The sequence below is a fragment of the Dermochelys coriacea genome, chromosome 7 (genome assembly GCF_009764565.3).
Source record: "Dermochelys coriacea isolate rDerCor1 chromosome 7, rDerCor1.pri.v4, whole genome shotgun sequence".
Lineage (NCBI taxonomy): Eukaryota > Metazoa > Chordata > Testudines > Dermochelyidae > Dermochelys > Dermochelys coriacea.
Window position 1 is genome coordinate 21,524,158 of NC_050074.1, and position 144,179 is coordinate 21,668,336.

At 45.3% G+C, this 144,179-nt stretch overlaps 3 protein-coding genes across 3 annotated transcripts in view; all 3 read right to left on the reverse strand.

Annotated features, from left to right (window-relative positions):
* Nucleotides 1-10,971: 10,971 nt before the first annotated feature.
* On the reverse strand, nucleotides 10,972-83,853 carry CHST13 (carbohydrate sulfotransferase 13). Its single transcript, XM_038410671.2, has 3 exons — nucleotides 83,592-83,853; nucleotides 22,604-22,686; nucleotides 10,972-13,072 (listed from the first exon to the last, which is right to left on the reverse strand). The coding sequence occupies exons 1-3, from the start codon at nucleotides 83,683-83,685 to the stop codon at nucleotides 12,227-12,229; spliced, it is 1,023 nt and encodes a 340-aa protein (XP_038266599.1). The 5' UTR covers nucleotides 83,686-83,853; the 3' UTR covers nucleotides 10,972-12,226.
* Nucleotides 83,854-92,633: 8,780 nt separating this feature from the next.
* LOC119858432 (40S ribosomal protein S18-like) lies at nucleotides 92,634-93,151 on the reverse strand. The gene has a single exon (XM_038409007.2). The coding sequence runs from the start codon at nucleotides 92,919-92,921 to the stop codon at nucleotides 92,673-92,675; it is 249 nt and encodes an 82-aa protein (XP_038264935.2). The 5' UTR covers nucleotides 92,922-93,151; the 3' UTR covers nucleotides 92,634-92,672.
* Nucleotides 93,152-136,683: 43,532 nt separating this feature from the next.
* LOC122461178 overlaps nucleotides 136,684-144,179 on the reverse strand; it is a 12,404-nt gene continuing 4,908 nt past the window's right edge. The window contains exons 4-10 of the mRNA XM_043519689.1: nucleotides 143,902-143,976; nucleotides 143,044-143,175; nucleotides 141,992-142,141; nucleotides 139,015-139,181; nucleotides 138,220-138,281; nucleotides 137,380-137,472; nucleotides 136,684-136,745 (exon numbers count right to left, since the gene is read on the reverse strand). Of these exons, the coding sequence (XP_043375624.1) occupies nucleotides 138,275-138,281; nucleotides 139,015-139,181; nucleotides 141,992-142,141; nucleotides 143,044-143,175; nucleotides 143,902-143,976 (531 nt within the window). The 3' untranslated portion in view covers nucleotides 136,684-136,745; nucleotides 137,380-137,472; nucleotides 138,220-138,274. The remainder of the gene's footprint in view (nucleotides 136,746-137,379; nucleotides 137,473-138,219; nucleotides 138,282-139,014; nucleotides 139,182-141,991; nucleotides 142,142-143,043; nucleotides 143,176-143,901; nucleotides 143,977-144,179) is intronic.

Below are 144,179 nucleotides of genomic sequence, written 5' to 3' on the forward strand. Positions count from 1 at the left end.
AGGGGCACTGAGCGGTGGATATTTTTTTTCTGGGGCCTCCCAGTTGGCCAGGGCCCCATTGGCCCAGGGGCTAATCCGCTACTGCCAACAGCGCAGGGTGCGGCTGGTTGGTCTGTGGGCGACATCGGCGGGAATCCCAGACTCAGTAACGTGGAATCCTGCTCTCCCCAGCACGAGGAACCCGGGCAGGCACAGCGGGCTGCTGCTGCAGAAGGGACATGGGGGAAGCTCCTGCTGTGCAGAGCTGGGGGGATGGGGTGTCCCCCTCTTCCTGCTTCCAGCTTGGTTTGTCTGAACTTAGAGACAGCATGTCAGCACCCCCAACACACACACTCCCCCCGCACGCACTGTAGGGGGGTGGGGGGGTTAAGTGAGAGAGACAGTGTGCACTGGTGGGGAAGCGTGGGTGGGTGAGGGGGTGTATGCGAGACACACACACACACCAGCACACATTCTCTCTCTCTCACATACACACTGTCCCAGTTCACACACTCTCTCTTCCTCCCCCACCCCTTCAGTTGAAAGGCAGGTGGCAGTCTAGTAGGCTGTCCATGGAATGAGGGGATTGAAAAACCTGCATCCTCCGACATTGTACCTGCCCCATAAGGCACCGCAACCCCTTCCTGAAGCACCCGGCGGCCAGTTGCCCGGTGGGATAGCTACCCACAGCGTACTGCTCTCTCTGTGAATGCACAAGCTGCTAGTGTGGATGCACTCTGCTGACACAAGGAGCGTAGTGTGGACATGCAGCAGCGGTTTAATTAAAACAGCTGCTATATGTCAGTGTAACACCGACAGATCCCAGTTGTTGGCAGGCAGGCGTGAATGTGGGACCTCTGGAGCTAAATGCATGAGCCTCGAATCGGTGCCACTAGAGGGGAACAGAACACCACACCAAGGAGGGTGTGGGTTACATCAGCATACCTTTAGTCAACAAAACTCTACAGTGTAGCCAAGACCACAACCAGCCAGGGTAGCCCAAGGGCAAAGAGAAGCAAGGCAGCTTTATGGCTTCCTCCCTCCAGCCTGCTGCCACCACAAAACCTGCTCCAGGGTAAGTGAAAGTGCGTGCGAGAGAGAAAACACCAGCCAGCCACCTGTCCCTTCACAGCCAGGGAGCAGAAAGAGAGCGGAAAAAGGAGATACACAGAGTCCCTGTAATAGGCATAGAAGTAAGGTGAACGTATTTCCCAAAGTAAAAAATGGGACATTGTGTAGGGCTGGCCTGAACCGTCTGGCATCACCACATAGCCGAACCCCATGGCGCCCGGAGCTATGGCTGGGGCTGACTGCCCAACATCTCGCCCCCCTCCAACTCTGGGGACACACCCCACTTTTTGGAAAAGTGTACATTTGTTCCTTTTGCTCTTGATCAGTTGGCAAAAGCAGTATGTGACAAAAACCGAGTTTTGCCAAAAGAAGACAGGACATCCGAGATAGGGCTTAAAAAGGGGACTGTCCTGGCCAAAACGGGATGTATGGACACCCTATGTAGGAGGCAATGGGCAACACACACAGCCCTTGCAGAGAATTGGATAATCTGATATCGAGTGAGGAGGGGGGGTTAACTGAGGCCACACAGAACCTGGTGGACAGAGGAATGGGGGATGGGGTACACAAACACCTTGAATGGGGGTGGGATCAGGGAAATGTGAGACCTGGGATGTAGGGGAGAGACCACCAGGCAACACACAGAATCTCTGGCATGAGAAAGGGCATTAGGAGGGGTTGCTGGGAGTCCCTGAAATAAGAGGGTGAGGGGAGGGTAGCACACAGGCGGGGTTGGGGGAAATAAAGGGCTGCAAGGAGTCACAGGTGTGCGCAATGAGTGCAGAGTCTAGCAGTAATCAAGTATGCACCCCTCTAGCATTATCTACAGTTTAGAGGTGGGGCAAGAGGCCCAGAGCAGTTAACGCTCAAGCTCCCACAAGTTACAGGCAGAATAGATCACAGGAGCGTCTGTTGCTCTGCCATCTAACCCACGCTACCACTTCCACTTCATCCATCGCAGAACAAAACACCATAGACTTGATTCTGCCCTGGGAATTACATCATTGAAGTCAATGCAGTTACAGCAGCATGAAGCCACTGTGAGAGGGGACTCCCCTTCCCCCCCCCCCCACGATTTCATGTTCAGGTGGCCCGAGCTGCCTGGTGAGCTAGCACCTTGCCCCATTTAGCCTTATTTACTGAAAGCATCTGGTTTAGAGGACTTAAAGCCAGAACTCAAAGGGCTTTAGGTGCCTAATCCACAGGGAGTTAGGCACCTGCATCCTATTGCAGATCTGAAACTTCAGTGGAGTTACTCCTGCTTTACCCCCACGTAAGAGAGCAGAAGTTGCCCCTTTCGCTTGGTAAGATCCCCTTCTTGTTCCATTATGCCTTCACTGTTGAGGAACAAAAGGACTGGGACTGCAGGAACAGCCTCACTCGTGGCCAGCTGAGGAGCATCACCACTGCAACTAGAACTTGCTTTCAGCAGAGGCAGCGATGACTTTGGCCTCCTACCAGAAGAGGGAATGGGGTTGGTGCAGGGGGAGAGGGGGAGCAGTATTCCCCAGCATATATTGCCCCAGTAACCTCACCAGCGGCGGTCATAGCATAAGCCAGTGTTTTTCCAGAAGCAATGCCTTGTTAGAAATGCAGCATTCTCCCAGGGTGCAGGAGCCAACAGGTAAACACAAGCAAATCTGGGGGGCGGGGGGATGAAAAAACCTTCATGACTAACACTGCCTCCAAAGACATGCTTGACAACACAGCTGTATTTTTCCCCTTCACAGGAAGCCTGTTTATTCCTCCAGCTGGTTAAACAAGGCAATCAGTGTCACCCAAGAAGCGCTGAAAGGAAACCTTGGCATCACTGAATCTCAGTTTTGTTTCACTGGCAGAAGAACCTTCATGTTATTAAATAAGCTGCTGGGCGGGAGTGGGGCGGGGGGGGTGTTTAATATCAGGCAGTACAGGAAATATGGTTTATGGTCTGAAGAATGAAGAGCACAGTGTAGTTGGGACTGCTTCGAGAAAGGCTCCATCTTTCCCTTCGCCACTTTGATGCCAGAAAAGCAGAGCATTAAAGCCAACAGTTGGATGCCCCCTCTTTTTTTAGTTTATTATACAGTCATTTGCATTTTTATGAATTTGTATTGCAATTGCACCAAGAGATCCCAAATAGGATACGGCCCGGGTGTGTCAGGTGTTGTATAAACACGCAGGAAGGCCTGGCCCCTGCCTTAACGTGTTTACTGGAAGCTTTTCCTCTGTAGATCTGAAAGCATTTTTGAGAAGCAGGAGTAAGTACCCGCACACCCATTTTACAGTTGGAGCCACTGAAGTGCTGAAGGAGAAAGACCAAAGTGGCCCTAATTTTTTAGATACCCAACCGCAACTGCTCAGCAGTGTCAGGCAGCCACAATGCCAACTGACATCACTGGATTGTGTGGCTGCGCCGCAGCACTGAAAAATTAGGCCCTAGGCATTTAAGGTTCGGCATCAAAAAAACCAGAGGGTACTGCAGCCAATATGGGCCTAAGTGAGTTGGAGAGTCACACAGCAAAGCAGTGGCCTAAACCCCAAGTTTCTCATATTGCTCAGTGTAAACTTGTCAAGGTTGTGAGGCCTGAGAGTTGATCTTTTGCTCCTCCTTTCGCATGTGTACAGCACCTTTCATACAGGAATCTCAAGCCACTTTGGTAAAGATCATGACACACACCCCCCGCCCTACTTTACAGATCACAACACAGAGCTTCTGAGGCACCCTTATCACTAGGCCACACTACCTCTGTCTTGTTTAAGGATTTGCTACTGTTGAGGGAACTGAGCATTCCCCAGAGCTTGCCCTCTGCCATTTCAACACCTCGACTCAAGAGCTGTGTCTCTCTCAATGCCTGATGAGTAACTCACAGGTGGAAACATCTTACAATCAATGGAAAGGATTCAATTTTTAAATAAGTACCATCTGAGGGTTTGTGACTGAATGCGCCCCTGTATTCACAGCCTACACAGTATTGTAATAATCTTTGTACAAAATCAAAAACTAAGAACTCACTGGTCAATGATATCATGGTGAAATAGATGTAGCAACATGATCTGTAAAGTTACAAATTCCCCCAATATGATGGTGGTAGCACGTTCAACCCACATACCCCTGCTTAGGCAGGAGTAGTTTAGCAGGTCTATCTTAAACAAAGGCATGTGTGTTTAATGCCAGTTTATGTATAAGTAGTAAACAGGGTCCTTGAGACAGCAAATCTGCATTTCAGCATACACAGGGGAAAAGAGCACAGGGGTGCCTGTACCCCCACCCCATGTTGCCTTCTTTGAATAAATTTTGCTTTCAGGGGTAAGTGTCAGACTAATCCACTTCAAAGGGGGATTGGACTAAAAAGTGAGGGGCAAAAACACACCAGTCTCTCTCTTGTGTGCATGTGTCCTCTCAGATGACAGAGGAACCAGCCCTTTGGCCTTCTGGGGCAGATCCTGACTTGAGAATTCAGGCAGGCTGTTGCTAGGAACGTGGAAGGATTTTTACCTTGAACCCAAGTCTAATTTGTAAAGTTTTCGTTGCTAGAAAGTGTTTTGTCTTTATTTTTCCTTGTAACCATGTCTGACTTTGCCTTATTCTTCTATTCACTTAAGTTTAGTTAAGTACACAGAGATTTTATTTTATTTTTTAATCAAAACTAATTCACTGGTTAAAAGGAATTTTTTGGTAACTCCAATTTAAGGAACGAACTGTTGTGTATTGACCCCTTGCAGGGGCAACAGCCCTGTACTATCTGAACTGTCTAGGAGAGGGAAAATATAAGACTGGGAGTGCGTTATGGTCACCCTGAAAGTAGTAACAAGGCTACAAGAAGCCAGGGTGTGGCTGGTGTGTTGCTGACAGGAAGCTGGGGTTAGGGCTGTGGCTATACACAGACACTCGGGGTGTGACCTCCATGCTGTTTATGAAGTGCCCAGGTTGCGAGCTATAACAGCAAAGCATTGTGGGACACCCCAGGTTTCAGGGAAGGTGGGGGTGCAACCCTTCACTAGTCTGCATTGCACCCCAGAATGTGATGGGGTGCTGTTTTTTACAGCAGGATTTGCACGTTCATTCCTCACATACAGCTGAGCTGACCTGGATTTTCCATTCATTTCTATTCTCCGACAGTGACTAACCCAGAGTTAGCTTTCCAGGGTTTGAAGTGATTTTCCTTCCCGCATACAGCCAAGGTAAGGCGCACTCTGCTAAGCTGATCGTACGGTACTGCTGGTGTCACTCAGCCAAAACCGAGGGTTCATACAGAATCTGCCTTCATGACACATGGATTTGCCGTTCATTAGGGGTGAGGTCAAGCCACAGTCCAGATCCAAACTCTACCAAAGTTCCGGCTGTGATCTCAGCCTAGATCATGCCAAAAGTACAGTGCATTCCCCCTTCATCTAGGCACAAATCCCTTTACTCCAATGGGACAGGATTTGGCCCTCCAAATGCAAGGCTAGTTACTTACGGTGGTAGGGGGGTACTTTGTCACCCATCAGTGCAGATGGGGCCATTAAAGGAAATTTAGGAGCCAACTTCACTTTATTTAAATAGCTGCTAGTGCTCAGCTTGCTGCTTTCACCCTTTGGGAAAGAGGCTGGGGCAAAAGTTTGTTTCTCAAGCAGAAGCAGAACAGAACAAATGACCCATCCAGAACAAATGAATAAGAGAGAGCCATGCCCTGCAAGAGAGAGAATTAAAGTGGAGCAAAAATATAAAAATCTCTCTCCTCACACCACACCGTGGAAAATGGCGAGTCCCAAATCAAAGGTTCAGCCCGTGGTGTGGTCCATGCAGCCAAAAGCCATAGGCAGTGAACAGAAGAACTGGATCAATGGATGACCAATGTGTAGCTCTCTTGTGCCTACCAGTCTGGGCACCTGCCATCATATTCAAGCGGAGCATTCCATTGAAAAAAGTGTGACTGATTTCTAAAGAATTCGGTAGGCCCTCTGTGAGGGAGATGGGAACAGAGGCACAGAGAAATGACACAACTTGCCCAAAATCACACAGAAAAGCTGTGTCAAATCAGGGAATTAAACGCAAGTCTCCGGAGTCCCAGGATAATCCTTGGGCTTTACACGCAGAGTTCTACCTGTTTAACTAAAAGTGTGAATTTAAATTGATTTAGCTAAACCAGCACAAAAGTCTGAGTGGATGCTCTTGGTTTACTTCAAATGGGAACAGGCTTAAATTAAACGGAAATAATCTGCTCTTAAAGCACAACAGGAGTGTCCACACAGGGGTTTGCACCAGTGCGACTGTGTATGGGTAGACAAGGTCACAATTCCCATACTACACACTGGCCTTTCAGCAGGGTGAGATTATCACAGCAGCTACTTCTGCTCTTTCCAGTAATTAGATCCAGTTTTGAAGTTTCCCAGGGGAGCGGGAAAGGGGCAGAGGAGAGGGAAGCTATCTGAAATCTTTGGTTTTATGTTGAACTGAATTGATTACAGTTCCATGTCAAGCGCCCTCTGGAGAGCACTGCGTTCTACAGCGGAGTAAGGGGATGAACGACTGGCCATTTGGTGGCAGTTTACTGATTAGTGCAGTGAGAAAGGGGGCAGATTATATCCTTTTATGCAATGCACTGCACTCTAACTGACAAAGATTGAAACCACATGAAGTGCCTTGGACTCCTCGGCCCAAGGGAATGATAAATGTTTCGCTGCAGCTGCTCTGAAGTAGGGGGCTTTGCGGGGCAGGGGAGAGCAGAGAGAGAGAGAGAGAATGAATTAATGCAATTCCAATTAATGCACCAATCAGGTCAGGAGAAATAGAATTCTATCATACATGGTGACAAGACAGCCACACAGAAAAGTGACTGTGTAAAAATGACCCCAATTAGCTCCAAAGATCGATTTTTTGTTGCATCTTCAAGTCACATCTACAGAGCTTTCCGCAAAGACAGATTTTCCTCCTGCTAGCTAGGGGAGAAGCAGCTGGATGCTATACTGCTACATTCCTCAACAAACTCATCAGCCAAAACCTTTGCTTCTCTAGGATTCATAAATGCATTTGCACCATGCATGTGAGAAAGTGGAGTACCATGATGTTCCTGGCAAACGTGGATCTCCTCAGAAGAGTAGGTCAGAAGAAAGAAACTAAGGAGTAGAAAACTGGGCCTTTGTGCCTATTGCAGAGGATTTGGAATGAAGAGACCTGAGTCTATTCGTGGCTCTGTCACTGATTTGCTGGGTGATTTTGGGCTCCTTCTCAGCTTCCCACCTGCAGAATGGGAATGATACATGTCAGTCTTGCAGGAACTTAAGTTATGAAGTTTAATTCATGCCTGCAAAGCACATGCAGGTCCCTGGCTGGATGCTGCTAGAGAAGAGTGAGGCTCAGATACCATGGTGACAGAATCTAAATAAAAATGAAGGTAGATAATTAGTATACGGCATCCCAGCTCACCCGATGCATAAGCTTTGAAGGTGCTGATGCTGTTGGATCTGAATTGAAAATCTGCAGTATACCAGGGCGATTGACCATCACTGCCTGGAGAGCAGAGTCTGGCCGTGGTCAGAATTAAGGAGAACGGGGCTCACTCAAGAAAAGCCAGCCAGGTGCACCAGGAGTCTCCCAATGCATGCCCGGTCAGCCACCCTGCCTAGAAGGAAGGGTAGGAACTTGTCTCTTCCCATCTCAGCTCAGCTGTGTTCCTCGACCTCTCCTTGTCCTCCTGCATCTTCTCTTCTGCGGCCAGCAAACTTTCCTCAAAGTTTGGCACAAGGCACCATGCTTGGCAATGAGAGCCCCTGGAAACAGTGCTTCTGCTCTGGGTCCCAATATGCTTCTCTGGCCTGACCTCCCTTCAGCCTCATCCTTACCAGACTAGCTCCTCTCTGCATACAAAGAATCGGTGCCTCCATATATAGTCAGAAGCAGGTTTGCTATAGGTAAATCACTTTGCTATGATAGGGCTCTAGCATCTGTTCTGTTTGGATGCATTCACATGCAGGCTACTAACTTCCCTGATTCAGAATCATTTGGAGAGCCCAGAACCACTGACTTCCCCAGAACCTGTTGTTATCTCCATGTTCTCTATAGAGCTGGTCATCACCCCATGTTTCTGATTCACTCTCTGGGTTTTTGTGGGCATGTCATCCATCAACAGCCACCATCTCAGTCATGTTCCCGAGAGAAGGCAAAGTTTTGAGTCGCATAAAGTCTTCTATGCAATCTGAATTCCCCCAGAAAATGTCTTAAGCCATGAGAGAAGGGGCTTAGAGCTGCTAGGAAGATGGAGGAGGGGGGATACGGCTCAATTTTTAAATACCACTCACAAATCATGGGACATAGTGCCCAGAATCCCATAGGAAATTAAAAGGATTGCAATTTTCCTCGCTGGCCTCATGGTGTCTCCATAACTCCATTTGGATTGAACAGACACAAATTGGCTTTCCAACACTTACCTCTGACAGCAGGGACATGAGAAGGGGCAGACACCTTGTAGCTGTGGTAGGAGAAGGCACAAGGATGGAAATATGTAACTTACTGTCCCTCTTTACCACTCAGCATGATACCAGTGTGTTGTCTCCTCTTGATGGAATGGACAGTCCTCACTGTTCTCTTTTGATACCAAGCTTGGACTCATGGGCCCTTGGTCATGGGCTGAATTTGCTGGTTTAGCTTGGCAAATGCAAAGCATTTATAGTACATGGAACGCTCCAACCCAGTCAGAACTCACTTATCTTTGCAATAAAAAGAGGCCATTTTCCATGAGGGTATATAGATTTCACTTCACATCAACGGGAATGCTAAAGGCATTATTTTGTCAAGAATTCAACAGCAACGTAATGCAGAATGATTGGTAGAAAAAACCCAATGAGGGTGATATTTTCAAAAGCACCTAGGTTATCTAGAAGCAAAAGTCCCATTGACTTCTAATGGACAGTTCAACATTGTATAGAAGGGTTATAAACTTCCTCCTTCCATTGTCCCCTTCCTGAAGGGACTATGTCTATGAGTGGTAGGGTACTGCTGTCTGTCGGGCCCATTTGGGCCTGGAATCTTGGCTAAGTAATGGCATTCAGGGGTCCAGTTTTGCTGATATGGATATCTGTCTGCCAGATATTCACTCTCAATAGTGAAGGTCCTAACCTGGCTCACTGGCACAGCCATCAACAGTAGCCAGAAAAGGAAAGACCAGACGGACAACACCGTAGTGGGGTCTCTTGTCCTGCTAAGAGCAGGGGTTGGAGTGGGCTAGTACCAGCCACCATGTTTCTGGACACTTCCCTGGTTTCTGTAAAAGTTAAGCTTTCATTAAAAAAATAAAAATAAACCATCCCATCCACCACATTTCTAGATCTTATGGGTAAAAAAACAAAGCAAACAAACAAATGGCAAATTGTCGTGGTGAGTCTGAAGAAGCAACAGCTTTAAGAGGTTTGTGGATTGCTCCACTCAGCGCAATGGGGTGCTAAATCTGAAACCTACCACAGACAACCACTGTTGTAAATGTCGTCACTGTGAACTACGGCCCAGGTTTGAAAAGGTATTCTAAGCATTGCTGTGTTCAGCATTGCAACACCAAACTGATTTAGGAGCCTAAATCTTATTTTCAAGTTATTTAGGCACTTGTAGGTCTAAATCTCATCGACTATCAATGGAACTTAGACTCCTAACAGCCTAAATAACTTCTGAAAATGAGATTTAAGCTCACAAATCACTTTGGCATTGCAACCCTGAGCACAGCAATGCCTAAAACACCTTTACAAGCTGGTCCTAGGTCACTATTGATCATTTTAGAAGAAATGGCCACCTACTCTGGTGATGTGGGGGGAGGTTGGAGTTGCGCAAAGTGTTCAAGTCATGTGTCAGCCTTTTGGTGCCCTAAATCTGACCCATGACTACAATCCATTATCAAAAACATGACAATGTATCACAGAAATGTGAGCAAGGCAGGTTTTCAACAGGCATGGGCAAAAGATGGCCAGGTAATGTAAGATCAATAAGCACCAAAACCTTCATGCAAAAATTCAATCCAAACCTCTGAGAAGTTCAAAATTCATTGGTCACATTCTGTAATATTTGTATACGTTTCTGTGCTTCTGGATTTCAGGTAGATAGAGAAGTGCCAAAATAGCCTAAGAAAGGCCATTTTCATGAGCTCTCAGATCCAGTATGGCAGAGCAGTTCCGATACTCCAGATCATCATCTGAACTTTTCCAGTGCTCATCCAAACTCAACTACCAAACTTGATGAGATTTTCCCCGAGTTGGATTTCACTTTGGCCTTCCAGAGTGTGATAACCAAGGACGGAACTTCCACATTTTAGGAGCAGTTCAGAAGCAGAGGGCAAAAGAGGTTAAGAAATAAGCTGAAAAATACTCATTGAAAACATTTGTTTTACAAAGACTAAGTCTGAGCACAATGGAGTTTTATAAAAACCTTGCCACTGTATTGCACTAAGTCAAGTATTCACAACAGAATCAGCAGACACACTGTACAGTAATTCTACTATCAGCATGTTTACTTACAGAGGAGATGCTCTATATGCAGAGCCAAAGCTGAATTTAACAGAGTAAAGACTGAAGTGCTGTTTTGTCTAAGCAAATCCATCTATCTGGATTGGTTGGATATTAAAATCCTAGGATTTCTTATTTCTTCTTCAAGTAATGAATTGTTCAAAGCCAGCCAACAACCTTCCACTAGGCGTCTATGTCTATGTTTTGTTTTCACACACACAAACACAGACTCACTCTCTCTCTCGCTCACTCTTCCCCCGACCCTTTCTGGAAATCTGCATCATCTTTTCATAAAAAAGGAGTACTTGTGGCACCTTAGAGACTAACAAATTTATTAGAGCATAAGCTTTCGTGAGCTACAGCATCCGATGAAGCTTATGCTCTAATAAATTTGTTAGTCTCTAAGGTGCCACAAGTACTCCTTTTCTTTTTGCAAATACAGACTAACATGGCTGCTACTCTGAAACCTATCTTTTCATAAGTATCTCCCATTTCTATAGTGCAGTCCCTCCCAAAGTGCTTTACAAACAAACTGATACACAATCTACGCCTGGAAATTGTTTGGTCCAACAGTGAAATGCGGCCATCTCTGGAGTGAGAAGCAGCAGCTGTTTAACAGCATACAGCTACACCATATGGCAGGAGGTGAAAAAGAATATTTGGTAGGCCACATTTAAGCAGCCAAACTGGAATTTGGCTAGGATATAAGGAAATAATACTATTGAACATTTATATTATGGTAGTCCTTAGAGGGCAACCAGATTGTATAGCACCTAACACAATGGGACCCCAAACGGATGGAAAATAAAACAGTCCCTGCCCCAAAGAGCAGTTGACACCTACTCTTACACATAAGGGTCATGGGGTCTTTAATTACCATATTTGGTCAGGACATGCACACACACACACACACACACACACACACACACAATATCTAGGCCAAATCTTCTGCTGGTGTCAATCAGTGCAGTTTCACTGAAAGCAATGCAGCTTCATCAATTTACAATTATGAATCTGTCCTTCTCTTTCTATATGTACATAAAACAAAGTATTTAAAATTCCAACTGAGCGTGAGGGAGAAGCAATAAAAACAGGCTTTGCCACAGAGAAATACTAGATCAAAAAAGACAACATTGATGGCTCACATTCCCCCTTCCTCAATCAATGGGAAAGGAAGCGGCTTAGGAGAAGGGAGAAGAACAAAGAATACAATGCACATTAAATTATTGCTTTTCTCATCATCCTATGCAAAATTCTGACAGACCTCCTCCCCATGCCCATCAAAGGTTGAGATCCCTCTTGTGACCAGGCTGCACACAACTCAGTTAATGGGACATGCTGTGAAGGGAGCCTACCCTGGTAAGCAGCCTTCCCAAGATTCAGATCCGCAGTGAATTCTCTTAGCATCTAAAGGAAACACAAAAGTTGAATGTTTAAACAATAGCAGCCTGCTTCTGTGAACAATCGACCACAGGCACTGGAACGGGCTAAGGGTACTTCGGCCCAAGCATTCCGCATGCTAATCAACAAGGCAGCGTCTTGCGCATGGCCAGTCCCAATGAGGGCGTCGGCATGCGATGCACGTGCTTGAACGGGAATGGAGAGGCAGAGGGGAAAGGAATTAACTAAACAGCGAGCATGTGGGGGGGAAGGCGGGAGGTGTCTTGAGTAGCCAAGAATAAGTGAGTGAGGTCCCCAGTTCTCTAGGGCCCCCCTACCACTACCCTCATCGGAGGCGCAGGTATGACGGGATGGAGTAGTTGAAAAGCAAGTAATCCATTTTGTAAACATTAAAGAGTCTCCTTTGGTAGAAGGGGCTGATGTCCTCAAAGAACTGGGCTGTCATGTCATCTGTGGTCCTGGTGGTCTTGGAGGAAGAGGGGAACTTGACACTGGCATCGGCCCCTACCAGCTGCAGGACGTAGTTGGCGTCCTCGGCCAGTGTCTCGTACTTGCCCACCACATCATAGTGAATGATGCAGGGGTGGCAGAGCGAGTGCACCCGCTCCCAGTGCTCGTTGAAGGGCTCCTCAACTTGTGTGCGCGGGTCCAGCAGGTAGTAGACAAACTCCTGGAAGCGCACATCATCGCCACGCTCCAGGGCCTCGTTGCTGGGCTCCTTCCGGTGCCGACGGATGATCTTGGTGCCGTAGCGCTTGTGAAAGGCAGTATTGTAGCGGCGGGTGAACTTGTTGCGGTAGGCCGAGACCAAGCGCTCGAAGGGTTCCCGCACAAAGATGAACTTGAGGTAGTTGCGCAGGCGATGGTTGATCTCGGGAGTGCTGTACTCGGAGAGGGTGCGCAGGTTGGAGGAGACATGGGCCTCATTGGCTGGGATTTCCAGAGGGTCCCTGTACTTGCCCTGTCCAGTCAGAACCATCATGACTCGCTTCCAGTTGGTGCAGGCCACCTTGGGCACATAGCAGTAGAGCAGCCCATGCACGTCATCCACCACCAGGTGGCGAAGATCATCGGGTGTCAGGAGGCGCCGCTTGCGGGTGTAGCGACTGCAAACTCTGCTCAGCAGGTCCCGCCTCTGCTGGTGAGTGGCCTGCAGTGATGACTGCTCGAACTGGGGAGAGACAAGAGGGAAATCGTCATTGCCCAACTGAACTTAAAATGGAGTTGGGCTCCAGCCAGACGCGCTGAGTTCAGACATGGGAATCAGGGCATGAAGTCCATGTTCCCGCTCTGCTGTGGTGTAACACGCTTTCCCTTCCCCAGCACAGGGCTCTGCTTGTAGGCTGAGGAGTTCACCTATGTGGACTTTTTGCCTTAGCTCTGAGCTTTGATTGCTGTGAGGCACTTGACACTTAGATCCAATGGGGAAAAAGAAGGAGAGTGGAAGCAAATACAGAGAGAGAGAGAGAGAGCACGTGCTTGTGAAAAATGGAGCAGAGAGAGAAATTCGACTTTAAAAATTGCTATAATCCATACACACAGAGTATAGATTGGCCACTTGTGCTAGCACAGATTAAGGGGTCAGGAGGGAGGTTCGTAAAACAAGGAATTGGCTTCCCTTTGGCTAGGGAAAAATTAAATTGAACTGAGTTACCCATAGAGGAAAAACCATGAATGTAGAGGGGGAGCTTTCAAAGGCCCAAGGGGCAGCCTGGTAGACGTCCATTGAAAGTCAAAGGGAATTGGGCACACAACCCTCACTCGCGTCCTTGGAAATCTCTCCTTGAAAAGTGGGGGCAGGGGAGTTTTCAACCAGAAAGCTACAATCCCTTCCACCAGCCTTGCTTAGGAGCCTGCCTGTGCAGCCTCTGTGGGATGGGGTCTGGGGATATTCTCAGGGCTGGGGGCAGGCTGGGTGAAGGTGAATCTCCAACACATAGCTCAGCTCCCATGTTAGGGGCAGTTTTGGCAGCTGGGACACGAGTCAGATTCAAGTGCACATTTTTGGAGAGGTGTGGGGAGCCGCAGGGAACTGGGAGGGAGAATGAGCTGTTTCCAAGTCCCATGCTTTCTGGATGGCACAGTCAGGAGCCCTGCATCACCCAGCTTTGTCAGTACTGCCTGCTCCTTAGGCTGGAGCCTGTAGGGTCAGAACATCCTTGGGTTTCGTGGGAGGGACAATTATGGCTCTGGGAGCGGAAGAACGTTCAGTCTCTAGCACCCCCTTGGGGCTGGCTGCCGGGATTGAACGTGCACGCCTTGCAGGGACGATGGACTGCTTGGGCTGTGGCTGGAAGGGAGCAAGACCTGCAGAGCGGCACATACTGACCACTCTGAGGCCTGCCCTGTGCCTAATGCAGGAAGCGAACAGGGGACCTTTGGCACTTGCCCTGCAGAGGAGGTAGGCAAAGGAACAGCTCCCTTTGAGGGCCTCCTGCAGTGCAGGGGGGAGTGAAGAAACCCCATACAGAGATGGGAAGGCAGGAGGGGAATGAGAGGCTGTCCTTGCACAGCCAGACAGCATCACCCTTGCTGCTAAAGCCATCTGCTGGGCTGCCTGCTGAGCAGCCCCTCAGAGCTTGGATTGGCAACACCCGCAGCTCCCCCAGACTGGGGGGGGGGGCCTAGACCTGCCTTGGCCTCAGTTCTCCCCCTCACATTATTCTCCTGGGGTCAGCAGATGAGGAAAGCAGATGCCCCCAAGTTGTCTCAACGCCGCGCCGCGCCACTCCCCCCGCCTTTCTATGAGGCCAGCTCAGCATCTGTAACTGGAGTGGTCCCACCGGCCGCAGGACATGATTGTGATCACACCTGTCTTGAGATGCTTCCAGCAATCCAAACACCTTCCCGCATTCCCCCCACTTCGCATCCCTTTCTACCTGAGCTGTCTGCAAAGCCAAGGCTTGGCAGAGGTCAGCACGTGGCCCCAGGCTGGGCTGTGCAGGGCAAGTTCATTAACCGGAGACTCAGATTCCTATTTAGGGCCTTCCCTCACCATGGCACAAAGCCTAGGGACGTCTCTTTTCCGGCGCCACATCCCCCAACACAGCCCCGCTCTGCAGTGGGATGAGGGCAGAAGGCTCGGGTTTCAGCCCAGGAGCACTTCATTTACATTTTCTTTCTCATCCCTCAAGCCTCCTCTCCCACCAGTTCTACTGCTTTGCTAAAAGCCAAGCGGAGATGTCTCTGGACCGAAACCCCAGCTACAGACCCCCCAAAAACTTTGAGTAAGATCAGCTCCAACTTCACGCCAGCCTCTAGCTCTGTAAACCCTAGAGCTGGGGAGGTTTGGATCTCTGAGCTCTGTAGCAGGGGCTCCCCTCTCACGGCAATGTCTTAAAACCACTAGAACATGCGATTTCAAAGGAAAGCTACTGGCAGAAGGCTAGATCCCCTCCCTCTCCTGACCACCCGCTCCCATCAATGCTGGCAGAAAGGGAGAAGACAACTGCTGTGGCTTCTCCATACCACTCAGGACTAGCCCTATAAGGGAAACTGCCAGGCTGGCCCCAGAGTGTTACCAACTCACAGACTATGATAACAGTTAAGTAACTACCACTCCCACTGCTAAAAGAAAAGAAATCTGCTTTTGTGCAGCTGTCGCTTTACCATGATGATGGCTTCCATGTTGCAAGCTGAGGGAGTCTTCCACTTCAGACTCTGCTCCTCCAGACAGGCACCCCACTATCCAGGGGACTAGCTGCTCGCTGTCCTATTTCTGTAGCCTGGGATTCACTTTGTTTCCCTTCACACCCCTCTGTTCCTATACCTTTCACCACCCAAACCACAGAGGGATGGATCTTCCACAGGACTGGGAACAACCCCCATGGCTTGGCATTTGAATTGGCCTCCCTCTGAGCATCCCCTACCGTTTAAACTGCTCAGTCTTGTCTACAAGGCCCTACAGAGCTCCTTGCTGGCCTACTTCTCTGACCTGATTGCTTATCGCGCCATCTGCCTCCCCTCCTCCTCCTCACTAATAATGCCTCAGAGACGTGTCTGTTAGTTCTTTTCTCCCACAATCATCTCCTGCCCCTTTCTCCATGCCACCCCCATGCAAGGAACACCCTTCCTATTCCTGCTCTCCAAGCCACCTCAGGGGTCGACCTGCACAGGTGTGACAGTGCTCTGGCAAACTGCTCCTTTTCTTCTGCGGGTGCCCCATGGGGAAATCAGGGGATGCTGCAGGCCAGGACTGAGGTGCAGCAGAGCCAGATGGGGACCCTGGACTACAATAACAGGAGCACCTGGAAGTCAGGCTTGAGGTGCTTCTGCTAAAATGGGGGGGGGACCCCTGGACTGGACTAGGAGAGTGCTGTATTTCAGGATGGAAGTGCATTGGCAGAATTGTGCAGGAAAAGCTTGCACAATGACCCTCCCATTTGATAAACATGCCCCGTATTCTTTCTGGGTCTCCAGGTATTTCCCCCAATATTTGTGGACCTTAGAAACTCAAGAAGAATAATAATAAAAAAGGTTGCCTTAAAATCATTCCATCCCTGTAATCAGATTCTGGCTGGATGCTCCTTCAGTAGCCAGCAAGACTGGGATCATTATCCTGTCAGCCCAGCTCACCACCCATGGAGAGAGTTCCCGCCTCATGAGGTAAGGTGCAGCCAGACCTTTGCATTCCTCACATTCTTGCTCCTGAAGCTTCCTGACAGCTGTCCGCCATTGTTACATCACCCCCTCTCCCCCAGGAGCCCATTTGCTTATCCCAGGCTGCCTGCATGGACCCCCAGCCAGCCTGCCAGTCCCTGTAAGGCTCACTTCAAGATCCTTCTTAGCTTGGGCAGGCAAAGCTGTGGGTGCTTTGCTAGCTGGAAGCTTTCTAAACACAACACTTAGGACCCTGGGACCCAATACAAGCCTTCCATCCCATTGACACTTTGCATTCAGGCTCCTACATTGAAACCCATAGATTCATCGCTAGAAGTTGCACTATGCAGGAGGAAGCTTTTACTGGGAAGAGCTCACCACCAATGCAGGTCCATAATCTTTGTAGATGTTTATGTGGGTACCATTTAGGCAACTGAAACCACATTAACATCCCTGTTCAAAACCGTAGTCAGCAGGACCCATACTAATTGTAAATTGAAGCAGGACTGAAATAAAGTATCCTTTGTCTGCTATTCACTCATTTTTTTTCTCCCAGCAGGGAAATAATGGGCTAGATCCTGAGCGGGTATAAACTGTCATAGCTCCACTGACTCCTGTGACAATTTACACCAACTGAGGTTCTGCCCCACTGTACTCGGCTGGCTACTTGGAAGTCACGACATTAGCATCTTGTTCGTGGTGTTATAGATATGACCGAAGAGGCATTTTCATTCTTAGCCCTGGATTTCAGATACTGTAACTTCCTGAAAACAGGTTTCAGAGTAGCAGCCGTGTTAGTCTGTATTTGCAAAAAGAAAAGGAGTACTTGTGGCACCTTAGAGACTAACAAATTTATTAGAGCATAAGCTTTCGTGAGCTACAGCTCACTTCATCGGATGCATTTGGTGGAAAAAACAGAGGAGAGATTTATATACACACACACAGAGAACATGAAACAATGGGTTTATCATACACACTGTAAGGAGAGTGATCACTTAAGATAAGCCATCACCAACAGCAGGGGGGGAAGGAGGAAAACCTTTCATGGTGACAAGCAGGTAGGCTAATTCCAGCAGTTAACAAGAATATCAGAGGAACAGTGGGGGGTGGGGTGGGAGGGAGAAATACCATGGGGAAATAGTTTTACTTTGTGTAATGACTCATCCATTCCCAGTCTCTATTCAAGCCTAAGTTAATTGTATCCAGTTTGCAAATTAATTCCAATTCAGCAGTCTCTCGTTGGAGTCTGTTTTTGAAGCTTTTTTGTTGAAGTATAGCCACTCTTAGGTCTGTGATCGAGTGACCAGAGAGATTGAAGTGTTCTCCAACTGGTTTTTGAATGTTATAATTCTTGACGTCTGATTTGTGTCCATTCATTCTTTTACGTAGAGACTGTCCAGTTTGGCCAATGTACATGGCAGAGGGGCATTGCTGGCACATGATGGCATATATCACATTGGTAGATGCGCAGGTGAATGAGCCTCTGATAGTGTGGCTGATGTGATTAGGCCCTATGATGGTATCCCCTGAATAGATATGTGGACAGAGTTGGCAACGGGCTTTGTTGCAAGGATAGGTTCCTGGGTTAGTGGTTCTGTTGTGTGGTGTGTGGTTGCTGGTGAGTATTTGCTTCAGATTGGGGGGCTGTCTGTAAGCAAGGACTGGTCTGTCTCCCAAGATCTGAGAGAGCGATGGCTCGTCCTTCAGGATAGGTTGTAGATCCTTGATGATGCGTTGGAGGGGTTTTAGTTGGGGGCTGAAGGTGATGGCTAGTGGCGTTCTGTTGTTTTCTTTGTTGGGCCTGTCCTGTAGTAGGTGACTTCTGGGTACTCTTCTGACTCTGTCAATCTGTTTCTTCACTTCAGCAGGGGTCCCACCCCACCCCCCACTGTTCCTCTGATATTCTTGTTAACTGCTGGAATTAGCCTACCTGCTTGTCACCATGAAAGGTTTTCCTCCTTCCCCCCCTGCTGCTGGTGATGGCTTATCTTAAGTGATCACTCTCCTTACAGTTTTCAGAGTAGCAGCCGTGTTAGTCTGTATTCTCAAAAAGAAAAGGAGTACTTGTGGCACCTTAGAGACTAACAAATTTATTAGAGCATAAGCTTTCGTGAGCTACAGCTCACTTCATCGGATGCATCGGATGCATCGGATGCATCTCCTTACAGTGTGTATGATAAACCCATTGTTTCATGTTCTCTGTGTGTGTGTATATAAATCTCTCCTCTGTTTTTTCCACCAAATGCATCCGATGAAGTGAGCTGTAGCTCACGAAAGCTTATGCTCTAATAAATTTGTTAGTCTCTAAGGTGCCACAAGTACTCCTTTTCTTTTTCCTGAAAACAATTACCCTCTGGTTTGAAATTTCTCTTGTGTGGTCTCAGCTCAGAGTTTGTTGTTGTTTTTTTTTTTTTTGTTTTTTTTGAATCTGTAGCCATTTCTGTGCGGGAAAACAGTACAGAGCATCTCATACTATAAGACAGTTAGTCAAGTGCTTTTTCTGTACTTGCTCAAAACCATGTGGGATGGAGGGATGGCTAAAAGTATGCATGCCCAGCACCAAAGAAATGCAGCTGCATTTCACCAGTTACCCAATGGAGTAAGTGCCCACCTTGTATTTATCTCAGTGCAAAACGGCTCCCTTCATTTCCTTCTTTTTAAAAGCCAAGGACATTAAATATCAGATTTTTAAAACCCCAACTACATTCCTGGAGCAGTAGGTCTGAGGCTTTGAATGCACTAGAGCCAAGACATTCCACATTTACCATTTCCCCAGAGCAAATGTAATGCAGCCACATGAAGGCATAAAAGCTATTACATGGGTATAAGAGGGATGCATTACAGTTGCCATGGACTGCCTTTCCTGGAGTTGTGTCCATGTTCATTCTCAACAATAATGCTGCACAATGTGGTTGTGGGGGGTGAACTTGATTTCAGCGGGATGAGTTTTAGGCTGCCCCACACACACCTGAGAGATCAACATGGTGAGGATGATAGGATAAGTGAGGAAGAACAGACAGTTCTTTCTAGATCTCTGATGCCTCCAGGCCCCTGGTCCCTCCATGGCTGCTAGCAGTTTGTCAACCACGTGACAGCGTATAACCTGTAGAGTCTGGAACTCTGGCCTGGAGCAGGGGCTGATACCCAGGATATCCTGAGTGGCACCACTGCCTCATTACGATGCATTTATGGGATATTTGGGAGTTGGTGAGGTGAGCTGGTGTCATGCCATCACAACCCAGTGCCCTGGTGATGCAGAGTCACAGACCCAGTTGGGGGCTTGTTGGCTAGGTAGTTGGCAAACCAGGACTCTCCTAGAGAACAGGGGGGCTGAGTGGAGACCCCAGGAGAGGATTGTGTCAATTTCCCCTGAATGTCATGTCATTGCCCCTCTCTGAGGCTCAGAATGCTCTGCCTGGGCATTATGGGGAGGAAGGTCAATGGAAAAACACCACAGCGAGCAGCAGATCCCCGCTCAGCAGTGCTGATGCAGAAGTTGGTCTCTCAGTTTCTGGGTCAGCTGTAGCTAACAGCATAGATTCATAGATTCATAGATACTAAGGTCAGAAGGGACCACTCTGATCATCTAGTCTGACCTCCTGCACAGCGCAGGCCACAGAATGTCACCCACCACTCCTATGAAAAACCTCACCCATGTCTGAGCTATTGAAGTCCTCAAATCATGGTTCAAAACTTCAAGGAGCAGAGAAGCCTCCCTCCAGTCAACCATGCCCCATGCTACAGCGGAAGGCGAAAAGCATCTCCACTGACTCCCGCGTGACACCCCCAAAAGTCAATGGATGGGTAGCTATGTCAGGCTCTGGAGAGAACTGTGGCCAGCCCTCCTCATTTGTCGAAAAGTTCAGGGAACCTTTGAGGGTATGGTAGATCCCACAGGATTCCCCCCCAAGGCCTTCCCTCAGCCTCCTCATCAAAACACTGTCCCTCTTTGCTCTGTGCTGCTGCTCCTGTCCCATGAGGGGATTACTGTCCCCTCATTCTCAATCCTTTTGCCTGGATTGCTAACAAAAGATGAAAACACCTCAAAGCACGCAAGCCCCTGACAGTGACAATGGAGCGCCCAAGCCAGGGGAGAGTGGAGAAGCCTGTCCCTCCCTCCCCTGCTACCTTGGGCCACTGGGATTCTGTGCTGGCTACAAGAGCCAGGCCTGCATGTGTCCTCTCCCTCCCCTTGCCGGCAGCCAGGAAACCTGGGCTGTGCAGTGAAAGGACCGAGCTCCGTTCATTCTCCCACTCTGCGAACCATCTGTAAAGTCAACAGTGCTCAGACAGGAACCCAAAAGGGGAGGCATGAGCTGAATGCTGAGCTGGTCTCTGGCAGCGGCTGCTCCTGATGTGCTTGCCAGCCACTCAGAAGGCTGGCAGCCCAGAGCCCATGTCCAAGAGGGCAAGAAGCAGGCCTAGAACTCTGGGTCGGACAGTGCAGCTTAACCATCCCTTGGCGAGGAAGAGGTTGACAGTGGCCCTGTGTTTTCTGGGATCGTCGGGGAGATGGGTCCCGTCAAGGTTTCAGAAATGGCAGTTGGTGTCCGCACATCTTCCGTCAGGATACATGGGTCTGGCCTTCCAGCCACACGCTTAAAGGCAACAGCACATGGCCTGCTTTCCAGTGAGATGCTGGCCAGGTGGGGGCTTCCTTTAAGAAGGCTCTGATTGTAACAGTCATAGTGTTAAGCAAGTCAAGGCTGTTATCCTGCATTTATTTTGCCTGTTCTAGCTTGTGAAGATCTCAAAGCACTTTACAAGGGTGAAAGAATTCAGGGCTGGAGCACGCACAGGGAAAAAATGGTGGGTGCTAGGCACCCACCAGCAGCCCCCCATCAGCTCCCCCTGCCCCCAAGCAGCTCCCATCCACTGGCGGGCCATGCGGAGCAGCACCTCCCCATCCCTCCCGCTCCTCCCGCCTGCTGTGATCAGCTGTTTCATGGTGTTCAGGAGGCTCGGGGAGGGGGGCAGGAGCGAGGACACGGCGTGCTCGGGGGAGGGCTGGAACTGGGCAGGAAGAGGCGGGGTGGGGTTGGGGCCTGGGGCAGAGCCGGAGGTCGAGCACCCCCCGGCACTTTGGAAAGTTGGTGCCTGAGAGGTGTAGTATACTTGATCATCTTATCTAGTGTCTTGCTGGGACTAGGGCTTGGGTGGAGATGAGATGGCTACAACACAATCCAAAGATGACTGTGATTTACTAAGGGCGTGTCTACATGTACAGCGCTGCAGCTGCACCACTGCAGCACATCTGGTGAAGATGCCCTATGCCAACAGGAGAGGGATCTCCCACGAGCGGCAGAAGCTACGTCGGTAGGAGAACATAGAGCTATCCACACCGGCGCTTATGTCGGTGTAACTTATGTCACTCAGGGGGATGGTTTATTCACACCCCTGAGGGATATAAATTCTGCTGACATAAGCTGTAGTGTAGACATAGACAGACTGTAGACTCTTCGAGGCAGGGACAATCTTTCTGTTCGATCTGTACAGCACCTAGCCCAATGGTGCCCTGTTCAGTTATTTTGGAAAACATGGCAGAGGTGATCTCAAGATGGTCAGGGACACAACCCCATACTTGGTGTGTCCAACTGCCAGAAGTTGGACTGGACAACTGGGGATGGATCACTCAAAATGGCCCTGTCCTGTTTATTCCCTCTGATGCACCTGGCACTGCACACGGTCAGAGATGGGATACTGGGCTAGATGGACCCTTGGTCTGACCCAGCATGGCCATTCATGTGTTCAGCTGGGGAAGATTTTACCCATCTTTTGTGCTGTAGAATTTGCTTTGAAATCCTCAGAGCACCATTGTTGGATCCTCAATTACTGTACCCCAGACTGGCTGTGCCAGGCCAAAGTAGCAGCAGGGGTCTGGAGTACTTTTTATAACTGATAATTATCTAGAAGATTGTGACCTTTTTCAGACACTGCCCTTGACACCTCAAGGTCAGGTTGTTACTGCAAAGCAGCCTGTGTGTGGCTGCAATTTAAGAACACACTAAATGTCATTAAACAACAGGTCAATTCCCACCAAAGCCCCACAGATTCCCCACCCCCACCTTTCAGATCCTTCATTTTCCTCTTCAAGTTCACCCACCTGGTCACTGTCGTAAAGTACCTGGAGTGGACTTCGGCCTGACTTCCCGTGCCAGCTGGTCCCCAGAATCCTATCCTCTGCAGCTGGAGAGAGAGAGGGGTGGGGGAGAAGAAAGCAGAACATTTTACTTCCCTCGCTACTGCCTCTCGGGTACAGATGCTATGATGGAGAGCAAAGCGCTTCCAGGAAGTGTGTCTGGGTTAAATATGGGTTGGTGTCACCTTCGATTTAAGTCCATTCAGATTCTTACACTGGACGAGCAACTTGTCCCCTTCCACCACTTGCCAAGCTGTCTGACTCTGGGTGTGACACTTTGCAAAAGGTGATCACCTCTGGGTTACGATTTACTGGATTCAAGTCCCACATCACATACTCAAAGGTGTCAAAATGCTTCTTGATGCTGCCCACATGTGGGATTGCTAAAGGCAGATCCAGGTCTATATATGGCCCTATACACCACATGAAAGTTCTGGAGCCAGCTGATGATTAAATACATTATACATTTATAAAATAATATTTTCTCTGTAGCCTTCCAGAAATGCTCCTTGCATATCCAGGATTGCAAATATCTATGCAACTATCCCTAGGACATTGCAAAATAATGGCTCATCCAGGAGTGCACAAAAATATTAACAAAGGGTATCCAGAAAGCTCAGCTACAGTAATGGGAGAGAAAAGCTCAGGCATGCTTTTGGGAAGACTTCATCGCTAAAGATACGCAAGGAGCATTTCTGGAAGGCTACAGAGAAAATATTATTTTATAACATTATACATGACATCATAAAAGTCCTGGGGTGTCTTGGAAAAGTGTGCTGATCATCCCATTGTACTAGACATCTTGCAGGCATTCATAAAATTCAGACACTTGTGTGATTTTTAAATTGTTGGTGTCCCATATAACACATAGGGAAACTGAGGAAATAGGTGCTCAGGATTTATGAAAATCAAGCCACAAGTGACATGCCCACAGTGAGAGAGTACGGAATAGACCTAGAAGTCTGAGTTCAAACTCACTGCCTTATAAACATGAAAATCTCTCCCACACACATACACCCTGCTGTTTATCTGAGATTTAAAAGAGCCTGGTCAGGTTAAAAGTGTATTTGTAATACAAAGTTCCTTATCCCTGTTCTTTGCAACATCTGAATTACTGAAAGTTTTCAGAACTAAAATTCTCAATTTTACTTTTCATGACTAATGCTGTGTTGTGGTTTTTTGTATGTTTTTATTTTCTGTATTTCACTAAATTTGGACTGTAAGCCTACTCAGTTTCATTTTATTTTGTTTCTTCTAGTCAGTTTCATTTTCTGGCTCTCTATATTAGCAAAGTGTTGCAATGTTTGAACTGCAAACACTTAAAAAATCATAAAATCATAAAATATCAGGGCTGGAAGGGACCTCAGGAGATCATCTAGTCCAACCCCCTGCTCAAAGCAGGACAAATCCCCAATTTTTGCCACACATCCCTAAATGGCCCCCTCAAGGATTGAAATCACAACTGTGGGTTTAGCAGGCCAATGTTCAAACCACTAAGCTACTTCATGGGTCATGTTTAAAATCAAAGAAAATACTATTTACATGGAATACAAGAAAATGCATACATCTTCAGAATATTTCTGCCAACAAACAAAACCTAAGTTTCGGTTACAAACATTTCATGCATGTCCTTTTAAAATAATAAACCACAAGTAAAAAGCAATTGCATTTCACAGCTTCACTTGCAACTGCCGAGTAACTTGACCCACGTGGACATGAAAATACCACTGCCTGCAGGGCTGCATCAATGAGGGAATTACTCAACAGGACTAACAGACAGCAATCCCAACCGTTTTATCTGACAAAAGGGTGTAACAGCATTTGTGCTAGGCAGTGATAACGGGACAGACTAAGGCAGTGGTTCTCAAAACTTTTTCACTGGTGACCCCTTTCACACAGCAAGCCTCTGAGTGCGACCCCCCCTCCCATAAATTACAAACTTTTTTTTAATATTTAAATTATAAATGCTGGATGTGCCGCGGGATTTGGGGCAGAGGCTGACAGCTCGCGACTCCCCATGTAATAAGCTCGTGATCCCCTGAGTCCTGACCCCCAGTATGAGAACCCATGGACTTAGATATACATTTCCAGGCTCAGGTCACTTGCTAATTAATAGGGAAGTTGTCAAGATACTTAACCATTATAAATCTGTTTTAAGTCTTACTCGCTGTTTTAAAAAAATTGTTCTAGTGTTTGAAACTAAAGAGTTTCAGTTTTTATTTCTCTCTATACTACATAGATACCCTGATTTTGTACTGGAGGGTTGTTTAAACCAGTGTCAGACTCCAGGATAGATTCTACCCATCTGCTGTGTTATTCCAGTTTCCAAGGCAAGTGGAGATACTGAAGAAAAGTTTTCATTCACGAGAATAATGATGTTTCTAGCCCTTAAAGTTGTGAAAAACGTTCCAAATGTGATTTCATGCAGTGCTGTCTGCCTGAGTCTGCTGACAGCCTGAAACAATGGCTATCAAGGAAGAGTGAGATACCTTGTATATGTCAGATTGTGCTGACTCTGAAGCCTAATGGCAACAATTGAAATATGCACATGGTTAACCATTTAAACGGCTGGTCGGTGTAGCAGAAACATCCAGCTCATGCATTTATCCACAGCTGATTGATACAGGGCAGCTATAAGCTACCCTCGTTCAGGCCCTGTCAGTTTAAAAAACTGCCCTGCTGTAAATGGTGACACCCCAGAGCACAGTTCTGTTCCCCATCCCTCATTTGGATTCTAGGATGCCTCACTCCCTGCCTGGGGGACAAAGGTTAAACATGGGGAGGGGGGACAGCTTCCCTTGGGAGTTTACTCTCTGGTCACTAGGGGACATGGTAATTGTTGCTCATCCTCCTCCTCTCTGAACCCTGCTCAGTGCAGTAGGGAGGCAGAGACAGTGCTCAGAGAGAGGGGGAGCAGGATGGAGCTGATCAGGAGCCTGGAGAGAAAGGAGAAAGTCTGTGCGACACAACAACGTCCCTGCTCAGGCCTGGGAAGGAAAGGAAGAAATCAGATCAGGAGAAGGATTGATCTCCTAAACCTCCCCCACTACAAGTCACCCCCACCCCAGGACAGAGGAGGGGAAGAGGGAGAAGAGGCAGGGGATGCCAAAAGGCAGATAAAGAGAGCGAGAGAAGCGGAGAAGGGGAAGGGGGGGGAAGGTAACATATCTGGCTCTGGGTAACCCCTTGTGATGTCAAGAGGAGCTGCTCTGGCTTATGTTGGGACTGAGAGTGGCCTTTAAAAAGTTAGTTACTGCTAGAGATGGATTCAAACCAGAATCTTGATTCCAAATCCCCTCAGTTGTTTTGGTGGGGAGGGAAGATAAATGAGAGGTAACAGTTTAGATTAGAATCCCACCCCTACCCCCCGCAAAAAAAATCCAAAACAGTCAGCGGCCTGTTTTCCAGTTCTAGACAGGACATATGAAAATCTCCCGGGCTCACCTGATGTGATGCGATTTCTGCCTCTTTTGGCCAAAATCTCCCAAGATTTGGATGCCTTTGAATAAATATATCCCAGTGTTGATTCAGCCTGAATCCCAAATAGCCTGATACCAAGTCTTGATGCAAGCCCAGTAAATGGGACTGCTCATGTGAAAACAGGATCGAGCCTGAAAGGACATTACTGGGCACTCTGCTATGCACGGAGTCCTGCACCCGGGCCGGCCCTAGCTTTATGACCTCCCACCACGTAGCTCTTGGTAATACTACTATAAGTTGGCCCTCTCCGTAAGATGAGGATGCCCCGAAAAGTTCAGCAGCCCAGCGCTGCAGGATGCAGGTTATAATTGCTGTAGGGACATCTTAAAATGCAAAGAGAACATGTCTCATGGAGGTTAAAGCATGAAAAGCATTCTGCTAATATTAGGGTTTGAAAACATACCTGTTTTCAGCAAGCTAATTTGGGGTTTAAGACAAGCAACTGGAGTTCTTTTGAAATATAGCATAAAAAAAAAAAGACCACACTTTAAGATCTGAGCACCAGCCACTGCTAAATCCACATACACATAGGAAATGACACTTCCGGAAGCCTTAGATGATCAAGGAGTTACTCAACAGGAGGTAACGGGCAGTGGTGCTAGGTTCCTCCATCCAATGTAACCGTTACCCCGCAAGTGGGTGCAACAACATCTGTGGCGAGGAGAGATGAGGAACAGGCCTGAGGCATGCAGTGCCATACTGCGACACTTGCCCAAGGGGCTAAGAGTCTGCATTGCCAGGCTCAGTCATTTGCAAACGAAAGGCAAATGGTCCTGGTCCTTTTAAAAATCCATTATTTAAAACCTTATTACAAAGAAGAAATAATTTTTAAAAAGTGAAAATCTGAAACTGCAATTTTCCCAATGAGTTTTATTTCCCTGATTTGTTATTGTAGGGTTGCTTATGAGTACTAGGCCACTCACTCTGGCTTGTTGTTAGCTGTGTTACCAACTCTCATGATTTTGTCATGAGCTTCATGATAATTGTTTTCCTTAAAGCCCCAGCTCCTGGAATCAAGTGGATATGTGATGATGTCAGTCTTCATTCTTAAAGAGAAAGTAAGTTTGTAGCTCTCATGACTGTGGAGAAAGCTTCAAAATGTGACCTCAGTGCACCCTAAAGGCTCAAAAAGCTGAAGAACACCAAATCTATTATTTGTACATAACCTCCTGATTTGAAAGCCAATCTCACGATTTTAGTTGAGCCTGACTTGTGATTTTTGAACATTGGAAGTTGGCAATACTGTTATCGGGGTGCCTGCTGATTGTGGGGGATGCACGGTGGTGGCTTGCGAGCACTGGGATGGCCAACACTGCCTTTTATTCAAAATAGCATGGAGGGACTTGCTTTGGAAAATAACATGCTTACAAATAGTCACATTTCTAGCTGCAGGAAATAACTGTACCACCAAAGACTGACTGCTGAGGTTGACCTGGGGCCCAAGAGTACAAAGGGTTCAGTTTAGCTAAGCTGGAGGCAAGGGGGCTTTAGCAGCAGTATAAGGACCCTAGTAAATAGCAGCGGTACAGGGTCCTGCAGGTCATATGAGCCCCCAGAGCCGGCTCCTATCTGCTCACCTGGCAAGAGCCCCTGCCCCCGCAGAGGAGGCACTTTAGAGCAGAGCAGAGCAGAACAGCATATTGCAGGCCAGCCAGAGGGGTGCGTGGGGTGTGGAAGAAGTTGCGGGAAGGGCAGATCTGCCCTCCAGCAATTTGGTGCTCCTGCGGGGCCATTGGAGTGTGAGAGGGGTTGGTTTTAAGTGCTACAGGTAAGTTTGAAGGCAACAGCAGCAAAGCCATTGAAGCAGAGGTGCAATTTAGACCAGGGACTTCCCTATCCTGCACTGTGTGCTGCAATGCCCCCAGAAAGCCCCTGAATAGGGCAGCTGCAAGCTGTCTCCCCTTTGTCCCTGCACCAGAGCAAGATCTGGCCCAGAATACACCCTTTCCATAGATACAGATACCTGCAACAGCCTGGTCAGCTTGGTCACAGGGAACGTCCTGTGTTCACTTAAAAACGGCTGTTGCAATGCTGATGGAGGGGTCTTAGAGCTCTGAGCTGCCAATGGGCAGCAACAAGGTTGCAACATTTCATAGCTCTCAGATGATTTAGTTTTCACAAGCGATTATGCCATCCCTGGACTAGGCCCTTGCCAAACTTTCATGATTGACGTCCGGACCAATTCAGGTTTTACAAGCACACGCACCAGAGGAAGTGTCCTAACCCAGAAAACTTCTGTTTGCTTTACACTAATTCCCTAGAAGAAACATAGATGGACTTCCCAGCTGGGACAATAATGCAGCCAAGTCCCAGCTCGCATCAATGTTTAAAGCAGAGTTTGAAACCCCCGGCGAATGGGGCCGAAGCTCCGACTCAACCGCGAGTGGCTCAGTTAGATCTTACTCGCTGGCCCAGCAGTCGCCAGCAGGACAGGAGCTTTGAATAATATGGCTGCTGAACAATAATGAGGGGGTGCGTTCTCTTGGAGGCAGAGTCAGAGCTGCAAATTCAGAGGCGGGTGGCAACATTTCACAACTCACGCAGTGACAGATGAAGACATGATCAAGGGAACATGGGCGTTGTAGTCGGAAGGAGCCTCGGTGCAGCAACGAGGCAGACCAATAGGTGATGGCAGCAGGCATTGAAACTATACAGAACACTCACTTTACTTGGCAACAGAGGTCACTGACTCTACGTTTACTCTGCCTGGGTTCCACGGTGCATTTGTGTAACAAAGAATCCAGACCTGCAACAACCCCTGCTCCTCTGGCCTTGGGTATGCCGCCCGCATTCCCAACTACAGCTCTGATGAAGCCCCTTGCTCCTGAGCTGCAGCACTCCCCGCTATCCTATTCTTGGAACCAACTCACTCCAACGGCTCTGTTCATGTACTTCAATCCCGCCCTCCAGCCCCCAGTCATTCCGGTCCTGAACTTCCCTACAGGCAGCTCCCCCCACACAAGCCAAAGCAGACAATACCACAGCCTGTGAAGGCAAAGCTCTCAAGTGGCTTCCTATTGAACGCTGGCTAAACTGTGGGGACTGAGCCTTGAACTGGAAACCAGTATAGGGCTGGAGGGGGAAGAAAGTCTCAGGTTTTTATTCCAACCTGTTTCTTCCATTCAGTTTGGGATGAACCATGAATTAGAGGAGGGGGCAGGTGGGGAATTATATTTCTGACCATTTATTGTTACCTTGGCTTCACTTCAAGAGACTGAGTGGAAAAAAAAAGCCCCCACAGTTCTGCTTACAGTGGCTAAGTTCCCAGGCCAGAGGTACCCTTGCTATGTTGGCCTCTGGGCTCTAAGAGGTTGAGGAAGGGGATGAAGCCAACAGGTAATGGAATAGCTGACAGTGGGGGGAAAAAAGAGTAGATTAATGCATCCCTCTCCATTTTGGGATCACAGCTATAAGTACAGCAGATGCTCTATCACGCGGGCCGTTCCAAGATCATAACGTCTTGGCTCCAGTTCTGACTTTACAGTCCGTTAGTGACTTTCCCAGATTCCACATCCAGCCCCCTCCGCACATGGAAATCCCCAAAAGGTTTTGCATAGCCACAGTTGTTTCCATATGCAGGGGTACAGGTTAGCCAGTTAGATCCAGTTCCTATAGGGAAGAAACCCTACACCCCTGCACTTCCCCACCCCATTTCTCAGACAACTAAGAAATCAATGAGGATGAGAGTGACCAGTGAGGATGGGACCAAGCTGCAAAGTTGGGATCCAGTGCCAAACTTTTCTAAGGCGCACGGACAGGAGGGGGCATGTTTGGATTGGCTATAAAGTTGAAAGGCTTATCTTCGCCATAGCCTGGGAAAGGGGGACAGAAGAGAGACAGACAGTGGGTGGGTGTGTGATTGGGGGAGACAGGAAGGAGCAGAGAAAACACTTGTAAAGGAACCAGAGCTAATCGGTACCCACCACATGATCAGAGACTAGAAGGAAACACAGAAGCTCTACTTTTTAGAGCTTTCTGTGCTGCTGTTGCTTTCAATCTTCCCTGTAGAGCTTGAGGAAAAAAAAACAAATAAATCAGACAACCCACATCCAAATTCTACAAATATTCCACCGAACACAGAAGCTATTATCCTGCAGCAGTCTGATAGCAATAATTGTTCTCGGTCTGGGGTTCAGCTGTTTCACTTCACTCTTTTCAAAAGGAGAAGGAAATCAATTTTACAGGGACATTTCTAGGCTTATTAGTCAATAAAGTGGGCAGAAGTATTACAGGATGCTGATATCCCAGGGAATGCTTTGAAAAACAAGGTGTTTAAAAAAAAAGAGGGGGTGCTGCTATCAAATCCTATTTTCTGCACTGCAGAAGACTGCATGAGAGGGAAAGCCTTATTTCAGGCCTCCTGTCTTGATTCTATTCCTCTGCATGCAGAAGAGCCATGGGAGGTTCGTTGCATCAAACATTACAACAAAACAAAACAGAAATTGTGGTACCCAAACTGCAGTGAACTGGTCAGATTCTGCTCTGAGTTACACTGGTATCAATTTGGAGCAACTCTGATTAGCATGTTTATTACGGTAGTGCGTAGAGACCCACCAAGATCAGGGCCCCATTGCACTTGGGATCATGTGAACACAGTAGCAGAGTCTCCCTGCCCCAAAGAGTTTACAATCTCAGCAGATAAGATAAACCTGCCCCACCCCCGTCTAAACACACAAGCAGATAACTTCAGGGGAGTTATTCTGGGTTTACTTCAGTATGACTCAGAGCAGAGGCCAAATGTCTCCTAGAGATTCCCAGGAGACATCTGGAGTCCTTCCATATTGCACTGAAACATCTGATTCTGTACACAGTCTGAGGCAGTGCATAGTGGAGTAACAGACCACTGGTCTGATCCACTATGGCAATCCCTGTTATTCTGTTAACAGGAGAGCATTGTGTGTTTCTTAATAAGGCGAGTCACAGAAAAGGCTGGCCTCTCCAAAGCTACTGAACAGAGCCCGGTATAGCATAAAGCTTTGTTGACATCACTGTGAAATATTCCCAGTGCAAGAATGAGAGGGCCCTTGATTAATTTAAATGACAAGTTTAAAGATGAATCAAGAGGAGAATTTATTTTTGTACCATACAATTAACCTGTGGAACTCACTGGTGCAGAATGTAATGGAGTGCAATAATTCAGTAAGCTAAAAAAAGGATTCAGTATTTATGTGAATAAGAACAGCCTCCACAGTGAGACTAACAAAGGAAAAAGATATTAAGAGGGTTATCAACCTCATGCTTCAGGGCAGAAGCTGATCACTAGCTTGGTCAGGAAGAAATCTTCCACCCCACCCTCCTTGTTGCCCAGTCACATCATGGGAGCTGTACAACATCCTTTTGAAGCAGCAGGGGATTTTTTTTCCTGCTGATCATGCTTGTTGACCTCAGAGGGGGCATTGCATAGGTTTTTAACTATGTATTTTTGCCTCTTCCAGCTCAGAAGTACAGAGGGCTGTCACTACAGAGTGGGCAAACTATTCCAGACACAAAGCATCTGTGGGGCTCCCGATATCACCCTGTAACTAGGTAATGATACCAGACTAGATAGATTATTAAGTAAGTGCCCTGCTTTGGCAATTCGTAGGAAGCAATGAGTGTTTATAAGCAATCAACAGAAGAGTCTCCCTGGATTAATTGCCCATGTCTAAGTGCTCTTCTTACAGTCACAAGTGCCTGCCATTGCAGCCATATTCTATAGGCATTCTGGAATCGCCACATGAATCAGTAACAAGGTTCCATGAGCACAGAGGGAATGCAGCCACTTGCACAGGAAAGAATGAATGTGCAGGAGGGGCTGGGCTGTACACGAAGCAAGACCTGCGGTCTGGGGCCAAGTGGCAGGAATTTAAACAGTAAATGCGATGCTGAAGTGAACACCCGAGCTGGCGATTTAGACAACTGTTCCCCACGCAGGAGCTGGAATCCCCTACTGCTCAGGGCAGGCCAGGTCGCACCCGCAGGGAATACTGGACCACAGTCAAGAGAAGAACATCCGCATCCTCTGTCCAATGTCAACGGGCACATCGCGAGCAGGGAAAAATTGCTCCATGTGTTAATTGAGGGCCTGCAGCCAGGGCGCACTGTTCAGCTGGAAGAGGAGCTAGAAGCTTTCAGTGCTAAAACAAAGGCATGGCAAGCAGCCCTCCAATGGCGCCGTTTCCCCCTGCTCCCAGCATCTGTTTTACAGAGCGAGTCCATGTGCTCCAGGGAAGCGATCCAAGGAGAGGGAAAGAGGTTGATGATTCTCCAGAAACCCAGGCGAAGACCATTGAGCAACAACAGATGACATCATGGCCATCAGCAGCAACAGGCTTTCCCTGCACTGTAGTAACACTGCAGAGACAAGCCAGTACTGGCATCAGGGAGACACATTCTGTGGGTCCATGGGAATCAGAGTAATAATGTCGGCATGGTGAGAATTTGCTAGCTAGTGCTTGGAAGAGGAAGGTCTAGATAAGTATTATCGTAATGAATTGGCTGGTGACCCACTACCCTGTATGGGAGAGAATGAGAACTGCTCATAACTCCCCAGGTACTATCTGTGTCATCAATGAGAACAAGAGCTTAGTACGATTCAGAATAAAGACTGGCCATTTACATGGGTAATGACAACATGCAGTTGTACTAGTGAGGATAAAAACACAAGGGATGTAAATCTTCATGCTTCAAGGCAAGAGCCATTCATTGATGGGGGTTAAGAGGAAACCAATAGGAGGGAGGCACTATTGTCCACCATGGGATTTCTTGCACCTCTCTCTGAAACATTGGGCACTGACCTCTAATAAAGACAGGGCAGTGGGCTAGACAGAGCACTTGCCTGAGGCAGCAAGACCATGTCTAGGTGGTACACAAGTTATGTGTGTACATGGTACCTTCTGTATAACCAGCTGAATTCTTATAGTTGCTTCTATTAATCTGTTGTCTATGGCAAAGTTTGAGTAAAGAATATTGTAACCAGCACTGTCCACATGGGGCCATTCTATTAACTGAAGAACAGGAACAAGACACCTAGCTTTCTGGTGACTGTATCTTCAATGCCCATCCACACAACCTACTGGTCTCCCATCCATCTGCCTTTTCTATAGCATTGTTAATATCTCCGCCAGTCTGACACCCATTTCCTACCCCGTTCTCTTCAGTCTACTGAAGCCCCAGTCTATTTAACAGCATGAAAAGGCCAGGGAATTGACCTACTTCTGCTCGCACGCAACCCAATTTACCTCCCCTTGGCCTGCTACAGCGATTCACTAACCCCTTTGCACTTCTACAGTGCCAGGCCACTGAGGAGAAGGTAGGAAAAGACAGAGGACGGAAAACACAGAAGACTTTTTCCACAGCAAACCCAGGACCAAACCATACCACAAAATAGAGGGCTGTCAGAGTTCTGAAGATGCAGATGATGTTTTTGGAAACATAGACTGGAATCGTACCTATATAAAGCTAGACGTTGGCAGACAAGGATAGTATGCGCTGTGCAGAACCAACACCAGCGGTGATTCAGACCCAGAGTCTGTTTTATCTCAGCAGCCAAGGTTCAGATTAAAGGTTTCAGTTTGGCTCCCAGGGGAGGAGATATGGGCTTGTGGTTAACAGAGGGGAAGTGAGACTCGGAGGCCAGCAAACTGGCCTAGGACCCAGGACATGTGAGTTCTATTCCTGGCTCTGACCCTGGCTTGCTGGATGACCTTGTGACAAGTCGCTTCCCCTCTCTGTGCCCCAGTTTCCCATCTGTAAACTTGCCTCCTTTGAAGGGCGCTTAGCAGCCTACAGGCAAAAAGCACTATATCAGAGCTAGGGGGTATTAATTATTCTTATATACAGGTGTAGGAATCTGGAAAGCTGGGTTCTGTTCCCAGCACTGCCACTGACATGCTGCGCAACTCTGGGCAGGTCACTGAAGACCTGATTCTCAAAGGTGCTGAGTACCCACCATCCCCACAGAACTTGTGGGCCCTCAGCACCTCTGAAAATCAGGACCTTCAATGTCTGTTTGCCTCAGTTTCCCCATTAGTAAAATGGGAATAAACGATATTTACCTCCCATTCAGGGGTGTGCAGACTGGTTAATGTCTGAACAGCGCTAAGTGTTCTGCCACAGGAACCAATGCCTTCAGTGCTTAGAAAACGGGCATATATTCTCTCTCTCTCTCTCTCACACACACACACACACACACAATCTCTAAAGGGTTAGTCCTGGTGGAAGCACTGATCTCCATATTGTTGTCTAATACACACTCACTTTATCCCTCATTTCCTGTTGTGTCTATGCAAGGCCTAAAAGAAAAAGAAATAGCAGCTCTTCCTGGAAGTCAGAAATTATGGTCTTGGGCATTAATTACGGTCTGTGACTCCTGGAGGCAGAGAGTCTGAAAGGTGATTGGGAGGAACTGCTTGTATTGTAGGAAGACACCATTTTTATGGCAAGCCTCAAGTCACCCTTCCTGGGGACAGCTTCTCTCTTTTCTTCCTCAACATTTTGAACAAGATCCAAAAAAGAGACCAAGGAAAAATCACTGAAGAAAAACCACAGCAGGCCAGCCTTCATTCTGGAGACCCTGCATTCCAAAGCACATTTAGGTGTCAAGTAAAATGAATGTACTGCTCTGTGCTTGGCCCTAACATGCATATAAAAGCTACTACCTAGAGTGATCAATGTTGGTCCAAGACTGGAACAGGAGGGGTCTGAAAGTCAGGACTGAGGTGCATCAGCAGAGCTGTGCTGGATAGGAACAGCAATGTGACACAGCTGTTTCCAAAGCAGCCCTCAAATTTTGTGAAATACACAAGAATTCTTAGCACTTTCCATTCACAGATCTCAATGTGCGTTTTCAAGGGGAGCTAGCATTTTCACTTCATTTTTCACACAGGAAACCCGAGGCACAAGGATTAATTGACTTGCCTAAATCACACAGCAAGTCAGTGGCACAACTGGGACTAGAACCTAAATCTCTTGGTCATCGTTGATGGCCATTGGACCACACTGATTAGTTTCTCCAAATTTTGCTACTCCCTCCTCCCTCCCCTAAAATATGAGCAATTTTGGGGGGGGGGGCACGGTTTTGGTGGATAAGTGACTTCCAAATAGAATCCACCCAATTACAAGAATAAAAGCACCATGCACTAAAGCAACTTCCTTGTTAAAGTAACTGCACCAATAAAAACGGAAACATAGAACCCTGTGATCCAATTTAACAAAGGAGAACTGAGACCATATTATTCAAGGGGGGGGGGGAAGAGGGAGAGATCTGCAGCCATTGCTTAGTGATTGTCTCATTTTTGATTCCAAAATCCAAAAGGAATTAAAACTGGAAAAATATTTCTGCACAGCAGAGTGAAAAATCCAGACATTTTGCAGTTTGAGCTCAGTTTTCCTTCTCAGTTTTTGAATGATGGCTGGAGTACCTGTTCCAGCTGATGTCTGGAAGCTGACACGCTGTATGTGGAAAGAGCATGGCAGCAACAGCATTCTCCCAGGGTGATGGTCCATGTATGCATAATGGATATTATATACAGCCATGATCTGCCTAGAGGGGTGGAGCACAGGCACTGGGGTGAGGGTGGGGTGTAATATAAATAGACAAAACAGGTCACCCAGTAAAAACATTACACAGAGCCAGGACTAAAAACTTAAGAAGTCCTGGCCCCAGCTCTGCGCTCTAATCAGTAGGTATAGACAGATATAGAGCTAAAGTCTTTTTGTTTGTTTAAAGAGCCCCAATTTATCTGCTGCTTAAGGGTAAGTGGAAAAGGAGTGGCACTCACTGACGCTCCACCTACAATCCAAGCTCCTCCTCACTCAACGCACCAAAGCGTGACATCAAATCACAGTACATTGTGCTGAGCTTCATAATATAATTGACCCTTTCCTTTCTTGTGTGCTTTGATCAGCAGTGAAAAAGGGTAAGATTTCTGGCATTTAAATGGTCATCATTAGTCTTCAGAGTTTAGGCCTCATTGGGATTAATAAAAGCAGTTCACACGTCTCTCAGAGATATTGTTTCAGGCAGTCTGCAAACTTGAGCACACTTCACTGTACAGATTCACTCTTTGGAAGAGTATCTCCACAACCACAAGAACTAGAGACCTAGGCCCCGATTCTCAGAAGTGCTGAGCACCCTCATTCGCAGCTATAGTCAATGGGAGATGCACTGCTCAGCACCTCAGCTGCATTTTCATTTCTAAATGAAAATTTAGATTTTTGGAACACAAGATAGCCACCTCCTGAAAACTGATGAGCTGGCTCACTTTGACTCCTGCTATTAAACTTCCTGTTGATAATTGAGTGATTCTAAAGAGCCAGGAATATAAAAGGCATTTGCTTATTAAATTAAAATTTTCCATAAATCCACTGTATCATGTGCTTGGGCTGTTAAATTCACACATTTCTTGCAGCTTTGTAAACGCAAACAGTACTCCCCTGGTGCAGGAGACCCAGGAAGTGAAACTGACTGGGTTTCATTGAAGGTTTTCCTGTAACTTAACTTAAGTAATTTAACTGGGACTTGGTCCTGCTTTGAGCAGGGGGTTGGACTAGATGACCTTCTGGGGTCCCTTCCAACCCTGATATTCTATGATTCTATGATTCTATGTAACACTGGGTCCACTGGCTAACAGCCTCCTCCTAGAAAATGCATTTTTTCCCCCACATTAAACTGCAGGATGTCACTGACATGCAAGTGCTCATGGGCAACAGTCTGAAATTAGTGACTCTTCCTTCCTGCACAATCCTGATTTGCATCCTTCCAAACAGGATTCTCTGTTCTACAAGCAAGGGCTTGGGACAAGATACACAGAAGCACCTTACATCGGAGGCTCATCACCCAGATGTCTGAGTGCTGATGAGAGTTTGCAAACTTTGTTTACCTCTGAACCAGAACAGATAAGCCCTTGCTGTCAACATGTTTGGTGTCACTAAGTAGTCTCATGCCCCATTACATCAGATGTACTGAGATAAGAGTCCTACATTGTAGCTGGATTTTATATGTGGAGGGATCATTTTATGGTCAAAAACAGCAACATTTGTACTTGCACATAGAATCACGGACTATCAGGGTTGGAAGGGACCTCAAAAAGAAAAGGAGTACTTGTGGCACCTTAGAGACTTAGGGACCTCAGGAGGTCATCTAGTCCAACCCCTTGCTCAAAGCAGGACCAAGCCCCAATTTTTGCCCCAGATCCCTAAATGGCCTCCTCAGGGATTGAACTCACAGCCCTGGGTTTAGCAGGCCAATGCTCAAATCACTGACCTATCCCTCCCCCCCACATGCTAAGGTAAGAGTAATCAACCCTCAGTCTTCAGGGTATACCCTAACACCCACAGGGAGCCTCCACTGAGAGCACTGCCCAGCTGGCCAGGTGTGTTACTGAAGGTGGACTGTACATTGCTGCAGATGGGATACGCAATGGAACAGTGGTCAAATCTGCTATGGCAATTCTTCTCTATGTACAGATCCTTCTTTACATGGGTGAAGGACCAAAGCATGCCACATCACATTCAACATCGACTGCTTACCTGCTGGTGTATGCCAGCGAGGAGTGAGCCAGAAGAATATGACTATGCCACCCACATGACTCTGAATTGACTTTGTACAGATAAATCCCTGCTCACCAACTGGGGAAAGGACTCAGTGCAATATCAGCCTGATTTTCCTCTCTCTAGAGCTGAGCACAAAGCCTCACGATAAAGCAAAATCCCAGATCCAGACATTCCTCAACACAGGGGAAGCACAGATCTGGACCCAAACTTTCCAGCTGGTCCCCATCTCAATAATGGGCTAAGAGAAAATGCCAGATCCAAAAACCCCCAAACTTTAGGGAAGTTGGGATCAAAGTACAAACTCTGGCTCTGATACATCTCTAATATTGACAGTATATACGTTAGTTAGTTGCTCCAAACTCACATCCTCCGCAGCTATAGCTGGCAGTCCGGAAATGCCAGTGTTTTAACTGCCCTCTTCTCCCAGCATCCCCCCTGTACTGTGTTTTCCTGAACTGTGGCTGGATCTATCTGTCCCAAATGGGATCAGTTCATTGGAGCATGAAAGCCCGGTCACAGAGACTCAAGGCAAGACCCGAGTGTGATGAGCTGTCTGCCCCACACAAAGGCCTGAATAGGTTAAAACAGACTGATTGCACTTGGAGGGGAGCCAAGGACTGGTAAGGCCTCATGGCTGATGAAGCCCAGCTCAGGGAGGAGCTGGGATAGGCTTACAGATAGGAAGTTGGCGGTGGGAGAGGGGTTCAGGGAGGAGCTCTGCACTCACTCCCTAGAGAGGAGGGAGCCGACAAGGTAACAAGGAGAAGTTCTAGGAGGACAGCAAGCCCAGGAATCCTGCCTGGGACCTACAGACTTAAGCAAGAAGCCGAGCGGGGGGGCAGCAGCCCTGGGGAGCGGAGGACACTCCCATGGTAAACGCAAAGGTGGGCCAGACAATAGGGAAGAAAGGTAGGAAAGAGCCCAGGAAACAGCAACAAGGTCGGAGCTTGAGCAGACTGGTTGCTGGGCATACGGTCCCTGAGCTGGAACCTGAAGTGGGGGGGGGGGGGAGATCCCCAGCCAGACACTGGGAAAGTGGCACAGGCTGGGTAGAGGATCAGAAGACTGACTGAGATAGTTTGTCCAATGGGGCTTTGTTACCCCAGAAGTGGAGAAGTATAGTGATCTGGCCAGAGGGCCGAGTCCCAAAGAGGGAGGAACCTGAGTCCACAGAAAGTGAGAGACACCACAGAGTGAGCAAACAAAGGAGGGGAGTCACATCAGTCGAGGGCTAATCCCCAGATGAGCCACAAGGAGCTGCCCCAGTAAACCCTGTGACGCTGAGGATGGGGCCTTTCCCTCCTAACTCAGCTGACATTAGAGAATTTGCATGCTGCAGTATCCTGCCTGGGAGGTGCCTTGGGATGGGATATCATAATGTTCAGCAGCAGGGTACGGTAAACTGCAGAGAGACAGGGATGCAATGCCAGTTTGCTGTGGATACAGGCAGCTCCTCAACAATCAGCATCAGATATTCCATCCACTGACAACCAGGCCAGCAATATATACATTGCTTTTACTTATTCCTTCATTCCGCAGACCATGATCCATTAAAAGGAGGTTGCTCCGCATTTCTGTCCACTGAGGTATATGGAGAAGCCCCAGTTGTTTTCAAAAGGAGACTTTCCCAATGCTCCAAGTCTTGGCTCACAAGCTAGGGGAAGGAGAATAATCCATGACTGGCAATCCTGCCATTTCCTGCAATGAGTGTGAAGGGACAAACCAGAGAGTCATGTGGAACCAAATGCAGCCCTGGTGCAAGCAGATGCATTTCCCATTTACTTTAATGCAAGTACCCACTTACTCCAGGGCACAGTTCGGTTCTACGTTACCAGGCTAACCTGTGCAGAGGTTCCAAAGGAATGAAATATCCCTCCAGCATATTGCACATTATAATAAAGCCAGCCCGACAGAGTAGGATGCCAGAATTGCATTGCTACAGACATGCACCACTGGATAGACTGGGCACAACTGAGGTTATGAAACCCAGAGCCACAGGAAGCACTTCAGGGCTTGGATTTCATCCCAGTCTTGGTTCCCTGAGCCATCTGCATAGAGACAAACCCAGCTAGAGGCATAGACCAGTGCACTCTTAACTGAGGGAAGGGGGAACAAAATGGTTTGGAATCTGAACCCAGATCTGGATCCAAATTCTGCAGCTGGCCTTATCTCTACAATGGACCAGATGTAAATCTCAGTACGCAACTCCTCTCCCCCCACCCCAAAAGCACCCCTCCAAATTCTGGGGCAGGTTACCCTCTCTACTTTGCGGTGCTCTGAGGTCCACTGATAGCTTTGATGCAAATCCAGGTGAAAGCACCTAACTAACTCTCAAATTGAAGCTCACAGTGGGTGGATGTAGACAGTAGGAACTCCTTTCCCCAAAAATAACTAAATGTAATTTTAATGGACCTCTCTGAAGTGACCAGCTGAGTCATGAGTCCCAGGTTTTGGCATGGGACCTAAAACCCTCGGACCTGACCTACATCTTGTTCAGTGTCCTAGGTGCATTAAGTCCACCCCCCTCCCCCATCTCATTCTCTCTCTGCATCAAACTCCTTTCTAACAAACATGGGTTCATGCCACAAAATTCAGAGTGGATTTTAAACACATCCAGAGGCCAGTCAATGCTTGGATATGGGGGGCTGGTTCAGCACGATGGGGAGAAAAAGCCATTTGCAAAATTCAGATTTGCTTTGCAAACACTCCCAAATTCCAACGTGTTTGGGCCATTTGAGGCCAGCAGACCTCAGGTTTCTGCTGCTTAAAGTACCGAAAATCCTAGGGTGACCAGATGTCCCAATTTTTGGGTCTTTTTCTTACATAGGCTCCTATTACCTACCCTCCCCCACTCCCCCGTCCCAATTTTTCACATTTGCTGTCTGGTCACCCTAGGAAATCCAGCAACTCTCCAGCCAGCCAGTCACTGAACTACATCATCCTTGAATAAAATCTTTTTTCTTAATCTCTACTGTTCCCTTCCTCTAGATGTATTTCTCTCCTTCTACCACAAGCTGTTTTCTCTGCTGAGCTAACAAACTAGACGGTCCTGCATGTTTGTGGCCTGACAAAGCATGGAACAGGCGCTCTGTTCTGAGCAGTCTGGAATGGGGGGAATCTGACACATTCACACCCCAGACCTAACACCTAGACTCAGCCATCCACTGGGAGCCTGTCAGCTGGCACGGGCCTGCATCTGGCACAGCCTTCCCAAGGGGCCCTGCCAGCTGCATTGACAAGGGAAAAAACAGTGACACTGCAAGACAGTGCTTTAGTTCTGTGAGCAGGACACAGGCGGTAGGTCTTCCCAGCAGTGGTCAGCTCTGTCTTGAAGGAGTAGGGAATTTATTGGTTTGACTTTGTCAAGTGTTTTCAGGTGAAAAGAACAGGAGCACTTGTGGCACCTTAGAGACTAAAATTTATTTGAGCATAAGCTTTTGTGGGCTACAGCCCACTTCATCGGATGCATAGAATGGAACATATAGTAAGATGATGTAGATGTATAGACACACACACACAGAACATGAAAAGGTGGAAGTAGCCATACCAAACTGTAAGAGGCTAATTAATTAAGATGAGCTATTATCAGCAGGAGAAAAAAAAACTTTTGTAATGATAATCAAGATGGCCCATTTAGACAGTTGACAAGAAGGTGTGAGGATACTTAACATGGGGAAATAGATTCAATATGTGTAATGACCCAGCCACTCCCAATCTCTAGTCAAACTCAAGTTAAATGACAGGTTTCAGAGTAGCAGCCGTGTTAGTCTGTATTCGCAAAAAGAAAAGGAGTACTTGTGGCACCTTAGAGACTAACAAATTTATTAGCTCACGAAAGCTTATTCTCTAATAAATTTGTTAGTCTCTAAGGTGCCACAAGTACTCCTTTTCTTCAAGTTAAATGGTACATACCTAGTTTGCATATTAATTCAAGCTCAGAAGTCTCTCCTTGGAGTCTGTTTTTGAAGCTTTTCTGTTGCAAAATTGCCACCCTTAAATCTTTTACTGAGTGGCTAGAGAGGTTGAAGTGTTCTCCTACCGGTTTTTGAATGTTATGATTCCTGATGTCAGATTTTTTTATTCTTTTGCGTAGACACTGTCCGGTTTGGCCAATGTACATGGCAGAGGGGCATTGCTGGCACATGATGGCATATTACATCAGTAGATGTGCAGGTGAATGAGCCACTGATGGCGTGGCTGATGTGATTAGGTCCTACGATAGTGTCACTTGAATAAAATGTGAGGACAGAGTTGGCATCAGGCTTTGTTGCAGGGATAGGTTCCTGGGTTAGTATTTTTGTTGTGTGGTGTGTGATTGCTGGAGAGTATTTGCTTCAGGTTGGGGGGCTGTCTGTAAGCAAGGATTGGTCTGTCTCCCAAGATACGTGAGAGTGAGGGATCATTTGTCAGGATAGGCTGTAGATCTTTGATGATGCGCTGGAGAGATTTTAGTTGGGGGCTGAAGGTGACAGCTAGTGACATTCTGTTATTTTCTTTGTTGGGCCTGTCCTGCAGTAGGTGACTTCTGGGTACTCTTCTGGCTCTGTCAATCTTATTTTTCACTTCAGCAGGTGGGCATTGTAGTTTTAAGAATGCTTGATAGAGCTCTTGTAGGTGTTTGTTTCTGTCTGAGGGATTGGAGCAAATACGGTTGTATCTTAGAGCTTGGCTGTAGACAATGGATCGTGTGGTGTGTCCTGGATGGAAACTGGAGGCATGTAGGTAAGTATAGCGGTCAGTAAGTTTCTGGTATAGGGTAATGTTTATGCGACTATTGCTATAATAGAATAGAATAAATGGACACAAATCTGACATCAGGAATCATTCAAAAACCGGTAGGAGAACACTTCAACCTCTCTGGTCAATCAGTAACAGACTTAAAGGTGGCAATTTTGCAACAGAAAAGCTTCACAAACAGACTCCAATGAGAAACTGCTGAGCTTGAATTAATATGCAAACTAGTTACCATTAACTTGGGTTTGAATAGAGACTGGGAGTGGCTGGGTCATTACACATATTGAATCTATTTCCCCATGTTAAGTATCCTCACACCATCTTGTCAACTGTCTAAATGGGCCATCTTAATGATCACTACAAAAGTTTTTTTCTCCTGCTGATATTAGCTCATCTTAATTAGCCTCTTACAGTTAGTATGGCTACTTCCACCTTTTCATGTTCTCTGTATGCGTGTGTATGTATATATATCTTCTTACTATATGTTCCATTCTATGCATCCGATGAAGTGGGCTGTAGCCCACAAAAGCTTATGCTCAAATAAATTTGTTAGTCTCTAAGGTGCCACAAGTACTCCTGTTCTTTTTGCGGATACAGACTAACATGGCTGCTACTCTGAAAGCAGTTTTCAGGTGAGTTTGGCTTTTGGATTTCTCTGTGAATAGGAAGTGCAGTGCTGCTGAGTCAGGCATTAGATGAGCAATACCAGTGTAGCTCAATCCTGGCCTAAAGTTCCCCCTTCTCCCCCATCTCCTCACCAGCTCTGCTGATGCACCTCAATTCTGACCTGCAGCAAGCCCTGCTACCCAAGTCTACCTCCTTGAGCCCCAGCTTCTCCACTCATTCCAGTCCTGGAATGCTTGTCCTGTGTAGCAGGAAGGCTAGGGTATGGCAGGAAGGTTAGGGAGACTGAAGGCGGCTCAGGGTTGGGCAGTGCGAAATCAGGATACAGCTTAGAAAGGGAAGTTCATAGAATCATAGAAGATTAGGGTTGGAAGAGACCTCAAGGAGGTCATCTAGTCCAACCCTCTGCTCAAAGCAGGATCAACCCCAACTAAATCATCCAAGCCAGTTTGTCAAACCAGGCCTTAAAAACCTCTAAGGATGGAGATTCCACCACCTCCCTAGATAACCCATTCCAGTGCTTCAACACCCTCCTAGTGAAATGGTGTTTCCTAATAACCAACCTAGACCTGCCCCACTGCAACTTGAGACCATTGCTCCTTGTTCTGTCATCTGCCAACACTGAGAATAGCCTAGCTCCATCCTCTTTGGAACCCCGCTTCAGATAGTTGAAGGCTGCTATTAAATCTCCCCTCACTCTTCTCTTCCGCAGACTCAACAAACACAGGTCCCTCAGCCTCTCCTTGTAAGTCATGTGCCCCAGCTCCCTGATCTTTCTCATTGCCCTCTGCTGGACTCTCCACAATTTGTCCACATCCCTTCTGTAGTGGGGAGCCCAAAACTGGATGCAATACTCCAGATGTGGCCTCACCAGTGCTGAATAGAGGAGAATAATCACTTCCCTCAATCTGTTGGCAATGCTCCTGCTAATGCAGCCCACTATGCCATTAGCTTTCATGGCAACAAGAGCACACTGCTGACTCATATCCAGCTTCTCATCCACTGCAATCCCCAGGTTCTTTTCTGCAGAACTGCTGAAGTTGCCTATGAACGTAGTCATATTCATTGAAGTCCTGCAGGAATCAGAAATTAGAGGATTTTTTTTTAAAGCATCCTCTCAAAAATAATGTAACCTGATCATTTATAGCCTTCCAAAAAGAGGGCACAGTGGGAAAGCCAAGGTGGTAATTTACATTAGCTGATAACAGGCAGTCTTGCAACCAGTATCCAGAGGCACCTCTCTGCACAAAGTATTCACCACCGCATGGAGCAGAAGGAGCCTGGCCATTCACCACTAAAGGCTTTAAGGGCATCCAGACTGCCCAGAGAGGACAGCAGAGTTCTCAGACACAGGACCAGGGACCTCACCAGAGGCAGCAAAAACAGTGCCAAGGAGAATGGAGGGTGCTGAGCAGAGGAGTCCAAGACAAACCAACACACACTTAGGCACTTCAGATGGTGGTGCTGTGGGGGGATACACACACGGGCACTAGACTGAGAAACCCACCAATCCCATTCCCCACTGTAATCCAGATTGGGAGCTGAACCCAGGGCACTGGAGATGAAAGGCCCCACTGCACCTCCCCAGCCCCCCTCTCCTAACTGGCCCTTCTTAGGGTACCAATGAATTAGACACATGCCATTCAAGCCTCCTGCCCTAGATCACACCAGAGGGGGTTCAGCAGCCTGGTCTAATTCTCACCATCTTGCCTCTTCCACAGGAAAATGTGTGCGAGAGTCAAAGTGGCCTTGTCAACCAAACCACTGAGCTCTGCCCTTGATACAGCAGCCTTCTGAGCAGCAGCTTCCAGCAACACTCCAGACGCAGCCCCTGCCAACCCTGGCTAAGGAACAGAGCTGGCACCTACCACTACTGTGGACACAAACATCTTTCTGAAAAAATAAGGAGTCAGCGTCCCCGTCTGACAGCATGTCTTGTCTGAAGACTTCCCCACCCTGTTAATCCATAGGCTGAGCCATTTCCCTTCCTCAGCCTAGCATGAGTCTGGAATGACTCCATGGACTGGGAGCGTAACCATGGAATCAAACTAGTGAGGTCTGAATCCAGCCCCCTCTCGTCACCTTTCTGGGAGATGCCTTTCTCCAAGGCCTGGCAGTCCAGGCTGCTCAGCACCTCAGAAAATCAAGCCATTATTGGGTCCATGGTCCACTGGTTAGAGGAGGAAGGTAGGCATTAGGAAATCCAGGGTTTAGTCCCTGCTCTGCCACTGAGTCCCTGGGAGACCTCAGACAAGTCACATCCCTTCTCTAGGAGCGAGTTTGCTCACTTCTAAAAAACCAGGGATCCTAGTCTTCATCCACTAACCGGAGATTTAAGGATGAAAGCTCTGTATAAATGCAAAGCATTTTCCTTTTTTTAAAAGGAAGCCAATCTGCTTTGAAATGTTTTTGATTAAAACTGAAGTATGCCCTGGGCTTTGGTTATCTGCCATGCACTTCAGTGTACTAAAACCATCTATAGAACTGCAGCCTTCACCCCGGAGTCTAGTCACTAGTAAAGTCTTGTCTGCACACTCAAGGTGTACTGGTTTCATTATACAGGTATAGTTGAAGCAGTACAGCACCCTAACGTGGACACAGTTATACCTGTATAAAGGGAATAAGCTATTCTGGTATGAAGCACTTTTATACCACTATAATGGCATCCACACAAGGAGGTTGTAACTGCTTATACTGGCATAACTTATTCCCCTTTCCAGTACAGCTATGATGTGAAGCAGTGTGATCCTTGACTGACAGAGTTGTGCTTACAAAAGCCCCTAGTGTAAACAATGATACCGGACTGGCTTGTTTCATTGGTGGTGGGTGGCTTTACGAAAGTGGTACAAAGTGCAGCTTTGCAAGTACAGCTGGGTCCGCACTAGTGTAGTACATTTGCCACTATCGAACACTAGTGTTAGTGCACTGGTAAAGTGCTCCTAGCAGAGACATAGCCTAGTATCGCTATTCCCACAGGGAAAGGGGAAGAAGCATGGTACAAGGCACTTCTGTACTGACACTCTGGGTCCACAGTAGGGGTTGTACTGGTATTACTATGTTGGGAAAAGAAAATCATCCCCCATTTGACTTAGTTCTACTCGTACAACCATCTGTGTGTAGACCAGGCCTCAATCTTCACCAAAGGGGAAACGTTGATAATGCTCCAGCCAGAGGCTTACGTATTCCTAGGGTGATCAGATCAGAAGAGTGAAATATTAGGACACATGCGGGCGGGGGGAGCGGAGGCACCCACAGGTGCACAGCCCCGACTGGAGCCATTGGAGAGCGGGGCACACAGCCCTAGCAAGCTGCAAGAGGGGCGTACAGCCCATGCTGCAGCCCGTACCACAAGCCATGGGGCAAGGACTCATGGTTCCAGCTCCAGGCCCCAGTAGAAGCCATGGGGCCAGGGACACAGGGCCCCAGCTAAAGCTGCAGGATCCTGGTTGCAAAGTCAGACCCAGTTGCAGGGCAGGAGAGTGAAGGGTCCCAGTTCTAGCCCTGGCACCAGCCACAGTCACAGAGGGGAGGCCCACAGTCCTGCCTTCAGCCCCAGCTTCAGCCAGACAGCTGAAGCAAACTACATCACAGAGATCTTTGGAATCAGTGAGTGTCATGGCCCCCCGACTAAATTGTAGACTTAGCTGTAATCCATATTTAAACATTCAGGTTTATTTGTACATTAAACAAACAACAGGGGTAAAGGGCAGGGTTTTTAATTCAGTCAATAAATCAACTTCCCAATCTGCATACCTCTCAGACATGGCAGAAGTCTAGTACTTCTTGGATGACTTTGCCATAGTCATGACTTACTTCTGTGCAATCACAAAGCTGTAGAAGTCCTTGCAACTCATCCAAAAATTCATTTTGACAAGAGTTTCATACCGCACCAAGTCTATGCTGCTTTGATTCCAGACATCATGATTGAAAATACATGCTCTATGTATGTATTGCTTACTGGTATACTGAGCATGTATGACACCAGCTTTGTCATTTTCAGGAATTCAGAGCTACCGTCCTTGTTTCTCAGCACTTGAGACCAGAGTTCCCCAACTGAGTATTTTCCAGGCACCAACTTGGACTCGAGTACTGTATCATCAAAGACATCATCAGAGAGCTGATCAAGATCCACTGTTTTCTGTAGGTTTACAGCTGTCATGGCCGCACAAAAATCCTTGTATTCAAATGCCCTATTAACTTTGATGTTCAAGCACTGGGTATTGAACAAATAGCCAGTTGTTGAAAAAAATCAAACCACTTCTCCAAATACAGGATCAAACACATCGTAAAATTTCATGAAGTCTTTCTGGAGACATGCAACAGTGACAGGCAGCATCTCAGATAACGCATTTTCAACTTTGGAGCCAAAGAATGTCATTCTTCTATTGCTGAAGTTTAATTCTCAGAGTATTCATTATGGCATACACTTCACATGCTGTCATACTCTCATTTTCCAAACAGAGCACAGTATCATTGAAAATTTTCAGGACACTCAGGAGGAAAAACAGATGAACCTCAACTTTGCTAGGACCCTCACCTTGTTCACCGTTTTCCATGTCCGAGAACAGCATCCATAGAGATTTTGGGCACTCGTCACTGGCCAGAGAAACAAAGTAGCACTTAGCCTACCACATATTTACAAGCCTGTTTACAGCTGGGAAAAGACTCAACCAGCATGTCAGAACGTGGCACAGTAAAGTGGCATACTCCATATCCACAAAGTCAAATGTATTCTTCAATGCTGCTACTCTCTTCGCAGAGCTGCTGAAATGATCGAACGTTTTAACCACCAGAGTCTCAATGTCAACTTGTAGGGTATTGCTAGCATGTTTCACGGCCTTGTGCACAACATGGGCAGGGCAGTTTGCAGGCGAGATATTTTCATTTTTTTTTTTTAAATTCTGGTACACTGATTGTTGCTTTCCGTCATTCACGTTTGCATTATCAGCACAGTAGGAAGGCACTTTGTTCAGGTCTAGTTTGTGTGTTGCAAGTTTTTCAAGTCATGTGTTGCTTATTGCCTCTGCACTCTCTTCGCTTTGCTCATAGAAGTCTAACAGTTTACCTTGGACCCCGTGGCCAGTATCTCAGCGATAAGGGGAAAGTTTTCACATTGCCCTTGTTAGATGCACCTGTGGCAAGTGAGAAATAGGGACCGTCTGACTTGCTGAGGTCTTTTGAAAATCCTGTTGAGAGCGGTGACAGCACATTTTTGATCAATGCTTCCACTTTAGTCCGGCCACAGCTGATGTGCTTTGCAATCGTTGAATCTGGACACAAGGTAGATGCCAGTTTAAGTTCACAGTCACACAAGCGATAGGAGTGTTGATGGACTACTGTGTGGTAAACTTGAGTTAGCTCAGCAGCGATAACCTTGTTATTGAAGGAATCATTTGGCCTGCTGGAAAAATTTAAAGACAAGGGTATTGCTCTTGCGAGTCTTGGTGTTTTGTTCATGATATTTTGAATCAGCATGATGCTTAACATCGGACTCACTGCCATGGCAAATGCTAAATTCCTTCCTGCGTGCTTTACAAAAGGCTTTTGAATCATACTCGTAGGATTTCCGAATCCAGGTGTAAGTGGTTTCCCATTCTGTCCTGTATCTGCACTGTCTTTTTTGGTTTTTGGGTAGTTGGCTCCTCCCTTGCCGTTACCATTATGGGGTGAGGTTTTCGGCTGAAGATCGTTAGCTAGATAGCTAGCCAGCCACTGAAAAGAAGCACGCAGTCTCTGAGCTTCTTACGTGTTATTATGTGCCCACTGTAGTTTGTCCTAGGGTATGCACTGTGGTTCAGAACTGTAAACTACATATCCCTACTGTAAATCGCGTTACACCTGAAAACAACCTGAAAAACCAAAATTGCCAGTAGATAACAGAGCACAATCGGGTTTAATGGGACATTCCCACCCGGGCTCAATTGATCGGGGTGGGTTTTCCTCTGTTGTCACTGCAGAGTGAGTTTCCCAGACGGCAGAGCTCTCTGGGGGTGCTGCCCCTGCCCCTTAAAATAAATGGGCGACTTCAGTTCACTTTGGATTGGTCGGATTCCATAGCTCATTCGCCAAGAGTGGGTTTGGATCTGGTGCAGCACTAAGCTTAAGAGCTAGCAGGTGACAGCTGAATTGAAGTGTAACTTTTTTTTCCCCAGCCTCAAGGAAAGGGCAGCTCTTTCCAGTAGCGGGTATACAAGGTGCTGTGCCCCTAGACCCCACCAAGCCGGCTGGCTCCTCCCCGCCCTCTCCCCCCTCGGCTTGATGCGCAGGGGCTGGGATGTTCAGTGCAGCGCCCACTCCCATCCCTGCAGCAGCCTGAGCGCACTCCACTGGTATTCCCAGTGCGGGCACACTCCCAGGTGTGTGAGGCGTGAGGCCCTTGGCAGCAACGGGGGGCGAGCACCCAGGATGGGGTGAGGTTCAAATGTGCACAGAGCAGGCAGCCTCCCCCATCCTGGATTTATGAGACTCTGCTGGCGAAAGGCAGCAGTGGCATGAGCCTGGAAGCTTTGGACCCACCAGCAGCCCATGTTTGGGGGAGGGCTGCCCCTCGCCCCCAGCTGCCTCACACAGCCAGTGCCCTGCGGACCCTGCCCCCACATGGACTCTATCCCCTGCTTTACGGGCCCCAGTGACCCCCAGGCAGCCCCACATTTTCACAGGCTCCAGCGGCCCCCTCCCAGGGCTTCTCCCTTCCTGAGTTCCATTCCCCGCTTGCTGGGCCCCCGGGAATCCCCGCCCCCGTTCAGGAGGTCTGTGCTTTTCACACTGTCCCCTCTTGGACCACTGCACCTGATTGCCTCACACACGCATGCCCTGACGCACTGGGGTGGATGGGCAGCGCCGGGAAGGAGCCCCAGCCTGCTCCACTGGCCTCCCAATGACACCAGCCTATGTCCAAGGGAAGAAATAGGTCAGGGAGGAATGAAGCCGAGGGAGAAGGGGCAGGGGAACCCTTCCCTAGCCGCACTCACCGGCCCTGCTGGGAGGTCTCTGGCTCCTAGGGTCAGAGCAGCGGGGGGATCTCCAGACTCTCCATGTGCTGTGTCCACCACAAGCGCGAGCTCTGTGGCTCCCATTGGCTGAGAAAAGCGCCAATGGGAGTTGCTGGAACAGGGCTTGCAGGCAGGAGCAGCATGCAGAGCCCCCTGTCCTCTCGACCCTAAGAGCCAGAGGGACCAGCCGGGAGTGGGGGTCCCTGTGGTGCCTACCTGGGGCGGCTCCCGGGAAGCATCCAGCTGTTCCCTATGGCTCCTAGGGCAGGGTGGGGGGGGGAGGGAGCAGCTCTCTGCATGCTGCCTGCGCCTGCAAGCCCCGCCCCCACAGCTCCCATTGGCCACGACAGAGCACTCAGGGTGGGTGCAGCACACTGAGATCCTCCTCACCGCTTCTGTGCCTAGGAGCCGTAGGCTCCTGCCAGCCGCTTCCCTGGTTGGACCCGCCCCACATAAGTGCCGCCAGCCCGGGACCCCAGGTTACATGTGAACCAGTACACAGAGGGGCTCGCGCCAAAATATCAGGACAAATGGCATCCCGACCAACGTATGGTGGGATGCGGGACAAATAACTTAATATCAGGATGTCTGGTCACCCTACATGTTCCCGATTTAAAGCTGTTCTGTGTGGTTAAAATAAAATAAACCCAGAAATTAAACCAGTGACCTGGACTTGGCAGACTTAGACACAGCCAATAGCACTTGGGTGCTGGAAGGGCTAGATCTCGTACCTTTGCCAAGGCTACATAACCCAGCGCCTTTCCCCAGCCCAGCTGAAAAGGCCAAGCAAAACGACAACCCCCCTTCTCGGCATTTACACACCCTTCAGTTGACAAAAGAGAAATGCAATTTCAGGGAAGCTGCCCACACAAGTGAAGACAAGGCAGCCTGTGTGATCAGACCCAAGCTTGAAGGATAACAGAACGGTGCATAGTGGGGCTTCCACTTGAGTGATCTACCCCAGTAAAGTATACTGCACGTGTGTGAGCTCTGTACTAGACTGTCACAGCACATCTATAATGGGCAGGCTAGCCACAATGATGTAAAACCTCCCAGACACAGACACCAGAGACATTGGTGGTTTTTACCATCTGTTTCCTGAGCTTTCTACAAGCTTCTAACTGTTCCCAATCTTTGCCCCCATGTGACACCTGAGCAGCCAGCCCCAGATACAGAGGCAGATTATGGTTTTGTAGGGCCCTGGGCCATAACAAGTGGGGGCCCCTCCCCACCCCTTCCACCTGCAGTCCCCATGGCACTCTTGCCAGGGAAATGGGGTCAGGCACGGGGGCTTGCCCTGCTCCGCCCGGCACTCCTGTCGGGGAATGGGATCGGGGTGTGCGTAGACGGAGCAGCTCAGAGTGAGGGGGCACCCATTTTTCCAGGGCCCCTGGGTGCAGGCCCCATTGGCCCAGTGGCTAATTAGCCACCGCCCACATATACAGTGCTGTCTAAAAGAACATTTAAAACATCTTTAGCCACAATCACAGCATATGGTTTCTTCCCCCCAGGTCCTCCTCCTCTTCAAAAGACCCTCAGTAAATTTTTTTAGTCACCAGGTGGCCAATGACATTGGAGATGCTTTTCAGAGGCAAACTCTCTAAGCCCTGGAACCACAGGTGTTGGAACTAGGGGTGCTGGCTCGTGCATCCCCAGGCTTGAAGTGGTTTCCATGATATGCAGGGTTTACAGTTTTGTTCAATGGCTCCCAGCACCCCCACTGTACAAACTGTTCCAGTGCCCCAGCCTGGAACTCCAGCAATACTCACACAGCCACCCACATTCAGCTGCTTCTACCCTGGACCTCTTACCAAGTGGCATCTCAGAAGACCCTTCCTCACTCATTAACATGGGCTCGTCAGAAGAATTGCCATGGGAACTGGTATACAGTTTGACCCCTCCAGCGTCTGAGAAGGACCTGGTTGCACACAGCTGGGCAAACCTGCTTCCCCCAGAAAAAAGGAAAGGGAGCAATTTTCTGACCCCTCCCATCACATACAATTGCTGACTTCCCCCTGGGACAGGCCGATTGTAGCATGTTGGGGTGGGCCTGTGTAACGAACGTTCACCCCTCTAAACTTAAACAATTCTTAAGACACTGTAGCTGTAATGCCCACCTTGACTGCTCCATTACAGATAGGATCTGCCTTAGGATCCTGGGCAGGACCCATGAGATGAACTTTAGGGGGACTTGACAGTTGCCATTCCACCCTGAACACCCCTGATCATTGGAGAGGGGATGACAGCAGAACAGTCTCCCTATGGGTTTCTAGAAGAGGCCTCTTCAACCACCTAGTTTTCCACTGCACTAAAAACCAAGCGGGGGGATTTCACATCAGACTTTGAGTCTTCCCACCATGACTTGGTTGCACAAGAGGTTCACAACTGATTGGATCTTGCGTGTCTGCAATTTGCACGCTATCTTGTGTCCCACCAGGAGCGCCTCTCTCAGGTGAGCCACCAGAGAGCCTCCCCCCTCCAAGAGCTGACCCTAGCAGTTCTCAGCTGAAAGTTGCTCCCGCCATTTTTACAAGATCCTTACTTACCGCACCAAGGCACTTGAAGCCTCTGATAATGGTTGATTTTAAAGCCAAGGCAAACATCGGCTTGACTGCCCCCTCGAACCCAGAGCCCACGGTAGAATAATAGAGTTACCTGGAAACTCTTGTTTGTGGGCCAGGGAACAGCAAGAGGTTTGTGGTCATTTGCAATAGTTTTCGTTCCCTTTAAGTCATATTAAGGGGCAGAGTTATGCACACACCCTGCTAAAGCAGCAGCACTCACCTCTGTATGTCTCCCAAATACTAATTACCACACCAAGGCTTCTCTTCAGTTCCAGGGCTGTGTGAACAGCTCGAGAGTAATGTGAGGTGCTTGGGTTCCCCTGCGGATAATGAAAGTCTTTCTAGCCAAAACGCACACTTTGAAGGGTCGGATGAGTCATGCTTTTACATGGGATTATCCAACCAATTGCACTGAGTTAATCAGGAAAAAGCACTAACTCCACCAGGGATGTGCATTTTTGGTTGGAAGAGGAGAAATGCTGTTGTTCTAGGAGAGCCGGGCTGCCTAGGAGGATGGGGAGAAAAGGGAATATGCATAGGACAGGCTAATCTACAACCTCCTAAGCGCTTCTCTAGGAGACGCTGATGGGAACGGCTGCCTGCATGAGTGCGTGCACATTAGGGGGACCTGATAGCAAGTGTGAAAAATCGGGATGGGGGTGGGGTGTAACAGGCACCTATATAAGATAAATCCCCGAATATCAAGAGACTGTTCCTGTAAAATCGGGACATCTGGTCACCGTAGCGCACATCCTGGTACTGGCTGGGTTCCAGCCACACACGCAGTGGATTCTGCCAGAAGCAGCAGTGTTACTGGCAAACAGAGGGGTAGGGAAATGCAAAAGTTTGAGATTGAAATTATCTACCCCAAAATACCAGCAGATCCACCTCCACCTGTGATGCTGAACCCGTGACTTCAACCAGCCTTTTGGATGGAATGTAAAAGTTACCGAAGATTTGACTTGCCACAGTTAATGGTCTCAACGCATTGTTTGAAAGATCCAGAGTCCAGGCCAAATTCCTGTAGGAGTAGTTATGTCCATTTAACTTAAACTTCCCCTGCAGATGCGGTGGGAGGAGATATTCTTCACTTCCCCTCCCGCCAAATCCCTAGTGCACATAGATACACAGTTGCCACTTTCCACCCAAGAGATAGCTGCATTCCAGCAGCGAACAAATGAACTCTATACACACAGTGGTCTCGATTTACCCCTGAATCCCAAGAGAGGACAGCTGAGCTTTAGGGAAGATTCACAGTAGGGAGGCCAGGGAGCGTGCCCTCCACTGTGCTTCCTTAGGATGGGAAGAGGGTGCGGGATCGCCAGCTTTTAATTTAGTTTGGGCTCCAAAGGCATTTGCTAGGGGAATCTGCTAAATCAGCACCTCTCTCAGAGACTCTGGCTATACCCCATTCACAGGCAGCACCGCTCACTTCTGTGGATCTGGACGTAATCGTGGTACTGTACGCTTTGCAGGCTGGAGCATATGAAAGGTTCACGCCAGGGAATTGCCGTGAGCTATAAAGTCAGAAATCAGACATTGAGACGGAAGGACATTAAATACCCAAGCCCACAGTTAAGTCATTTCAGGGTTGTGGGTTAAAGTGGGGGGGGGGGAAACCACACCAAAACGTAAACCCAAGCCAGTTAAGGAAGCTGCTCCATCCTTCTCTTGTTCTGCTAGAAGGAAGAGAAAATAGATTGGGTGAGGCAGGTTAAAGATAATCTAGGCATGGCCCAATATCTAAACAAATACTTTGCCTCAGTCTTTAATAAGGCTAAAGAGGATCTTGGGGATAATGGTAGCATGACAAATGGGAAGGAGGATATAGAGGTAGATTTTACCATATCAGAGGTAGAAGCGAAACTGAAACAGCTTAATGGGACTAAATCGGGGGGCCCAGATAATCTTCATCCAAGAATATTAAAGGAATTGGCACCTGAAATTGCAAGCCCATTAGCAAGAATTTTTAATGCATCTGTAAACTCAGGAATAGTACCGAATGATTGGAGAATTGCCAATATAGTTCCTATTTTTAAGAAAGGAAAAAAAAGTGATCCGGGTAACTACAGGCCAGTTAGTTTGACATCTGTAGTATGCAAGGTCCTGGAAAAAATTTTGAAGGAGAAATTAGTTAAGGACATTGAAGTCAATGGTAAATGGGACAAAATACAACATGGTTTTACAAAAGGTAGATCGTGCCAAACCAACCTAATCTCCTTTTTTGAAAAAGTAACAGATTTTTTAGATAAAGGAAATGCAGTGGATCTAATTTACCTAGATTTCAGTAAGGCATTTGATACCGTGCCACATGGGGAATTATTAGTTAAATTGGAGAAGATGGGGATCAATATGAACATCAAAAGGTGGATAAGGAATTGGTTAAAGGGGAGACTGCAACGGGTCCTACTGAAAGGCGAACTGTCAGGTTGGAGGGAGGTTACCAGTGGAGTTCCTCAGGGATCGGTTTTGGGACCAATCTTATTTAATCTTTTTATTACTGACCTTGGCACAAGAAGTGGGAGTGTGCTAATAAAGTTTGCAGATGAGACAAAGCTGGGAGGTATTGCCAATTCGGAGAAGGATCGGGATATTATACAGGAGGATCTGGATGACCTTGTAAACTGGAGTAATAGTAATAAGATGAAATTTAATAGTGAGAAGTGTAAGGTTATGCATTTAGGGATTAATAACAAGAATTTTAGTTATAAGTTGGGGACGCATCAATTAGAAGTAACGGAAGAGGAGAAGGACCTTGGAGTATTGGTTGATCATAGGATGACTGAGTTGCCAATGTGATATGGCTGTGAAAAAAGCTAATGCGATTTTGGGATGCATCAGGAGAGGCATTTCCAGTAGGGATAAGGAGGTTTTAGTACCATTATACAAGGCACTGGTGAGACCTCACCTAGAATACTGTGTGCAGTTCTGGTCTCCCATGTTTAAAAAGGATGAATTCAAACTGGAGCAGGTACAGAGAAGGGCTACTAGGATGATCCGAGGAATGGAAAACTTGTCTTATGAAAGGAGACTTAAGGAGCTTGGCTTGTTTAGCCTAACTAAAAGAAGGTTGAGGGGAGATATGATTGCTCTCTATAAATATATCAGAGGGATAAATATAGGAGAGGGAGAGGAATTATTTAACCTCAGCACCAATGTGGACACAAGAACAAATGGGTATAAACTGGCCACCAGGAAGTTTAGACTTGAAATCAGACGAAGGTTTTTAACCATCAGAGGAGTGAAGTTTTGGAATAACCTTCCAAGAGAAGCAGTGGGGGCAAAAGATCTATCTGGTTTTAAGATTCTACTCGATAAGTTTATGGAGGAGATGGTATGATGGGATAATGGGATTTTGGTAAGTAATTGATCTTTAAATATTCAGGGTAAATAGGCCAAATCCCCTGAGATGGGATATTAGATGGATGGGATCTGATTTACTATAGAAAATTCTTTCCTGGGTATCTGGCTGGTGAATCTTGCCCATGTGCTCAGGGTTTAGCTGATCGCCATATTTGGGGTCGGGAAGGAATTTTCCTCCAGGGCAGATTGGAGAGGCCCTGGAGGTTTTTTTTGCCTTCCTCTGTAGCATGGGGCATGGTTGACTGGAGGGAGGCTTCTCTGCTCCTTGAAGTTTTGAACCATGATTTAAGGACTTCAATAGCTCAGACATGGGTGAGGTTTTTCATAGGAGAGGGTGGGTGACGTTCTGTGGCCTGGGCTGTGCAGGAGGTCGGACTAGATGATCAGAATGGTCCCTTCTGACCTTAGTATCTATGAATCTAGGTTGCACCACAAAGTGTCTGCTCTTGCCTGTGAATTTCTTTCCTATCTGGGTGCATTTTTGGAACCTGCCTCTATTCTATTTTAGAAGGGTACCACCAATTTTAAAAACATCCCTGCTGTCTGAAGGTTAATGCCCTACTATGTTAAAAAGTATCACTGAAGAGGAGGAGAATGGATAGAGACCAAGAGATTACAAAGGTGTTTGCCTCCATATTTTCCAGTTAGTTTACTCTGGGCCGGATCCAACACTCTTCAAAGTCAGTGGACGACCCCCCCCCCCCCTTGACTTCAGTGGGCATTAGATCAAGCCTGCTGTGCATCTGGCAGTGCTCTGGGAATGGTCAGTTTCAGTGTGTCCCCTGCAGAGACAGTTCCCTCATTTCCACGTGAGTGAAGGGGGGAAGGGACTGGCATTCAGGGCCTACGGAGGGGGCGCTGAGGATCTGCAGCTCTCATTGGTAACAATAAAAGCTGCTGCTCCTGTCTGGACCAGACCCCTGCTGAGCACAGGTTTGCATTTAGGTGCCAGATAAACGCCCCAGACTTTAAGAGAGCAATCTTAAAAGTACGCAACCTGTGGCCTGTCTGGGAAGCGTGGCCCTTTAAGCCTGATACTTGATCTGAAGGTTCCCCTCCCCTCCACCCTGGTAGAAACATCCTGGTTAATACCCCTTCACCCAGACTGGGAATTTTCTGGCTAATGCCAGACGCAATAAAACTGCAGACAAGGTGCCTTCACTCCCACACTCACTGCAACCAGCTCTGGATTTCTCTGCCTGGAGTCGGCTCAATACAAACAGATAGACTTGAACGGAAAGGAAGGGAAAATGCCTTCCCCAGCCGGCCAGATGCTGTGGTAACCTTTGTGAGGGAGGGACAGCAGCCCTGCCCAGCCAAGACGCAGTGACGGGAGCCTGCTGAATTGCACAGATGTGAAAGGCTAGCGGAGGATGCTGTTGCGAATGCAGGGCCTTCGCCTGTGCCCCCACCCAACACTTTGAACAGGCCTCTCCTTTCCCTCTCACGACTCCCGCAGGCAGAACGCTTCAGCCAGAGCTCACTGGAGGTCAGTTCAGATCCTTCAGCCTCATTATCTCACATTGTGTCCACTACAACTGCCTCCTCTCCAATCTTCCTGATGCCCACCTCACCCCCCACAGCTCCGCTCCAAATGCTGCGACCAAGATGCCCATCACTACCTCCTGTACTTACCTCTCCCCACCATGTCAGATTCAGACTTCTGGGCCTCACCTTTCAGGCTTGTCACAACTTCCCCGTGTGCTGTTGTATCTGATCACATCGCCTGTGTCCCCTTCCCTCTGTCTCCAAGGCCAGCCTCTAACCCCCGTTTGCTTGCTTCTTCCACGAGCACCTCCATGCTTCCTTTCCACGCTGCCCCTCATGTCTCCCAAACTAAGTCACTGCACCGTCTTTCTTCACATCCCTCCTCCAGGCTCATTTCTACCACGATGGTGCCGACTGATAACAGCAATGAAGATCGCTCCTAGGGATTGTCTAATATTTCTCTGGCCTATGTAAGAACACAGCCTCTCTTTCCCCTCCTCCTGATTGATTGTTATGTTCACTTTGTGGCATCTTGTCTTAATTAGATTGCAAGATCTTTACTCTGTGTCTGTGCCATGGAGAGTTCCACTGATCAGGGCCTCTAGCTGCTAATATAACTAAGTCGAGCAATAATAATTAAATAATGGGACAGCCCCACCCAGCACATACATACAGCTAACAAACAGCTATCGCAAACTCTTGGCTGGCCACCCTCCCTCCATAGTGAAGTAGAAGGAGAGCTCCGAATTGTTCCACAGCAGTGCAATTGCCACAGGATGCCACCGATGCCAAGAGCTTGGTGGGAATCAAAACAGAACTGGATGCTTATACGGCTAAAGAATATAACCAGAGTTGCAATAAAAAAAAAAATACATCTTTCACGCTTCAGGGCATGATCCTAAGAGCAAGGGGCTCACTGGTATGAGGTAATGAATTTCAGCTGGCCTGAGCAGTTCAGACCAGTACCCCAATTCACTGATGTCATGATCTGTATGTAAAAGGTGTCATTAATAGATCATTAGTTTTCCAATGACACACTGGGGATTAATATCATTGTAAGAGGCATGTATTAATGCTATATGTGGCCTTATGCATGTTCACCGATATTATGTTTTAAAGTCTGTATTTGAGCAAAGTAGAAAACAGGTCTTCCCAGATCTTGAATAAAAATAAGTAGGGGTAACCAGTGACAACAGGATTACAATTTACGTATGTAGTAAACGGAACCATCAAAGCTCCCAAGGGGAGTCGGCATTTCCAGATCTGAAGGACTGTATTTGCTTGTCTGGCCTGCCCGGTTGTCAGGCAAAGACAAAGAAAAGGACATTTATATGCAAGGTAAAAAAAAAGCCACCAGGAGAGCAAGTTTGGAAAGATGACCACTTAATTTCGATGGGGGTTGGAGATGAGACCCCATGAAGCCTTCCTGCTTCTTGAAGCAAGGTCAATGAACTTTGAGATATGCTTTTCAAAAGTTCACTGGACTACAAAGGGAAGGGCAGAAAATGCCTAAGTTATCCATCTCTAGAGACACGCAAGGGACCAGAGCTCTTGCAAGCTGAGAAAGATGGGTCTTTCAGCCAAGGAGGGGCTGAAGTCTCTGGAAACTTAACATAAGTAAGAAACCTGCTGAGACAAAGATTTTTCACCTAGGAAGACAAGGGATACCAGCACCCTGTCCTTCTGTGGAAGGTCCCGAAGGAGAAAAAGTCAGCCACAGCTGGAAATAAGAATGACTGAGGAGAGAAACAATCTTGAACAAAGCCTGTATCTTGCTAGATAAAGTTTTAGACTTCTAGCTGAGCGTTTTGCCTTTTATTTGCTTGTAACCCTTCCTAACTTTATCCCGTAACTTGACATCCCTTACCCTATGTCCTGTTGAGAAATGTGTTTTATTATTACTATAAACAAATGCAGTGCTGTGTTTGCACAGAAGGGTGTGTTTACCCAAATTAAGTTAATAACTGTGAGGTGCTTTTGTCTCTTTAAACAACAAATGAACTTTATTGTTTCTCTGAAATGTCCAGCAGAGGGCTGGACACTTGAGGGCACATGGTTTGGGGGAAATTGGGAACTTGGAGTGTGTTGGGGTGATCCTGCTGGTTGCAACCCAGGCTGGTGGAAGCCAAAGTAGGGCTGCATAGCGGCTGCTGGGGTCAGAGCTGCTGAACCAGGGTTGGCTGCATCATACACAGACACTCAGGGTGTGACTTGCAAGCTTGTTGACGATTGCACTGCTACAGACTAGGGACCGAATGGCTAGGAAGCAGTTCTGCAGAAAAGGACCTAGGGGTTAGAGTGGATGAGACGCTGGATATGCGTCAGTGTGCCCTTGTTGCCAAGAAGGCTAACGGCATTTTGGGCTGTATAAATAGAAGCATTCCCATCAGATCGAGGCAAGTGATCATTCCCCTCTATTCGGCATTGGTGAGGCCTCATCTGGAGTACTGTGTCCAGTTTTCAGCCCCACACTACAAGAAGGATGTGGAAAAATTGGAAAGAGTCCAACAGAGGGCAACAAAAATGATTAGGGGGCTGGAGTACATGACTTATCAGGAGTGGCTGAGGGAACTGGGATTATTTAGTCTGCAGAAGAGAAGAATGAGGGGGGATTTGATAACTACTTTCAACTACCTGAAAGGGGGTTCCAAAGAGGATGGATCTAGACTGTTCTCAGTGATAGCAGACGACAGAACAAGAAGCAATGGTCTCAAGTTGCTGTGGGGGAGGGTTAGGTTGGATATTAGGAAAAACTTTTTCACTAGGAGGGTGGTGAAGCACTGGAATGGGTTCCTCAGGAGATAGTGGAGTCTTCTTCCTTAGAAGTTTTTAAGGCCCGGTTTGACAAAGCCCTGGCTGGGATGATTTAATTGGGGATTGGTCCTGCTTTGAGCAGGGAGTTCGACTAGATGATCTCTTGAGGTCTCTTCCAACCCTGATATTCTATGATTCTATGATTGTGAGCATCCCAGGCTGGGAGCTACAGTAGCAAAGCATTGAGAGGCACCCAGGGTTGCAGGGCAAGCAGTGACAACTCTTTAATGGTCTGGATTGCACCCCTTGAACTCCATGACACTGTCCTCTTAGGATTTCCTGGATTTTCCACTTAGGCATGTGCTACAGTGCAGGCCACTGTGTGAGACCACATGCTGGAGTAGCTGGAACACTAACCGGAACTGCTCAGGTTGCTCCTAGTTCTCCTTACAGTGAAAACTCTACTTTAAGTATAGTTCTGGAAGGTGGGAAGAGAGAATATGACTTCACCAGAAGAGAGTCCCAACCTTCACAGTTATTTAAGTTTTTATTCCAAAATTAATATACTAACAAACTAGGGGAAAGTCTGTCTCGACCAGAGATGGCCTTGTTCCAAACACACACACACGGCTGAAAACTAGGCACAGTTTCAGCTGACAGGCCTTAGGCATCATACAATTGAGGAAGAGGTGCCTTACCAGCCCAAGTTCCTACTTTTTGCCTGCATCTTTTAGTGGGAGCCTGTGGTAGCATGTCCTCATCTCATGAGTGCCTCCTTGTCTCTAGTCACAGCATTGCACAGGGTTCTTTTCTCTGGTGCCCCCTACTGGGCTCTCCCTGGCCTGCAAAGGCTTTTCTCAGCCAGCATCTTCTCCTGACTCCACTCGTGGGTGTTCTGGGTGTTTGGCTGGAGGGCCAAGCCACAGAAGTCTAAACCCCTTCCAGGGTAGCACAAACAAGTCCAAATAAAAGTAGAAACAAATTTTCAAACTAACAGCCCTTCACCCCCTCAGGCTTCATTGACCTTCCCTTGTTAGCCCTATCTCAGAGCTCCCCTACAGAAACCTAACCTGCTCCAGGAGAGTTCTTCCACTGCAGTCTCTCTCCAACTGAGCTCCCTCAGTCTACTTAGCTCCAGCTCCTCCAGTTAATCACTCCCAGCTGTGGAGCATGATTAACGGATTCATTCCCTTGCCTTGCAGGTGCTGTGGGTTAAGCCCCATCACAGAGCCAGAAATACAAACCATGTTTTTCAGGCAAATTAGTTGTGCAACTGCTCACATGGTGACCACCATGAGCCATCGGACCATGCAATTACCAGACAGGCAGTTGTAATAGCTGTGTGCACAAGTCAGGTATTTGTCTGTGTGCGCATTTTGCCTACCAAACTGATATAAACATCTGGCTTTCAGCTCCTTGTGCATTCTCCGCTGGCTTGACAGCTAATAGTTAACACTGGAGCGGTTGCTATTCCCAAAGCTGGGACATTATCTACCATGGATAATTTTGCAGCCAATTCTTTCCCACACATACCATATACAATCACTAACCCTCAGACTGCCTGCGAAGGCTCCACTAACTTGAACTGCTGTGAGTTTTAAGGGCCGCCATTAAGATTTTTACAAAACGTGGTGTTAGTAATATATAACTTTAGACTCTTGATACTGAATGAGGTTTGTACCTTTAAATCTACTTGTTTATTTCTGCTGCTTGGTTACAGTTTGCAGGTCATTCGCCTTGGGCAATAAAACTGGCCCTACTTTTGTGTTTGTCAATGTCACTCCTCAGTCTTCCCTCCTGCCCAACCTCTGACAGAGTGCCCCAATCAAACCAGCCAGTTTTCAGGCTTTAACCAGATTTCTAAGGGTTAAGCAATAAGGACCCCTGAGTCAGTCCAGCTACTAGCAGCCACTGGCCCCAGAAGGAGCTGTGACTTATGAAGATCTGATTGCCAGAAGACATTACATAACAACATTGAAATTCTACGCTGCTGGAGATCCCAAAGGCTTTTTTAGCCTTTCCATTAACAAAGAGAAGAGGAGATTAAAGCCAGGAACCAAGAACTTCCACATGTTCTATAAAACCTTCTTAAGAAAGGAGTTAAGGTAGGATAAACCTATCTATTTGCAAACCTTAGCTTGGGTTTATTTTCCTACTGGTAACTTATATTCAGATTCCAGCTGGTCAATTGTCACACCATCTCAGTGCAGTATGCATCAGGTGCTAGGATCTGGCACACCTGGCCCCAGTTAGGTGGCCCTCTCCCCTCTTAACGATGAGCAGCACTGAGTCGGGGTTTTTAAGGTGAAAACTTTTTTCGTCCATTTACTCAAACCAGTTCAAGAATCAGCCAAAGAATCTCCAGCCAAATGGCCTAAAAGGACCACAGCTCAAGCTTTAGCCCACAATAAAGTGGGCAAAGAAGGAGAATGGGTCCTTGTCAGGGAAGCTGGATCCTATTTGCCAACAGCCCAGGGTCATTCCTGTGGCTGAAGACAGGAACCAAAGCTAATGGAGACTGATCTGAACAGAGGCAAATGCTGGCTGGGTCTTTCACCTACCCAATACTTACCTGGATGTCTTCAATGGTTAATTTCTCCTGCAAACCCAGAAAGAGGCCTTCCAAGAGCGGTGTCCCCAACACTACCACCCAAGTCAGTCATTCTCCTGGCCCTGCATTGCAGCCTCAGCAGCATATGGATGAGAGCTATGATGCAAGTCTAAACTACGAGCGTTCCCATTCACTGTCAATAAACCCTTTCCAGGCCACTGCTTTGCAGGAATTGTATCAGCAGTGCTCACCCTGTCAATGCGGAGGGTGAGACAGGCTGGCAGATCGAGATCCATCTAGCAGCACCCAGCCTGGATGCCAGAGCGCAGATTTTCAAACGAGGAGGCTGGCCTCCCACTCACAGGCCAAGATTCTTCTGTGCACATGCAGAATGTTTAGGCAATCCATAATCATATGGGGCCTGTGTATGCAGGCACACAGCTTCACTAAGCCCTTGGGCCCAGACTTTCCAGGCAACTGCGCCAACCTGTCAGATTAAGAGCCCAGCTGTACCAGCTCATGGCCACTGCTTCCTGTTCCACTGTGCTCCAAGCCCTAGCCTTGGGATTGCTGTGTGGAAGCCCAGGATAGTGGAGAGTGCCGAGAGTTGGGATTGGGCATTCTTGCAGAACGCTGGCCAGGGAGCTTGCACAGTGCCTGCTTGTACTTAGATTTGGCTCAGACCAGCGCTTTTGGTCACTCGTTTTCAGGCACATGACATTAACACTCAAAAAATGCAAGCAAGAAAGAAACATCCCAGATGATGTGTTGCTCACTGACCCAGCCTCTCTTAGAGGGATGTATATGCCTGGCTGGTATGTTTCTAGCAGCCAGGCCAGCTCCCCATATGGGACTGATAAAAATCACAAAGCAGGATATAGGAACCAGATCATGGAAAAGATAGACTCAGCAAATCCTTTCTGATAGCACCAGTTTACTAGTGGTTACTCCTGCTTTCCCTTTGTTCATCTCTGGGATTCTCAGTGCTTCATCGATTATAGGCCCAGTTCAGATCTCCGATTAGATTATTTCCTTTTAACATATGATTAACCAACCTGTGGAACTCATTGCCACTAGAAACAAAGTTAAAGAGCTTAGCTTTAAAAAAGGATTGAAGATTTATACGAATAGCCACAGTTGTATTAGCTGGGATAAAAATTTAAGAACATTAGGGTATAAACCAATCATGAAGCCTGGTGAAAGTAGGAATTCCCCCTCGTGAGAATGTTATTGCATAATTATCCATCATGGAGTTTCATGTGCCTTCCTATGAAGGTTGTGGCACGAGATGCTGACTGAGACAAGGCACCAGGTAAGATAGAGCACTAGTCTGATCCAGTATGACCAAGTTCCCACTTCAGTTATCATGAAGCAGCACAGATATCCCAGACTTCCCAGCCAACATTTCCTTGGAGTATCGGAAAAAGGGTCTGAGAAGAGTTCATGCATTTCCAAGGTGCCTATCAATGTAGCACTGAGACACCATATACATAAGTATCAACTCCACTTGGCTGTCTGAACAGCTGCAGCATTTGCCTCCAAGGCTACTGCACTATCAGCATTAAGCACACTGTCCTGTTTAGCTCTCTGAGACACTTGGTCTACAGGAGGCGCTACAGAAGGTCAGTTTCCTTTTGCAGTGAGGGAGAGCAGTTGAATGGCTAGTTCAGGGGCCTGGGAGTCAGGAACCATGGATTCTCTTCCCAACTGACTCTGGGTATCTGGACCTGCACCTCTTGAAGTCATTGGCAAGACTCCTACCAACTCCTACTGACTTCCAAGTGTCCTCTGTCACAGATCTAGTCAAGCTCCCCACAGTTGGATATTCACCAGAGTGCTATGAGGAGATCCAAATACTGAATCCCAAGTGCCCTTCACCTGCTGGGGCAAGGCTGAATTTAGGCACTGTTCCTGGCTTTGGGTCTCTAGGCACTCACTCCAGGTGTGGGCCTCCTGTCTGACACCCTTCTTGGCAGGGGGAACTCCAAGGTCCATTTGCCTAGACCCTGAAACTAGTGCTGTCTCCCCACAAGCCTTCCAGCAGCTCTTGCACATTCCCCAGAATCCAACTGAAGGTGTGCACCTTCTGGTTTACATTTCACTTCTTCGGGGGTATGTGATAGTGAAAGCCAACAGACTCTGCACAGGATTCTAAACACCTTTCTTCTTTACTTAGTAGCCTGAGAAATACACCAATTTCCCGGTCTCAGGTTCCTCACCATTCTGGAGAGTTCTTTGGGATTGGGCAGAGCCCTCTGGGGCATCTAGGATCCTTCCTCTACAGCTTATGACTTCTCTTCCAAATCATGGAGTCTTTCCAGCTCAGCTAGTTTTCTCTGAATTTAACTGGCCCACATTTAAATAGGACCCCCTGCTGCGAAAGCAGACCCATTTCTTCCCTTCTCCTGCCCCAAGCTTCCTGTCCTGTCTCCATGAGTCTCTCAGTCTATATGTCCCCCTGCCAGCACCGGGTTCCTTTGTTCTGCTGCTGCTGTTTTTCTACTCTTTACTTCATCAGCATCTCGCAGACAAGTGGAAGGATGGAGCTTTTTCCAGCTCTAGCCAGCCTCCTTAGCATACCAATTGTTTAACAACCGTGTTCTGGACCAAAGTTGGCAACTCTCCATTGTATTTGGTCAGGGAGAAATTATTTACAGCCTTGTCAGCATATGGTGGAGACCACATCCACCTAGATGCATTCCATGAGGTAACAATTTTTATAACATCAACCAGAGTCCCTATATAGTACAGTCAGATCCCCCAAATTGTCACACCCTTCAACCTCCCTGAAGTCTAAGGGAGATAAGAATGCAACTCCCAGAGCCAGGAGTGATCCTGGGCAAAATACATCAGGCCCTATCCTTCAAAGATGCTATTACCATGCATAGTGTTTACTACCATAAATAGACCCATTAGCTTCTATCGGACGCCACCTAGCAAGCACTATGCTTGGGAGCAGGTATGTGCAAGACTGGGTCCTTAATCTCTTTGTGCCTCTTTTCTCATTTGCATCAGGGGCATACTATACAGGTGTCACTGCTACCCTTGGAGAGGTATTCACAATTTCACGCACTTCAGCTGCTGATTTAGAGGAAAGGACAATGAGCAAGGGGGAGAGGGGTGTTATTGAAAATCTGCTGAGCACTAATTAGTTCAAGCTAATTTCCTGAACCCCTGCCTTGCGGGAAGTCCACCTTGACACAGGACAGACACAGAAACACCCACCGTGAACAGTTCCAAATAAAATATCATCTTTGATCCCAATGTCAGTCACCCTGCTTCCTGCAGGGTCAATAATTCATCACACAGAGCAGCTAAACAACATCTGGTCAGAGACCAGAGCTGGATCACGTTTCATACTTGTGGTGGAGCTGCAAATCCATGCAGTTTGCAGAGCGTCTAGAGAGCGACAACTCACGTGGAGCTGCCTGCAAGGGACAGGCACGGAGACACGGGAATGCAGCAATCCCTTTCAGACCGGATGCAGCCCAAGTCTCTCCGCAAGAGCGGAATTAGGAAAGAGCCCAGGAAGCATCCACAATATGCCGGCAAATTAGTCAGGACGTGCCATTCACAAAGTGAGGAACAAGCCGCAAAGACTGTACAGCCAGCGCCCGAGTCTCTGTCACTTTTCAGTCATTTCTGCACTCATTTACACTAGTGCAAAGGGCTCGTAAAATGTTAACCGGTAACATTTCACACACTTTTGCACTCACCTTGCCCTGGAGCAGGTGACAACACAAGGGACAGGACAATGGAGATTCAGACCTTCAGAGGAGGAGGAGAAGGATCTTTAGATTTTTAACTCTACCAAACTATCTATCCTGGTCTGTCCAGGGAAAAGAATTCCAGCATAAAAGAGCAAGGGATGTGTGAAAGAACCTTAGTGTGGAATGTGTGTATGATTGGGATAGATACAGGACTAACAGATCCAGGCTAAGGATACACAGATTGTAAGGAGTCCGTGACTATCAGGTCCCATCAGTATGAGTGTACCAAGCATTTTAATATATGTCATATCAGCCCCAAAACTTTGAACGCAATGTGCATTTCCAAGTACAGTCAGAACATTAACTACCAGAGCAGCTTGTCAAAATTCAGCACCCTGGGGACGTCCCACTTGGGAGTAAAAAATTGATGGAGATGGAGTCTGGTATCTTCTTTGATACAGCCTTCTTTATTTACAAGAAACATACTAAGTCCTGCTTCTCTGAGCACAGGAGAGACCAAAACCAAAAGGAGCAGTTTATTAGTTTACAGCCCCAAGCTTCACTCAGCCAGCATACCTGACCCCAGCTTCTCCAGGGTCGCACTATGCTTACAGGCTGCTGCTTGGTTTTCTTGCACTGGCCAGTCAGTCTCTCTCTAACACACACACACAGTACTCAGCCTTGTCAGAAAAACCCATCCATCCACTCTATCCAGAACTCCTGGGTGGATTCACTACCCTTTTTGTACTAAGTGGAATCCTGTGATTAGTTTATCCTGACAGTTCTATCAATTGCAGAGAGCATAGGTGTCGACTTCATGGGTGCTCTGGGGCTGGAGCACCCATGAGGAAAAATTAGTGGGTGCTTAGCACCCACTGGCAGCCAAGCTCCCCCCGCCCCTCCCATCTCCTCCCCTGAGCGTGCTGTGTCCCCGCTCCTCCACCTACCTCCCAGTGCTTCCTGTCCAGCTGCTGCCAAACAGCTGTTTGGTGGCGCTTTGGATTTTCCAGGAGGGAGGGAGGGGAAGGAGTGGGGATGTGGCGCACTCAGGGAAGGAGGCAGAGAAGAGGCAGAGCAAGGGCTGGGACTTGAGGGAAGGGAGGACAGTGCAGGGGCGGGAAAGGGGGGGGCCAAGCACCCACTGGGCAAAGGGGAAGTCGAGGCCTATGGCAGAGGGTACTCGCACCCAAGCTCAAAGACAATGAGGAGTCCGGTGGCACCTTAAAGACTTACAGATTTATTTGAGCGTAAGCTTTCGTGGGTAAAAAATCCGACTTCTTCAGATGCATGGAATGAAAATTACAGATGCAGGCATAAATCTACTGACACATGATGAGAAAGGAGTTACCTCACAAGTGGAGAACCAGTGTTGACCAGACCAATTCAATCAGGTCTCAAAGAGGTCTGTGATGGATGCAGTCTCCAGTGTCTCTCAGCATATTATAATTTATGCATGTGAGCACACCAGAACCTGTCATGGGCAGCATGGTTTTCGGTGGTTTCAAAAGGTAGCTTGAGGAAGCAGCTACGCAAAGCACAAAACAGCTAACATAGCGAGCGATCTCCAAGCTCACCGTGCGCTACAGCACAGCTTTGCTAGGTACAGAAAAGCATCTCCAGGACATGCCAAAAGGCCTTGCGCGAAGCTAAATTAAACAGGCGCAGTGAAACTAAATAACAGCAGTACAGGAGGAGTGATTAAAAGGCAGAGAGCTACGTCTTCAGTGGAGATCTGTCCAATTGATGAGTCAAAGAGATACAGAGATGGATCAATTAGTAAGAGAGAGGCTGTTCCAGATCATCAGAAGACCGCAAGGTTTTTGCATTGCGGGGTGACACTGTGCAAAAAGGCTGGTATTAGAGGAGGGGTAGGAGCAGTACGGAAGCAGAGAGAGACACACAAGGGAACAGTCAGCTGGAAACTAGGACTGTTTTAAAAATCAAGCAGGAAGACGACAGCTTTTTATCTTAGTTTTGACATGAGCTGGGGAACCAATGTAGCTGTGTCAAGATGTGGGTGTTGTGGTTGTGCTTCTTTTCACGTTTAAGAAGGTGGCAGTAGCATATCCCAGGGCTTCGGTATACAGATAGCTACTGAACCCTAGGTCAGCAATAAATGCAGTGGTAAAAGCTATCAGAAAAGAACCTTTCTTCTTGTTCAAGACAAATTAACCATATCAAATTAACCAAATTAACGCCAAAGCACTGGAGAGCTATAGGAAATATAAGTGGCTTCCAGGCCAATGACGGGCAGTCAATGCCACACTTCAGGAACTGCCTTTATGGCTTAGGCAATCAGTGGTTTTCCTACACAAACAAAAATCCCAAAGGTTTCATATACATGCTCTAGGGCCTCCTGTAACAAACCTGTGGGCCAAAAATAGGAGACACCAACCAGTCTCCGACATCAGTTCTTTTGGCTCCACATATACAGGCCTTCATCCTTTGAGCTAAGAGTGAAACTCTGTTCCCTGTAGTAACCATTAGGGGTTTTATATTCTCAATGGAACCCCAGTAACTAGAGGGCAATGGAGCTGAATAACTTGAGCGGGGCCAGCATTCTAGTCAATGGAGAGAAAGCAAGGCAGCTCTTAAGCGCATAGAACCAAGTTTGGAATTCAGCAGATCTTCGACTAATTCCAAGAGTCAACTGGCCAGCAAGCTTTCGAAATGCCAGAGTTGTAAATGATTGCCAGGGCACGGTGAGCACATTAAAGCTTTAATCTCCCCCAAACCCTACACCAAAGCACAGGTCTAAAAGCCAAGGCCAACAGAACCTGTAGCGAGAGCACTGGTGGAGTGAAAACAGTATTTGCAATGCTAAGAAAGAAACGCTGACAGAAAGCTGAGGGTTCGTTCTGGTCAACCTACTGGTCAGCAGGTACAAAGACATTCCCTGGACCTCAGGCTGTGGTTCCATCTGTCTGCACAGCTAAGGAGAGCAGGGCTGTTGAAGTATGTAGACTGGAGCCCTCCAAGGAAAAGGCAAGTTGCTGGTGATTCAATAGCGCGACAGTGCTCTAGCACACTGCTAGATGGGGCTGTGCTTCTGGAGCTTCCAGCCTGCAGAGGAGTGTAAAACAGAGGCCCCTCTCATTTGTGGCCACTCTGGGGTAGAGGTGTCAACCTCAGTGTCTTGACTAACCTCCACTTTGGATAATCACATACTGTCAGTCAGAACTCCCCGCCTGGATGCAGTATTCTTCAGCACTCCCTCTACTCAACCGCTCCGTATGGAAGAAGGAACTGTTCTAATGGCTGCTCCCCCCTAGCCCAGAAGTGGCTGCATTCCAGGGGTACTTGATACGAGTTGAGCTGCTTTATGCAAAGTCTGTAAATACTTCAGTGCTTGCAAAAGGGGCCATTTCACTCATTAAGTTATGATCATATTCACACCAACTCTTAATGGTAGTCTCCAAGGAATGGGAGATTCAGCACATGTAGTTTATGACACCAATGAACTGAAGTTTTGATTCAGGGGTTTCTGCACAGAGTCCTTATTTCACTAAACACCTTTAGATGTGGCTCTGACTCTTCTCAGACATGCTAGACACCCTCCTCATTGCATTCGGCTGCCTTCCCAAAAACATATAAAGGTTGCATTAACTTTGTTCCCTAGGTTGTTAATTTTTTTTTAAAGCAATGCATCAACATTATTCCACAGGCTGGTAGATTTCCAATAAATCACAGGGAAGGAGATGAGCTCAGCTGACCAATGGCCACCCAGGACTTTCAGTTAGCTCCCAACAGACAGGCTCTCAGCTCTCTCGCATACCTGCCTAACCTCAGGCTTTAGGCCCAAGACTGAGGTTTTGCCTGCATGGAGAAGATTTCATTGGCGGCTACAGGATCACTACCAGAAAAGTGATATAAGACAGAGCGTCCAAGCAGGCCATAAAGGAGACAATGCTAGAGGTCTTGATTCCCACCACTGGCCTTTTTCCCCTACAGCACAATGGCTGTAGGCTATTCTCCCCATTAGAAATAGATTTGATTGGTATTTGCTCTTTCAAGTGGCACTGGGCAGGCCAGAAGCAAATGTCAAGCAAACGTGGCCCATTGTAGGCAGCTACATGCCGTACCCGAAGGACTTCAGTGAAAGCAGGTATTTAGAAGGAGGTGAACAAACAAGAAGGATCCACAACAGGCTTGCCATGGGATCATCCCCAGCCTGGCGAGAGTTCTACACAGAGTGTTCCACAAACAGAGCCAACAGGGCATGCACAAACCATCCAATATAAAGAATGGAGGTGTGAAAAGTAAACAGTTTAAAGCCCTGCAGCTTTCCCATGTTGCTTCCTTCCAAGAGGCAGTGGGGATATTTACTGTCAAAGGGTTAGCTGCACTTATACATGGGGACTTAGAAAAGGGAGAACACTGCAGAATGGAGGGGAAAATACATCAGTATCAAGTTATCCTAACTAAACATGTGATCAAACCAAAGCCTCTGACCCAGACAGGTATATACTCTCTAAAGATAACTGATTGTGATGTCCACAGTCTGCCACCCTTTCCAGGGTGGGAGTGTGTGCTAGTGGCTAGATCAGAGGCTTGGGAGTCAAGAACCCTGGGTTTTATTTCCAGCTGACTCCAAGCCCTCTCCTGTACCCACTGAAGTCAACAGCAATGATTTCAATGCAAGTGGAACTGGCCTTGATCCTGCAAATGCCCTCAACTCCTAAGGAAGTCAGTGGGAAATAAATTGGGCAAATCCTGCCATGCCTTGTTCGGATAATACTTCCCTATCTGCAGGGTTGTTGTAACAATTAACACTGGCACATTGCTTTGAGATCCTCCATCAAAAGGCCCTGTCCAAAATAAGTTAAATTATTATTACTGGATAGTTTCAGGTCCTGTGTCATAGTACAGCAAACTGAAATCAAGGTTCACCTTTCCAGGGTGAACTGCAAATGAGAGATACTGGTTAAGGGACCCTCAAGGCACTATATAAATGTGTTATTAAGCTGCGATATATCAAAGAAGTTATCATCGACTCTCTTCCCATGCACAAGAGCTCTGTGTTGCCAACCTTTGCACTGCCAATCTCCTACACACCTGTCTGTGCCAGTTCTCATGCCTCCTGAGTTAAATGTGTGTATTGTACTCACCCAGAGTAGATGGTAAGATCCTTAGGACAGGGACCACATCATAGAGTTGCTTTGCAAACAGGAAGGAGCAGAAAGTAGTAATTAAATGAACCTGGCACTAAATTGCATTTCAAAGAGACAATTTTTTCACATCTAAAAATGTGTGCGCGCCCAACTTGCACATACCCACTGTTGATAGACACGTGCAGGCTGGGGCTGCAAATCTTAATTCACACGTGCATCCAGGGTTGGGTGCACACAAAATCTATCCCACTTGTGTGCCATGACTTATTGTGCACACAGCTGAAATCAATTTTGTGCATCAGCCCTTTCTATGTGCAAACCATGGCAATTGCATGCACAAATCACACCAATAACTGTTCACCTATATTATCTAGTCTAATATTTCAGTTTTTTTTTTAAATTTCAACAGCAAAAAGAATGTCAGACCTGCCTTGGTGTGCGTTTAAAATGCACAAGCTGATGGTTGTCATGGGACAACTTAAGAACAGCTACTGTAGTTTACAGCATGTGGCATCTTTTGCATTCAATGAATGGAACAAGAGTTGGACCCCGAACAAAGTTCAAGGGCCCGATTTTTCCTGCCTGCCTTTTCCTGCTTGTAGTCATCTACACCTGGGCAACATGACAGGCTAACCCTGCCATTCTCATCTGGTAGCATTTCTCACCCAATTTCAACTGGTGAATATGCTTACACAGGGTGCAAAGCATGGGCGAATCAGGCTGCTGATGCAGATCTGAATTTCAGCTCTGGGCTTGTCTAGACTAAGGAACAAACACCACCTGACAGACGGGTAGCCCTGTTGCTCAATGCAGTACCGGAAGGCACTCAGAAGATGCCTACACTGCAATAAAAAAAACCCACAGCAGCAGGGCTGAGAGCCTGGATAACTGACTTGGGCTCACGCTACAGGGCTAAAAATAGCAGTGTAGACGTGCAGGCTCGGGCTGCAACCTGGGTTCCAAGAACCTCCCCCCTCACCAGGTTATAGAGCCCAGGCTTCAGCTCAAGCCTGAACAGCTCCACTGCTATTTTTTGCCCTGTAGCACAAGCCCCGTGAGCATGCGCCAGTTGCCCCAGACTCTCTATTATAGGTCTATTATTGCAGTGTAAACATACCCTCAGATACTACAGTGACAAGCACAGTATACGAACCTATATAGAATAGAAATTTGCACTGATGTAATTAAATTGATATAGTTACACTGGTGCAACTCCCAAATATAGATACACACCAGTGACTTACCCCTGCATTTGGGGAAGTATGTTGGTGCAAGCCCGGTCCTACTGCTGCAGCACATCTAAACAGTATAGCTACGACAGTGCAAAAGCTTCATTGTACACAAGGACCCACGTTTGATGGTGGTTCACAGCTGGCCTTGTGATTTGGGCCGATCTCTAACTGCAGATGTTCAGTGAGACCTACCATTGGATTGGCTGATGGTCCGTAAGCGCATTTTAATGAGAATATAGGCACCTGTCCAGATGTGTCTAATAAACAGAGTCAAGCAAATAAAAGCCACCATTAAAACAGTTTTATAATAAGTTCTGGGGAGCATTGTGCTTGCAGTGGGATTAAAACAGAGTTGTAATGCTTTAAATTAAAATATTCATGGAAAACAGCAGCCAGGTAAGACAACTCATCACATGATAAATTCCAGCTCCCGTAACAGGTTCTGTGACTTCCTTTGGGGGGAATTCTCCATGCAGCAGCTGATGGAAAAGTGGTTGTAGTAATTTGGTTTTATAAACAAGGCTCAGATTATTTGTCCATCAAGAGAGTATTCAGTTGCCAGCTTCAGACTGGCTGGCAGAACTGAGTTCTGGACAGTGCATGATTCTGCCTGAACTGGCCCAGCCTGTTGTCCTCACTGGATTATTCAGAAGCTCTTCCAAAAACTGCATTCAGTGCTGCCCCTGCTTGGGGTGTATTTCAGAGTCAGGTCTCTGTCAAATGAAAGTGATGGAGGGAAAACCACGAAGCTCAGCCTTGTCTGCGGGAAGGGTAGCTTGAAAATTTTCCATCAAACCTGGTTTTTGACAGAAAAGTGGTTGTTTTACTAAATGAAACTTTTCACTAGAGTCTCTGCCTACTGCAAAAAAATGTTGACTTTTCATCAAAAAACCGAAAATCAAAAACTCGTCAGTTTGGGAGTTTTCTTTCTTATATCACAAGAAAGATTTTTTTCCTTCTTTTGAATTTTTTTTTGTTTTAAAATCGAAAAATGTTGAATTTTAAAAAGTTTCCGCTAAAAGAACTCCATTTTCCAAGCAGCTCTGCTATTAGGCCTATCGTCTACCTTGCATGCTACCAACTCCCAGTGACTTCATGATGGGATTTGGACCCATCCTGCTACCAAGACATAAGCAGCAGTTACAGAATTAGTGCCCAGATCTGTCCACCAAGAGGGTTCTTTTTCTCTGGTCGAGCTTCCCGCTGTTTGGCTGGTAGGACAGCCATTCTCTCAAGACTCCCCAACTATGTGAAACTCCATAGATTTAAAGGTCAGCAGGGACCATTGTGATCACTTAGTCTGGCCTCCAGCAATGTTTCACTTGTGTTCGAAGTGAAGGCTGGAAGTGGTATGCCAGGGAGGGTTCTGCCTTCCTGTTTGTTTAACGTACCTCGCTCATCAGCAGAGCCTTGGGGAACATCATCAGATTAAAGACACACATTGACACATTTACCATATTGGCTCCATAGAGTGGCCAAAATGATGACTGGTGCCAAGAGGGTACATCGACTGCCTGGCATGGCTCTCCTCACTACAGCTCGTACCATTTAGCCCAAAGACTACTTCAATCCTGTGATCTGGGCACATGTCCCAGGTATCAGAGCTGCATCAGCACACACACACAACCACACCATCCAAAATAGGACTCTCCTACTTTGCTGCCCCGAATACAGAGCTCTCCCCAACCACCTCCTCAGCCCCACCCAAGGGTTAAGGTAGATTGGAACAGTGCCTGTCAAGGAGGAGGGAGAGTTCCCTCTGCTTTTAGCCAAGGGATAGAAATTTGTGCTCTCCTCACTCTCCCTTACTCTAACCCTTGCCCTCATCAGAAAACAGCTGGGAGAAGGTACTGTGTGGACTTGAAGATCAGTAAATTTGGGCTCTGGCCAATCAATACCAGAAGTGAAACAGTCACAGACCACCTCGCTAGGAATGCCCTGCCTCCAGCCCCCCTCTCCGTTAGATATGAAGGCTGCTAGCTTGCTGGATCTCCACACATGCAGTAATACATGATGGATGAGCCTGTTTCAGAGAGACCCAGGGACCCAACCTGAGTAAAAAGAGTGAACTAGCCAGCAGACATCATTCATGATATGTAGCCCCACACCAGGTGCACTAAATGAACCAAACCCTGGGATGAAAAAGGCCTGGATCAATACAGCAAAGACCCCAGGATCACCATCTTCGGTCATTTTCTGCAGATTCAGAATAAATTTCCAGACAAGCTAAGTCCCACTCTTGCCCTCTCTCAAATCTCTTGCAATTATCAGAGACCGTCAGGAAACTGAACAAACCCAGGAGAGACTAGAAAGCATTCCACATGAAAGGACTGGCCCTCAGGAACATATGGACTTCATTACGGATCAATGTTCGAGTGCAGAGCCAGCCAGTGAGTCCACAAGAGTAGGTCACAGATTCTATGTTACACGCCTTCCTTTCAACACAAGCAAACGCAAGCAGTGTGTGGGAATTGGCATTCCAGACAGTGCTATCTAATGCCTCTGCTGACATACTGGCCAATTGTTTTAACAGTGCACTAGTATATTGCCTCTTACAGCTCGGTTACTGCCTCTTGGATTTCATACAACTAAAAACCAGAACGTGAGCTGAAAAAAAAAAAAAAAAAAAAAAAAACTCATGCAACTCATCGGCAACGAAAGCAAATGGATAAAAGCCCTGGAGGGTCCCTTATATTTTCACACCAGTGCCTTTCACGTTGCACAAACCAAAGGGAAGTCAGATCAGCAGTGTTATCTGGAAAGATTGAGAATTGGGTCGGTCAGCTGCTAACAAGTTCTGATTAAGCAAGCCCTCTGTGCACAAATTCCCAATTGGCTCCAGCAGAAGTTCCAAGCACAGAGAGTTTGCAGGAGCAGGTTCAATACACAGGTGAGTACCCAACGAGGTAAGAGAAGGCAGAGCATGCATCTCTTGATGTGACTTGGGATTTCACTTGCATTCATTTGCTAGTGGATAGCAAAGACAAGATCAATATTGCATTTTTTTAAAGACATAAAACAATGATGCAACCCCAAGTGGACATCTGGAGTAACTAACAAAATGTGGCACCTTAGAGACTAACAAATTTATTAGAGCATAAGCTTTCGTGAGCTACAGCTCACTTCATCGGATGCATTTGGTGGAAAAAATGCATTTTTCCACCAAATGCATCCGATGAAGTGAGCTGTAGCTCACGAAAGCTTATGCTCTAATAAATTTGTTAGTCTCTAAGGTGCCACAAGTACTCCTTTTCTTTTTGCAAATAGAGACTAACACGGCTGCTACTCTGAAACCTGTAACAAAATGGTTTGAGTAGTATTGGGTCATTCTGATGTATTCATTTCCCTGAATTATTATAATTAAAAACTAGGATGGAAACACGGATCCTATTGAAGGCAATGGGAGTTTTACCATTATTTCAACAGCATCAGGATTTTACCCTAAATCTTTGAATGAAAAATAAAACTTCTTTAAAAAAAAATGCAGAGGAACTGTTGTCTAGGTAGGGTTGCCAACAGTCCCTTATGAGCAGGGACATCTCTTATTTCTTCATCTCTGTACAATAAGATCAGGAGTTGCTGAATGCAGCAAAAAACAATAAGAAATAGCCCTGGAGAATATAGGTGAGTGCTGCTTATTATTATTAATAAAATAAATAAATAATAATATTGGGAGGAGGGAGGAGGTGGAGTGCTAAGAAAACAGTCCTTTATTTTTGAAATACAATGTTGGCAACCCTAGTCTAGTGGTTTGAACAGACCGGGGGGGAAGGATGCAGGGGGAGGCAGTTGGGAGTGGGACCCATAAATCCTATTCTTAGCTCGGCTAATGCCCCACTCCTGCAAATACTTACAAGCATGCTTAACTTTAAGCACGAGTAGCCCCATTTAAACCTAAGCCCATGTGTATTTGCAGATTTGGGGCCCAACTCTGTGTGGTCTTGGACAAGTTGCTTAACAACTCTATGCCTCAGTTTCCCCCAGCTGCAAGACTGGTGTAATAATATTTACATATGTCACAGGGATGATGTAAAATATTATTTAAATAATTATCATAAAGCACTTTGAGCACCTTACCTGAAAAGCACTGGGGAAGAGCACAGTATTAATTTATCATCAAGACATTTTTAAAGATATTAAAACATTTTCCCTGCTCCCCCAGTCTTAGTGGCCATGCCTGCAGTAGGGAATTTTAGGGGGAAAATTCCCACTGGTGCTACCATTAATACAGCTGCACTGCTGGGCATTTTCCGAGCAGGGACAAATCCAGAGTCGACTGTGACAGCTCACTCTGGCCAAGATTTTCAAAAGTTACTGACAGTTTTGGGTGCCTAATTTGAGACACCTTAAAATGGTCTGGTTCTTGCAGGTGCTCAGTACTCTTTAAAAATTAGCCCCCTTTAAGGCACCTCAAGTTGGGGACCCAAAAATGGATGCACCCAAAAATCATTAGTCACCTTTGAAAATCTTGGTTTGAGTGACCTACCGAGCGTACTGTCCTTTAGAGCCACTTTGCTCAAAGGAGATAATGGGTTTATTAACTATGTACAAGGTAGAAGTGGGCCTGGACCAAATCCCCCCCCAGATCCAAACTCTCCTGAATTTTGGATCCTCCACATCCAGATCCAAATTTGGTGGCTTGGGCTGATATCTCACACAGCGTAAACGCCACACAAGGAGTCACAGTTGGTGTGAACAGCACTGGGAATTAGTTCTAAAGTCTCACAGCCATGTCTTAAAAGCAAAAAACAAAAACCGAGTTCTTCTGTGACGAAAAGCACAACAGGTGCAAGCAGGAAATAGGCTCATCTTATAGCTACTGTGTCTCGATGAATACCTCAGATGAATGGATGTTTCGTAGGATTTCAATTCCATAATGAAATTCCTCTTTTCCCGCAAAAATCTGCTTCCCATTGAACTAGGATGCGTCTTACAGTTGGTAATAATAGGAAGGCCAAAGTGGTTGCATCTCCCTGATACTTGATCACGATCCCTACTCCAGCTCACTCTGCCACAGCTGGGCTGCTTCTGCTGGTCTAACATGAGTAAAAAGTAGCAAAAACACAAACTTTTTAATGGCGGCAACGTCAACACCTGGGGCCAGGGGCATGAGGGGAGCAAGACAGGGCCCCTTTACAGGGCAAGTTTCAGAACAGAAGCTTTAATGTCAGCTACCCTGAGAGTTTCACTTTCCCTTTCTTTTCTTAGGCATTATTTCACAACCAGCTGCAAATATTAATGGCTTGTACAGTGTCAGTGCATGTGCGACATCAAGGCCCCTTCTGCCATTCCTTTCATGAACATTCAGGTCATTAGGCGATGTAATTGTGAATACAATTCAAGACTTTACCTAGGACACCAGACATAGAACTTAGTTGCTATTCTAATGGAAAGAAATAGCTTTCCCTGAGCTTACTTGGTGCCAAAAAATTCATGAGCTATATGCCGTTGTGGATGGGCAGCAAAAGTCCTCCTAAAGTCAGCAGGACCTGTGTGCGTGGATCAAGGGCTGTGTAAGGCCCTGGTGTTGGCACTCAAAGGCATCTCTGTGGGGTTCAACAACTCACACAAACAGCTGGACTGCAAAGAACTCTAGAAAATGCGGGATCCTCTGCAGTATTGGGTACTAAAAGACTGTTTAATCTAGGGCAGAAAGATACAACAAGAACCAATGGCAAATTCAAATTAGAAACAAGCCCACAATTTTGCAACAGCAAGGGAGATTAACCACAGGAATACAACTCCCAAGGGAAATGGTGAATTCTCCACCTCCGGAGGTCTTCAGATCAAGATTGGATGCCTTTCTAGAAGAGCGGTTTAATCAGACAAAGGTATTGGTCTCAATACAAAGGAAAGTGGATGAAGTTTAGTGGCCAGTGATACACAGGAGCTCAGAATAGATGAGCTAACACTCCCTTCTGGCATTAAATGCTATGACTGTATGAATACAGCACTTTGAATACATTAGCTGAAGCAAACCCCAATCCTGCAAGGCACCCTGGACTGCCACTGGAGTTTAGTAAACAAGGGTGCAAGAGTCAATAAATGCACAGAGGAAAATCCTGACTGTTTTGCAGCCAGAGGGGGCTGGTAGTAGCTACACATGCATTTCACTATGACTCCGTAGCCCCGTGGGCCTTCACCAATTAACAGACAGCAAAGGCAGAAATTGAAATGCCTTATGCCCAAGGGGCCTGTTGGTTTCTCCACTCACTTATACCAGTGTAACCCCATTGGCTTCAATGGAGCTACTCCTGATTTACAATGATTAGAGGAGAATCAGGCCCCACAGAGTCATATGTCCCTTACAAAGCTTTCTTCAGAGACTTGTCTCTTTTAGATGGGAAATATTCAAATTCCTGTGAGATGGAGTGGCCATTTGTTTAACCACTTTGGAGACAGCAAATGTCACACAAAACCTAAAACATTCCTCAGCCTGGCAGTGTGGAAAATGCCAGAACAGTGAAGGTTAATGCAAATTGCAAACCCATGGGTTCCCCTGCAGGACTATTTGATCAGCTGGGCTCACTCCCCTGCCCCGGTTTTGCTGAAGTTTCAGTGGGGTTAAATGGCACAACGGGAAAAACCCAAGCACCCACTGGAGCCTACTCCACACTAGCACTCCCACTGTTGCTACCACAAAGGAAGCTGCACCAGGGTTAGCTCTGATGGGAAATTTGGGGTGGACAAAGCTCGTGGAGACACAGCCAATGAGGCACAAGCTCAGTAAAAGCTGGAGGAGAAAAACAGAGAATCAGATTCTGACCTTGGTTACACCAGAGTCAATCCAAGACCTCACTGGATAGACATTAACGTAACTGAGATCAGAGTCTAGCTCAGAGAGTGCATTAGATTCCAACGCTAAACATTTATTTAAAGAGGTTTTACAAAGAGTTACAACTGTAGTTTTCGCAAAAAGAAAAGGAATACTTGTGGCACCTTAGAGACTAACAAAATTATTTGAGCATAAGCTTTCGTGAGCTACAGCTTATGCTCAAATAAATTTGTTAGTCTCTAAGGTGCCACAAGGACTCCTTTTCTTTTTGCGAATACAGACTAACACGGCTGCTACTCTGAAATCTGTAGTTTTGTAATACTGGCTAAAATCAAATGAGTTACCAAGTTTAATAGCAGATGCATCCTCTCCCCATGACAAAGACTAAGGTCCAGATATTGCCCTCGGTCAGACAGATGCAACTCTGGAGTAGCCCGCTGAAGTCAGTGAGTTACGCTGGCTTTACACTGAAGTAACTGCAAGTAGGATTCAGCCATACAAGCCTGATTCTGCTTCCACTGAGGACAACAGGGATTTTGCCTTTGACTTCGAAGGAAACAAGTTTGATCCCTGTATCCTGCACTTGCAAGGGGGATGGATTGTGGTCAGAGGCCTTGTCTACATGGAAACTGGAAATGAAATAACCAAATCAATGGTAATTCACACTTTTAGTTACAGTAGAACCTCATAGTTACCAACACCAGAGTTACGAACTGACCAGTCAACTACACACCTCACTGGGAACCAGAAGTATGCAATCAGGCAGCAGGAGAGACAAAAAAGCAAATACGCTACAGTCCAGTGTTAAATGTAAACTATGAAAAAAATAAAGGGAAAGCAGCATTTTTCTTCTGCATAGTAAAGTTTCAAAGCTGTAGTAATTCAATGTTCAATTGTAAAACTTTTGAAAGAACAACCATAGTGTTTTGTTCAGAGTTACAAACAACCCCCATTCCCGAGGTGTTGGTAATTCTGAGATTCTACTATATTTTAGTACAAGTCTGTGCGTTACACTCCGACTTCAAAATAGGAGTGCCCTATTTCTATATGACTTGTTATTTCAGTGCCAGCTGCGCCAAACAGAGGCATATTTAAAGGTGGGAATTTTTACTGATTAAATTATTTCTCTTCCATGCAGATCAAGCCCTTTAAGTGCTTTTCTACATCTAATAAGATGATCATTTGTCTCTCTCAGCCTCTCACAATTTTAAGCCTTGATTCCGGCTCAAATGATGGCAGAATCTATATGTGCCTTTAGCACTAATCGATCAGTTGAAACCTAAAGTGCGTAAATTGTATGTGAAATACAATCTGAAGAACCTAGCTTAGCAACAACGGAAAAAGCATTTGATTGCTTTGAAGGGGACTTGTGGGACTACCTCTTGCTCTGGAATGCTTTTTTGTAATACTAAAAAACACATCAAACAACTTAAAGAGCCACTAAAAACAAATACAAAATAAGCACACTTCTGTCTGAAATTGGTTACCTACTATTGCTACAACCACTACCTAAAATCTAGATTATAAATCTCAATTTTATCTCAACTAAGAGAAAATGATATTTTTCAGCTTGCTTGTTTTCTGCATTTGACAGCATTCAATCTACACAGGGAAAGGGAGCTGCACAACCACAAGAACTGAGGAAGGACACGGAGGGGCAGCTGCAATACTGGAAACTACCCTTAACTCTCATGATTTCAGATTACGCGTGTGTCCCTGTGACTCATTCAATAGTCAGGAGCGATGACCATTTATACCAGCTGAGGATTTGCCCCTAAATCTTTACCTGCAAAGAAACCTCATTTTATATGAAATATGCTCATCTATGAGACCTCTCAAAAATGATACCTTTTCTGAATTAAGGGGATGTTCCTTGCATTGAGGGCATTTAATTTCCAACAAACTCAACAGGAGGCACTCAGCACCTCACTGGCATGAGTTCCAGATAGGTAATTGAATTATCTCATTCCAATGCAGTTGTAGTGATTCTGTCACTGAGTTTGATTGCCTGAACCAGCATACACTTTTGCTCATGTTTAACTTTAACCCTGTGAATAATTCCGTTCAGATCAATACCGGGAGTACTCATAGGATTAAAGTTAAACATGTGCATAAGTGTCTTCAGGATCAGCGCCCATGAAGGCATCCTCCTATTTAAAAAAAAACAAAAAAACAAAAACAAAAACAAAAAAAACCACTACAGTAGAATCATATAACAGACCAGATTCTCCTCTCAATTACACCAGTGCAATTCCAGTGAAGTTAATGTAAAATTTGTCCCTCTCTCTGTTAGATACATAGATACTTAACTGATCCATTGCAGCATTTTTCTACTGAATGTTCCAAATATCAAAATCATACTGCAGATATTCGTTTTAAAGTATACATTATTGATTAATAGAAAACTGAATACAGTTTTCTAGGACTGCACAGCTCATTTAGCAAACTTCTAACAGTAAGCATAACACACAAACACAAACCTAATACACTTCTCAAATCAGACACTATTTAGCCTACAAGTTATGTATTTTTATTTTCAAGAAAAGAGTATTAAAGTGATGGAATAAGTACTATAAAATGGAAATTACATCTCATTTAGTTCAAAGTGGTAAAAATCTACTAACTTCTGTCCAACAAGTATTTTTAATTTGAGGATATAACTTTAAAAGCACCACTGATTAATCTCCGCTGTTATCAGAAGACATCAGTGCATTGTTAAACTATGGGAATTATCTAATGATTTCTCTTGGAAATAGGAGGCAATTCCTTTTTCAAGGAAAGAGCAGAAAGCAGGCAGTGAAACTTCTCACCCTTTTAGTACAAGTCTGTTTATTTTCTAGTTCTGCTCGTATAGGATCTTCTCCCCAAGCACAATGTATTACTGACAGCAGACATTAAAGATATTCCTTTCCATAGTGGGACAACAATTTAACTGGATTTTTTGATGCACTTCAATGGGTCTAAGTGTGACATATGACACCTGAGACCTATTCCATTCTTTCACCTTTGTTAGTCTTCAGAGTAGCAGCCGTGTTAGTCTGTATTCGCAAAAAGAAAAGGAGTACTTGTGGCACCTTAAATGTGTTAGTCTCTAAGGTGCCACAAGTACTCCTTTTCTTTGTTAGTCTGTATCACAGCATTAAAAAGACTTTTTAATTCAAATACCGAGTAGAGATTTTAGATTGGCGTGTTCCTTGACTTCATCAAATCTACTCTACTACAGGCAGCCATCTGGGGACAGAGCCAAAAAAAGTTGTTTTTTTAAAATGGATATTTGAATATGGGAAATTCATATATATTACACTCATCGTATTTTACTTCCCCTTACAAACAAGATACAAAGTGAAGGTAAATGATTGCAGCTGAAAAATACGTAAACGCCAAGTGTATTCCCCAGGGAGTTTTCAGAGTAGCAGCCGTGTCAGTCTGTATTCTCAAAAAGAAAAGGAGGACTTGTGGCACCTTAGAGACTAACAAATTTATTAGAGCATAAGCTTTCGTGAGCTTTCCCAGGGAGTTTTCACTCATTCAACATAAGCAGGACTTTCTGGTCAGCTGGCATTTGCTTACTACACAATCTGTCTCAATACATCTGGCCCTGAGCACACAACGAAGTGCATAAACCCAACTGCACCTAGGCGAACGTCTGAAACAAAGGGCTCGGTTCCGAGTTCAGAGGCAGCGGGTCGTTCCGCGGATCTCGAGGGAGTCCTCCGGATTTAGGGCCCCCACTCCCTTGCCAGGCAGAGGGAGTCTTTCCAGGGATTTCAGCGAGCGTCGGATCAGCCCGTGCACTGCCGTAACCCGCCAAACTGCCTGTGGCCCCCGCGCTCTTCAATCTGCCCACGGCTCCTCTGCAGGAGAGCAGCTGAAACTCGGGCAAGCTCAGCGGCGCGCCCACACCTTGGCGGGGCGCGGGGTCCCCGGGCGAGGGACGGGGAGCCGGGACTGACTGACACAGACACGCACACGGGGGGGGGCGCCACCGGGGGAGCGGGCAGAGACCCGGCCGGCGGGGGTCTGTGACCAGGTCGCTCACCTGGGTGGAGGCTGCTCTGGAAGTAGAAAATCACCAGGAGGAACGAGCCCAGAGAAGCGGCCAGGACCATCCGCTGCACCCGGCTCTTCCTCATCCTCTGCGGGGGGGGGGGGGGGGTCCCCTCGGGGCGGCCGGCGAGCGGCTTCTGCTGCCGCGGCTGCAGCTGGGCACGGCCCGGGGGCCGCTGGAACCCGACGCTCCGCAGCGACCGCGGCTGCCCCAGGGCAAAGGGAAGCCCCCCTCCCCCCTCCCTCCCCGGGCTGTACTAACCCGCTCCCGGCCTGCGGGGGGGGGGGGGAGAGGAGGAGGACGGGCGCACACACCTGGGCAAGCCCCGCTCCCTTCCCAGCAGCCGCTTTGGGCAAAGGCCCTGCCCGCCGTGGCGGGGGGGGGGGGGGTCCCAGCCTGGGAGGCGCGCTCGTTTAGGGGGACCGGCTGGCCGCGTGTCGCCCCCCCCCCCCGCGCGCGCGCGCGCTGCATGGACCCGTCCGGCTGAGTTACAGACTCGCCCGCGCTGGCGGCCAGTTGCCGAAGTCGCTGGGCTGGGGCCGGCCGCGCTCCCGCGGGGGAAGCGGCACGTGGGCTGGAGAGAAGCCCCTGGGCCGCGCGCGCCCGTGCAGCGATTGCCCCGGGCCGAGGCCGAGGCGGAGGCGGAGGCACGTGGCCCCGCGTGTTTGTTGTTATAAAAGAACCCCAGGGTCCCCGCGCGGCTGCGGGTCTGGGGCCGGGTCCTGGCACTGGCACGGACCTCACCTGGCTCCCCCCCGGGGTCGGGTCAGCGTTTCATTCAGCGCAGAAATCTCACCCCTTCGTCGGGCTTGGCTCACGGGGTTATACAACTCCGGCAGCCGGGCCAACCCCGCCTCCTCCCCCCATAGCATCTAGTGCAGTGGGCCCGGAATCTCAGGTTGGGCCGACAAGTGCCCTGGGAACACAAATAACAACAACAAGCAGGCAATTGAAGGCTGGTCAGTTTCACCTGCTAGTCGCCTGGGAGTGGGAACAAGGCTGTAGTTTCTGAGCTGCGGAGGAAAGTTCCCACCAACCGCCAGCACCTTCCTTCAGCACAAAAATTGCTATTGTCGTTCAATCACAATTGTTTCCAATAACATTACACATCCAAACGATCATTCGCCAATAAACCATATAGGAGGGGCCTAAAATACCTGGGGGCAAACAAAGAGTTATGAATAATTCCCAGTGCCTTGAGAGTTTTCTATTCCTCAACGTGTGAAATACCCATAAGAAGGACATACTGGGTCAGATCAAAGGTCCCTCTAGCCCAGTATCCCCTCCCCTGACCGTGGCCAATGTCAGGTGCCCCACAGGAAATGAACAGACCAGGTAATCATCAAGTGATCCATCCCCCCTGGCCCACAAGCAAATACCTGGTTTCAGATTTTGTCTCTTCATATTTTCTAGTTTAAGGCTAGCCTTATGGAAATATCCTGTAGAATTTAACAGAGAATGAGACCCTTTTCTGTGGAGTCACTAAATCAACCGATGGAGTTCTATAGAAGAGACATAACTCTCTATTAAATTCTATAAGTTTTTAGGTTTCAGAGTAGCAGCCGTGTTAGTCTGTATTCGCAAAAAGAAAAGGAGTACTTGTGGCACCTTAGAGACTAACAAATTTATTAGAGCATAAGCTTTCGTGAGCTACAGCTCACTTCATCGGATGCATTTGGTGGAAAAAACAGAGGAGAGATTTATATACACACACACAGAGAACATGAAACAATGGGTTTAGCATCCGATGAAGTGAGCTGTAGCTCACGAAAGCTTATGCTCTAATAAATTTGTTAGTCTCTAAGGTGCCACAAGTACTCCTTTTCTTACTGTAAGGAGAGTGATCACTTAAGATAAGCCATCACCCACAGCAGGGGGGGGAAAGGAGGAAAACCTTCCATGGTGACAAGCAGGTAGGCTAATTCCAGCAGTTAACAAGAATATCAGAGGTTTCAGAGTAGCAGCCGTGTTAGTCTGTATTCGCAAAAAGAAAAGGAGTACTTGTGGCACCTTAGAGACTAACAAATTTATTAGAGCATAAGCTTTCGTGAGCTACAGCTCACTTCATCGGATGTAGCTCACGAAAGCTTATGCTCTAATAAATTTGTTAGTCTCTAAGGTGCCACAAGTACTCCTTTTCTTTTTAAGAATATCAGAGGAACAGTGGGGGGTGGGGTGGGGGGGAGAAATACCATGGGGAAATAGTTTTACTTTGTGTAATGACTCATCCATTCCCAGTCTCTATTCAAGCCTAAGTTAATTGTATCCAGTTTGCAAATTAATTCCAATTCAGCAGTCTCTCGTTGGAGTCTGTTTTTGAAGCTTTTTTGTTGAAGTATAGCCACTCTTAGGTCTGTGATCGAGTGACCAGAGAGATTGAAGTGTTCTCCAACTGGTTTTTGAATGTTATAATTCTTGACGTCTGATTTGTGTCCATTCATTCTTTTACGTAGAGACTGTCCAGTTTGGCCAATGTACATGGCAGAGGGGCATTGCTGGCACATGATGGCATATATCACATTGGTAGATGCGCAGGTGAACGAGCCTCTGATAGTGTGGCTGATGTGATTAGGCCCTATGATGGTATCCCCTGAATAGATATGTGGACAGAGTTGGCAACGGGCTTTGTTGCAAGGATAGGTTCCTGGGTTAGTGGTTCTGTTGTGTGGTGTGTGGTTGCTGGTGAGTATTTGCTTCAGATTGGGGGGCTGTCTGTAAGCAAGGACTGGTCTATCTCCCAAGATCTGAGAGAGCGATGGCTCGTCCTTCAGGATAGGTTGTAGATCCTTGATGATGCGTTGGAGAGGTTTTAGTTGGGGGCTGAAGGTGACGGCTAGTGGCGTTCTGTTGTTTTCTTTGTTGGGCCTGTCCTGTAGTAGGTGACTTCTGGGTACTCTTCTGGCTCTGTCAATCTGTTTCTTCACTTCAGCAGGTGGGTATTGTAGTTGTAGGAATGCATGATAGAGATCTTGTAGGTGTTTGTCTCTGTCTGAGGGGTTGGAGCAAATGCGGTTATATCGTAGCGCTTGGCTGTAGACAATGGATCGAGTGGTATGATCTGGATGAAAGCTAGAGGCATGTAGGTAGGAATAGCGGTCAGTAGGTTTCCGATATAGGGTGGTGTTTATGTGACCATCACTTATTAGCACCGTAGTGTCCAGGAAGTGGATCTCTTGTGTGGACTGGTCCAGGCTGAGGTTGATGGTGGGATGGAAATTGTTGAAATCATGGTGGAATTCCTCAAGAGCTTCTTTTCCCTGGGTCCAGATGATGAAGATGTCATCAATGTAGCGCAAGTAGAGTAGGGGCATTAGGGGACGAGAGCTGAGGAAGCGTTGTTCTAAGTCAGCCATAAAAATGTTGGCATACTGTGGGGCCATGCGGGTACCCATCGCAGTGCCGCTGATTTGAAGGTATACATTGTCACCAAATGTGAAATAGTTATGGGTCAGGACAAAGTCACAAAGTTCTGCCACCAGGTTAGCCGTGACAGTATCGGGGATACTGTTCCTGACGGCTTGTAGTCCATCTTTGTGTGGAATGTTGGTGTAGAGGGCTTCTACATCCATAGTGGCTAGGATGGTGTTTTTAGGAAGATCACCAATGGACTGTAGTTTCCTCAGGAAATCGGTGGTGTCTCGAAGATAGCTGGGAGTGCTGGTAACGAAGGGCCTGAGGAGGGAGTCTACATAGCCAGACAATCCTGCTGTCAGGGTGCCAATGCCTGAGATGATGGGGCGTCCAGGATTTCCAGGTTTATGGATCTTGGGTAGCAGATAGAATACCCCAGGTCGGGGCTCCAGGGGTGTGTCTGTGCGGATTTGTTCTTGTGCTTTTTCAGGGAGTTTCTTGAGCAAATGCTGTAGTTTCTTTTGGTAACTCTCAGTGGGATCAGAGGGTAATGGCTTGTAGAAAGTGGTGTTGGAGAGCTGCCTAGTAGCCTCTTGTTCATACTCCGACCTATTCATGATGACGACAGCACCTCCTTTGTCAGCCTTTTTGATTATGATGTCAGAGTTGTTTCTGAGGCTGTGGATGGCACTGTGTTCTGCATGGCTGAGGTTATGGGGTAAGCGATGCTGCTTTTCCACAATTTCAGCTCGTGCACATCGGCGGAAGCAGTCTATGTAGAAATCCAGGCTGCTGTTTCGACCTTCAGGAGGAGTCCACCCAGAATCCTTCTTTTTGTAGTGTTGGCAGGAAGGTCTCTGTGAGTTAATATGTTGGTCAGAGGTGTGTTGGAAATATTCCTTGAGTAAGACGTCCTTGCAACAAAGCCCGTTGCCAACTCTGTCCACATATCTATTCAGGGGATACCATCATAGGGCCTAATCACATCAGCCACACTATCAGAGGCTCGTTCACCTGCGCATCTACCAATGTGATATATGCCATCATGTGCCAGCAATGCCCCTCTGCCATGTACATTGGCCAAACTGGACAGTCTCTACGTAAAAGAATGAATGGACACAAATCAGACGTCAAGAATTATAACATTCAAAAACCAGTTGGAGAACACTTCAATCTCTCTGGTCACTCGATCACAGACCTAAGAGTGGCTATACTTCAACAAAAAAGCTTCAAAAACAGACTCCAACGAGAGACTGCTGAATTGGAATTAATTTGCAAACTGGATACAATTAACTTAGGCTTGAATAGAGACTGGGAATGGATGAGTCATTACACAAAGTAAAACTATTTCCCCATGGTATTTCTCCCCCCCACCCCACCCCCCACTGTTCCTCTGATATTCTTGTTAACTGCTGGAATTAGCCTACCTGCTTGTCACCATGGAAGGTTTTCCTCCTTTCCCCCCCCCTGCTGTGGGTGATGGCTTATCTTAAGTGATCACTCTCCTTACAGTGTGTATGATAAACCCATTGTTTCATGTTCTCTGTGTGTGTGTATATAAATCTCTCCTCTGTTTTTTCCACCAAATGCATCCGATGAAGTGAGCTGTAGCTCACGAAAGCTTATGCTCTAATAAATTTGTTAGTCTCTAAGGTGCCACAAGTACTCCTTTTCTTTATAAGTTTTTAGAAACATTTCTATAATATTCTATTGGTTTCATCTGTATTAAGTAAGAGGGGAATACACGGATAACTTTTTCCTTTCCCTTTTTCCTTAAGATTTCTTATCAAAGTAATATTACAAATAGATACATACAGTGATGTTGTAGCCTTGTCAGTACCAGGATATTAGAGAGACAAGGTGAGTGAGGTAATATCTGTTATTGGACCAACTTCTGATGGTGAGAAAGATAAGCTTTTGAGCTTACACAGAGCTCAAAAGCTTGTCTCTCTCACCAACAGAAGTTGGTCCAATAAAAGATATTACCTCACCCAACTTGTCTCTCTAAACGTGGATACAGAAATAAAATGCAGGATTTTTCTTTCCAAAGAGGGGGCAAATAAGAACAAATTAAAGAGTGAAGGGCTTAGAATAATTTATTTTTGGCTTGGGAAGCATGAAAAACAGCAGTTACTGGCCTAAAGCAGGCATGTGTTAGGAGTAATAATAGGTGACTTCAGTACCAGTTGACAAATGCAAAGTACCAGGCAAACTGGTTGAAACTATAGTAAAGAACAAAATTGTCAGACACATAGATGAACATAATTTCTTGGGGAAGAGTCAACATGGTTTTTGTAAAGGGAAACCATGCCTCACCAATCTACTAGAATTCTTTGAGGGGGTCAACAAGCATGGGGACAAAGGGGAACCAGTGGATATAGCGTACTTAGATTTTCAGAAAGACTTTAACAAGGTCCCTCACCAAAGGCTCTTAAGCAAAGTAAGCTGTCATGGGATAAGAGGGAAGGTCTTCTCATGGATTGGTAACTGGTTAAAAGATAGGAAACAAAGGGTAGGAATAAAAGGTCAGTTTTCAGAATGGAGAGAGGTAAATAGTGCTGTCTCCCAGGAGTCTGTACTGGGGCCAGTCCTATTCAACATATTCATAAATGATCTGGAAAAAAGGGGTAAACAGTGAGGTGGCAAAATTTGCAGATGATACAAAATTGCTCAAGACAGGTAAGGCCCAGGCAGACTGCAAAGAGCTACAAAAGGATCTCAAAACTGGGTGACTGGGCAACAAAATGGAAGATGAAACTAAATGTTGATAAATGCAAAGTAATGCACAGTGGAAAACATAATTCCAACTATACATATAAAATGATGAGGTCTAAATTGGCTGTTACCACTCAAGAAAGAGATCTTGGAGTCATTGTGGATAGTTCTCTGAAAACATCCACTCAATGTGCAACGGCAGTCAAAAAAGCCAACAGAATGATGGGAATCATTAATAAAGGGATAGATAATAAGACAGAAAATATCACATTGCCTCTATATAAATCCATTGTACGCCCACATCTTGAATACTCTGTGCAGATGTGGTCACCCCATCTCAAAAAAGATATATTGGAGTTGGAAAAGGTTCAGAAGAGAGCAACAAAAATGATTAGGTGTATGGAATGGCTGCCATATGAGGAGAGATTAATAAGACTGGGACTTTTCAGCTTGGAAAAGAGACAACTAAGAGGTATGATATGATGTGATAGAGGTCTATAAAATCATGACCGGTATGGAGAAAGTAAATAAGGAAGTGTTATTTACGCCTTCTCATAACACAAGACGAGGGGTCACCAAATGAAATTAATATGCAGCAGGTTTAAAACAAACAAAAGGAAGTATTTTTTCACACAATGCACAGTCAACCTGTGGAACTCCTTGCCAGAGGATGTTGTGAAGGCCAAGACTATAACAGGGTTCAAAAAAGAACTAGATAAGTTCATGGAGGAGGTCCATCAATGGCTATTAGCCAGGATGGACAGGGATGGTGTCCCTAGCCTTTATTTGCCAGAAGCTGGGAATGGCTGATAGCGGTGGATCACTTGGTCATTACCTGTTCTGTTCATTCCTTCTGGGACACCTGACATTGGCCACTGTTGGAAGACAGGATACTGGGCTAGATGGATCTTTGGTCTGACTCAGTATGGCCATTCTTATGTTCTTATGAGCTTTTTCATATTTATTAAGGCTAATAAAATAGTCATTGTGATCCCAATCCTGCACTATCAGTTAAAATTTTGCCCCAATAAGGCAGGATTTGGCCCACTTATTATTAATCATTTTATATAGTGCAGTGGTTTAAATGAATGTTAATCTTGGAAGCAAAATTAAGCAGAATAGATACATCCTCTAGTCCAGTTCCCTTTGGGTCAAATTCTCCTCTTAGTTACAGCAGTATAAGTCTGGAGCAATTCTACTGATTTCATTAGAGTTATTCCAGATTTGCTGAGGTTGGACTGAGATCAGAATCTGTCCCTGCATTTACATTTATATCAAAGTGTGATTACTCAGTTTATATATTTTGTGAGAACAAATCACACACCACAGTCTAGATCGCAAATGTGTTACAGCTGACAGTAAACTATTGCAGAATTTGCTGTGAAATTGAGTACAAGGGCTTGATTCTCCAATCAGCTACACAAGAATAAGTCATGAGTAACTATCTTGAACTCAATGGTGTAAAACTGATGTAGGATTGTACCTCACAGCACAATATTGTGGAGGCAGCACTCTTAGCCCCTGCATTGGGGTGAGTTGCGCATTCTTTAAAGCAACCAAACAGCAACCTCTCCATTTAATTAAAGAGAGGTACTGACCAGCTCTGAATGGGAGATTTGGGCTGAAGGAAGATGCAGAGTCTGTGGGCTCAGGGCAAGAAAGAAAATTATTAAACAGTTGATCATGATTTATTACCTGAAGAACACTTACCTATGAAAGATTGAAATTCTAGATTCTAATTGAAGAGCCCCATTATACACAATGGATTCAGTGGGCCAAATCTCGTTCACTCTTTTCATGTGACTGCACTCATTGGGATCAATGGGATTACTCATGTGAGTAAGCAGAGCAGAATGTGGTCGATCATCAGTGTTCAAAGCTCCAATACCATCATCAATAAAATGTCATGTGTGTTTTCTTTCTAAACTCAGCTAGTTTATTTTGGTCATTGCAATATGAATGACCAGCTAGATAGACTGAAAGTCAGTGTTAAACACACATTTTTTCTTAAGATTATTTTCCTGCTCCACTACAAGAATATAAATCCTTTCATGTGTCTCTGGTTATTAAATACTTACTATTAAAAACTAGGGTACAGCTCAAGGTGTAAAAGCGAGCCACCTATAACATCTGTCAAACTAATGCTGGATTATAAACTTCTGCTTTCGCTTATACCACTATAAATCGGGAGTAACATCACTAAGTAAGTGGGTTTACATTGGCACAAAACTGGGGTAAAGCAGAGCAGAATCTGGCTCCAGAACTGAACTACTTGCATGCTGACTTTTGCTAGGATTTTTCCTTGCTAGTGTCAGGCCGGCTTGAGAGGCATCATGCAAATAATACGATGATTGTGACCCTGATGTGCTTTCACTGCATTCAGTGGCACTGTCTTGTCCCCAGTGAACAAGACATTAACCTCAGCGAATCTTAATGGCTAACGTAATAGGTTAGGCTTCTGGTGTCCTGAGATCTATGCCTACCAATATTATCTCACTGTTTCCTTGGATTCCCCCATCAGTCTGTATCCATTTTTTGTCTTATCTTATACTTAGATTGCAACCCCCTTGGGGCAGGGACCATCTCTTTATTCGTTGTTTGTACAGTGCCTAGCACAATGGGGTCTTGGTCCATGACTGGGCATTACAACAATACAAATAATAATCATTAGCTCTAGGAGGGGCTCAAGGATCAACTCTCCTTGTACAGGAGCTCTGGGGAAGGACTATAAACCAGCTAATTGGGGAGAGTGGCTGAGGAAAAGTTAGAGGCATGATCCCAGGCCAATAGGAATTGGTTGGGGAAGGGTTTGTGGGCTTATGTTAATGTGTTCTGATTTCTGTTTATAAACATTCCCCCTTTAGGATAACCCCCTGGCTTACTGCACTGTTTTTGTTTCACCATCTTAAGGTTCCATAGGTGGGGGAGAGGCTAGGGACACTTGTTATTTATTTATTTATTTATTTATTTTGAGAACAGCATTTTATTGCAGACACAGGGCAGACATTACTTCTTCTTGGAGACACCGACAGTTCTGGCCCGGTGCCCAGTCATCTTGGTGTGCTGGCCCTGCATGCGCAGCCCCCAGAAGTGGCGCAGGCCCCGATGCACCTGGATTTTCTTTAGCCACTCCAGGTCCTTGCGTAGTTTGTTGTCCAGCCAGTTGGCCAGATCCTGGCTGTATTTGCCGTCTTTGACATCCTTCTGCCTGTTGAGGAACCAGTCGGGGATCTTGTACTGACGGGGGTTCTGCATGATAGTGATGACACTCTCCACCTCATCCTCTGTCGGTTCCCCAGCCCTCTTGGTCAGGCCAATGTCCGCTTCCCTCAGCACCACATGAGCGTAGGGTCGACCCACACCCTTGATGGCGGTGATGGCGAAGGCGATTTTCCGTCACCCATCTATGTTGGTGTTGAGCACTCACAGGATGTGCTGGAATTTCTCAGGGATCACAAGAGACACGGCGGCTACTCCGCATTAAAAGGCAGTTAGTTAGTCACTCAATCGGTATAAAGTTACAGAACAATGAATATTTGAAGCAACCAAACCAAACTCTTCAAGATCCTTCAACTTCGCAAGGGAAAAGAGGTGGGGTTTGAAAACTGAATCCATATCCAACATTTTTAACCTGAGCCCTAGTTTTAAGTAGAAAGGACCAGCTTTTCAAAGCTGTTTAGGCTGAACTTTCAGAGGCGTCTCAGACTTTTGAAAATGCCATGAGGCACCTACTTGCATCATGAGTAGTGGTAAGCAAAGTGTTTTGGCCTCAACTCTTTTTTTGCTGAAAAATGCTGGTTAACTGAAACATGTTGTGAATTTGTGTCTAATTTGCTGTGTTGCTTTGGTAACCCCGTCCCAGCCTCCCCAAAACAAAAAACAAAAACCAACCCACCAAAACCACACACCCCAAAATGTTTTGGTTTAGACATTTTTGAAAGAAAATGTTTTAATTTTCAGTCAAAATTATTTTTCTTTTCAGATTTTATTTCAATTTTAAGAAGGTTAAAAAACCCTCAATAATTAAACAAAATGTTTTGCTCAACCCACAACTTTTTTTTAAAGTTTTCAAAAAATAAAAATAAAATAAAATAAAATAAAATAAAATATTGGGGTAAACTGAAATGAATTTTTGTTTTATTTTTGATTTTTTGCTTCAGCCATGGTACTGGAAAAATCAATTATTTACACAGTGGGAATCTTCCAGTGCCTAAATACCTTTGAAAATCTGGCTCAAAGCCCACAGGAGTTAATGAAACAATCAAACTCGTATAGGAGTTGATGAAACAATCAAATCCTTAGCATTTACTAGATTTTTTTACAAGTTGCAAAGCTTAAAAACCAGGCAAGGATCTGTTGGCTCATGCTGTCTCTTGTTTATATTTCATGCCAAAAAGGGTTGAGCACTGGAATATTTGTGGTCATATCAGTGTACGCTGGATTGCACTTTACATGTCTTGAGGTCAATATGCTGTTAAGAGCCCAAGGGTTAGATGAACTAAGGGTAAGAAAGCTGTTAAGACGTGATATGCTAGGACATTCAATTGTAAACAAACTCTGCACCCACTGTAAAGTCATTTGGTCCATCTGCCCTTAGAGCATGTTTGCCACTTCCTGAGTGCCTTGATCCTGAAAAATGCTCAGTCCCGCACTGATCCAAGGGAATTGTGCGTGCTCAGAACCCCTTGAAAGGGCAAGTGTGCTCCAAGGAAGGATAATAAATGTATAACATGGGCTCTCACACAGGTGTCAGTAGCATGCCGTCTCCATGTTTCTATCAATCTTCTATCTACAGCTCCCATTGCCACAATATCTGAGCACCTCACAATCTTTGTCCTCCTGTGATGGAGGGAGGTGCTATTATCCCCATTGTACCAATGGAGAACTGATGCGCAGAGAGGCTAAGTGACTTGCCCAAGGTCACATAGCAAGTCTGTGGCAGAACGAGAAACTGAACCTGGGTTTTTCAAGCCCTAAGCTATCACCTTAACCACTGAGCCATCCCTCCTTTTCCAAACGGGATTGCAGGTCCCAGCTAGATTGGCCGCTGTATGGAAAGGAGAGGTATTACTGACGTACGATCTATACACATATATTACATATTAAAACAAAATCTATCTGATGGCTGTTCAGTGGCCTATGTGAAATGAGTTTACTGGTCTCAGCCCAGCTCTTAATTGATGTATGTCTGCACCACAAAACCCACCACTGCATTAGGCACTAATTCATTGTTGCCAGGCTCATCAGAAGCACTGAACACTGAATTAGAGGTGCCTGGAAATTAGACGTGATCACTCTAGTTCACGGCTGAGGCCCAGTGGCCAGGCAGTGCAGAAGGAAGCTTGCGCTGCTACTTGCCTGGGTTGGGTCTGTTCTATGGCTGAGCAAGCAGGTCCTCCTGTCTGCCAAAAATGCAATGCCTGCAGTCCATTGCCTGTAGGAGATGCTTCATCTGAATTATAGAAGCTCATCACTAACCCTCCCTCTGCATGCTCTTTTGAAAAGGCTAGTTGCTCCTCGAGTCCCTTATCACAGAGTGAAATGAAGCCTAAACACTGGGTACAAGGATGAGCTGACTGCAGATTAAATAATCATTCGTTTCATTTGAAATTGGTTAGGGATCTGCAATGATGCGTCCACAATGTCTCCCAGGGCCCCTTTCCCCTGCTGTCCTGGAAAGCAACCTTTCAGGACCGTGTTTTCATTTCACTCCAACTTGCTTGATTCCTGCTCGACTAGGGCAATGTAAACGGCTTTCACTATGCATTGGCAACAGCGCCACCTGCTGAAGTCCAAGCATCAGTGCACTCTGTGCCTGTCAAGATGAGGGAGTCTTATAAATAGATGTTAAATGGCTTGATGTGATACCCACTGGGTTATACTGGTACAGTTCAGCTTTATTCTCAGCCGAGTACCTAGGGAACTACTCAATGTGTGTCTGTAATCTCTGAATTAAGAGCACTTGCTTTGGATTTAAACTTATTTTTCCTATTGTCTTGAATGAGTCACATGACTAAGAGCTCGGGCATCATCTGCTTGTCTCTTAATACGTCGCATTTACCTAGAGATTTTCATCCAGAAGTGCTTTAGCTAATGACAACTTCAGGAACCACTTCATCCACTTCTAAAATTCTGCCACTTCTGGGGTGGGATGTGGCAGCCATCTCACACCGAACTGCAGGGCGGCACAACAGCGTAGGGTGGGAAGTGAAGGAAGTAGAGTCATATCCAAATCAAAGTGCTGGGAGGATTTAATAAGGCAGAATGTAATTACCAAGAAGGGAGGACTTCTACTGGCGGTGCGGAATCATGTGGAATATAAATTTAAATGGCATAAATGTGGGGGTTTGAGGGAAGAATTGAAATATGTTTTTTCTGCAAAGTTTAGTTAACTAGCATCCTCTATCTGTGAATAAATGAATGCAGACACCTGAATTTGACTTCAGCAATGAATTACTTTTCTCCCCAACTTCACTTCGTGCACATTACCATAACTAAAGGCAATCAGAAGTCATTACCTACACCCTAGATACAATAAAAAAAAATACACAGTGTATGTCCTATGAAAGAAGGGCCCAATTCTGCCACATTTACAAATTAACAAGGGTGGGCCTTATCCTGCAAACTCTATCAGGTGTAGTGCAATCACTAGCAGATGTAGTACTCAGTGTCTGGAGTAGTTCCACTGAAATCAATGGGCCTGATTCTCCATTTTCTAGCACCTGCTATAATCACTTTCATCAGTGCTGAGTGGGTATAAACATGACCATTCTGCTATGATAACATTTTAAAACCTACTTTGCACAGATGTAAATGACTTCACCATGTTCGGGGCAATGGAGAATCAAGCCCAATAAGCAGTGGTAAGTGTTACAGGATTGGGCCCTATAGGAGCAATAGGAAGGATCAAGAGTTAAGGTTACCAAGGCTCAGCTTTCCTCTGGAAAGATAACCCAATAGTTATAACATAAACAATGCAATGGGAGGCTGCATGTGTGTCTTCTAAACCTAGGATCAAATTCTGCAACCTTTACTCACACCAAATAGCTCCTTACTCGTTGAGTAATCCCATTGACCTCAGTCAGACAATTTATGAAGTAAGATGCCAATCCAGCGAAGACCGACAAATGTGCTTATCCTTACAAAATGTGTGTAGTCCTGTTAGCTTTGATTGTGGGATGACACACAATGCATAAGGTTAAGCAGGTGCATACGTCTTTGCAAGTTTGGGGCCTAAGGTAGTAACGGTTGGTAGGGCTAAGAGAGTCTGGTGCTTCAGTGAAAAGAGGCTGCACCCTTGTCATTTTCAAGTCTATCACCAAGAAGGAGGGGTCTGAAGCTCCTCTGTACACATGCTCCCTTAGCTGCTGGAGCAGGGTTCCACTGTTGTCTCTGACCACGTGGAAGCCAGCATGTTCCAGAGAGCCATTCAAGTGGATGTTCCGCTGGGGCATATACGTATGTCCGTAACAGCTTGGAAGCTAAACTTTGTTTTGTTGCAAACTGAGGAACACATTATGTTGAGAAATGCACAAACAGACAAAACACAATGTGCGGGCAAGCATTTGTCAAAACAGAAGAGGAAAAAAAGCACATGACACACGCACAGCCAGGAACATGCATGTGTGTCCTATGAGACACAGAATACCCTCCTCCACAGGCTTACTCAGATCAGGATGGGTTTGACACTAGAACTGTGTTAAAATGCCATTCCGATTCTATTCCATCTAGCTTCTCAGACTGTGGCCATCCCTGACAGTGGCCCCCCCATGCTTCCATTTTCAGTGGAATACCCAGTTCCTCATGTTCCTGTATTACATTCCAGATCACAGCTCCCCGCCCCTCATAAAGATCTTGTCTCAAATTGCTTTTGAATAAGCCTCTCTACTGGCAACACGACAGCAGAGACGTCCTTAACTGTAAGCGTGTGATTTAATAAATTACACTGTCAAAGCAATTTCTCCCCAACAGAATCCAGCTGGCTCAGGACACAGAGATGCCATGTGTGCTTTAGTATGGGGTACTCTAGTGACGCTAGTGTTGGATAGCAGTAGTGTAAACAAAAGCCAGCCTGCCTCTGGGATACACTGTTTGCGTCTAGGAAATCAGCACATGTACAGATAGATCTTTGTTCTGTGCAAAATAGCAGAACAGACAAGAAGATGTCCCCAGGTATGAAAGCCACGGCACAGGCAGGACAGAAGCAGCCAACATGTGTCATCTTGACATATATCTTTGAGAACCCCAGTAAAGGGGTTCTATTCTATTCTATTTCGGTTTTTACATTGCACTTAGCACCGTAATTACTCAACTCCTTCCAGTGAAGCATTAAGCAGTGTGAAAACTGTGACGTGTTTGTTCTTCTATCCTCTCCACAGGGGGAGAAATGTGAACAGTAAAGTGTCTCATTTGAGGTCCATGTCAACAAAACGCATCTTGCACACAGAGAGGAAGGTGGTGAGGTTTGTCATGGTCCCTAGTTCCTGGAGGAATTCATTCCCCCACAGACCCTGAGAAAGCTCCTAAAAGATGGAAATCGCTAAGGAAGAGTGAGAAAACCCAAACTGGGTCAGAGATTTGAGTTGGTTTGGGTGCCTATCTGAAACTTAGGCACTCTTTGTGAGGGGCCGAGGCCCAACCAGTTGAATCTTGCTACCTGCATCCCTACCTTTGCTCCGGAGAATTCCTCCCTAGCCTAGCACCCTCTTTTTATCAGCAGGAATCTATACAAGGAAAGCTCCAACGCCTCCTCACCGTACTCTCTGCTGGCAGCAGGAGTCTTCCCTTGGTGATCTTTCTTAGGTCCAGATCCTGAAGTCTTTGCTCCATTTATATTCTGTCCTTGCTCTTCTTGACATTTCAATAGTTTTGTCTGACAAAGGTTTTCAGGGTTTGGACCATAATTATTTTAGAAATAGTCACTGTGATCTATGGCCATTTAACCTCTTATCTCCTATCAGAGCGCTTCACAAACAATGAATGTACAGACATGGTATACTCCATTTTACAAATGGGGAACTGAGCCACAAAGAGATTGCATGCCTTGCCCAAGATTACACAGGAAATCTGTGGCAGAGCCTATTACTTGAACACAGATCTCCTGCGACCACATCAGTATATTAAAGACAAGAGCATCCTTCCTCCTTTAGCACCCATCAACCAGGAATGACACTTAATAAGCAAGTCCATGGTGCCACTCATTACCATGGGGAGTGGAATGCTACTGTAGCAAATAGCATAAAGGTATGATTGTATCTGAATTCAGAGTCACTGACAACAAACTTTCATCACCTACCTGATGGGCAGTGACCAGATCCTGGAGAGTATCATTAATAGTAACACATTTTATGAATTAATGCCTCTTTGCTGGGACCCTTCTGTGGGAATTACTGGGACTTCATCTGCAGATTCTGATCTTGAAAGTGCTAGAGCTGCAGTTAGGTCCACACACAGATTCCCAGCACCTTGGGAACATTTTGCTATCACTAAGCACGTCTGAGGTCACCTTAACTAGTGATCATCTGATGTGGCAGCTACTTGCCTCTTTTCCTTTGACCAGTCATTCTGTGTGTGTGTGTGGGGGGGGGGTCACAGGACAGTGTAGAAATATGGATTACGTGGTGCAAAGCCAGGTCTTGCGGAGCAAACAAGTGATCTACTGCACTTTGCCAGAACAATGGCTGATGTGCCACAGCACTCCAGCAACCCCCTAGGGGACGACAACGACAGCTCTGAGGAGACCACAACCGACGCATGCTGGTGTGGCAGAAGCCTGCACATCTGCTGCCTCTTCTGCAGCAATTATACGGATACATTTAAACCTCCAAGGCTTTCAGTCAAGCTCCTTTCTTGAGCTCTAGTCACTCGAGTTTTGTATTCATATGGCAGCCAGAATCGGAAGGCAGTTGGCATCTTGCAGGATCAGAATACAGGGACAGCACAAAAAGGGAGTTGAAATGTTTTGGTCCTGCCCAATGCTAGCAGGTAACATCTGCACAGCTGCTTTGCCAGTGCTGACACAGCTAACAGGATTCCAGCATGCTAGGCCAAGGGAATTCTCTCTTTCAAGCCCAGATCAGTGGTTTGAGTTAAAAGATTCCATAAAAGGGAGAGAGAGAGGCCTCTGAGGTGAAACCATAAGCTTTGTGTAAATGATGCATGACCTAAGCACAGTGCTTTGAAATGATTTGGCTCCAGCTGGATATGACTAAAAGGGAGAAAGCGTTTGCCCCCAAAACCGGGGCTCCTTCATTCATTCATGTGCAAGCTCAGGCTTGTTAGTTTAGAACATACAATTTAAGAGCCAGATACTCAGCTGGTGTAAATAGCTGCATGGCTACGCCCATTTACACAGCTGAGAGTCTGGCCTGGGAAATCTATCTATATATACACACACACACATTTGCTGAAAAGGAAATCTGTTAATAACATGTTTGAAGGGAGTTCTCCTCACAGAAACCAAGCAGCTGATTATCCTAAGCTGTATTTTATTTCTTTGTACATTTACAGTGCAATAGAGAAGAACCTAGTATCTCTTAGGAGGAGTTGGTAGAACCACATATAGTTAAGGTTGACCAAACCTTTCCAACCCTGTTTTCAGTTGTTTATAACTTTGCCAAACCGTAATCATCTAGGCTGAAATTTTCCAAGCCAGATGTTTGCCTCAGGCTTTTTTTTTTTCCTCCTGAAAAGTTTCAGCTAAAATGGCTCGTCTGTTTCTGAAAACAAAAGCGGGAGGTGGGAAGTTGTTTTGCCCATATTAAAAGGTTTTTACAACAATTTCAGTGAGAAGCTCTGGTGTCTCCGTGCTTTGGAGCAAGGTCTTGAAAATTGGCAGGGGAGTGGGCTGTGTGTTAGGGATTCACCTTTTGCTGTATCCATGAAAAACCATCCAAATGTTTTTTTAAAAAAGTATGCAATCATGTAATTAAAGACTTCTAATACATTTGCACAAAGGGGATGAAGTAAGCTTGCTCAAGCAACCTTAATTCTGGCATTTCCTAACTTCTGAGTGTTTGACTTTGCAACCTTTTAATGTAGATTTTGTATACAATTTACCACTTACTCTCTCTCTCTTTCTCTCACACACACTCACACATGCACCAATATGAAGAGCTAAGAAAGACATTCAGACAACTTTGAATGTCTCTGATGCATTGCTGGTTTGTGTCACTACCTGGAGATTGTGTCTACAAAGCTTTTGAGACTGCTAAGAGGGAGTTAACTAGCACCTCAGATATTTTTCTAGCTAGAATGTGGGTCAGGGGAAGGAGTTAACTACAAAATCCTTTCCTGCATCACAGGAGAGGGTATCTCAGTAGCTATTCTGGGTAATTACACACTGATCTCAAGGCCCACAGTGGCCAGGCACAAATGGAAGACTGACATTGACTGCTCATCGCCAACTAGAATAGCCTGGTAATAGCATGAAGTTATGTGCTGGCTTCAGGTAGCGTGATTGGATAGACTCCATCAGCTCTAGCTCCTATACAGCTTGGGACATTAGAAAGCATTTTATCTAGAGAAGGCATGCTGGCCAGAACACCCAGGATGTCCCCAGCTCTTAGCAAAAATTGTCATTGTGATCTTTAAACTTCCCCCAGAGATGCAGAATTGAAACAGCTCAGCCAGAGGATGTCGCTTCTCATGATTCAGCTGTTTAGAACTGCAGTGTTGGGAAGAGGTATGAAGTTCTGGATCTCAGGTCCTGTTAGGGATTGAATCCCACAGCATTCTAGCCCTGAGCAAGGAAAAATTACCCCTTGATGGGATGTATACATGTCTGTGTGGAGGAGGGGGGTGTGATATGTAAAACAGGTGTAAAGAGATAGTAACTGATTAGGTTGATCATAACTAAGTCTACCAGTATATTGTGTTTTCCAAATTGCTCCATTCCCTGCAGCTCTCTTCGCTGTCACATGTGTGTCCATCTGCAGTGGTTCTGGATACAAAAGGGAGATACTGAAACAACCGATTTAACAGATGAAAGCCACACCCAAACGGTCTGACCCAGAGAATGGCCGCCAAGTCATGCACCTGCCCCCCAGCATTAAGTGGATGAGTAGAGGAGTGCTGTGGAAATCCCACTGACCGTAGTATGAGTGAAGAGAGACAGGGGTAAGTCAGCAATTCCAGAGCCCTCTCTTAATCAGGGGAAAGATCCAGAATGATCTTTGCTCCACTGTCATGGCCACTGACCCCCAGCCACAGAGACTTCGGTTCAGCTTTTCATGGGGATGGAAAACACATTCATAGAACCTACCTAGTGCTTTTGTAGGAGAGGGTGAATCCTCCCCCGTTGCCCCATATTCTACTCCTAAAAGCTACCAGCAGGCTGACCCATCTTCCACAGCATATCTCCCTTGCTCGTGGGTCAACTACAGAACAATTCAAGGTGCTGCCCCATCTCTTTTCACTGCCTGTGAGCACCATGTCTCCTTAGCACGCCAAGCCGCTGGCAATGTAACAAACCTGTCCTTTAAATATCGAGATTGCAATGGTACATGCAAGACGAAGCCACTAAACGACTCAGGTGCTAAAAGAGCACTCTCAGAAGATAAGAAAAGCAGTACTTGTGGCACCTTAGAGACTAACAAATTTATTAGAACATAAGCTTTCGTGAGCTACAGCTCACTTCATCGGATGCATTTCACCAAATGCATCCGATGAAGTGAGCTGTAGCTCACGAAAGCTTATGCTCTAATAAATTTGTTAGTCTCTAAGGTGCCACAAGTACTGCTTTTCTTTTTGCGAATACAGACTAACACGGCTGCTACTCTGAAACCTGTCAGAAGATAAGGTCATTGCAGAGAAGCTAAGTGGATTCTTTGAATCTGTCTTCACTGCAGAGGATGTGAGGGAGATTCCCACAACTGAGCCATTCTTTTTGGTGACACATCTGGCAAACTGGCCCAGACTAAGGTGTTAGTAGAGGAGGTTCTGGAACAAACTGATAAATTTAACAGTAATAAGTCACCAGGACCAGATGGTATTCGCTCAAGAGTTCTGGAGGAACTCACAACTGAAATCGCAGAAATATTAACTTTGGTATGTAACCTACTGCTTAGATCAGGGGTTCTCAAACTGTGGGTTATGACCCCATTTTAATAGGGTCGCCAGGGTTGGCATTAGATTTGCTGGGATCCAGGGCCAAAGCCTGTGTCCCACCACCTGGGACTGAAGCTGAAGTCCAAGGGCTTCAGCCCTGCATAGCAGGGCTCAGGTTACATGCCCCTGCCAGGGGCTGAAGCCCTTTGGCTTTGGCTCCCCCCTCTGGGGCAGTGTGGCTTGGGCTTTGGGCCCCCCAACCCAGGGCGGATGGTAAGCTCAGGCTTCAGTCCCCACTCCTGGGTCATGTTGTAATTTTTGTTTCCAGAAGGGGGTCACGGTGCAATGAAGTTTGAGAACCGCTGGTTTAGATTAAGGCCCCAGAGGCAATCCTGGGTACAGGCAGATAAGCCTAACTACAGTACACGGCAAATTGGTTGAAACTATAGCAAGGATTCGCAAAAAGAAAAGGAGTACTTGTGGCACCTTAGAGAGTAACAAATTTATTAGAGCATAAGCTTTCGTGAGCTACAGCTCACTTCGCTTATGCTCTAATAAATTTGTTAGTCTCTAAGATGCCACAAGTACTCCTTTTCTTTTTGCGAATACAGACTAACATGGCTGCTACTCTGAAACCTGTCATATAGCAAGGATTATCAGCCACCTAGATGAACATTTTTCAGAGTAACAGCCATGTTAGTCTGTATTCGCAAAAAGAAAAGGAGTACTTGTGGCACCTTAGAGACTAACAAATTTATTAGAGCATAAGCTTTCGTGAGCTATAACTCACTTCATCGGATGCATTTGGTGGAAAAAACAGAGGGGAGATTGATATACACACACACAGAGAACATGAAACAATGGGTTTATCATACACACTGTAAGGAGAGTGATCACTTAAGATAAGCCATCACCCACAGCAGGGGGGGGAAAGGAGGAAAACCTTCCATGGTGACAAGCAGGTAGGCTAATTCCAGCAGTTAACAAGAATATCAGAGGAACAGTGGGGGGTGGGGTGGGGGGGGAGAAATACCATGGGGAAATAGTTTTACTTTGTGTAATGACTCATCCATTCCCAGTCTCTATTCAAGCCTAAGTTAATTGTATCCAGTTTGCAAATTAATTCCAATTCAGCAGTCTCTCGTTGGAGTCTGTTTTTGAAGCTTTTTTGTTGAAGGATAGCCACTCTTAGGTCTGTAATCGAGTGACCAGAGAGATGGAAGTGTTCTCCAACTGGTTTTTGAATGTTATAATTCTTGACGTCTGATTTGTGTCCATTCATTCTTTTACGTAGAGACTGTCCAGTTTGGCCAATGTACATGGCAGAGGGGCATTGCTGGCACATGATGGCATATATCACATTGGTAGATGTGCAGGTGAACGAGCCTCTGATAGTGTGGCTGATGTGATTAGGCCCTATGATGGTATCCCCTGAATAGATATGTGGACAGAGTTGGCAACGGACTTTGTTGCAAGGATAGGTTCCTGGGTTAGTGGTTCTGTTGTGTGGTGTGTGGTTGCTGGTGAGTCAGAAACAACTCTGACATCATAATCAAAAAGGCTGACAAAGGAGATGCTGTCGTCATCATGAATAGGTCGGAGTATGAACAAGAGGCTACTAGGCAGCTCTCCAACACCACTTTCTACAAGCCATTACCCTCTGATCCCACTGAGAGTTACCAAAAGAAACTACAGCATTTGCTCAAGAAACTCCCTGAAAAAGCACAAGAACAAATCCGCACAGACACACCCCTGGAGCCCCGACCTGGGGTATTCTATCTGCTACCCAAGATCCATAAACCTGGAAATCCTGGACGCCCCATCATCTCAGGCATTGGCACCCTGACAGCAGGATTGTCTGGCTATGTAGACTCCCTCCTCAGGCCCTTCGTTACCAGCACTCCCAGCTATCTTCGAGACACCACCGATTTCCTGAGGAAACTACAGTCCATTGGTGATCTTCCTAAAAACACCATCCTAGCCACTATGGATGTAGAAGCCCTCTACACCAACATTCCACACAAAGATGGACTACAAGCCGTCAGGAACAGTATCCCCGATACTGTCACGGCTAACCTGGTGGCAGAACTTTGTGACTTTGTCCTGACCCATAACTATTTCACATTTGGTGACAATGTATACCTTCAAATCAGCGGCACTGCGATGGGTACCCGCATGGCCCCACAGTATGCCAACATTTTTATGGCTGACTTAGAACAACGCTTCCTCAGCTCTCGTCCCCTAATGCCCCTACTCTACTTGCGCTACATTGATGACATCTTCATCATCTGGACCCAGGGAAAAGAAGCTCTTGAGGAATTCCACCATGATTTCAACAATTTCCATCCCATCATCAACCTCAGCCTGGACCAGTCCACACAAGAGATCCACTTCCTGGACACTACGGTGCTAATAAGCGATGGTCACATAAACACCACCTTATATCGGAAACCTACTGACCGCTATTCCTACCTACATGCCTCTAGCTTTCATCCAGATCATACCACTCGATCCATTGTCTACAGCCAAGCACTACGATATAACCGCATTTGCTCCAACCCCTCAGACAGAGACAAACACCTACAAGATCTCTATCATGCATTCCTACAACTACAATACCCACCTGCTGAAGTGAAGAAACAGATTGACAGAGCCAGAAGAGTAACCAGAAGTCACCTACTACAGGACAGTCCCAACAAAGAAAATAACAGAACGCCACTAGCCATCACCTTCAGCCCCCAACTAAAACCTCTCCAACGCATCATCAAGGATCTACAACCTATCCTGAAGGACGACCCATCACTCTCACAGATCTTGGGAGACAGGCCAGTCCTTGCTTACAGACAGCCCCCCAATCTGAAGCAAATACTTACCAGCAACCACACACCACACAACAGAACCCCTAACCCAGGAACCTATCCTTGCAACAAAGCCCGTTGCCAACTCTGTCCACATATCTATTCAGGGGATACCATCATAGGGCCTAATCACATAGCCACACAATCAGAGGCTCATTCACCTGCACATCTACCAATGTGATATATGCCATCATGTGCCAGCAATGCCCCTCTGCCATGTACATTGGCCAAACTGGACAGTCTCTACGTAAAAGAATGAATGGACACAAATCAGACGTCAAGAATTATAACATTCAAAAACCAGTTGGAGAACACTTCCATCTCTCTGGTCACTCGATTACAGACCTAAGAGTGGCTATCCTTCAACAAAAAAGCTTCAAAAACAGACTCCAACGAGAGACTGCTGAATTGGAATTAATTTGCAAACTGGATACAATTAACTTAGGCTTGAATAGAGACTGGGAATGGATGAGTCATTACACAAAGCAAAACTATTTCCCCATGGTATTTCTCCCCCCCACTCCACCCCCCACTGTTCCTCTGATATTCTTGTTAACTGCTGGAATTAGCCTACCTTGCTTGTCATCATGAAAGGTTTTCCTCCCCCCCCCCCCCCGCTGCTGGTGATGGCTTATCTTAAGTGATCACTCTCCTTACAGTGTGTATGATAAACCCATTGTTTCATGTTCTCTGTGTGTGTATATCAATCTCCCCTCTGTTTTTTCCACCAAATGCATCCGATGAAGTGAGCTGTAGCTCACGAAAGCTTATGCTTTAATAAATTTGTTAGTCTCTAAGGTGCCACAAGTACTCCTTTTCTAGATGACCATGGTATGTTGGGGGAAGAATCAACATGGCTTCTGTGAAGAGAACTCATGCCTCAACAATCAATTAGAATTCTTTGAGGGTGTCAACAAGCATGTGAACAAGGGTGATCCAGTGGATATAGTGTGCTTGGACTTTCAGAAAGCCTTTGACAAGTTCCCTCATCTAACACTCTTATGCAAACTAAGCAGTCTTGGGATAAAAGGGACGGTTCCCTCATGGTTAAAAGATAGGAAACAAAGGATAGGAATAAAAGTGAAGAGAGGTAAAAAGTGGGGTCCTTCAAGGATCTGTTCCACATATTAATAGGATCTGGAAAAGGGGGTAAACAGTGAGGTGGCAAAGGTTGAAGATGATACAAAATTATTCAAGTTAGGTAAGTCCAAAGCAGACTGCAAAGAGTTACAACGGGATTTCACAAAACTGGATGACTGGGGGACAAAATGACAGATGAAATTCAGTGTTGATAAATGCAAAGTAATGCACATTGGAAAACATAATTCTAGCTATGCACACAAAATGATGAGGTTTAAATTAGCTGTTAACAGTCAGGAGAAAGATCTTGGAGTCATCATGGATAGTTCTCTGAAAACATCTGATCAGCAAGCAATGGCAGTAAAAAGAGTGAACAGAAAGTTAGGAAGCATTAGGAAAGGGATAGAAAATAAGACAGAAAGTATCTTAATGCCACTATTTAAATCCATGGTATGCCCACACCTTGAATACTGCGTGAAGTTCTGGTCACCCGATCTCAAAAAAGATACACTGGGGGAAAAGTACAGAGAAGGGCAACAAAAATGATTAAGGGTATGGAATGGCTGCCATATTAGGAGAGATTAATAAGACTGGGACTTTTCAGCTTGGAAAAGAGACAACTAAGAGGTATGATATGATATGATATGATATGATATGATAGAGGTCTATAAAATCATGACCGGTATGGAGAAAGTAAATAAGGAAGTGTTTCCTTCTCATAACACAAGAACAAGGGGTCACCAAATGACATTAATAGGAAAATCAGTAATATTTGGGTACAAATCAGGCTGCAAAAGAAGCATGGCACTTTGAAAAATGTTTTAGTTTTGCTGCAGAGTTAAGTGGGCCTGGCTGCACTCAGGCCTAGGTAGAAAAGCTTTCTGTCCACTCCAGTTCCAGAGACAATTAGTATGGTAGAAACCGGACAGATAGGGGAATCTTGCTGGAGACCTGAAATGCTTTAAAAACAACACACCTGTTGGAGATCCCATATCAATAAAAGAAAAATGCAGCTAAACTTGCAGACTGCAGGCAGGGAAAGCTCCCATTGGCTCCCATAACAGGTTTGAATTCCCAAGTTCCTCAGGATCAGGCCTCACATTGATGATATTAAATTACATTAAATAAAATATTTGAAAAAAAAATCCTCCTTTACTTATCCACCAGAGTTTTGGGTTCCCCCTCAACTGGCGAAGCTCTTGCACAGACCTGCCCACAAGAACGCTGGCTGCAAAATGGCTCAACAACTTTTCGCAGGAAGAAAACCACCCAGAGTGACCATCCCCTGAAAAGCAGCTTCAAGCAAAGGAGCAGAGTCTGGACCTTCTCCAGACACAAAAGATGTCATTCGGATGCTCTGGTGATTGGTGCCATAGAAATACCCTGGATGGAGAGAGATGCTACAGTGATATTCTTAATTATAGGTGGAGCTGGTGGTAGAGCTTGTAACAGGGAGATCATTGACAGCCCAGGAGATGGAGTCTCCCTACTCTCAGTTCTGTTGCCCAGCATCACAGCAGCTGACAGGGAAAGTCCTGCCCAGCCTTTGCAGGCCCCGGACAGAAGATGGAACCTTAAGTGAATTTGGCTGCCAGATTCTAATAAGTCTCTACTGAGCATGTGCAAACTGTGATTTTTCAGAGGCCAAATTTGGCCACTTTTTCCTGGGAACAGCAAAAGGCACAACCCTACCACCAGAAAGACCCCCCCCATCCCTGCCACGTTTCAAGTCCCTGATCCAAAGCATGGAGGCACGAGAGCTTTTAAAAAAATGTCTTACAACCAATTCATTAACATGGGCAAAAAAATGTTTTTTCCCCCTAATCTTGTTCTCAGAAATGGCTAAACCATTTTTGCTAAAATTTTCCACAAAAAATCAGCCTGAGGTATTCACTCAGCATGGAAAATTTCAGCCCAAATGGCTAAGGTTTGGCAGAGTTATAAGCAACTGAAGATGGATTCTTTTAATGGGAAGTGTTGGAAAACTTCACCTATAGATAGAGCTACATGTGCCACCTATAATACACATGATGCCGAGGAACTCTGGTGGGCACGTTAGAAAGGCAGCCAGCCAGACGCGTTACTAACATATAAAGCAGTGTATGAAACTCAGGAAATGCATCGCCGCACATGGATTTAGATGTTAGTGATCTCATCCTTTCTTGCATAGACATAGATCTCTGAATTGAAGTTTTAACCCTTCTGATAGCTTTTAATCTGTGATTTTTAGCTATACACATGCATTCTGCAACCCCCACCAGACAGACAGAATATAATTTTAAAGCATTTCATAATGCATAATAAAGGTTAAATGAATGGTATTCTGATACTCAGTCTCAGCAAAGAGAGCGGGACTGGAATAGCAGGGGGCTCGTAGGTCAGAAGAGAGGTGCTTTGGCAGAGCTGTGTGTGGAGCAGAGGGCACAGGAATGGAGTAGTAGAGCACACTGATGTGGATTGGTAGAGCTGTTTAGGGTCCGGGACTGGAATCGAAGGTAATGCACAGATAGGGATTGGGAAATGCAGCAGAGATGGTGGTGCCCAAAAATGAATATGAAGGCATGCTGCAGTCTCCAGTTCATTGACAGAGCTGTGCAGCAGCTTGCAATTGGAAATGCAGGGGGTGGAGCAAGTCAAGAATATGGTGCATCACAATAGCTGCATAGGGGTACACAACCTCCCCACATTGCAGCTGGCTTTTGCCATAGGTCTTGGGCCTTCAGTTTTATGAGCATTAAATACACTTTCAATCTAAAATCTAAAATAAATTAAGCAGTGAGAATTTCTGACTGCTCTCTGGGTTAAATGCTTCTGCTGTCCTGAGGGGTCATGGTCTTGAGCTGCTAGCCAAGCACCTCCCACATGCAAACCAACTGCTTCAAAGGAAGAAGTGCTTTACCAAAGCAATGATGATTCAGAAATCCACATGCCTTTAACAGGCTCAGGGTACCATTTTCACATTCTGTGCATCATCAATGAAAGCAAAAGAAAACCAGACATGAAATTGGAGCTCTGATTGCATGTGCAGCAGAACTTCCTGCAGCCAACTCTGGGCATTAGCAGAGAGATGAGGCAATCCAAACAGAGAAAAGGGCCTGCAGTGGTGTTTGTCATTTATGCTTAGTAAAGGGAATACTTGAGGCTGCATAGCTAAAAACTAACAGGGTTTTAATGACCGGGTATAAGAAGACTGGATTCAGAGAAGAGGCACTGTTGCCAGGCAACAGTTTATGGAAGTTTATGGCTTGTTATGGCAAGACAGGTGCAGCCAAGTATAGAGTGAATCTTGAGAACCTGTCACTCAATGCCCTGCTGGTAGCAATGGATTAATTTTCATTTGCTTAGAATAAATCTCTTTTTCAAAAACCCTCTATCATACGGCTAGTTACCGTAACCTTGGCTCATAGCCTCATTAAACCACATTCTGATCACCTTCATTCAAACACCGAGGCCCTGTCCACACCACTGCTGAAGCTGTTGTAGGAACAACTGTATGTAAACATAGCTGGGTTCTAGGTAGATTTTCTTCTGAGAAGCGTCTTATTACCATATTGGAAAAATCACATTATATGTTACCTACTGTGATGAAGTGAGCACTTTTGGTAAGGTTTCTTCTGAAGCCTATGTGTGTCTCAGTTTCCCTTATACTTTGCACTGTTACCTATTTGGGGGAGGGGGGAAAGGACTAAGGTTGGTCTCAGGGCAGGCTGAGGGCGTGGCTACACTTATAGCGCTGCAACGTCACAGCTGCACTCGTGCAACTGCACCTCTGCAGCGCTTCAGGTAAAGAGCTACCATGCCTAGTTAATCCACCTCTATGAGCAGAGGTAGCTGTGTCGAAGGAAAAAGCCCTCTTGTTGAAACACTGCTGTCTGCACTGAGGGTTAGGTCAGTATGACTGCATTGCTCAGAGGTGTGGATTTTTCACACCCCTGAGCAATGCAGTTATACTGATGTAAATTTGTAGGGTAGACCAGGTCTCACGAAATCTTATGCTCAAATAAATTTGTTAGTCTCTAAGGTGCCACAAGTACTCCTTTTCTTTTTGATTTAGCAGGACTCTTGGACAGTAACAAACATAACATTGTTAGCTTAGCCTAATGATGAGAACCAATCCTGCTTGTCTGATCACTACTGTAGCATAATTAGCTGGTATGAAAAGGCTGATATTGCAAAGAAATAAAAGCTGGGTGTGCAAATAAAAGACAAAACCAGAGTGAAACCTTTGACATTTTCTGTACCATTCATTTATTACTTTTACAGTTTACTGGAGTGATTTGACCTCTGACTTGGGTAGTTTCTGGCAATTAATGGGTGGTTGGATTGAGGGCTTGAATTTTCAGGCAGGACTACATAAAACCTGTTGGCTTCAGTGAACAAAAACCAATTTGGGGTTGGGGGAGAATTTCAGTTCACCTGTTTTGCAGCCCTCAGTGTTGGGTTCACCCTGGCTCTCCACACTGAAATTTTACTTCAGATATCTTCAAGGAGGGGGCAAGAGCTAGTAGACTTTACCAGCCTTCTGGAGTCTCCACATGGTGGGTTCTGGACCACTCTCCCCCTCCCAAGATCTTTAGATGGAGGCAAACCCTGTCAAGTAGTTCTGGGCCGACTGAATCACCTCAGATCTCAGATGGTGGGTAGTGTAGGGCTACCAGGCATCCTTCAGAAACCTTTCTGTTATTGGGAAGCACAGCAAGCCTGCTTGCCAGCTCCTCAGATAATGTCTGGTGGGAAGAGAGGACCATCTAGCTCCTCCTCAAAGACTTTTGTTGGGGGAGTAAAGGCCCACTCCCGCATAAAAATGGCTACAGGTTAAGGGAGAGTGGTATGTAGTTTGTTGGGAGGCCCAGCCCAGTCCCAGGTTCACATGAAATGGTCTAGAGGTCAGTGCACACCCTTGAGAGCTTTGCTCTGGTAATGAAACCAGAAAAGCTAGATTTTGGTCTGGCAAGACAGGTGCAGCCAAGTATAGAGTGAATGTTGAGAACCTGTCACTCAGTGCCCTGCTGGTAGCAATGGATTAAGTTTTCCTCGACCCTACTCCCTAGTTCTCAGCCTATCTGGTAATTAACAGCTAGAAAATGCTATCCCCTTTGGCTATTATGCTCACTGAATATTCACTTTGGTGCTAACGAGTATCAACTATGGAGTATTAACACAAGATTAAAGAGAGAAAACAGATAACAATATAGCTTGGAAAAAAAATTACATTACAAAATGCAATCTACAGGACTAGAAAAGTGGTCTTGTTATGGTGTTAGCCACCCCTGGAAATGCCTTCATAAAGCGAGAAGGTGTTGCATTGCTGCAGGAGGCTGAGACTGCTTGTGCACATTGTGGGGCAGAGTTTGAAGCACCCTTTCTTTTTGTTTGGGGAATCGGACACTCAGTAACCTCTCTTCCAGTGGGCTGCTTACAGGCGGGGTAGAGGATATTGAAGGAGTCTCAGCATTCACCAAGATGTACCTCCTGAAGAGAAAAACAGAAGACAGAGTCATCTCCAAGTGACTGATATTAAGGTAAAGATACATGTCAATCTTTCCGAATGCTAATACTGTAGGTACTATGCTTGGAGGAGGTGAGCACTCTGTATGCATTTATCCATGCTCTCTGATCGTCCAATAGCAGAAAGGGCAGTTGTTGTCAACTATATGGAGCCAAGTCAAAAGGGGCTGTTAGGAAAAGCAAGCAGGAAATAAGATAATGACTAGAGGTAAGATACCCCTGGGGAAAATGCCTCAAGGACCATTAAGAAAACAATGGCTGGGCTGCTAATTAGGAAGGGCCCACCTCCTTGGGCTGGCAGACTACGGTCAGAAGGAGAAAAAACAGTTAAAAAGTCCCTCTTTGAAGAGAAATGGGGACCAGTTGTCAGAGAAAGAGGCTGATGCAAAGAGAGGCTCTGTGGAGGAAGTTTGAAGAAGGTAGGCCTACCTGACTTATATCAGGGGGGAAAGTAAGCATTAGGTACATAAGCCACCTGTTCTCCTATGCAATGTGGTGTTCCTACTGTTAAGAATAAATTATATTTTATTTTGAAGAGGCTGACTGGTCACAGGATACCACTGCTCACAGCTCCTGAGAAGTAGAACTGCAGATACTGAAACTAACTCTGGCCTGTGGTTAGCACACAGAGGTCTGTAACTGAGGTCCTGGTGTAAGAAAGGGAGAATCACGGGGTTTCACCCCACAGAAGGGGTGCATTCAGAGTGCATTCAGCTCTGTAACCATGACATTATGCATCCTCTTCAAGGGCTCTTGGATAAGCCAGGCAGTCATAACAGAATTATACTAATAGCTTGACATGGTTATCAAACAACAGCTCTCTTTACTACACCAGCTTCTCAAATATCTCTGGAGGATCAAGCCACAAAGCAGACTCTCTCTTTTAGGCAACCTTCTGCATCACTGCTTTACAAACAGGCACAACAAAGTGTTGGGCAGGAGGAGACACCAACCTGGTGTCTATACAACACACACATTCTGAAAATATCTCGATCAGAGTTTTCTTTGTTGGGCACTTCTCAGCCACCTTTGTTCTGTGCCCATTGCTTCATTCATAAGTGCAGGCAGCCACCACCTGCATGTCCAACAGTCTGGGCTGCTGTCTACTTACCCTGAAGGCCTGTTCTCTGCTCTCAGAGTAGTGTTCAAAGGGGTGGAATTTCCAGACTTGGGCTCTGCATGTCTCTGCTCCATATGCATAGTGCTGGCTGAAATGACCTATTCTCACTTCATGATACCCGGTAACTTGGCAGGTAATTTCCTGGATTGTTTTGTAAACACCTGTCATTTCTGCTAATAAGTGCAGCTTTCTGTGCTGCTGTTATTACACCTTAGATAAAATTGTGAATTTGCCCCAAACAGAAATTCCTTTTTTTGCTGAGAAATCTGACTCTTACTTTTGAAATAAAATAAAATAAAATTCAGGGTGAACATGAGAACCGTTTTACTATTTTACACATTTATGAAATGCAATTTTTTCCTTTCCTGGATTTTTGCCAGCAGTGAGACCGCTGTACGCATCTTTATGGAGGGAATGATGGGATCAAACTGTAGCCAGTGAGTGAAGCATGATGGGAGTAGGAAAAGCCTGGGGGAACAAGAGTGATTATTCATCATGGGCTGGCAGACACAGAGGGCTTCTCTACTTACCCTTTGCTAGGGATTGATTTTGTTGACTGCAGATTTCTCTCTACAAGGCGGCTGCTTGCTTTGCCTTCTTTAAACAAGCCCAGCATCGTCCTTGGGTAACGCAGTTTTGCCTCCAGGTCATGGGTGGTCACAGATCCCCAGGCTAGTCTATAATATCACATTAGATTAATTTCAAAAAATGGGGGTAAAAGAAGATTAAAAAAACAAGATGAAAACATGAGTTATGAAGGCATACTTAAGAACCAAAAAATATAGGGTCCAACTGGAAATCTCAGTTCAGGGGAGGCCATTGCTCCCCTAAGAAACTGATCTCTAATGGAAAACTATTGCCTAAGGATTTAAACTTCTCCCAAAATCAGAGTCAGTGGCTACTTGATATTGTGCAGTGACACTGCTCTGCCCTGGAAGTGACATTGGAAGAGGCAGCCTCTGCTTCCAGCCCCAGGGCTGGAACGCAATGTTCGGAATCAATGCAAATATCTGAGTGAGATCAGGCAGCTCCCTCCTGCCCCAAACTGAAAATTCCTTGTAGTTTCCATGGGTTTCCTGGAACAGAACCTCTTTTGGTCATAGGGCTACACTTATGGTTCAGTGCTTCTGTCTGCAAGGGTGAAAAACATGATCATTTGATTTAAACAAGGTGTGGCATCAGACACAGGTAAGCGACTGCAATATGAAACAGTCCTCAGTCTCATGTTACAGGAGGACTGGATTTTAATCCTCCATCCGGATATACACTTGAGTTCAGGATTCTGGAATCCCCTTCTCCAACGGCATAACCCTCTGTGCATTGGAATGCTCTTGATCTCAGGGAGTGCAAGGGGAGGCAGGAGAGGAAGACAAATGGCAATGAATGGGCATCTTTCTTCTCTGGCAGAGAGGAATATAAACATTGTCCCGAATTTGCACACAGAGCAGCTGATGCACAGAGGTGAAGTGACTTGCCCATGACCACATGGTGAGTCGCTGGTAGACCAAGGAACAGAACCCAGGCGTCCTGATTCCCAGTCCCCTCTTTAGCAGCTAGCCCATGTTCCTTCCCCTTCCTATAGAAAAAAAAACTCTGAGTGAAACTTTTGTGCCATAAAAGGGAGTGCTCTGCAAGAGCTCTTGGATCACTTGTCAAACTGGGAAATCCTACAACCAGCAAAAGGTGTAAAGTGCTGCAGAGGCAGCAAGCTCAGAGCCTGCACAGTGTTGGGAGAGCGTGTTTCATGAAGCACCGTAGTTACTCCTTTCTTGACCAAAGTGCAGCGTTGCTGAGTTCTAAAGGGATTCCTGCCCAGTTCCCCTCAGCTGGGAGGCTGCCTGTTGGAGGCTTGAGTGTGGGGAGAGGGTTTAAAGGAATCACTCATAAAAAACAGAGACTTTACTGAAAGAGGGAAATGTAGAGGGGGGGAAAAACAGTTCTCCAGTGCTTGCACTGTCCCTCAAACCCTTGGCTTGCATCCAGAACTCATCTCATTGGTCTTCCAAAAAACAAAAAAACATTGAATGCTGCGAGGATGGTGCTGCTGCTCCCCACATGTTCAAATCAATCTATTACAAAGCTAATACAACTCAGAAAAGGCCTTTACTTTTTACATTCAGCCTGTGAAGCATTAATGTTTCCGGCTGAGTAATTCACTTGCAAAGGAAGAGTGAGCTGGCTCAGAACCCGGATTTCTCTGGGCGCATTGAATGTTGTTTACCTGTAAGGAAATTCCCTGGAAAAGTTGGCCTCCTGCATCACAGCGCACGGATGGGAAAGGACATGGGACTTCTTGTGTGGCTGCATCCAAGCAGCAAACTCCGTTTCAAAGAGTTTTTCAGAAATCTGCAAATTCTGATCTAGGGAATGGAAAGAGAAAGCTAGAGGGCTCGTAATGTATTTTTATATACAGAAATAAACTCAGACAGTTATCTAAACTACCGCATCTCATCTGCATGGGTCTGTATGCCTGGGAGTGAGAGAGACACTAAGCTCCAAGCATTTGGGGAAACTTTAAATCACTCAGCATGTTATTGCATTCTTTTCCCTTAACACATTTCTTTTACTTAGTTTATTAAGCCCCTCTCTAGCACTCTATATCCTTATGTATAGAAAGGCTCATTGTATTGATTAAAAAATACTGCTTACATGCAGGGTTTTACATAGAGGGCCAGATTCCGAGGAGATGCATAAAGGAGCATACCTTACATGTCAGGAAAAAGGTGCAATTGGATTTAAGGGAGCCCAGGTTGGTGTCACATTGCAAGGGGCCAGAAGAGAGGAGTGTAATAGGAAAAGCATCTTCCAGAGGGTGTAATAAAGGTAAGAATTAAAATAACTACCCTGTATTTTAACTTACAGCTTCTTCTGGCTCCTTGCTATTTATGTTAAGCCAATTTAGACTCCTTTGGACTCACTTCCTGATATGTAACCTAAACTACCTATTCTAGTCTGTCTCTAGTCTGCTCCATATAGATTCTTAGGCAAAGCACATCGCCAGGTATCTGAGTTCCCTTCCACAGTAAAGGGTAAATCTTACACAGCACCTCTGAATTTGGCCAAGTCTTGTGGGGGAATCACTGCAGCAGCACGGTATCTATGGGAGCATGGATTACATGATTTTGGCAGCGTATTCTTTTATTCAAACACACATCCCTAACCTAAATGCCTGCCTCGACAGCTCTGTTCTCTATACTTTAATACTATCTTAATTAAGGAAGAGTGTGAGGTTTGTTTGATAAATCTTCTTTATCTGGCATTTATAAACTGAATATTTGGAGACTGAAATCGACTGAGACGGAAACAGATCGAAACGATTTCCTTTAAAATTGCAAACAGCAATAGGCTGAGCTAAAGGAAATTGTGGGACAGTGGTATTCTGTCTTTTATGAAAGAAGTCCACTTACCTGCCTGTTAGGGCTAAGAGAGAATTTAAAATGGAGGATCTAACAGTGAAAGACACATTGAGTTCTCTCTCACACGCCTGCAGTAGAAATGCTGTTACCCGTTCAGGGCTGCTGGAACAGTTTTTATAGTGGGGGATTGTAATGGATATACATGGAAACCACTTCAAGCCAGGGAGTGCGGCAGCACCCCCAGCACCCATAGTTCCAGCATCTATGTACCCATTATTCCCAAAAGGGAGCACTTCCCCACAGGTGCTTGCACAAATAGACAAGAGCTAATGTAGGTTGACTCAGGTGTTTTTATCACAGGGTCCTGTAACCCTACCCAGAGCACTGCCCCTTGGGAATAGTCAGTAAGGACATTTCTAGTAGAGATGCTGCCATGGAGACTTTACATTAGTTTAGGTTAAGGAAAATATTATTTTGCACTGAAAGAATGTGCTTTTCTCTTTGCTAATATTCACTGAGTATGAGAGGTAAAACCAGCAAAACAATCACCCTAAAAAGCTACAAACCAAGTCCAAAATGTGCCCAAAAATCCAAACAAACCTACACTGCTTCAGCCAAGCTTTTATTTACCCATGAGAAAGAGCTGCCATCCCCATAGCACTGATGGTTTGGCCAAAGGGCCTTCTCACACTGATGGGCCAAAGTAATGGTTACAGCTAATCCATCTAAAGGCCCTATTCAATACATGGCAGCCAATCAGTAAAGAGCCTGAGAAATGACATCAGAAGATATACGCTTGAGGTCACAATCCGAACTAAATCTTCAGTGCAGGGTATATTTTTTCTCTTGATGTCATTAGGCTGCTGATTGGTTGGCCTGCTTTCAACAGACTTTCGATATAGGACTGTTAGGATTGGTTATTAAGGATTACTCTCAGCTGGCTTTACACCTAAGAAGGGATTTATAGAATCTAATATTAGTGGTACGTATTTAAAGATGGATTTTTGTAAAATCTCAGTAAATTACTCTTAATTTTTCTGATTAATTATATCCCTTGTGGTGCTGTAGCTAGAGCTGACTGAATGCTTCCTTGGGAATAATTTCCTTGATACATGTAACTTCTTTTTCTGCTTGAGGACAATTTACAAGCAGATCATGATTCCCTCACATTTGTTTTTAACTTAAATTTACCCCACAACATTTGTTTGTTTTTTCTCTGTGGATTGATCACAATCAGTTTGCTGCAAGTATTGGCTACTCAATATTCCACTGAGCTGTGATTGGTCACAAAAGTCCCATAGTCGCAAAAGTCCCATTGCTTTGTTTCTGTTCCTTGGTTATAACTCCTATATGCAAAAGAAAGAGCGAGGAAGCCATTTGGGCTTTGGAGTAGATAAACAGGATCAGGGAAATTTTTGAAACATTAAACGTTTTCCCTTCTGGATTAGCCATACCTTGCTAAAGGCATCGTTCCTAGAAAAAACAGGCTACTGTAAAATTAAGTGGAAGGGTTCTGAGGTTACATATTTTTTTTTCTTATCACATTCACATAAAGTAAGTGAGTCTGTGATTCTAGCTGTGAAGGAGGCAGTGTGCTGACAGTATGGCTCATGTGTCAGGAACCTGGCCATGAGTTTAGGGAACACTCACTGTTGTGTCAAACAGTGAGACATCCAAAATAAAATATACTCGGCATTTTGCATTTATTGATTTGTAATTTTCACCACAGATGTTTACCCAGACTAACTGCAGATGCTTGCACTGTACTACTTGCAAAGGGTGAAGTCAGATCTTGTAATTGTCTCTGCATCAGGGCTCTCATAAAGGGTTTTGTCAGTTTAAAACAATTGGCAATTATTTCAGTGTGCAAAATTCAAATTCACATTCTTTGAGTATTCACGCAAACAATACTCAATCGTGTGTGTGCTCATAGAATCACAGAATTGTAGAAATGTAGGCTGGAGGGAGCTTGAGAAGTCATCAAGTCCAGCTGCTTGCACTGTGGCGGGACCAAGTAAATCTAGAGCATCCCTGACAGGTGTTGGTCCAATCTGTTTTTAAAAACCTTCAACGACGGCGATTCCACAATCTCCTTTGGAAGTCTGTTCCAGATCCTAACTACCCTTATAGTTAAAAAGTGTTTCCTAATATCTAACCTTTATCTCCTTTGCTTCAGATTAAGCCCATTACTTTTTGTGCTACCTTCACTGGACATGAAGAACAATTGATTACCACCCTTTATAACAGACCTTAAAATATTTGAATACTTATCAGGTCCCCCCTTCAGTCTTCTTTTCTCAAGACGAAACATGCCCAATTATTTTAACCTTTCCTTATAGGTCAGGTTTTCTAAACCTTTTATCATTTTTGTTGCTCTCCTCTGGACTCTATCCAGTCTGTCCACATCTTTGCTGAAATGTGATGCCCAGAACTGGACACAGTACTCCATCTGACGCCTTACCACTCCTGAGTAGAGTGGGACAATTACCTCCTGTGTCTTACATATGACACCCCTGTTAATACAGTATTAATGGAAAGCAAAGACAAAATGGCAGAGGTAAAAGCAAAGGTGAAGTGATTTTTTTTTAAAGTCTGAACATATACACAGAAAACAAAAGCACTGTGCTATTGCTTGAGAGCCAGAAAATGAGACTGATTAGACATGAGAATGAAACAGACCAACCTAGTTTCACACTTCAAACTTTACTTCTTTGCATTCAGTTCATAGCATAAATTGTGCAAAGCAAATTTGATTTTTAAAATTCCTTCCATTTTAATAATCTAAGATGTTGCTATTTAACACAGGTAAGGAATTCAAATAAGTGAGTTTTAGGTTGACCATGTCCCTTTAATTATTACATTCTGACACAGCACAAAGGGTGTCTGTGGGCCAAAACATCTGTGATGTTGAAAGTCTGACTGTTCTTTCCCTTTGGGAATAAAAACTTTTTATTCTTTAATCTTATTTGGATTATTTTTGGACATGCATCAGACAGGTAATCAAGAAAACATTGACTGACTCACCCTTAATAACTTAATTTTTAAAATCCATAATTTACAGTCTTTGATCCTACAAAAGCCTGACTCAGGTTAGTAGTCCTTATGACCCAGATTTTTCAAAGGTATTCAGGCATTGCTGCACTCAGTGTGGCAATGCCTAACTGATTTAGGAGCTTAACTCTTATTTTCAAAAGGGATTTTAGGCACTTCAAAGCCTAAATCCCATTGAATGGCTCCTAAGTGTCTAAATCTCTTTTGAAAATGAGCACAGCAATGCCTACATCTTTAAATGCCTTTAAAAATATGGGCCTATACTAACAGCTCTATGCACTCCAATGAAACTACTCAAATAAGAAAGGGTTTGCAGGATGTGGCCCTTAGATTGTAAACTAGTTGGAGCAGGGAGCTGCTTCATTTAACTGTAAAGCACCATGCACAGCTATGGCAGAGCTAAAACATAACTATAAAAACAATACTGTAGAAATAACAGATCATTAACCAAGATTTTTCCCATTGCCCAGCAGTTAATCTAGGAAATTTATTCTACTGATTCATCCACCAGTGGTAACTTGAAAAGTGCTGTGACACGCAAGCAATAAAAGATCCAAACTCTTGCTTTGTACAGTAATTACAGAACTAGAGACAGACCCTCAGCTCTGCCAGGATTTGCTCCATTCTAAAAGCAGAACTTATGCATAACCCACATACTTATGGCTACCCTTGGAAGAGACACCCTTACCAAATAAACCAAGGCAATGAGTTTTTGGGTAGTAGTGGATATTTATTTCTCACTCTGTGATTCGGTTTTTATACAGCACAGATTAGGTAAGAGAAAGGAGCACAAAGAGTAGAGCAAGTAAAACTCGGCTGTTTCAGTCTGCAAAAGCTCACTCAACATTTTCTTTGGTTTTAATCCATGTGGGTTAACAATTGCTCCCCGTCCCCAGATTTAGAGCTGAATTTGGGGTTCAAAGAAAGCCAAAAGCTTACAGGAAAGGTCAGTTTCACCTATTCCCATATTGAAACCAGACAAAATTGCAAATTTCACCTAGTTTTGATGTCAAACCATAAATCAACCCAGGTTTGTTCACAAGGTTTGTGAATTCTAAATTAACCTTTTTTTTTTTTTGCGCATGATGCTGGCCTGAATTTTGAGCAGGCAACAGAACCAGGCAAGTTTAATGCGGTTTTGCATGTCATTTGGGAAGATTTATTACATTTCTACTAGTACTATTTCCATGCCAAAACCACATGGGAGGAAGAGAAGGGAGAGAATTAGTGAAACTGTTCTGGAACAAGGTGACATGAGCCTCGCATATATAAGATTTAGCGTAATCCTTTAAAGTGGCAGCACAAAGGCTGGTAGGCTTCAAATGAGATACACAAGTTGTGTTTTGGTTGGCCAACACATTGCTCTCTGCCTGCCTGCTGCTGGATGTCTTCGTATGAATAGGTAGATTATTAAAACACAGTACTCAACAGTCCTTGGAGCACTTGACAGAGCAGAATTCTTTTGTATGTTTCAATACACTGATTGAGCCTAATAATAAAGCAGAGTGGAAGGATAATGCTATGTGCCTGTGACAAGGTACCCATCAAATGCAAAAAAAAAAAAAAAAAAAAAAGCCTGGTATAAGGAATCCAGTACTCTGGGCTGGCAATTGTACGTTGTTCTCTTCGTTTCAGGACAACTGAAATAATTGACAGACTCAGAAGCGTATATTTTTATTTTTAAGGTATCTTTATGGTAGGGAAGTTTGTGCCAGTCATTCGCTACTACAGTGCTGGTTTAAATGGCATGTTTTAGAGCAGTATAGACAATAAATCAGCTAGACAAGGCAGGAGTTGCTGCACAGAATGTCTGAATCAGAAGCTCCAAAAAAATTATTTTAGAACTTACTGTTCACCACAAAAGGAGAGAAACTACTTATTTTCCTTAGTAATAAGCTGTGTTGTCAGCCTGGACAGAAGTAAAAATAACTAAAATACTACAGAAAAGGAAAGGGTGTATGTCTAAGTGTAACTGTATCACTGCCCCACCCAGTACAATGGGAAAGAAATTAACTGGGTAGACCTACATTCCAGTAGCAACTCAGAATGACTACAGCTTTATTTCTGTTCCTGGAGATGTACATATTTTTTGTAAAAAGAAAAGGAGTACTTGTGGCACCTTAGAGACTAACAAATTTATTTGAGCATAAGCTTTCGTGAGCTACAGCTCACTTCATCGGATGCATTCCAATGAAGTGAGCTGTAGCTCACGAAAGCTTATGCTCAAATAAATTTGTTAGTCTCTAAGGTGCCACAAGTACTCCTTTTCTTTTTGCGAATACAGACTAACACGGCTGCTACTCTGAAACCTATATTTTTTGTAGGTGATCACAAGAAGGGAGGAAGAACCAGCTACCACTTGAAGGAAGTAAAGCGAGACAATGCACACAGAAAAAAACAGAAACATGTTTTATATAAGGAATTTATCTTCATGTCTTTCTGGAAAGTTTCAGCATGATTTCTGAACCAGAAGGGCACAGTGTAAATAGATGGGTACAGACAGGAACTTCTGATCTAAGGCACCATCCAAACTTTGGGGAAGTTGGGAAATCAGAGATGAATGTTGCAACTTGGGCTTTTCTCTGAATTGTGGGGAAGTTTGGATTTGGATCAGATGACACTGCTCCATCTCTAATAATATGGGAATGAACATCCCACTTTTACAGGGGCGTTCTGATGTCCTGGCCTATTGAAACCATTGTTTCATTAGAATTCATAATGCAGCCTGTCTGCTACCCGAGTCTCCAAAGCAACCCCCTTCTCTTGCACTGTTGTCCTTCCATAAAAATGTAGGCCTTTGTATGTGGCCTACATGATATCTTTCCCTGTTAAAATCTGCATTCTTAGATGTTCAGTGGAGATTGTTGGGTTGCTTCAAATCACCTGAGAATCAAATATATGGTTCCCAGACTCCACTGCACACCAGTGCATGGGCCGTACACTAGAGAAGAGCTGTGCTCGGGCCTCGCACAGAGACTGTTGGGTTTCAAGTTCTTCTTAAAGTAGGAAGTGAATTCTGAGAATTTTCAGAGTGGAAGGGAGAAGGTCAATGGTGGAGAAGGGGAAAAGCTGATAGACTAGAAAAAAATTAGATCTGGAGAAGCATAGTGGGAGGTTACAGGTGAGTATCTGAGTATTGTGAGTACCACCACAATAAAGCACTCCATCAACCCCCCTTTATATGCTCCCTAGCAACAAGTGTCCCAGAACGGACTCCCCTTTTACATTTCAAACCTTCCCACTCATCCAAATGACTGTCATAAAAGTGAATGTTATGGCTGGCTGTGTACAGTAACTCTGGGGACTTCAGCCTTATGGAGAACTTGGTGCTAGTTCCAGGCAGTCATTTTACAAATTCATGGGGTTTGCTTTGCTCCACTCTTGAAATGAAGATTTTCAAAAAGTTAGTGAAGGTTTAAAAAAATGTCACCCAACATTTGCATCAAGCCATAAATATGATGCCTAACACTATCTGTTTCAATTAGAGACACACCTATGAAAATAGACATATTTTGGGTGCTGATTTCTCCTTATTCAAAAGTTCTTTCCCTACCCATGCTTGTCCCATGTGTAAATATTACATGTTATTGGGAATAAAGAGCCTTACATTGCTGGGAAGTGGCTGGTTGAGTACAGCACCAGTGGCTTGTTGGAAAGTGCAGGTGCTGCAATTTTTGGAGCTCCAGTATTGCTCACTTCTTCTTTGCATGCTCAGTCCTTTCATTTTCTTTTCTTCTCGAGGTCTCCAATCTGGAGATAAGACAGAAACACATGGTGTTTTCAGCTAGGATACTTGTACACCTGATCTTATCTTCTCCATTCTCCTAGTTTGTTGATGATAATAACAAGGGGCTAGGATTAGACTAGTGAATTTCAGTCTCCTTACAAATACTATGACAGGACCACGCCCTGAGAGACCATTGCCCTTTCTGCTTCTGCCACACCTACATCACAAAAACGAGGTGTTAGAATCTGTATGTTCCTCTGTCTACAGGCTATGGTCAGCAAGGATGGGTCTTGTTGTTCGAGTACAGGACTAGAAGTTAGAAGAGCTGGGGTCTATTTCCGTCTCTGCCACTGACTCTCTATGTGATCTTGGGCAAATCACATAGGGCGCAATTTTCAAAAGCAGGGTCTAATTTGTTCCAAGCAAGACAACTGCAGCCCTCACTGACTTCAGCTGAAGTTGTGGGTGCTCAGTATCTCTGTAAGTCTGGCTCCAGATGGCTAAAGTTGGGCACCCAAAATTAAAGGACACTTTTGTAAATTTGAGACCTAACTCATCCGTACTACCTCAGGTCCCCAAATAGTGAAAACAATGCTAGCCTATCTCACGGGGTGCTGCAATGTCAATGGCATGGTTTGAGATCCTCAGATGCTAGATTTCAGAGTAGCAGCCGTGTTAGTCTGTATTCGCAAAAAGAAAAGGAGTACTTGTGTCACCTTAGAGACTAACAAATGTATTTGAGCATAAGCTTTTGTGAGGTGCTCTCTAAGGTGCCAAAAGTACTTCTTTTCAGATGCTAGAGTAAAACAAGGTATTTCCACCCTGGAGGATTCTTTTAGTGACTGGCCCAGTATCCTGAAAAGGATGAACTTTGGCAGCTATGAAAAGAAATTAGGTCACTAAGGGACAAATTATTTTGTTAAACATCTCTACTGGCCTCAGAGCTCTGCCGTATTCAGCAAAAACCTGTTTCTCTTAGCATTAACTTTAGGCAGAAGCTCTTTGAGGTCGGGACTACATGTTTTGTTCTGTGTTTGTACAGCATCTAGCAAATTCTGGGTATTACAACATAAACAGAAGCAGCAATAGATACTGTAACATGGCTTAAGGTTCAAAATGCTGCACCTCACTAGGGCTTTATCACTCCAGCTCACATTGTTACCATCTTTCTGTTAAGTTTTCTTCCTCAGAAAGGTCCTAGGGAGAAAAATTCAGCATGACTCAACTGAGAGTTATAATCAAGAAACGAACAATTATTTTTAATATAGAAACATAGAGAGTGTATTTTTGAGTCGTTTTGTTTGTTTAAGAAATTGACAGAATCAGGATGCACTAAGAGAAATGTTCTTTTTAAAAAGTTTTTATTTTTTACTTCTCAGATGAAACAAACCTAATTTTCTCTCTCTCATAAGGATCCCTCTCTCTTTACCTATGTTCATTTTGGAATGGCAGTCTTATTAAGTTAGTGTAAAAGACAGCATATGATGTTTTATAAAAACCCCATAGCCACTCACTCACCTTTTTACTTTGTTAATTTCGAAAGTTGCTTCTTTTTCCTGGTTGCGCAATGTCACTTGAGGTAGTACTGCTATAAGTTCATGACACAGAGAGGCCATTCTAGGTCTCTTTACAACCCTGCTTCCCCAACGCAGGAAAGAATTTTCTGTAGTATCTGGCTGGTGAATCTTGCCCATATGCTCAGGGTTTAGCTGATCGCCATATTTGGGGTCAGGAAGGAATTTTCCTCCAGGGCAGATTGGAAGAGGGCCTGGAGGTTTTTCGCCTTCATCTGTAGCATGGGGCACAGGTCACTTGAGGGAGGATTCTCTGCTCCTTGAAGTCTTTAAACCACGATTTGAGGACTTCAATAGCTCAGACATAGGTGAGATTTTTCGTAGGAGTGGGTGGGTGAGATTCTGTGGCCTGCGTTGTGCAGGAGGTCAGACTAGATGATCAGAATGGTCCCTTCTGACCTTAGTATCTATGAATCTGACCTGAACCATCATTAATGTTTTACCTTATCAGGGGCTCTCAAACCATTAATAGCTCAGCAGAGACAGTGTGCACCTGACAGGTTTTGAGAATGAAAAGGGTGTTCAAGTGATTAAAATAAAATCTGATCATCTAACAAGGTCTTGTTTAAAGGTGGCACAGTGGCTTGTGCAAGCAGAATTCAATGGCAGAGCTGGCAGATCAAACCTTTACAAAGGTTCAACAAAAGCCCGTTTTCATCTCCAGCTCCCCCACACTCAAAGGCAGGGCAGAGCTGCCCTGTATTATTTGTCAATTTTGTATACACATAGTCACCACTGTTACCATTTGATTCAAGCAGTGGGAATGTGGTGTGAAGACCTGAAACTGTTCAGGTTTGTAAGGAGATAAGCATGCTCAGTAAAAGCATTTTGGAACTGAAGGTAACAATAACTGGCACTAAACAGAATTGGTTCTTTAAAACATGAGTGCTCCTTTCAGTGGTGCAGAGCCTATGGAGCTAGGGAAGCTAGTTTTTATCCTGCTTTACAGATTATCTACCAAATGATCAGCTATATGTTGATGGGAAGATTTTTATACCAAGAGATGATACAAGAGGCAGATAAAAGCTTGGTTTTCAGATCCTCAGGGGTTGGAGTAATGGCTGTTAGAAAAAATCACCATTTGACTTGCAAAAGGAACACATTAGATCCAGGAGTCACTGAGAGAGAGAATCAATACAAAACAGCATAAAATTTGTTATTTACACAAAGTCATTCTAGGCTTTATTGCTAAAAGCTTTATAGCTTCTAATAGAAACATTTCTCAAATAGAGCACGCTTAACTTTAATTCATACACTGTTTTTCTTGCTCCTTTGGCTACTGATAAAAAATGCTGTGTTTAAATATGGGCCATACAATCCAAAGTGAGATTATATGGCTCCACAAGGATAAATCCCAACCCAAATGGTGCACTTCAAACATAAAAGATAAGTTGATGGGTTTTGGTTGGGAGGGAGACTCCCACATGATGCTGGCTCTCTTGTATGTGAGGGGATGAAAAGGACTAGCATAAATCTCACACTGAAAGTCATGGGTCTTCAGGAGCAGAATGGCCCTCTAGATGTTTTGTTTAGTAGGGTTTTCTCATAGCATCATTTCATCCAATTCCTTATGGCCACATTCAATATCGAAAAAGAGAATTACAGTAAGACTGAAAATTCTTCAGGACAATACTCTAGCCACTGGGTTATGAGGTATTCAGGGGTGGAGCACGCTCAAGCTCTTCTGCTTTGAAGCTGTTCCACTGCACATAAATGATTTGTCATTGGCACAGGGCATAGATGCTGACTCTGGAAAAATAATAGTGGCCGTGCCACCAAACAGCTCAGGGAGGTGCTTGGGGGAGGGCGGAGTGTGGTGGCAGGGGGAGGAGGGTGGCCTCGGGAGAAGTGGCAGAGTGGGGGTGGGATCTCAGGGCAGAGCACCCCAGGGAAAACTAGAAGTCGGCACCTGTGGCACAGGGTTTCAAACTTCGGTCTCCTACTTCCTAAGCAGGGGTGAAAGTAAGTCGAGTGACTTACTGATACTCTGGGGCCAGCTCTGGCCCCCGGAAGGGGCAGGGCCTGGGTGGAAGGGGCGGGGTTGAGGGGGTCAGAGCCAGCCCCAGCCCACCCTGTAAGGTAAGTGCCCCCCCCACCGGGGTAGCAGCAGCAGCCCGGGGCTCTGGGGGCTATTTAAAGGGTCCCGGGCTCCCCTCTTCTATCGCCCTGGACCTTTAAATAGCCGCCGAAGCCCTGGGGAAGCGGCGGGGCTCCAGCGGCTATTTAAAGGACCGGGGCAGCAGAAGCAGCTGGAGCCCCGGCCCTTAAATAGCCCCTGGAGCCCCCGCTACCCCAGGGCTCCGGGGGCTATTTAAAGGGCCCGTGGCTCCCCTGCTTCTATTGCCCCAGTCCTTTAAATAGCCGCTGGAGCCCTGGAGTAGTGGTGGTGGGGCTCCAGTGGCTATTTAAAGGGCTTGGGTGGTAGAAGCAGGGGAGCCCCAGGCCCTTTAAATAGCTGCCGGAGCCCTGAAGCTGCTACCCCAGGGCTCCAGCAGCTGGGTTCTGGAGGCAATTTAAAGGGCCTGGGGCTCCAGCCACTGCTGGGAGCCCCAAGCCCTTTAAATTGCCCCCTGGGGAGGCTGGGCTGCCCCAGTGCAGTGCACCGGCTCTTGCCGATATGCCGTACTGGGGCGTACCGGCTTACTTTCACCTCTGTTCCTAAGTGAGTTCCCTAGTCACCAGGCCAGAGAGTCAATTTCATTCTCTGGCCTATGACCATGGCAGTCTCTGAGCTATTCCTCCATATGAGAAATGAGGCTAGTTGTGACTGGTTCCTTTACAGCAAATCAGGTGTGCCCCTATGACGCCTTTGACCAAAGTTAAACACCATGCTATGGTTAAAAGTACAAGCCCTCTGTTTGAAAGACAGTATTTGACTTTTCAATACCCACAAGAAATTCTCTGCTCCCTGAGGTTGGCTACTAAGGGCAACATTGTTCCCCAGTTTTATAAGCAGGATGCTCTCAGGCGAACCTGGTGTTCTTCATCATTTTTTCCCTGAGGCTGTATCTTGGAGCTGCAAAATGATGTCTAGAAGACTATGCTGTGGTGCTGCTGCCCAAATTTGCTATTCCTTCCCCTCTCTACAAACACATCCTTTTTGGCCCAAGGAGCACACTAGCCTCAATTAACTCACTATCTCTGTGTCATTTAAATGACCTGACGAGGAAAAGTAGACATCCTCAAGAATAGGATTCCTGTGCATTTCAATACAATGCTGGCTCATAAGAAAAAAGGGATCGCAACCAGCACATGGGTGCCCATGAACCAAGACAAAACTAGCATGTTCACAGGAAGATGGGAGAACATGCCCCATAAGGACCAGGCTGTGTCTAGCCCAACAGGGCAGTGTAAGAGCCAGGCTCAATCACAGCCCTTCTGTTTGGGGAAGGGCATCCACTGTTTTCTGCATTACTGGAAGTGCAAATATTGGAAGCATGTGATGTTCTGGAGTTCCCCCCAGATGCTGTAGCTCTGCTCGATCCAAACATGGGCCAGTCCCTAAATGGCACAATTTGGCCCTCTAACTTTAAGCATATAAGTAGTCCAATTGGCTTCAATGTTTGTAAGAGTACAGTTAAGTGAAGGGGAGACACCCCAAGCTGGAGGCACTTACTGAGTTAGGAATTCATTACATGGTGACGAGGGAAGAGAATGATTTTGAACAAAAAAAAAAAATGAATACGCTCTTTGGGGCAAGACTGTCTTTTTGTTCTGTGTTTGTAAAGTGCCTAGTGCACTGGGGCCCTGGTCCATGACTGAGCCTCCTGGGCACTATGATAATGCAAGTACTAAATAGTAACAATGAATAATTTGTCCTTCTCCCCACCTGTTTCACTGAAGTGTCTTTCCTGAACTGCAGTCATTGCCAGAAACATACACAGAATAGGATGTTGGTGTGAAATGCTTTGAAACACTGTCACAATAGGAACAATTTTCTCGGGAATGAAATCAGACTGCAAAGTTATTTTCTGTCTGCTGAAACATGAAAAGAATATGAATGAGATTACATCTGGCCCTGGGTATATAAGAGAGTAGAACCAGTCTTAACCAGTTTTCCTTCAGTGTCCATCTAAGAAATTAAAAATCCCAAAGAAATCCTGAATCTGGCTAGAGGTCTTATAAAAGAAACCACATTCTTGCCTAGCAGAAACAGCCTGTCTTTGATTATTTGGAAACACATAATTTAATCATCCCATTATGCATACCTTTTCTCAGCTGGTGCCAGAGCCTGAAACAGACAGAGACAAGCATTAGATAAAACAACATGATTTCTAGCTAAAGAGATTGGAGTAAAAGGGTCCATTCCTGCATAGGGCTGAGCGTCCTCAATGCCCATTGACTTCTCTGGGAGGTGTGAGTGCTCAGCACTTCCCAGGAGATGCTCAGTACTTAGCAAGATTGGGCCTAAAGGGAGCCTCTCCCCTGAATTGACACCAAGCTAGAGAACTAAAAATCTTTATCTTCTTAAGTAACTTCCCTCCCCCAAACAAAGATCCACAACATGCAAAAAGACCCATGGGCAAAATGACTGGTGCTAACAAGTCACTGTTCACTCACTTTGCCTTGGCTGCAGCCCATCCCCCTGTCATTTGTCTGTATAGTGCCCACCTAGATTATGAGATCTTCATGGAAGGGACCTGGTCTTCAAACCCTTCTGTAAAGCAGCGAGTGCACTGTTTGCACCATACAAATCATAAACAAATTAAAGAATAACTCCCCTTTCTCTATACACAGCCTTCTAGTCAGTGAAAACCCACAACATGGTGCTTTGATTAACCGCAGGCAGTTCATCAGGTGCGGTTAACACACAGAGCTACAATTTTTCCTGCTTGAAATACCTGGTATGCTCCCATCTGCAATGCCAGATCCTTTCCCTTGCTAGCCTTAGTAGTAGAGCACAGCTGAGATGCAACCAGGGCCCAAGAGAAAAAGTTTGCTGTATCCTTTAACCACATTGTTGCTAAGATCACTTGAGCTTCCTGGTCTCTGTGGCAATATGCTCTTTAGCACACATGACACACCCATGTTTATAATGCTGTGTTATTGCATGAATGGGGAACTAGCAACTGGAACACATGGCTACAAATCCCAGCTTCCTAATTCTTCTGCTCTATGCCACTATGTTTTGGCAGCCATTTTAACCAAATGACCTCAATTGCTAATGAAAAGAAATAATCACTTCTTTAAATCCAGTCGGGAATATCCACATGAGCATGAGCTCACAAATGATGCCAGTTTGACAACACTGTGAACCTTATCAGCTCTGCAAAGGGTAAGTACAACAGAAGAAGCAGCAGGACAAACTTCCCGTACAATACCCCTGGCTCATGTGCCTCAGCCAGCAATCTGGTGATCTAAAAGGGAAAGGCTCTGTGTCCCGTTCCCAAGCTCCTACATTCAGCCCATGGTGTTTAAAGGCAACAGAATACCAAGAAGGGCGTAGTTCTCCGACACGTCATCCAGATGCAAAACGTGCAGAGTATGCCTCGTACTCAGGTGTTTATTGCAGATATCATTAACAGTCTCCGCACATTGGGCGCAGGAAGAAACCAGTCCATTTAGTGACAGAAGCAGCAATTGCTCACAGGCTGCAGAGAACAGAAATAATCCCTACCTTTATGAACATTTAAAAAAAAAAAAAAAAGCAAAGCTTCACAGCAGCCTGGTTCTGAAAATGAACTGAATGACTTAACTAGCCCTGAGATCAGAGTTCTGTGTCTTTCACATAGGAATCGCGAAGGGATCAATAGCACTCAATGCAGAGCAACGAGCTGCCTTTCTGACGCTCATTTAGGTTTTGGTAACGTTATCAGTTCTAGCTCTGCACATGCAGAATCCTGAACTCAGAGCTGGCAGTTTTCAACATGAGCATTTTGTTTTTTTAAATGAATGTATTTATCATTTCGAAGCCCACACATGCCTCCAGCCCAGGATTTTGGATTTCAAATCATTTTGATATTTAAAATGAAAAGCATTTCAGTTCAACTTTCAATTACAACGTGGAAGGGCTGCAGAAAAGCCTCTCTGCAAGCATTGCTGCAACAGTTGAAACCAGAAGAGGTCCTCTTGCTAACAAGTTACAGCTGCTGGATTTGAAACACAGACATACTAAGTAACTTGCTGAGGATTACACAGGTAGTTTGAAGCACAGCAGATAACTGAACACTGTTCTCTTCAGTGGTAGGTTAGAATCCATCACTCCCACATAAGAACATTTTTATTTTTAACAGCTAATGTTGAGGTTGAGTCATTTCTTTTTGATTGATATTGGCTCCCCTGTTCTTGCATGTTTCCAGTAAACATGCCCAGATAGATTATTACAGATAAACAGCAAGAGTGCTATTAATCAAATGAATTACTGACTCCAGGACCAGTAAACATCCACTACAATTGGAATGATCCTGCAAATAGGTGCCAAGCCAATTCATACCACCTCAACAGCAACCCCTATAACCAGTGAAGCTGGAGCTCTGCTGGACCCCAAAGGGAATCTGTCCAATCTGTGTCAGCAGGGACAAGGGTGGCATTGCATGGATCCGTGTCTAAGGGAAATGAGTTTTAAATTGGAGAAACACAATCTTCAGGGAGTCAGGAAACACTCCGGGATTCTTAAAAAATCTGAACATGCGTAACAGCAATACCACAAGCCATATTTTCAAAGCATGAAATTCTGGTCATGAAAGCCCTTGGAACATATTCCCAATGATAAATGTGTCTTCCCCGCCCCCCCTTGTTTATCACATACCTCAGGTGGAGGAGTAGGAATCATTTTTTCTCCTGGCACAGAGAGGAAAAAAAAAAATAGAAAAATAAGCAAGAGCCAACACAACAAAAGATTTTATAATCTCCAGCTATTAATGTTACTTGCACGTTTCTTCTGCCTTTGCATTTGTGCCCTGTCTCATGTTCCCCAGCATATCACTCACAATAGTGCAGACACTGGCCTGACTTTTAAGAAACATAAAGCACTGAGTGTGTTACTCTCCATATAAAACAAATGGCATTTTTGCTCATGTTAACACAAAAATAGGAATGTGCCCAAAAAACCCTGAATTTAGGATTGAAATCCAAACATAGAGATTAATTTTGCAGTTGGTCCATATTTTTATAATGGACTGAAATAAACATCTGGAATAAAACACCTGTGAACTTTGGTGTGCTTGAAAATCCTGATCCAAATTTTTCATCTTGGGACCACCTCTACTCTGATCCCCCTCTAATACAAAATGTCAGTGATTTTACATGTACAAGTGCATTTGAATCTCTCCAAACATGAGATGTGAGCTAGCCAACTGACCTATCCAGAAAAATAAGTAGTTTGCTGCTTGCAACACTACACACGAAAATGGGGTGGGGGATGAAGAGTGGGGGACCTCATGCCCTTTGGAGGCTATTACTGGAAGCTCTACCTTCAGGAGATAAAAGGGGATTAACCCAGGGAAGACACAAGTAGACAACATGTAAGCACTTGAACAACTCAATACAACATTAGTCCAGGCAGGAGTCTATTAGCAGTGTCTGATGGAAGCAATTGTATTATTTATTAAACTGACAAGATCAATCGGCTGCTTTATACCAGTATAAAGAGAGCTATTGTACTTTCATGTCCTTTTAAACACAGAGAATAAAGTGTTCCCTGGGGTGCTTTCATGAGCTGCCTTCAATTAAGAGTTCTTAGAACATTTGATATTGTCAGAGATCAGCTTGCCAGAACCCTGAGTGGATTTGCAGCTTTCACAAAAGAAACGAGGATGACAGCAATTATAATTAAAAGTAGGCTGGAGAATGAAGGACCTTACCTGATGAGTACTTTAATTACTGTACCTAAAGGCTAGGCTGTCAAACATGGGGGAATTGACCTGCTTTTACATCGTTGGCAGAAATGTCAGAATTGGCATTATATTATCAGTGACTGATGCCAAGATGTTATTTCTCTTCTCAAAGTGCTAATTTTGGGGAGATATTTGTGCTGCTTTCTAGAATGTCAGCAATACAAAGGAACAGAGTAGTACCCTAACTCTGAAAAGTAGACAGTCCATAACATAGTCAGAGCCAACATGGAGGTGTAAATTATCAGAATAAGACTAAGTATTTCACATCCCATGTTTAAAAATACAAAAGGAAATGCCTTTGCACAATATCTCCGATCTACAAAGCACTATGCAATTTGGATCCTGGCTACCTTAGCTACTGTCACCTTAGCCACTGTCTTTTTCACCATGTTTTATCCCAATGGTTGAGATCAGCAGGGGCGCATCAGCTAGCAAACTATAGATTAAAAGGTCTGGGAGCTGGTGCAACGGGGTTCTTAGTAACAGGCTTTTGACTCTGGAGTTTGTTTTCCTCGTTGGACTAGGACTGGCTTCCTTATGTCATTTTAGATCCTGATGTATGTGATTTGATACCTTTGTGCACACACCAAGAGGTGCGTTTTATAAACTGTAAAATAATAACTAGTTATTTAGGGTGGATAAAGGCTGTTAGTTCCAATAGCATTTGTGCTGAATTTTGATACCATTAATGCAAAAAAAAGCGAACATTATTCTGGGATGTATTAGTAGGAGTGTTGTAAGCAAAATACGAGAAGTAATTCTTCCACTCTACCCCATGCTGATTAGGCCTCAACTGGAGTATTGTGTCCAGTTCTGGGTGCCACATTTCAGGAAAGATGTGGACAAATTGGAGAAAGTCCAGAGAAAAGCAACAAAAATGATTAAAGGTCTAGAAAACATGACCTATGAAAGAAGATGGAAAAAATTGGGTTTGTTTAGTCTGGAAAAGAGAAGACTGAGAAGGGACATGATAACAGTTTTCAAATACATAAAAGGTTGTTACAAGGAGGAGGGAGAAAAATTGTTCTTCTTAACCTCTGAGGACAGGGCAAGAAGCAATGGGCTTAAATTGCAGCAAGGGAAGTTTAGGTTGGACATTAGGAAAAACTTCCTAACTGTCATTGTGGTTAAGCACTGGAATAAATTGCTTAGAGAGGTTGTGGAATCTCCATCATTGGAGATTTTTAAGAGCAGGTTAGACAAAAATCTGTCAGGGATGGTCTAGATAATACTTAGTCCTGCCATGAGTGCAGGGGACTGGACTAGATGACCTCTCGAGGTCCCTTCCAGTCCTGTGATTCTATGAAAATAAATTTCTATGCTGTCATGGAACTTTCTGAAAATCTGAATGCCACCATTATCCCATACTTCTAGATAACAGATCAATAGAAATGTATACCATCTACTTTGAAGCCAGAAAACTAACTTTAGGAAGCACCAAATCCATTCGGGACATAGAGACACAGGTCTCCTTCATAAATATCTTATTTTTTTCTATAATATCATAACTGTCAGTATATAAGCCTAGCAGAATCAGAGCTTTCATTGCAGCTCCATTAAGCTAACTCCAGCTGGACCAGCAGTTGCTGAGCACCATTATGCTTTCTGCATCCGCTCTGGAAGATTAGTCTGCTACTTTTGCAGCACACCCTGAGAAGAGACTGACACCAGACTCTGATCTCAGCTATAGCTGAGTAAAGCCAGAGTAACTCTATTAAGCTCAAATCCATGGAGTTACTCTGAATTTACACTGTTAATAAGCTCTGAATTTTGCCCCACATCAAACCCAGTTTTCTTGTTTGCTGCTGCCAGGCTCTTACTGGTAATATAGAAAAATAAGGTATTTTATGATGGGGACTTTTCAGCCGCGAGGTTTGAATTTCATGACCTGACTACTTTCCCCCACCCCAATTTCAGTAATAAAGGCAAACAGAGTTGAATGGGATGCTTTGCCTTTGTTCAATTATATTCCCCTTTAACCTTTTATTTCCCCTCTAATTCAAACGCTTGTGGAATACAATGGCCTGGTTCTTTGAAAGATAAGGTACAATCAATTCATTCATGAGCATTAGCCAATGGGGTGCTCACAAGAGCACAAAGAGTGAAGGATCCCCTGCTCCAAGCTTCATTTCTGAATGTACAATAGGCTATTGCCAAATAACTGAATTTTTCTGTAATATAAATATTTGTAAATGTAATCTCCAGTCTGCCCCCGCTTTATCCCCACTGAATCTAATGGGCCTCATGGTCAGTGTTCAACATCAGTGAGCCTCTGGAGTCAGTAATATAGAAAGGTTTGGCTTTAGAACAAAGTTTAAAAACAAGCAGGGCCTGTGCTCCACCTTCAGGTCAGTGAAGGACATTGCATGGCAACAATGTTTCAACAAATATTTGTCTGAAGAATTAATACACCTCTTGGGAGGGCAAAGGCATTTGTTAGAAACTTCTAAAACACTAATATTCTTAGTCAATGGAACAGACCATTCCTGGTTCAAAAACAGAGTGGCAATTTTACTAAACACTGGTAGTTAAATTCTGCCCCATTTATGCACCAGACAATCACATTGGAGACAACAGGTTGTAAACCAAGAGAAATTTAGAAAGAATACATCATATTTCAACAAATTTGAGGCCCTTAGAATTTCACAGTTGCCACATGTCCACTTCATGGCTGTCACTAGACTCCACTGTGGTCATTCAGAACATCCCAGCAACAATGGAGATAACAGAATACAGATTTTCCTGCTCCAAAAGCACAGGCCCCTACCGCCTGAGCTCATAGAGACCCTTCTTTAGCTGTTAGCACTATAGGGTCTGACTGTAACACTGAACAGACCTGCTTCCATTATGGCAATGACTTGGGATAGAGAGCTGTTAAAATCATCTAGATTTGTCAGGAAACTGCTGATATTGGCACTTGCTCCGATCTCTTGCTGTCACTGGGAGAGCAGGGGAGCTATGTGGAGAAGGTGCTCTGGCTACATCACTGCATCATATGGGGAGTTATTCTGTAATAAGAATTCCAGGTTAACTCCCTGTGCGGACACTCTTATTCTGAAATAAAAGTGTTTTCTTCTGAATGAGATTAGATTCCAAAATGGACTAAGAGTGCCTTATTCATAAATGAATTCAACCAATTCAGAATAAGGCACTCTTAATCTGCAATAAGAGCATCCACAAATGTAGTAAATCAAGAATAGTTAATCCACACCCTATTTTATTCCAGATTAATTTTCATGTGTAGATAAACACTTAATAAGGGAGACTCCAAGGAGTCCTCCTAAGAGTCTAACTATAGAGATCGTGCCTACAGCATATTTTCCGGCTCATCCAAAACTATAGATATGTGGCTAGGCAATATGATATATAGAGTGGAGCTAAATAGGCATTCACTCTAGCCATATTTCTATGACTGTGGGCAGCTGAGGACCATGCTTTAGGCATGTCTGCTATTATCAGGCAGTACACTGTGGGGGAGATGAGGAAAATCAAGGAGGGGGAAAGGTTAGTGAGGAAACCCTGGGGAGCCAAAGAAAAGCAGGGGGAGGGTAGATACTTGGTAGCGGGGCAAAAGAGAAAGTGTGCAAATAAGTCACTGTATGTTCAAACATCCAAATTACATCACTGTATGATGTATAAGGCTCCAGATTTCTGGGCCTGCAGTCTTATCAGCTATGATGACATTCAACAATTTATACTGTTTATTTAATTATAAAAGAATTTTAGTTCCTATAAGGTTTATCATGAGTTATTTGATTCATTATTGCAAAATGTTTATTGGGATCACATTGTGAAAAAAAGAATGTTAATGTCTACCATTTCAAGTGCAAACTTATAATAGAATTGGAATATCTGACCTCACCTATAGGAACAGCCGAATGGGCCTGGGAGACAGTCTTGGGGTCTCTAGCCATCATGGCGTTCTGATTTTAAAAAAAATAAATCAACATTTTTCTTTTTTTAATAAACAAGCGGGGAGATACAATGCAGTAGGCTGGCCAAACTTTATCCGGCACAGGCCACAAGAGCCTCAGCACAATAACCTATGTGTATTAAATGGGGCAGATTGTAGCTGTCTGAAAGTTAGTACAGAGGAGGTGAGATCTGTGGAGACCACAGGTTCAAGCATGTAATACTCCATCTTGAATACTGGGACCCTGCACTGTTAATCTGCCAAGTTTGTTAATACTAGCTACAGAATTTCTTTCCCCCCCCCAATTCTATTGGCATGGGCAATTCTGGAAAAATCTGCGAGATAGCCTGATTCACATGAAAACATTAATCATTTGTTTAATAAATCTGACTTAAGATTTGTATTTAGGTCCTTCAGAAGCAAAACTTGATTCTCTTCTGAGTTATCGTCTTATAGAATCACCGATTTAAAGGAGGCTTCTGTGTATTATTAATATTAATGAGTTTTCTGAATGAATAAAAAACTTCCACTGTGAAACTGGAATCTAAATGGATCACTGAGCTCTGCCATCCTGCCATCCAACAGCAGTTGAGGTAAACTGGTAACATTTTCAGGAAAGCACCTATGTTTGCAACAACAGGTACCTGCATCTCTGAGGAAAATCTTTTATGTTTTGGTGTATGTGTCTTTCTCAGACCGGCACCTTCTGAACTGGATAATTTCCTGGGCACAAGCTTCTAAATCATAATTAAAATAAGGCAAGTTTAAGAACATACTATATAAGAGCAAACTCCACAAGTAGGGAACACCCTGTTTAGTAGCAAGGAACATATTTTTAAAATCATATTAAATTGCTATGGGTTTTTATGAGAGATGGGCCCAATCAGAACCTGAGATCTGAACCCCTCAGTTTTGGGGACACTCAAAATCCAAATCTGAATTTGGAATTTTGTGAGTTGAGCCCATCTGTGGTCTGTTACTCACAACCAACTATGTTAAGAGATCATTAAGGTTGCAAAGGCAAGCACTCAAAGTTAGAATATACCAAAATTAAGGTAGTCTGTATGACCCAATCTGGCTTCCTTGTACATTTGCATTATAATACAGTCTTTAAATTGCATGATCATATACTATGCCATTTTTTTCCACAAGGCCCCTGCCTCATTCAGTGCACAGAATTCATGGTGCTCATGAAGATGAGCAGTTATTTAATATTTTATGTTCTCTGAGTCCTTACTGCTTAAAGTGTGGCACTAGGATTTATTTACTGCACACTATTCACACCCTATTCTGAGTACAGAATTATTAATTTCCTCCTAGACTTTTCTATGGCACTTATCATTAATGTATCTTAGCTACCAATTTTAGGATTGTTGTACGAACTTAATAAAAACCCTTCAGAAATAGTAATCACTGTTTATGACATGCGTCATTGTGAATGCCCCACTAATACCAACTGTAGCATTTATGGTGATGGAGAATACCTTTTCTTTGCCAGATGGAAATCTGTCACTCATTGAAGCTTTTTTCTTCCTTTTTTCAGAACCTTCAGAACAGGGACAACAAGAACCTGTAATGTGACTTGTTTCTGTGAGGACTGTCTGCATGGGCATGAGTGTGTGGATCAGGAAAGAGACAGCAGAGCTGAACTGTGCACTGAGTGCTGAAGAAGCGCTCTATGTAAGCTCGAAAGTTTCTCTCACCAACAGAAGTTGGTCTAGTAAAAAAGATATTACCTCACCCACCTATCTCTCTCATATCCTGACACCAACAAGGCTTCAACAACACTGCTGAGTGAATAACAGATCTAGAAGGCATTTTTCGAATATGGGGCAAATCCTGCTACTTACTCATGTATGTACTCCCACTGAAGTCAGGTCTTGCATGAGTAAAGCAAGGAGAATTTGAACAATGCTCATGCTCCATCTCTAATCAAGTAATTACATGTTAGTATAATAATAATTTTCCCTTTTGTAGCATCTTCCATCAGATCTTAAAACACTACCAACATGAATGAATTAATCCTCATAACACTTCATGTAAGCATTATGTATCCATTTTACAGACAGAAAAGTTGAGGCACAGACAGTTTAAATGACTTGGCCATGGTTATCAGGAAGTCAGTGGCAGACCCAAGAATAGAGCTCAAGACCCTGATCCTGCACTATGAACGTCAATGTAAGTTTTGCCACTGATAAACGTAGGCTCATGCCTGGGGAGAATATCTGTAGAACTATGATATACAATAAAAGCCAACAATAAAAGAAGACTTTTAATACCTGTTTTTCTCTTCATCTGTAAAGTCTGAGTTTTGTCCAAACAGAAATCTCCCTCTGTTATAAGATTTTTCTCTCCTTGTCTGTTTCTTCACTGATTTGCTGCTGTTCAGTGCTTGGGATTTGCTGTAGCAATTCTTATCAGGGGATTCACTCTCAGCTTCAGCAACCTGAACGAAAATAAAGCAGTCAAGTGTTGGTTGTTAGGGAGAGGAAAATACCCAGTTAAAAAAAAACCCTCTCATCCCTTATTTTTGAAACTATCAGCTTGCAACATGGCAAATCCAGTCAGTACTGATTAAGGGCAAAATCCTCCTTTCAGAACCACATTGTGGATCTTGCCTTCAGTATTCTGTGGTCTCTACCACTGTGGATCTCACTGTCAGGAGTTCCTATGCATAAGGAAAGCCCAATAAGCAAACTGAGATCTGTTATATGGAGATGAAATAAAAATATTTGCCCTAAATCCAGGCAATTAGAACAATATTCCATTAAAACAGCCTTTGGCTGCCTTTCCATAAGTCTCTGTGATGCTGCTTGTAAAACCCACAGCTGTATCATAGACTCATGGCCTTTAAGGTCAGAAGGGACCATTGTGATGATCTAGTCTGACCTCCTGCACATTGCAGTCTACAGAACATCACCCACCCACTCCTGTAATAGACCCCGAACCTCCGGCTGAGTTACTGACATCCTCAAATCATGGTTTAAATACTTCTAGTTACAGATTATTCATCATTTACATTAGTTTAAACCTGCCAGTGACCCGTGCCCCATGCTGAAGAGGAAGGCAACCAACCCCCGCCCCCAGGGTCATTGCCAGTCTGATCCGGGGGAAAATTCCTTCTTGACCCCAAATATAGCAATCAGTTAGACCCTGAGCATATGGACAAGATCCACCAGCCAGACATCTGGGAAAGAATTCTCTGGAGTAACTCAGAGCCCTCCCCATATACCGTCCTGTCTGCAGCCATTGGGGATTTTTGCTACTGGCAATCGCCAATGGGCCACATGCCAACATAGGCAGTCCCATCATACAATCCCCTCCATAAACTTAACAAGATCAGTCTTAAAGCCAGTTAGGTTTCTTGCTCCTACTGCTCCCCTGGGAAGGCTGTTCCAGAACTTCATTCCTCTGATGGTTAGAAACTTTTGCCTAAGTTTGAGCCTAAACTTGTTGATAGCCAGTTTACAGCCATTTGTTCTTGTGTCCACATTGGTGCTTAACTTAAGTAACTCCCCTCCCTCCCTGGTGTTTATGCCTCTGATGTATTTATAAAGAGCAATCATATCTCCCCATAGCCTTCTTTTGTTTAGGCTAAACAAGCCAAGCTCTCTTAGTCTCCTCTCAAAAGATAGGTTTTCCATTTCTCGGATCATCCTAATAGCCCTTTTCTGCACCTGTTGCAGTCTGAATCTTTCTTAAACATGGGAGATCTAAACTACACACAGTATTCCAGATGAGATCTCACCAGTGCCTTTTATAATGGTACAAACACTTCCCTGTCTCTGCTGGAAATACCTCACCTGATGCATCCTAGCTCTACATTAGCCTTTTTCATGGCCGCATCACATTGACAGCTCATAGTCATCCTGCGATCAACCAATACACCTAGGTCTTTCTCCTCCTCTGTCACTTCCAACTGATAAGTCCTCAGTTTATAGCAAAAATTCTTTTTGTTAGTCCCTAAATGCATGACCTTGTACTTTGCACTATTAAATTTCATCCCATTTCTATTACTCCAGTTTACAAGATCATCCAGATCTTCTTGTGTGATATTCCAGTCCTCCTCCGTATTGGCAATCCCTCCCAACTTTCTGTCATCTGCAAATTTTATTAGCACACTTCTACTTTTTGTGCCAAGGTCAGAAATGCAATAAGATTGGTCCCAAGACCGATCCCTGAGGAACTACACTCATAACCTCCCTCCAGCCTGACAGTTCACCTTTCAGTATGGCCCGCTGTAGTCTCCCCTTTAATCAGTTTCTTATCCACCATTCAATTCTCATATCAATCCCCATCTTCTCCAATTTAACGAATAATTTCCCATGTGGAACTGTATCAAATGCCTTACTGAAATCCAGGTACATTAGATCTATCTACTTCATTTCCTTTGTCTAAAAATTCATTTATCTTCCCAAAGAAGGAGATCAGATTTGTCTGGCATGATCTACCTTTTGTAAAACCATGTTGTATTTTATACCAATTACCATTCACCTCTATGTCCTTAACTATTTTCTCTTTCAAAATGTGTTCTAATTTTTGTTCAAATTTTGAACAGTATCAACTGCACTGACTTTTATTCAGTGAAAAGGGCTAGTATTTGTGGTTTCATTCCAGTGCTGTGAAGAAAAAAACCCTAAAAAACATTTATATTATTAAACTCTACCCTGTATTTGAGATGTAATCCCAGGGATTAAAATAGAAACATTCCAAAATTACTTTCTGGGATAGAAATGCACAAGGCAGTGACAGGCATTCTTGATGAGATGCATGTCACGCTAAAGTCCCAGGCATAGAATTTACTTGTGCTTGGAGTTCTTCCAGCAGGTGTCCCCATAACAAAACAGAATTATGATGAATTATTGTGAACTCTAAGTACACTAGCTGTGTGTTAGAAGGCCCGAGTTTAATCAATGCACTTGAAAAGGGACCTCAAAATGATGTTGCCAATATACACTTGAGTCATCAGCATTTCTGCTTTCCACCTTGATAAAAGAAAAGGAGGACTTGTGGCACCTTAGAGACTAACAAATTTATTTGAGCATAAGTGAGCTGTAGCTCACGAAAGCTTATGCTCAAATAAATTTGTTAGTCTCTAAGGTGCCACAAGTCCTCCTTTTCTTTTTGCAGATACAGACTAACATGGCTGTTACTCTGAAACCTGTCACCTTGATAAAGGTGGTGTTGTGTTGAAGGAAGTCAGACATGACATACTGCTGGACTCTGTACAGAAGTGTGAAATGGTTTCATACAAACCTCTTCCTCAGGCTGGGCCTCTGAACATACACTGAGTGGAGAAGAACATGGGGAGATTCCAGACTCAGGTATTTCCAAATCCACAGCCTCTGCAGGTCTGGGGCCAGGCAAATATTTCATATAATCAGTCAGGATCATTCTTTCAAAGACCGTGAGAAAAGAGTAATGACTGCTTTAGTTATACCATTTGCTACTACACCCTATACACGTTAAGAGAATGTTATAGGGAAGCTTTCTGACAGGCTGGAAAACAGTCCTTATTAGAGTGAGAAGGGATCTCAGGATGTTTGAGAATCAATATTTCAAAAGACAGGATGCTTAATAAATGCACCTGAGAGCCTCTGATGCTCCCACACATTCCCTCCCTGGTCCACACACAAACTTCCTCCTCTTAATGGGCTTAACTCTCCACACCCAGCTCAGTGGCAGCTATTTGGGAAGGGGCGGGGGGGCTGGAAGGAGAGAGGAGGCTTTGAGCTAGCTAACCTTCTCCAAACATCTACATTCCTATTTAAGAGATGAGTTGCTGCCCACTCCCCTCCATTCTGGTGTTTTTACAGGAGGAGAGGGCAACCAGAAAGCCCACTCCTCCATGAACTACCATTTGTGGGTATGTGAAAGTCAATGGGACTTGGGCTCTTAAGTGCCTAAATCAAAGTTGAAAATGGGACTTAGGAACTAAGTCACTTATGTGCTTTTAAAAAATTTACTGTAGATCTAACAGGCAGATGTTCAGAAGGTGAAGAGAGTGGGGTTTTATTTCCACCCTGGACCATTTTCAGAGGTGATGAGCATCTGCAGCTCCCTTTGACTTCAAGTGAAGTTTTGGGTGTACAGCAGACACCTGGTGTGCAGGGAATAGTGAAAATCTGGCCTATAGGGTCAGACCTTCAGCTGGTATAAATCAGTTTAGCTCCACTGAAGTCAACAGAGTTACATCAATTTACACCAGCCGAGGATCTGGTTCAAGGTTTAGGACGCTACCAGATTTACTTTAGTTCTTGAATAAACAGAAGTAAAAGAAGGTAGAACTGTATAAAGAATCCCTTACTTTCTGCCTTCTCTTGCTCATCTATGCTGAGAGGTCCAGGCTGAAACAGGAAGTCAAATATCTTCAATGAAGTCGCTGAGATACTGGGAGAACAATAAATCCGGGAAGGGGCCAGTGGCAACTTCCAGGACAGATGGGGGATGACAGAGGAGTATACGCATATAGCAATGTTTCTTTGATGAACAGGTAATAAAATGTTAAATTAACACAATACTTGCAGGTTCACATTGCATTAATGAATTTCCCAACCAACTCAGTAGAACACCCTCCTTTATATTTTGAGTCCTACCTAGGTTGATTGTGTCCCTTTTGGGATTACAGATGCTCTGTTTTTAGGGCTAGTCTACACTAGAAGCACTACAGTGACATTGCTGTAGCACATCTGATGTAGATGCTCTTTATAAGAATGGTCTGTATTTTTAATATATTTAACACTATTATAAATGCTGGAGGCAAAGCGGGGCTTGGGGTGGAGGCTGACAGCTTGTGACCCACCATGTAGTAACCTCGTGACCCCTTGAGGGATCCCGACCCTCAGTTTGAGAACCCCTGCTCTATGCTGACAGGAGAGAGCTCTCCCGTCGGCATAATAAAACCACCTCCGCAAGAAGCAGTAGCTATGTCGGTGGGAGACATAGAGCTGTCCACACTGGCACTTAGGTTAGTGTAACTTACCTCGCTTGTAGAGATAGCTTATTCACACCCCTGAGCGACATAAGATATACTGACATAAGTGGTACTGTGTACAAGCTCTTAGAGATACTTACATTTCCTAAGGGGATCAAAATGTCTCATCACGTCTTTACTTCAACACCATTTTCAGATTTCAAAGAAACCTAAGTATTCAACTGAGTCTAACCTTTTCTTCGCCCATTGGTGAAACCAGCAATTTTGTTGTCAAGTCACTGGTGAAATTAAATCCCATGTAAGGCACCTAGAGAAATGGGAAAAGGTTGATGCTCAGTAATCATAAATCTGTGAGGAAAATGTTTCCCTTACACACATACACACAGCTTGGTGAGGCATTCTTTTTGGTGCCACTCATACGCATGGGTTTCTAGTCATCAAGTCATCAGCTGTGTCACATAAAAACACTGTATATGGTCCATAGATGCAAAGTCTCATTGGAAGAAACAT

What these genes read in the sequence shown, in the direction of transcription:
- CHST13 (XM_038410671.2), bottom strand. Translation starts at nt 83,685, where the DNA reads ATGAGGAAGAGCCGGGTGCAGCGGATGGTCCTGGCCGCTTCTCTGGGC. An exon ending in CCAGAGCAGCCTCCACCCAG is followed by an intron (nt 22,687 to 83,591) that starts GTGAGCGACCTG and finishes CTCTCTCTCCAG; the next exon opens with CTGCAGAGGATAGGATTCTG. An exon ending in TACTTTACGACAGTGACCAG is followed by an intron (nt 13,073 to 22,603) that starts GTGGGTGAACTT and finishes GTCTCTCCCCAG; the next exon opens with TTCGAGCAGTCATCACTGCA.
- LOC119858432 (XM_038409007.2), bottom strand. Translation starts at nt 92,921, where the DNA reads ATGCAGAACCCCCGTCAGTACAAGATCCCCGACTGGTTCCTCAACAGG.